The 134,679-nt window shown below is 30.8% G+C and overlaps 15 protein-coding genes, 3 long non-coding RNA genes and 1 pseudogene across 24 annotated transcripts; 10 read left to right on the top strand and 9 right to left on the bottom strand.

Moving 5' to 3' along the window:
* Positions 1-2,872: 2,872 nt before the first annotated feature.
* Positions 2,873-3,559, bottom strand: LOC149880637 (uncharacterized). The gene is made up of 2 exons (XM_090069218.1): positions 3,220-3,559; positions 2,873-3,051 (listed from the first exon to the last, which is right to left on the bottom strand). Exons 1-2 carry the CDS (start codon positions 3,557-3,559, stop codon positions 2,873-2,875), a joined length of 519 nt encoding a protein of 172 aa, XP_089925344.1.
* Positions 3,560-5,267: 1,708 nt separating this feature from the next.
* LOC149880638 (uncharacterized) lies at positions 5,268-5,813 on the bottom strand. Its single transcript, XM_090069219.1, has one exon. The coding sequence runs from the start codon at positions 5,811-5,813 to the stop codon at positions 5,268-5,270; it is 546 nt and encodes a 181-aa protein (XP_089925345.1).
* A 669-nt stretch (positions 5,814-6,482) lies between these two features.
* On the bottom strand, positions 6,483-11,654 carry LOC149880639 (uncharacterized). Its single transcript, XM_090069220.1, has 3 exons — positions 11,450-11,654; positions 8,070-8,906; positions 6,483-7,994 (listed from the first exon to the last, which is right to left on the bottom strand). Exons 1-3 carry the CDS (start codon positions 11,652-11,654, stop codon positions 7,600-7,602), a joined length of 1,437 nt encoding a protein of 478 aa, XP_089925346.1. The 3' UTR covers positions 6,483-7,599.
* A 6,521-nt stretch (positions 11,655-18,175) lies between these two features.
* On the top strand, positions 18,176-23,128 carry LOC149880640 (uncharacterized). The gene is made up of 3 exons (XM_090069221.1): positions 18,176-18,380; positions 20,924-21,760; positions 21,836-23,128. Exons 1-3 carry the CDS (start codon positions 18,176-18,178, stop codon positions 22,228-22,230), a joined length of 1,437 nt encoding a protein of 478 aa, XP_089925347.1. The 3' UTR covers positions 22,231-23,128.
* An 888-nt stretch (positions 23,129-24,016) lies between these two features.
* Positions 24,017-24,562, top strand: LOC149880641 (uncharacterized). The gene has a single exon (XM_090069223.1). The coding sequence runs from the start codon at positions 24,017-24,019 to the stop codon at positions 24,560-24,562; it is 546 nt and encodes a 181-aa protein (XP_089925349.1).
* A 1,708-nt stretch (positions 24,563-26,270) lies between these two features.
* Positions 26,271-26,957, top strand: LOC149880642 (uncharacterized). The gene is made up of 2 exons (XM_090069225.1): positions 26,271-26,610; positions 26,779-26,957. The coding sequence occupies exons 1-2, from the start codon at positions 26,271-26,273 to the stop codon at positions 26,955-26,957; spliced, it is 519 nt and encodes a 172-aa protein (XP_089925351.1).
* Positions 26,958-33,223: 6,266 nt separating this feature from the next.
* Positions 33,224-44,765, top strand: LOC149880643 (INO80 complex subunit B-like). Of its 2 annotated transcripts, none has more exons than XM_090068282.1 (11): positions 33,224-33,328; positions 33,799-33,865; positions 35,960-36,107; positions 36,193-36,221; positions 36,754-36,817; positions 36,981-37,098; positions 37,428-37,485; positions 41,632-41,735; positions 42,415-42,471; positions 42,590-42,696; positions 44,467-44,765. In XM_090068282.1, the coding sequence occupies exons 2-11, from the start codon at positions 33,841-33,843 to the stop codon at positions 44,585-44,587; spliced, it is 831 nt and encodes a 276-aa protein (XP_089924408.1). In that variant the 5' UTR covers positions 33,224-33,328; positions 33,799-33,840; the 3' UTR covers positions 44,588-44,765. The 2 variants fall into 2 exon arrangements, with proteins under 2 accessions (XP_089924408.1, XP_089924409.1); XM_090068283.1 differs by having other exon boundaries at positions 33,234-33,328; positions 33,815-33,865.
* On the bottom strand, positions 43,119-51,544 carry LOC149880644 (heme-binding protein 2-like). Of its 2 annotated transcripts, XM_090068285.1 has the most exons (3): positions 51,459-51,544; positions 43,778-44,023; positions 43,119-43,674 (listed from the first exon to the last, which is right to left on the bottom strand). In XM_090068285.1, the coding sequence occupies exons 2-3, from the start codon at positions 44,013-44,015 to the stop codon at positions 43,187-43,189; spliced, it is 726 nt and encodes a 241-aa protein (XP_089924411.1). In that variant the 5' UTR covers positions 44,016-44,023; positions 51,459-51,544; the 3' UTR covers positions 43,119-43,186. The 2 variants fall into 2 exon arrangements, with proteins under 2 accessions (XP_089924411.1, XP_089924410.1); XM_090068284.1 differs by lacking the exon at positions 51,459-51,544 and having other exon boundaries at positions 43,778-44,205.
* On the top strand, positions 45,209-46,980 carry LOC145193751 (ankyrin repeat domain-containing protein 49-like). Its single transcript, XM_080071263.2, has 2 exons — positions 45,209-45,878; positions 46,024-46,980. The coding sequence occupies exons 1-2, from the start codon at positions 45,416-45,418 to the stop codon at positions 46,275-46,277; spliced, it is 717 nt and encodes a 238-aa protein (XP_079927389.2). The 5' UTR covers positions 45,209-45,415; the 3' UTR covers positions 46,278-46,980.
* LOC145193750 (uncharacterized) lies at positions 46,666-49,221 on the top strand. Of its 2 annotated transcripts, none has more exons than XM_090068279.1 (3): positions 46,666-47,503; positions 47,592-47,825; positions 48,905-49,221. In XM_090068279.1, exons 1-3 carry the CDS (start codon positions 46,666-46,668, stop codon positions 49,159-49,161), a joined length of 1,329 nt encoding a protein of 442 aa, XP_089924405.1. In that variant the 3' UTR covers positions 49,162-49,221. The 2 variants fall into 2 exon arrangements, with proteins under 2 accessions (XP_089924405.1, XP_089924406.1); XM_090068280.1 differs by having other exon boundaries at positions 47,592-47,794.
* LOC149880645 (uncharacterized) lies at positions 50,965-53,011 on the top strand. The gene is made up of 2 exons (XR_016445457.1): positions 50,965-51,652; positions 52,949-53,011. It is a non-coding gene; the product is annotated as an uncharacterized LOC149880645 (long non-coding RNA).
* A 1,266-nt stretch (positions 53,012-54,277) lies between these two features.
* On the top strand, positions 54,278-59,760 carry LOC145193683 (contactin-associated protein-like 5). The gene is made up of 3 exons (XM_080071165.2): positions 54,278-54,724; positions 56,850-58,363; positions 58,687-59,760. Exons 1-3 carry the CDS (start codon positions 54,474-54,476, stop codon positions 59,409-59,411), a joined length of 2,490 nt encoding a protein of 829 aa, XP_079927291.2. The 5' UTR covers positions 54,278-54,473; the 3' UTR covers positions 59,412-59,760.
* A 2,101-nt stretch (positions 59,761-61,861) lies between these two features.
* On the bottom strand, positions 61,862-62,924 carry LOC149880646 (uncharacterized; annotated as a pseudogene).
* A 900-nt stretch (positions 62,925-63,824) lies between these two features.
* On the bottom strand, positions 63,825-95,462 carry LOC145193739 (maestro heat-like repeat-containing protein family member 1). 2 transcript variants are annotated; one of them, XM_090068164.1, is made up of 39 exons: positions 95,343-95,462; positions 94,218-94,329; positions 93,799-93,944; positions 93,221-93,352; positions 91,895-92,057; positions 91,668-91,766; positions 89,199-89,353; positions 88,529-88,669; positions 88,200-88,292; positions 87,756-87,834; positions 87,028-87,141; positions 86,035-86,102; positions 85,769-85,888; positions 81,283-81,393; positions 79,387-79,531; positions 79,104-79,144; positions 78,754-78,895; positions 78,500-78,558; positions 77,035-77,142; positions 74,709-74,951; positions 74,281-74,363; positions 73,812-74,004; positions 73,330-73,406; positions 72,983-73,130; positions 72,657-72,764; positions 70,175-70,279; positions 69,952-70,087; positions 69,677-69,789; positions 68,616-68,768; positions 68,316-68,470; positions 67,782-67,947; positions 66,138-66,313; positions 65,691-65,828; positions 65,329-65,443; positions 64,915-65,250; positions 64,672-64,824; positions 64,462-64,596; positions 64,087-64,255; positions 63,825-63,994 (listed from the first exon to the last, which is right to left on the bottom strand). In XM_090068164.1, the coding sequence occupies exons 2-39, from the start codon at positions 94,255-94,257 to the stop codon at positions 63,912-63,914; spliced, it is 4,941 nt and encodes a 1,646-aa protein (XP_089924290.1). In that variant the 5' UTR covers positions 94,258-94,329; positions 95,343-95,462; the 3' UTR covers positions 63,825-63,911. The 2 variants fall into 2 exon arrangements, with proteins under 2 accessions (XP_089924290.1, XP_089924289.1); XM_090068163.1 differs by lacking the exon at positions 95,343-95,462 and having other exon boundaries at positions 94,218-94,345.
* Positions 95,463-99,214: 3,752 nt separating this feature from the next.
* Positions 99,215-101,578, top strand: LOC145193936 (uncharacterized). 2 transcript variants are annotated; one of them, XM_090069820.1, is made up of 3 exons: positions 99,215-99,331; positions 99,609-100,163; positions 100,445-101,578. In XM_090069820.1, exons 2-3 carry the CDS (start codon positions 99,683-99,685, stop codon positions 101,221-101,223), a joined length of 1,260 nt encoding a protein of 419 aa, XP_089925946.1. In that variant the 5' UTR covers positions 99,215-99,331; positions 99,609-99,682; the 3' UTR covers positions 101,224-101,578. The 2 variants fall into 2 exon arrangements, with proteins under 2 accessions (XP_089925946.1, XP_089925947.1); XM_090069821.1 differs by lacking the exons at positions 99,215-99,331; positions 99,609-100,163 and adding an exon at positions 100,184-100,268.
* Positions 101,579-102,508: 930 nt separating this feature from the next.
* Positions 102,509-103,474, bottom strand: LOC149880647 (uncharacterized). The gene is made up of 2 exons (XR_016445836.1): positions 102,807-103,474; positions 102,509-102,707 (listed from the first exon to the last, which is right to left on the bottom strand). It is a non-coding gene; the product is annotated as an uncharacterized LOC149880647 (long non-coding RNA).
* Positions 103,475-106,401: 2,927 nt separating this feature from the next.
* LOC145193877 (uncharacterized) lies at positions 106,402-110,870 on the bottom strand. 2 transcript variants are annotated; one of them, XM_090068987.1, is made up of 6 exons: positions 110,818-110,870; positions 109,766-109,863; positions 109,022-109,163; positions 108,691-108,900; positions 108,311-108,454; positions 106,402-108,164 (listed from the first exon to the last, which is right to left on the bottom strand). In XM_090068987.1, the coding sequence occupies exons 1-6, from the start codon at positions 110,853-110,855 to the stop codon at positions 106,973-106,975; spliced, it is 1,824 nt and encodes a 607-aa protein (XP_089925113.1). In that variant the 5' UTR covers positions 110,856-110,870; the 3' UTR covers positions 106,402-106,972. The 2 variants fall into 2 exon arrangements, with proteins under 2 accessions (XP_089925113.1, XP_079927536.2); XM_080071410.2 differs by lacking the exon at positions 110,818-110,870 and having other exon boundaries at positions 109,766-110,664.
* Positions 110,871-112,539: 1,669 nt separating this feature from the next.
* On the bottom strand, positions 112,540-114,312 carry LOC149880648 (uncharacterized). Its single transcript, XR_016445691.1, has 2 exons — positions 114,151-114,312; positions 112,540-113,327 (listed from the first exon to the last, which is right to left on the bottom strand). It is a non-coding gene; the product is annotated as an uncharacterized LOC149880648 (long non-coding RNA).
* Positions 114,313-127,640: 13,328 nt separating this feature from the next.
* LOC149880649 (uncharacterized) lies at positions 127,641-129,088 on the top strand. Its single transcript, XM_090069551.1, has one exon. It carries the CDS (start codon positions 127,641-127,643, stop codon positions 128,733-128,735), a length of 1,095 nt encoding a protein of 364 aa, XP_089925677.1. The 3' UTR covers positions 128,736-129,088.
* Positions 129,089-134,679: the final 5,591 nt, after the last annotated feature.

Here is a 134,679-nt window from a genome sequence, read left to right on the forward strand (position 1 = left end):
AAGCAAATTCATTCATATTTGTACAAATGCATGTGGCTAGGCAAATGAAGCTGATGAATGCAAACAACTCCATACGCCTCGCGATATGCATTTGTACAAATGTTTATTCGACACAGGATAGTTGACATGCAGAATCATATTTTCAAAAGCTTCAGTCCCTTGAAATCTATCAATATCCCAAAACTTTAGTTACTTAGGGTTGTCCTTGGTTTGAAACTTGCTTAGAAGGATATGTGAAGCCTATTTGTTGCCAGCCTAAACTATTATTTGGATTTGCATTGAAATGACAATGGAAACATAAGGTGGGGTAAAGAAAAAGGCAGCATTGACAAATGTTATGTTTCCCACCCAAAACACAAACCATTTGGTTGATATAAACAGATTCTCATGTTATAAAAAGCTGGTCAGAGTGGCATCGATTACATCACCAGCTGGTGTAGTCATCACCAACTGGTGTAGCCAACTGGTGTAGTCAGACAAATCGAGCGAATCGTGCGCAATTTAACGCTCCATTAGAACCACGCGTAGGTGGTTTAGTTTTAAGATGATAAAAATAACTGCATAATACGCGCATGCAGAAACTGATCACGGTCGTTATGTGCATTTATAACCATAAGCCATGCGTTAAAGTGCATACGGCGATGTGGCGCATGCAAAATATGTACCGCGGGTATACAAAATAAGTACCGCGGGCATAAGATACTAATAAGAAGTCACAAACATACTTTCAGCAATGTTTCAAACAACACACATTCTTATCGTTATATTCGGTTATTTCTCAGCTCTCATTGGCGAAGAGAGTGTGCAGTTCCCACCTCTCTCGTTTTAACAGACATACACAACTTGTTGGTTAGAGAGAAAACGATCTTTTTAAATCTTTTATAAGAGTGAAATTGAAAAATGACTACGAGGTGACTTGAACATGCACGGTTCGGATCTAAAGTCAGACGCGCTACCAACTCACCACGTAGCCATGAGTGCAATCGAAATACGTCAATATTTGTTAAAGCTCGTTTCAAAATATGTTGTCGTTTATCACTGCAAACTTCAGATGGAAAACAACGAAAAGAAGTATTTTGTTAAAAATCGAGTTTTCTCCTGGAGAAAAAAGCAAAAGAAAAAAAAGAAAAACGTCAATAGATTATCTACTAGCGTGCTACGGTTTAAAATGCCCCGTTTTCTCGCTTCACCTTCTTATCGGAGTAACAAAAAATCAGTTAACTGTGATGGCGCTCCAATAATTCCATTAAAGGGTGATGTGATCCAGAAAAAAATCATGGTTTACGGATGAAAACCTTTATAACCATTTCAAATGAGTCCATCCTTACAAATCTGTTTAAAGTCTAATAGCTAGATTTGAAGTAAAGGAAACTTTATAAACCTTTTGATAGTGCTTTGTTCGGATGTGGCTTTTTAATGAAACCCGGACTTTCCATTTTGAAATATTTAAAATGAAAAATCAAACTTACTACAAATCCTTTTTGTTTTGTAATGAACTAAATGCTTGTTTCAAATGAAATGAAATTGTAATACGTTTTGTTGTAAGCAACTTTGCAACTAACACAGCATTCTTATTGTTATATTTGGTCAATTTGCAGCTCTCATTGGAGAAGACAGAGTGTGCAGTCCCAATCTCTCTCGATTCAGCAAACACGCACAACCTGTTGGCAAAAGAAAGCGCTCTTTTTAAAATATTTCTAAGAGTGAAAATGAAAAGTGACTAATAGAGGAGTTGAACATTAGCCAATCTGATCTAAAGTCAGACGTGCTATCAACTCACCAATTAGCCACGAGTGACAATCGAAATTTGTCAATATTTGAGAAAGCACGTATCAAAATATGTTGTCGTTTATCACTGCAAATCTCAGTCGGAAGACAGTAAAAGACGTATTTTGTTAAAGTTCGAGTTAGAAACCTGGAGAAATAAAAGTCACTTAAAGTCATGCTGCGGTATAAAACGATCATTTATCTTCCTTTGGCTTCATATTGGAATAATAGGACTTGAGTTTAGTTTGTGTGTTAAGACTGTGTTACTGTGACGGCTTTCCAATAATTTTTGTAAAATCTCGAGGATTAAACACTGATTGTTTGGAGAGACTCTGTATTTAAACTAGTACGAATGCAAGAATGTCTATTCTGCCCCACCAACAGAATAAATAATAAAAAAGAAGTTTGTGGAGAGCACGCACCAATAAATTAACCATTAACAATAATAACCATAGTTAGGTTACAAATGCCACATTAAACAACGCCCACTTACAATAATTAGATAAAAATTATCAGTTTCAGCATGCTCCTTTACAATAGTTAAATTTTTACTGTTACTTTTAACACGCTCCCCCCCCCCCCCCCTTTTTGACTTCTCAAATATTTTTCTTTTAAGTGTCTTAGATATAGTCCATCAAGGGTTGCCTGTTGGGTTGGACGGTTATTAATTGACCTGAGCGACGCATCATTCTGCCTATCTCGGTTTCAACTGCAAAGACATTTTTGTTTGAACTATCATCTTTTTCTTTGCTATCTTGTTCATTATCGATCTCCAGAAGAATTAATTTTTGGACAGGTCGGAAACATATCTTGGATGTTCCTTTCTTCGATATAACCTTTAATTTTGCTCCACCAATTGCTTTGTCTTTTCTTTCATAAACTTCCACAACTCTTGTCATTCTCCGCTGGCTTCTGGGTGTCAAATCTTTGTTATTAACTAACATAATATCATTAACTTTTAGTTTATTTTCTTGTTTATCATCGTTAAGCTTTTTATATAAATGTTGTTGTTTTAGTTCATTCAGATAAACCTTACCGATAATCATTAATTAAGTTCCTTAAATAGATGGCACGTTTCTTGATACCAACCATATCAAAACATATTTCAAAACACATTTCGTCCGTACATCAAGTGAAAAGGATGAAGCGCTTCTTCATTATCATCTTCGCTCATGTAGACAAGTGGTCTACTCTTAATTACAGATTCGATATCGCATAAAACTGTTTGCAGTTCTTCATAAGTGACGAGGGAATTTCCCATAACCTTTAGTTGTGGTATCTTAACTGAATGTACCAATCTTTCATAAAATCCTTCTCACTAAGGGAAAGCGGGTAGTATGAATTTTTTATTAATCTTATTATTTAAATAAAACTTCTTTACTTCAATAGATTTAAATATCTTAAAATTATCATTAGTGATGCTATGAGGTATGCCCCTGCGTGCAATAAAACGTTTGAGTGTTCGGAGGAAAGCAGGGATCTTCATATCAGGAGTTAATTCCAGATGAGCAGCACGACTAGACGCACAGTTCAAAATCAAAGCGTAAACCTTAGATACAGCATCAGTTTTTAAATACCTTTTTACATAAAAGGGCCCAGCAAAATCTACACCAACAGCTTGACACGAAAACATAGAAACATTTACACAATAATCAGGTAAGTCAGCAGATGGGGAAGGTAGCATTGTTCTTCCACTGATCTTCTTACAGATAACGCACTTACGCAGAACATTCTTGGCAGTTTTTCTTCCTTTTACAATCCAAAACCTTGCTCTAACATGACTTAATGCCATTTCATTGCCATGATGGATGACACACTCAAGGACGTCACGAATAATTTACACCGTAAAATAGCCATGTGTTCCATCACGTAAACTAATCGAATATTTTTCATTATAACTTAGTATCGAATTTCCAAATCGTCCTTTTAATCGCTGTATGTTTTGTTCGTCAGAAAACAACTTCAGGGATGAACTTGGCTTCTTTTAATTATCTTGATTTCGTAAAGAAAACTGTTTAACTAATAACCATTAAATTAAATGACACATCATATTCATCAAGTGTGAACATGTTTTTTTAAATTATTCCATTGTTCTTCTTCATTGTTTTTGTCAAATTACTTGCAAATCTATTCACACAGCCAGTAACCATTATAAGCCTGTTCAATGTGCTATACTTTTTAATGTCTATCAGAACATCAATAATACCACTACTCGCAGCCTCAACCATATTTGCACTACTCTCATTTATCCTATCTACACCCTTCGACTCAATCAACTATTCTCACCATAAAACAATCCTACTTCAACCTCCTGCATACATAAAAATTTTGGTCCAGATAACCAACTACTACTCATCTGCTTAAAACAAAACTTAAGTTGGAATATCTGCTGGATTCTCCAATTCTGCTACATGCCTCCGTTTTTTCCACTCAAACTCTTTCCTAATCACAACTACACGATTTTCCGCCCAAGGTTTCCAAGTTTTCTCCTTCGCTTTAATCCAATGTCTACTAATAATTACTCGATTTTCTATTAATCGTTTCACTTCTCCTATTATTTGCTCAACAGCAAACCACCCAACAGACAACCAACCTAGGAACAGACAACTCTTTCAACGTTTTGGCTGCCAAAAAAATACTCTCACAGCAACACTCGCCTTAACTCTTAGATAAACAACTGCACAATAAACCTCTCTTCAGCTGTCACAAAATCCATGTAACTCTGCCGAAATTATTCTCTCCTCTACTCTAACAAACGCAAATCTCTTTACTCTTAAAACACTCAGCTCTTCAACATTTCTCAACAATTCTTTCCACTTAAACTCAATCTCTCCACTCACGCTCGCATCCCACTCTGTTTTATCTCTACGCAAAAAATTGTTTTTAGTCTAGCTGTTATAGGCGAAACAACCCCAAATGGATCGTATATTGATGCCGAAAAATTTAAGATATTCCTTTTTGTTGTTTTAAGTTCACATGACGTTTTTATAAATTCATGAAATCGGAAAACAAATTCGTCATTTTTTCGATTCCCATTCAATTCCTAAAACACTCTTATACTCATGATCACTTTTACCCAATTCTGTTTCTAAGGAAGTACTGTCATCAAGATTGAACTTTTTATTCCTTATTTTTTATTATTTTTTCATTAAAACCAAAATAATTTCGTAATTCTTGGCTGTTTGTTTTTCTCTTCAGCCTTCGTTACACTTTCCATTCCAGATGTGACATCATCAAAGTATAAATCTTCAACGAACCTTTTTACAAACTTACCATTAGATTTTTCATATTTTTTAATGTGATGTCTTATTGTTCCATTTAATAAAAAGGCGCTACTAGTCAGACCGAAGACTACTCTTAAAAACCTATAAACAATCTATCTGAGTCCTGTTCTGCGTCAACATTTTTATACCAGAGAAATCTTAAATAATCTTTATGTTCACTAGAAATTTCTACGTTTAAGAAAGCTTGTTTAATATCTGCTAATATGACAATATAATTTAATCGGAATTGCAATAACAGATCAAATAATTTTGGTGATAGATTTGCCCTGAATAAAGACAACCATTCAAGGACAATCCATCGTTAGAAGCGGAAGCATCAAGTACTGCTCTTATCTTAGTGGTTTCCTTATCTTTTCTTACGACTGGCCTGTGTGCTAAATAGTGTGTTTTTCCTAATTTCTTAGCGATTTCATTGTCAGGAACTCTTTCAATAATTTTATTCCTGTCGTATTCTTTAAAAATAGCGTCATAATCACTTAACAAATTCTTATCACTCAATTGCCTCTTTAACCTATTCAGTCTAATCTCACAAATTTTATAGTTATCTGGTAAACAATCGTGATCTGGTTTAAAAGGAAGCTTAGTTACGTATCTCTCACCGTTATGCATAATATCATTTTCGAATTTATGCATAACACACTCGTCAGTAGATTCCATTTTCTCCACACTCCAAAATATTTGTAAAGCGCTTCTCAGTTCATCTATCTCACTGCGCAAATCTTCCACACTCCCTATTAAATTAGCATCAACGCGTAAGTTCATGATTACTTTCACGTTAAAATTTTTTACAGAAGGCATTAAGTCACTTAATACCCATCCCAGAACAGGACAGCCTTCAATCCCTCTGATAACTTTACCTGTCTAAAATTTATGATACAAATCACAGCCTACCAATAAGTCAATAGGAAAATCTTTAGAACCATCATCATAATCAGCTAGGATTAACTTTGAAATATGCGGGTAATTTTTACACGCTCGAGATATCTCTTGCCTCTGCATAGGGCTAAAAATAACTGGTACACACAGAGCCTCGACATACACATACGAATTAGCATTTCTATGTTTTACCTTAAGTTGAACAACATCGAGCTTTTTAACTCTGGAATTATTAAATTGACCGAATGCTTGTATTATTATAGCTTCTTTCCTTTTTGTTTTTAATTTCAACCTTTCGCATACATCTTTGGTAACATAAGACCTCTGACTACCGCTATCAAATAATATTGTGAATATTCCACCCTCACTGTCTGAATTAAAAAACTTAGCCTTTGCTGTCTGTTGTAAAATGCTATCAGATACACCTACAAGAGTTGAGCTAGTTGGGGTTTGCTTTTTATCGCAAATAGAAATGTTTCCCGTTGCATTGAAAACATGAATACTTAGAATGACAAAACTTTGAGATGGTCTAATTTTAAACAGATAAAACATCTCTTTTGCTTTTTTAGAATTTCAATTCTTGAATCTAAATTCGTTATCTTTAAACAGTGAGGAGGCTCATGGTTTTCTGAACAATACACACATCGTAAAATTCTTTGTTCTGGTGCTCTTCTATTTTGTGTATGAAAAGCTGAGGTTGACAAGTTAGTTTTGTTTCTATAATTATGAGAATAACTTTGCTGTGCATTTTTGTTTAAGGAATCGTATTTCGTATTTTTATTTTCATTTTTATCAGAACTCGATTTTAAAACATATTTGGCACAACACTCCTTAGCTAGTAATTCTCCATTGTAATATTTTAAAAGTCTATCTAAAGTCCACAACTCTCCGGCAAATTTTCTAGAAATTAAAATTAAAAGTTCATCAGGCAGTTTCTCCTACAGGATAGGAATTAACAAACAGCCGTAAGATGTTGTCTCTATTTTTAGGGATCTAAGATTATGTACACAGCTCTCTATATCATTGTGCGCCTTTTACATATCACTTAGGTATGCATGTTTCACAAAGCCAAGCCTTGCATTTTGAATTTTCACATTGATACCATTCCATGTATTGACTTGTTGAAGCTTCGCCTAAAACTTTACGGCACTTTTTACATTTCACTTGGTTTGTAGCAGTTATTGTTGTTTGAGCTGCTGTTGTTGCTTGATTTACTTGCAGCTCGTCATTAAAGCTTAGCTTACGTTTTTTTTTAGCTTGCTTTGCTGCTCTCAGCATCTTTCAATCTTTCGAGTATTTCAGGTTTACTTAGACACTCCCCATCGAACCTTGGTACATCTACATTTTTTCGTTTTTTTGTGTCAACGTGTTGGATACGAAACATTTGTTGCAAAGCTGCTTCAAGCGATTGGGCCGATTGCAATTGTTTTTCAACCTCTTTTTGAATTTCCTTTTGAATAGCCGGAGTTACTAGACTATTGAAGGTTGTTTGCAGGCGAGTTGGCTTTGGAGGTGACTTTGAAGCTGATGCTATGCAACACATGCTGATGCTAGATGTTGTTGATATAGATTCAGGTAGCAGTGGCTGAGATGGTGTAGCTCCTGGTGCTAGTAGTGGTTGTGGTACTTTCATAGATTCTGGTGGTTGAGATGATGAAGGCTCAGGTTGAGATTACGGTGTTTCAAACGTATTAGCAATTTGCAATTTTGACTGATCGATTTTACTGATGTCGAGTGGAAACAAGCCAGTATTCTGAAATCCACTAACTATTTGGGTGCGTGTAAAAACTTCGCCAGAGCTAAAAAGTTTTGCTTGCAGTTGGCTAAAACATTCTTTTGATAAGTTACTGAACTTTGTCTCTGCATAAAACTGTTGAAGTAATTTGCGCCAAACTCTTTTAAAACGGTCTTTATTGACATGACAATAAACACCGACATCTAGTGGCTGCAGAATGTGTGACGAATGAGCTGGTAAGCAAATTAACAAGATATTGTTTTTGATACAAATAAGTACGACCCGATAGGTGACATGTGTCACATGTCCATCTACGACTAAAATATGAATGCCTATAATTGGATAACTATAATTAGATTTATTTAATTAAGTAATTAATTGGTTAAAGTAAAGATTAAACTAGTTACCTGGAATTTTTTTAATGGCAGGAACATACACGCCAGTGAGCCAATTCATAAATTGCTTATCTTCCATCCATCCGGATGGAGATATGGCGTAAACGGCATCGTCTGGACCACTTAAGCACCAATTTCTGTACAGGCGTTTTTTTGATTTAGAAATAATATATGGAACAAGACGATTACCAGCAGCATTGATGCAATTTCCAACTGTGTATTGGATTTTTTCATTGTTGCCAACCAATTTCAATGGTCGTTTTGCACCACGCCGGCAAACTATATGTTGCTTGCCTTGATCACCAAAAAATCCAATTTCATCAAAATTCCACAAATGACATGAAGTACTTTCATTGATTCCTGCTTCGTTGAATTCTTTTTGCAGTGTGCTGAAATACTTTGCAATTATTTCTTGTGTGCAAGAAGCGGCTCTGAAGGATGAAATATTGCCTATGGCCCTGATGCTTAACTTATGACTCCACCGGTTTATGAAAAGCTTATACCAATCTCTCCCTGGTGTACCATTAGGAAACAAATGAGATTGACATTGGTGTTGCAAATAGTCGGTAACAAGTGTGACGACGTCATTGTAAGTTCTACCAAAGCCCCAATCCGATAATTTGATTAAGATATCTACCAAAGTTGATTCAAGTTGTTGCGACAATCTCGTGTTTGAACCACTCCCAATTGTTTCACCTATGCCGTGGACACGCCTGTGAAGAGTTGCTACTGGTATGCTGAATGATTGAGCAGTTTTGTTAAGTGAAAACTCACCGCTTTGTACTTTAGCCACTGAAAGCGCATGTGTATGGCTTCGGTGTATGGTTTTTCTTTTTTCTTTGAGAGCAACTTGTTTCGAGGCATATTTTATATTAGAATAGATTTAACACGAATTGATTTAAAATTTATACAAAAAATTCATAGACATTAATTGGTCACTTGAGATTGAACTAATAAAAGCCGCATTTAACAAGTGAGCAATTAGCGTATTTCATACAACCCCACATGTCTCCGTTTTCGTTTTTTACTCATAACTTTTTTCCGTGAATAGCAAACTTAATTTTGAAAAAAGATTCTTGACCAGCGTAAAAAGTTCTACCAGTAAACTTATTAAGTTCACTAGTATCAAATTTAATTTCCGAGAGTTTTATGTCCATTTTTCAAAAAAAGATAAAAATCATCTTCATGCATTCGAAAACTTAGCAAATTATCAAAAAAACTTTTTTTTTTAAATTAAAATTTGATGTCGTCTTCATTCAGAAAAAAACCCTCTACAACATGATCAAAAAATATTTGCAAAAAGTTTATTCAATAATTAATTAAGAACAAAAGAGTATAGTCATAATTATTTCATTCTACCCTCTATTTCATTCTACCCTGTTTTACTATATAAATTTAAATCATTTTTGAAAAGATTTCGCATTATCAAATGACTTATAAAGTAGCTTGGTGAATGAAGGACTAAGTTGGCGAATGAAGGACGAAAGAATTGAATGAAATCAGATCTTGATAAAAAAGTATGTTAAAGCTTTTTTATATTTAGCTAAACTTTTTTTAGTCATTTAAAATTTATCCTTACAGGTCTATTTTATCATTCACAGACTTTGTTTACACGAAAAAAGTTTCCGAGTTTACAAATGTTTATCTTGAAAAAATGATAAAATCTGTTCGTGCGGACAACTAATTTTCTTTATCTTGGTGTAATTTGTTTAGTAATTTGTCAAAACATGAAGTAGTTACTTTATCATGAACAGTCTTATTAAACAAATGGTATAAAAGTTTAAACTAATACAAAAAGTTAAACTGTAATAAGTTGCACGTCCACTCTTATACGTCCATGCTTTAATTCCTTCCTTAATTGCCTTTTTAAATTACGTCTTTATATCCATTTACGGAAGAATGACAAGAATTGTGTGGTTTAAAGATATTCGGTCTGACAATAAAATCAGTTGAACACACTGTTAAAGTTAGAACTTTTCTCTGTGATGCTCCAGCAAGATCATTTTTAAAATGGACTGTTGTTTATACTGGATATTATTCTTGTGAAAGGGTGCATTATCAAAGGCTCTTGGGAAGGAAGAGTAGTAATGATGTTTAAAATAGTTTAATGAAGAACAAGAATTTCGCAAGCGGACAGATTACGATTTTAGTTGCCAGTCGTATAGGTAACATCAAAAATATAGTCTCCTCTTATAGCTACTGGTATTATATATGTTTCCGGATTTCTGCTTTGACTATATGCAAAAGACCAACTAATAATTCAAAGAAATTTTGAACTACTTCCGTAAAGGGCCTATGGCTAGGTTATTACAAGCACATATTTTAGAGATTTCTGAGAAACTAATCGAATTTAGAAATTAAATTGTTCGCTGATGATAAATTTCAACATGGGTAGACAGAGAGGCGGATAGAGAAATTTTAAAGAAACCCACCTTTATATTATAAATGTATAATTGGTAAGTGTCTTCTAACGCTGCTTTCCAAAAAAACGATGATTTTCTTGACCTATTATTGCTTCATTAATTTTCTCTTTTTAGCGGCTGTCCGAAAGACATATCCAAAGGATTTATTCAGGGTGTGTTAAAAAACTCACCAGCATCACGAAAATATTGATAAAATTTTATAATCATGTACTCTTTTTTTGTGGATGCTGTGAAGTATTTTTCTATAGTAAATCATGTCTCTTTTTTCAGTTATTGCATTTGGATAGTTTATATATTCACACCTTTCTATTTTCTGTCACCACCTTCCAGTCTCCTTCTAATACAATATAAATATATATATTTATGTTGGCAGGAGACTGAAAGGTAATATATATATATATACACACACAACTTTTTAAGCCGTCATTAATACGTGTTAAATAAGATAATATTAAGACGTTTTAGTTAAGACGACTTACTGTGTTTCATTTGAAACCAGTTTCAGACAACTATAAGACGTCTGAAATAAGGCAACTTTAAGACGTTTAAAAAAAGACGACTTACTATGTTTCACTTGAGACCAGTTTAAGCCGTCTTTAATACGTGTTAAATAAAACAACTTTAAGACGTTTTAAATAAGACAACTTACTGTGTTTCATTTGAGACCAGTTTAAGCCGTCTTTAATACGTGTTAAATAAGACAACTTTAAGACGTTTTAAATAAGACGACTTACTGTTTCATTTGAGACCAGTTTAAGACATTTTTAGACCAATTTCAAGACGTCTTCAATTTGTCTTTAAGACGACTTGTTGTTGGGTGGGATGTCACTTCGTAACTAGTGACTAGACAATATTTGAAATGATTTTAAACGTTTTCATCCGTTAACCATGCATATTTCCTGGATCTCTTAGCCCGTTTAAAGGAATTATTGGAACGCCGTCACAGTAACACAGTCTTAACACACAAACTGAACTCAAGTTCTATTGCTCCAATATGAAGCCAACGGATGATAAACGATCGTTTAATACCGCAGCATGACTTTAAGTGACTTTCTTTTTTCTCCAGGTTTCTCACTCGAACTTTAACAAAATACATCTTTTGCTGCTTTCCTTCTGAAGTTTGCAGTGATAAACGACAACATATTTTGATACGTACTTTTTCAAATGTTGACATATTTCGATTGTCACTCGTGGCTAATTGGTGAGTTGATAACACGTCTGGCTTTAGATCAGATAGGCTAATGTTCAACTCCTCTGTTTGTCACTTTTCATTTTCACTCTTAGAAATATTTTAAAAAGAGCGCTTTCTTTTGCCAAGAAGTTGTGCGTGTTCGTTGAAACGAGAGAGGTAGGGACTGCGCACCCTCTCCTCGTCTATGAGATCTGAAAAACAGCCGAATACAACGATAAGAATGCTGCGTTAGTTTCAACACTGCTTACAACAAAATGTATTAAAGTTTCATTTCATTTAAAATAAGCTTTTAGGTCATTATAAAAAAGGATTTGTAGTAAGTTTGATTTTCTATTTAAAACATTTCAAAATGCATAATCCGTGTTTCAACAAAAAGCCAAATCCGCACAAATCACTGTTAAAATGTTTATGAAGTTTATATCACTTCGTAACCAGTGATTAAACTTCAGATACATTAGTAAAGATGGGCCCATCTGAAATGATTATAAAGGTGTCATTTTCATTTTCATCCGTTAACCATGTCATTTTCATTTGTCATTTTCATCCGTTAACCATGCTTTATTTCCTGGATCACTTTGCCCGTTTAAAAGATTTATTGGAACGCCGTCAGAGTGAAATCAATTTTTATTACTCCGATAAGAAGTCAAAGTGAGATAACAGATCATTTTAAACCGTAGCACGCTAGTATACTTTTTATGGACGTTTTTTTTTCATTTCCTTCTTACTCCAAGTGAAAACTCGATTTTTAACAAAATGCTTCTCTTTGTTGTTTTCCATCTGAAGTTTGCGGTGATAAACGACAACATATTTTGAAACGAGCTTTAACAAATATTGACGTATTTCGATTGTCACTCATGGCTACGTGGTGAGTTGGTAGCGCGTCTGACTATAGATCCGAACCGTGCATGTTCAAGTCACCTCGTAGTCATTTTTCAATTTCACTCTTATAAAAAAATTTAAAAAGATCGTTTTCTCTCTAACCAACAAGTTGTGTATGTCTGTTAAAACGAGAGAGGTAGGGATTGCACAACTCTCTCTTTGCTTATAAGAGCTGCAAAACAACCGAATAAAACAATTAAAATGCTGTTTTGTTTGAAACGTTGATGAAAGTAAGTTTGTGACTTCTTATTAGTATCATATGCCCGCGGTACTTAATTTGCATACCCGCGGTACATATTTTGCATGCGCCACATCGCCATATGCACTTAAACGCATTGCTTATGGTCATGAATGCACATAACGACGGTGATCAGCTGTTGGATGCACGCATTAAGCTTTTGTTTTTGTCATTTCAAAATCGCACCACCATCGTGTTATTCTAATGGAACGTTAAAATGCACAAGACTCGCTTGATTTGTCCCGTTATCTGACAATATTTGCGTTGGTATTTTCCTGTTCTTACTTACCGTTTCAAAAAACAGCTCGTAGGAGTGAGCGCAATACATATTCTATACTCGTCGAGTACTATTGCTCTTGATGTTATCGATGTTTACTAACACGTGCATCTTTTATTTTGTTTCTACTATGAGCTGCATGAAGCGTTCCAGCAATATTCTCACCATTTCTTGTAATAGCACGCAGTGCTTATTTTAAGCGAAAAGCTGAAAGAGCCCCTTTAAGAGTTGGCATGGGTGACGTTTTCGTAGTTAATATTTGTTGCGTTTAGGGTCTATCTGACATGATTTTTCTCATTTTTCTATGAACTAACTTCGTAATGAATGCTCTACAAACAGTTAGTTTTTCCCATGATACAATGGTCATCTTTGTTAAACACTTAATAATCAATCTCGTTGCTTTGTGACTGGTCAGCAAAATGATTGAATAACTTGCACTTAAGGAAATGTTTTCAACTTTTTGCATTCGGCTTCTAGAGCGCTTTAAAGCAGCTTTGTCGAATTGTTGTTTTTTAACTTTTTCCATACTGATTTTCTTTAAAGTTCATTTTCGTACTTTTCTTGCTGAGAATCAGCAACGATTTCTCTTTTGTTCGCTTTATATTCATCAACTGTTAATTGCGGAGGTGGATTAGTGTTTGCTGGAAAGGGTGAAAATTGCAATCAAACAATCCGCGAGAACGGTGATTGTTTTAATGTTCACCCACGCGTGTTTTGCACTAGGGATGTATTTCTTTGCCGTGTAAAAGAATGAACAACAATGTTGCACCAAGGTCAACCGTGGAAGGGATTTCGAGCTTGCTCAGATCAGCTATCTAGCTCAAGTGCATGATCACTATTGTTTATTCACTTTCTATAAATACCTTGAAGACAATTTAACAGTTCAGAATGTTGAGAGGCTTGTGGTAATGCATGCAGTTGGGCACTCTTCAAGGTTAAACTTAAGATTTGTGCACAATACTTTTGTTAAAAGTAGCTTTCATAAAAGTGTAACAACCACTGTTGGATCAAGTAATCATAGTTTACACCATGTTAATGTTAATCACATTGGCGTTTGAAGAAAGTGCCGATTGATTGATCAGGGTCAACTAAAACATCAGAAGAAATATGGACAACGAAAGAAGTTTTAGTGAAAGCATCAAAATATTTTAGTTTTGCAGAGCCTGGTCACAAAAAGTCGCTTTCTTTCACTCCATTACGTTGTTTGAACAAATTCTTGCGAGTATTTCACGAAAGTCTGAAGAAAACGTATCGAGTTATCAGAAAACTAGAAGTGTTCCCATCTAACCTGATTACACTTGGAGTCAACATTTCGCCTTACATGGTATATAAATGTGACACATAGTATATCTTCTAATGAAAAATATATCCTAGATTCTTGCAAGTGACGTCAATTGTTAAAATCAAATTTATTCATATTTGTAAAAATGCATATGGCTAGGCGTTTGGAGTTTTTGAATACCAACAATTTCTATTCAACACGGGATAGTTGACAGGCAGAACCATATTTTCAAATGCTTCAGTCCCTTGAAATGAATCAATATCACAAAACTTTAGTTACTTAGGGCTATCCTTGGCTTGAAACTTGCTGAGAAGGATATGTGAAGCTTTGAAAGTTGAGACAAAAGGTGTAAACATATAGCGTGATGTTTTAAATGTTTTATGGTGGATCAGTAACCAAAGTCGATATTTAAAACTATTTATTGCCAACCTAAAGTATTTATTAGATTTGCATTAAAATGAGAATGGGAACATCAGGTGAAGTAAAGAAAAACGCAGCATTGACAAATGTTATGTTTCCCACCCAAAACACAAACCATTTGGTTGATATAAATAGATTCTCATGTTGTGGAAAGCTAGTCAGAGTGGCATAGGTTTTATCACTAATTTTTTATGTGGCATCGGTTTATATCACAAACTGTAGTCATATTAGTTAAAAGGGTGTCGGATTTATTACTAATTCTTGCTGACATGCCATAAGGACTTGGATTTTTACCAAAGCACTTTTATATATCAATTTTGTTTGCATTCGAATTAAAAATTAATTTAGCCTTAAACCCATTTGTTAAAACTTCAGATTTCGTTGTATTCTTCCAAATATCAGAAACTAGGACAAAATTGTTTTTGCAAGTGTGTTAGTTGGATTTTCATTCCGCCAATCAAAGAAACTATTTTCCCAGCCGCTTTCAAAGGTCTCAATGCTGCAATATTGGCAGCTTGTAAAATCCCTATGGCATTAAGATTTCAAGTATTTTACCAGTGTATCTTCTTCACTTTCAGATAGCAATTCTAAAAACCATATTAAAATTTGCTTTTCTGGATTTTTTATTTCAGTTGCAGAAATTTACGAGCAACTCCAAGTTTTTCATCAGCTGACTTTTGAGACTTGCCAACAACCAGTGTTGCTTCGATTGCAGCATCAATGTTGTTTAAATAAAAAGTTTTTTTGGTGCGTTGTCAATAAAGAGTATTGCATATTTAACAAGAATGTTGATATTTCCTTAAAGAGATGCTGATTGAAAAATAAAATGAAACGTTAACAATGTACCTATAAATATATTGCAGGTTATAGTGCAATTTAAAATAATGCCATCCCAAAGTTAATATAATTTCCAATAACGAAATATAATGAAATATTCAAAACAGGTTGTTTCATCCATTTTATTGCTTAATTAATACACAAGAGCGCATTTTGAATTACACCTTTTAAATTAAAATTACTCCTAAGATTCTAACCCAACAAAATAACATTAAACCAAACATTGTTATTGGCGAACGTTTATGTCTAAGTAAATACTTGTTTTTAAAGCAGAAAGAAGTTATGTATATTGTAGCTAATCAGTCACAAAGCACTAGTATCACGTGAGAAAACCATATATGACAGGTTTGATTATTACTTAAATAAAATCCTTTTAAAAACTCCCACCACACAATTTATTTAAAAAATCAATAAAAAATGCAAACAACAATTATCATGCCAAAAACTGCATTCTTTATCCAGTGAGTAAAAATGTTAAATTGAGAAAAATTTACCAAGGAGATCAATCGCATTCAAATAACCCAAAACAACTGTCCTTTCAAAAATGTTTACAGCATGTGTGCGAAAGTTTACAGAGTATTAAGATTTCTCTTCAAGATACAAAAGAGAATTGAATAAAAAAATACTAGCAAAAGCAGTGGAATATTGTAGTAAGGAGAAGCATCAAGTCTATTGACAGTGTACTAATAATCTTCTTATGGAACGCTAACTAACAGCTGATGAACAAAAAGCGAGCGAAATAGAAAGCATTCGTAATTCTCAGAGAGAAAAGTCCGAAAATGACTTTAATAACTTTAAAGCAAACGCGTTATCAGTATAAAAAAATCAGAACGATCAGAACGAAGTTGGTTCATAGAAAAATGAGAAAAATCATGTCAGATAGACCCTAAACGCAACAAATATTAACTACGAAAACGTCACCCATGCCAACTCTTAAAGGGGCTCTTTCAGCTTTTCGCTTAAAATAAGCACTGCGTGCTATTACAAGAAATGGTGAGAATATTGCTGGAACGCTTCATGCAGCTCATAGTAGAAACAAAATAAAAGATGCACGTGTTAGTAAACATCGATAACATCAAGAGCAATAGTACTCGACGAGTATAGAATATGTATTGCGCTCACTCCTACGAGCTGTTTTTTGAAACGGTAAGTAAGAACAGGAAAATACCAACGCAAATATTGTCAGATAACGGGACAAATCAAGCGAGTCTTGTGCATTTTAACGTTCCATTAGAATAACACGATGGTGGTGCGATTTTGAAATGACAAAAACAAAAGCTTAATGCGTGCATCCAACAGCTGATCACCGTCGTTATGTGCATTCATGACCATAAGCAATGCGTTTAAGTGCATATGGCGATGTGGCGCATGCAAAATATGTACCGCGGGTATGCAAATTAAGTACCGCGGGCATATGATACTAATAAGAAGTCACAAACTTACTTTCATCAACGTTTCAAACAAAACAGCATTTTAATTGTTTTATTCGGTTGTTTTGCAGCTCTTATAAGCAAAGAGAGAGTTGTGCAATCCCTACCTCTCTCGTTTTAACAGACATACACAACTTGTTGGTTAGAGAGAAAACGATCTTTTTAAATTTTTTTATAAGAGTGAAATTGAAAAATGACTACGAGGTGACTTGAACATGCACGGTTCGGATCTATAGTCAGACGCGCTACCAACTCACCACGTAGCCATGAGTGACAATCGAAATACGTCAATATTTGTTAAAGCTCGTTTCAAAATATGTTGTCGTTTATCACCGCAAACTTCAGATGGAAAACAACAAAGAGAAGCATTTTGTTAAAAATCGAGTTTTCACTTGGAGTAAGAAGGAAATGAAAAAAAAACGTCCATAAAAAGTATACTAGCGTGCTACGGTTTAAAATGATCTGTTATCTCACTTTGACTTCTTATCGGAGTAATAAAAATTGATTTCACTCTGACGGCGTTCCAATAAATCTTTTAAACGGGCAAAGTGATCCAGGAAATAAAGCATGGTTAACGGATGAAAATGACAAATGAAAATGACATGGTTAACGGATGAAAATGAAAATGACACCTTTATAATCATTTCAGATGGGCCCATCTTTACTAATGTATCTGAAGTTTAATCACTGGTTACGAAGTGATATAAACTTCATAAACATTTTAACAGTGATTTGTGCGGATTTGGCTTTTTGTTGAAACACGGATTATGCATTTTGAAATGTTTTAAATAGAAAATCAAACTTACTACAAATCCTTTTTTATAATGACCTAAAAGCTTATTTTAAATGAAATGAAACTTTAATACATTTTGTTGTAAGCAGTGTTGAAACTAACGCAGCATTCTTATCGTTGTATTCGGCTGTTTTTCAGATCTCATAGACGAGGAGAGGGTGCGCAGTCCCTACCTCTCTCGTTTCAACGAACACGCACAACTTCTTGGCAAAAGAAAGCGCTCTTTTTAAAATATTTCTAAGAGTGAAAATGAAAAGTGACAAACAGAGGAGTTGAACATTAGCCTATCTGATCTAAAGCCAGACGTGTTATCAACTCACCAATTAGCCACGAGTGACAATCGAAATATGTCAACATTTGAAAAAGTACGTATCAAAATATGTTGTCGTTTATCACTGCAAACTTCAGAAGGAAAGCAGCAAAAGATGTATTTTGTTAAAGTTCGAGTGAGAAACCTGGAGAAAAAAGAAAGTCACTTAAAGTCATGCTGCGGTATTAAACGATCGTTTATCATCCGTTGGCTTCATATTGGAGCAATAGAACTTGAGTTCAGTTTGTGTGTTAAGACTGTGTTACTGTGACGGCGTTCCAATAATTCCTTTAAACGGGCTAAGAGATCCAGGAAATATGCATGGTTAACGGATGAAAACGTTTAAAATCATTTCAAATATTGTCTAGTCACTAGTTACGAAGTGACATCCCACCCAACAACAAGTCGTCTTAAAGACAAATTGAAGACGTCTTGAAATTGGTCTAAAAATGTCTTAAACTGGTCTCAAATGAAACAGTAAGTCGTCTTATTTAAAACGTCTTAAAGTTGTCTTATTTAACACGTATTAAAGACGGCTTAAACTGGTCTCAAATGAAACACAGTAAGTTGTCTTATTTAAAACGTCTTAAAGTTGTTTTATTTAACACGTATTAAAGACGGCTTAAACTGGTCTCAAGTGAAACATAGTAAGTCGTCTTTTTTTAAACGTCTTAAAGTTGCCTTATTTCAGACGTCTTATAGTTGTCTGAAACTGGTTTCAAATGAAACACAGTAAGTCGTCTTAACTAAAACGTCTTAATATTATCTTATTTAACACGTATTAATGACGGCTTAAAAAGTTGTGTGTGTATATATATATATATTACCTTTCAGTCTCCTGCCAACATAAATATATATATTTATATTGTATTAGAAGGAGACTGGAAGGTGGTGACAGAAAATAGAAAGGTGTGAATATATAAACTATCCAAATGCAATAACTGAAAAAAGAGACATGATTTACTATAGAAAAATACTTCACAGCATCCACAAAAAAAGAGTACATGATTATAAAATTTTATCAATATTTTCGTGATGCTGGTGAGTTTTTTAACACACCCTGAATAAATCCTTTGGATATGTCTTTCGGACAGCCGCTAAAAAGAGAAAATTAATGAAGCAATAATAGGTCAAGAAAATCATCGTTTTTTTGGAAAGCAGCGTTAGAAGACACTTACCAATTATACATTTATAATATAAAGGTGGGTTTCTTTAAAATTTCTCTATCCGCCTCTCTGTCTACCCATGTTGAAATTTATCATCAGCGAACAATTTAATTTCTAAATTCGATTAGTTTCTCAGAAATCTCTAAAATATGTGCTTGTAATAACCTAGCCATAGGCCCTTTACGGAAGTAGTTCAAAATTTCTTTGAATTATTAGTTGGTCTTTTGCATATAGTCAAAGCAGAAATCCGGAAACATATATAATACCAGTAGCTATAAGAGGAGACTATATTTTTGATGTTACCTATACGACTGGCAACTAAAATCGTAATCTGTCCGCTTGCGAAATTCTTGTTCTTCATTAAACTATTTTAAACATCATTACTACTCTTCCTTCCCAAGAGCCTTTGATAATGCACCCTTTCACAAGAATAATATCCAGTATAAACAACAGTCCATTTTAAAAATGATCTTGCTGGAGCATCACAGAGAAAAGTTCTAACTTTAACAGTGTGTTCAACTGATTTTATTGTCAGACCGAATATCTTTAAACCACACAATTCTTGTCATTCTTCCGTAAATGGATATAAAGACGTAATTTAAAAAGGCAATTAAGGAAGGAATTAAAGCATGGACGTATAAGAGTGGACGTGCAACTTATTACAGTTTAACTTTTTGTATTAGTTTAAACTTTTATACCATTTGTTTAATAAGACTGTTCATGATAAAGTAACTACTTCATGTTTTGACAAATTACTAAACAAATTACACCAAGATAAAGAAAATTAGTTGTCCGCACGAACAGATTTTATCATTTTTTCAAGATAAACATTTGTAAACTCGGAAACTTTTTTCGTGTAAACAAAGTCTGTGAATGATAAAATAGACCTGTAAGGATAAATTTTAAATGACTAAAAAAAGTTTAGCTAAATATAAAAAAGCTTTAACATACTTTTTTATCAAGATCTGATTTCATTCAATTCTTTCGTCCTTCATTCGCCAACTTAGTCCTTCATTCACCAAGCTACTTTATAAGTCATTTGATAATGCGAAATCTTTTCAAAAATGATTTAAATTTATATAGTAAAACAGGGTAGAATGAAATAGAGGGTAGAATGAAATAATTATGACTATACTCTTTTGTTCTTAATTAATTATTGAATAAACTTTTTGCAAATATTTTTTGATCATGTTGTAGAGGGTTTTTTTCTGAATGAAGACGACATCAAATTTTAATTTAAAAAAAAAAGTTTTTTTGATAATTTGCTAAGTTTTCGAATGCATGAAGATGATTTTTATCTTTTTTTGAAAAATGGACATAAAACTCTCGGAAATTAAATTTGATACTAGTGAACTTAATAAGTTTACTGGTAGAACTTTTTACGCTGGTCAAGAATCTTTTTTCAAAATTAAGTTTGCTATTCACGGAAAAAAGTTATGAGTAAAAAACGAAAACGGAGACATGTGGGGTTGTATGAAATACGCTAATTGCTCACTTGTTAAATGCGGCTTTTATTAGTTCAATCTCAAGTGACCAATTAATGTCTATGAATTTTTTGTATAAATTTTAAATCAATTCGTGTTAAATCTATTCTAATATAAAATATGCCTCGAAACAAGTTGCTCTCAAAGAAAAAAGAAAAACCATACACCGAAGCCATACACATGCGCTTTCAGTGGCTAAAGTACAAAGCGGTGAGTTTTCACTTAACAAAACTGCTCAATCATTCAGCATACCAGTAGCAACTCTTCACAGGCGTGTCCACGGCATAGGTGAAACAATTGGGAGTGGTTCAAACACGAGATTGTCGCAACAACTTGAATCAACTTTGGTAGATATCTTAATCAAATTATCGGATTGGGGCTTTGGTAGAACTTACAATGACGTCGTCACACTTGTTACCGACTATTTGCAACACCAATGTCAATCTCATTTGTTTCCTAATGGTACACCAGGGAGAGATTGGTATAAGCTTTTCATAAACCGGTGGAGTCATAAGTTAAGCATCAGGGCCATAGGCAATATTTCATCCTTCAGAGCCGCTTCTTGCACACAAGAAATAATTGCAAAGTATTTCAGCACACTGCAAAAAGAATTCAACGAAGCAGGAATCAATGAAAGTACTTCATGTCATTTGTGGAATTTTGATGAAATTGGATTTTTTGGTGATCAAGGCAAGCAACATATAGTTTGCCGGCGTGGTGCAAAACGACCATTGAAATTGGTTGGCAACAATGAAAAAATCCAATACACAGTTGGAAATTGCATCAATGCTGCTGGTAATCGTCTTGTTCCATATATTATTTCTAAATCAAAAAAACGCCTGTACAGAAATTGGTGCTTAAGTGGTCCAGACGATGCCGTTTACGCCATATCTCCATCCGGATGGATGGAAGATAAGCAATTTATGAATTGGCTCACTGGCGTGTATGTTCCTGCCATTAAAAAAATTCCAGGTAACTAGTTTAATCTTTACTTTAACCAATTAATTACTTAATTAAATAAATCTAATTATAGTTATCCAATTATAGGCATTCATATTTTAGTCGTAGATGGACATGTGACACATGTCACCTATCGGGTCGTACTTATTTGTATCAAAAACAATATCTTGTTAATTTGCTTACCAGCTCATTCGTCACACATTCTGCAGCCACTAGATGTCGGTGTTTATTGTCATGTCAATAAAGACCGTTTTAAAAGAGTTTGGCGCAAATTACTTCAACAGTTTTATGCAGAGACAAAGTTCAGTAACTTATCAAAAGAATGTTTTAGCCAACTGCAAGCAAAACTTTTTAGCTCTGGCGAAGTTTTTACACGCACCCAAATAGTTAGTGGATTTCAGAATACTGGCTTGTTTCCACTCGACATCAGTAAAATCGATCAGTCAAAATTGCAAATTGCTAATACGTTTGAAACACCGTAATCTCAACCTGAGCCTTCATCATCTCAACCACCAGAATCTATGAAAGTACCACAACCACTACTAGCACCAGGAGCTACACCATCTCAGCCACTGCTACCTGAATCTATATCAACAACATCTAGCATCAGCATGTGTTGCATAGCATCAGCTTCAAAGTCACCTCCAAAGCCAACTCGCCTGCAAACAACCTTCAATAGTCTAGTAACTCCGGCTATTCAAAAGGAAATTCAAAAAGAGGTTGAAAAACAATTGCAATCGGCCCAATCGCTTGAAGCAGCTTTGCAACAAATGTTTCGTATCCAACACGTTGACACAAAAAAACGAAAAAATGTAGATGTACCAAGGTTCGATGGGGAGTGTCTAAGTAAACCTGAAATACTCGAAAGATTGAAAGATGCTGAGAGCAGCAAAGCAAGCTAAAAAAAAACGTAAGCTAAGCTTTAATGACGAGCTGCAAGTAAATCAAGCAACAACAGCAGCTCAAACAACAATAACTGCTACAAACCAAGTGAAATGTAAAAAGTGCCGTAAAGTTTTAGGCGAAGCTTCAACAAGTCAATACATGGAATGGTATCAATGTGAAAATTCAAAATGCAAGGCTTGGCTTTGTGAAACATGCATACCTAAGTGATATGTAAAAGGCGCACAATGATATAGAGAGCTGTGTACATAATCTTAGATCCCTAAAAATAGAGACAACATCTTACGGCTGTTTGTTAATTCCTATCCTGTAGGAGAAACTGCCTGATGAACTTTTAATTTTAATTTCTAGAAAATTTGCCGGAGAGTTGTGGACTTTAGATAGACTTTTAAAATATTACAATGGAGAATTACTAGCTAAGGAGTGTTGTGCCAAATATGTTTTAAAATCGAGTTCTGATAAAAATGAAAATAAAAATACGAAATACGATTCCTTAAACAAAAATGCACAGCAAAGTTATTCTCATAATTATAGAAACAAAACTAACTTGTCAACCTCAGCTTTTCATACACAAAATAGAAGAGCACCAGAACAAAGAATTTTACGATGTGTGTATTGTTCAGAAAACCATGAGCCTCCTCACTGTTTAAAGATAACGAATTTAGATTCAAGAATTGAAATTCTAAAAAAGCAAAAGAGATGTTTTATCTGTTTAAAATTAGACCATCTCAAAGTTTTGTCATTCTAAGTATTCATGTTTTCAATGCAACGGGAAACATTTCTATTTGCGATAAAAAGCAAACCCCAACTAGCTCAACTCTTGTAGGTGTATCTGATAGCATTTTACAACAGACAGCAAAGGCTAAGTTTTTTAATTCAGACAGTGAGGGTGGAATATTCACAATATTATTTGATAGCGGTAGTCAGAGGTCTTATGTTACCAAAGATGTATGCGAAAGGTTGAAATTAAAAACAAAAAGGAAAGAAGCTATAATAATACAAGCATTCGGTCAATTTAATAATTCCAGAGTTAAAAAGCTCGATGTTGTTCAACTTAAGGTAAAACATAGAAATGCTAATTCGTATGTGTATGTCGAGGCTCTGTGTGTACCAGTTATTTTTAGCCCTATGCAGAGGCAAGAGATATCTCGAGCGTGTAAAAATTACCCGCATATTTCAAAGTTAATCCTAGCTGATTATGATGATGGTTCTAAAGATTTTCCTATTGACTTATTGGTAGGCTGTGATTTGTATCATAAATTTTAGACAGGTAAAGTTATCAGAGGGATTGAAGGCTGTCCTGTTCTGGGATGGGTATTAAGTGACTTAATGCCTTCTGTAAAAAATTTTAACGTGAAAGTAATCATGAACTTACGCGTTGATGCTAATTTAATAGGGAGTGTGGAAGATTTGCGCAGTGAGATAGATGAACTGAGAAGCGCTTTACAAATATTTTGGAGTGTGGAGAAAATGGAATCTACTGACGAGTGTGTTATGCATAAATTCGAAAATGATATTATGCATAACGGTGAGAGATACGTAACTAAGCTTCCTTTTAAACCAGATCACGATTGTTTACCAGATAACTATAAAATTTGTGAGATTAGACTGAATAGGTTAAAGAGGCAATTGAGTGATAAGAATTTGTTAAGTGATTATGACGCTATTTTTAAAGAATACGACAGGAATAAAATTATTGAAAGAGTTCCTGACAATGAAATCGCTAAGAAATTAGGAAAAACACACTATTTAGCACACAGGCCAGTCGTAAGAAAAGATAAGGAAACCACTAAGATAAGAGCAGTACTTGATGCTTCCGCTTCTAACGATGGATTGTCCTTGAATGGTTGTCTTTATTCAGGGCAAATCTATCACCAAAATTATTTGATCTGTTATTGCAATTCCGATTAAATTATATTGTCATATTAGCAGATATTAAACAAGCTTTCTTAAACGTAGAAATTTCTAGTGAACATAAAGATTATTTAAGATTTCTCTGGTATAAAAATGTTGACGCAGAACAGGACTCAGATAGATTGTTTATAGGTTTTTAAGAGTAGTCTTCGGTCTGACTAGTAGCGCCTTTTTATTAAATGGAACAATAAGACATCACATTAAAAAATATGAAAAATCTAATGGTAAGTTTGTAAAAAGGTTCGTTGAAGATTTATACTTTGATGATGTCACATCTGGAATGGAAAGTGTAACGAAGGCTGAAGAGAAAAACAAACAGCCAAGAATTACGAAATTATTTTGGTTTTAATGAAAAAATAATAAAAAATAAGGAATAAAAAGTTCAATCTTGATGACAGTACTTCCTTAGAAACAGAATTGGGTAAAAGTGATCATGAGTATAAGAGTGTTTTAGGAATTGAATGGGAATCGAAAAAATGACGAATTTGTTTTCCGATTTCATGAATTTATAAAAACGTCATGTGAACTTAAAACAACAAAAAGGAATATCTTAAATTTTTCGGCATCAATATACGATCCATTTGGGGTTGTTTCGCCTATAACAGCTAGACTAAAAACAATTTTTTGCGTAGAGATAAAACAGAGTGGGATGCGAGCGTGAGTGGAGAGATTGAGTTTAAGTGGAAAGAATTGTTGAGAAATGTTGAAGAGCTGAGTGTTTTAAGAGTAAAGAGATTTGCGTTTGTTAGAGTAGAGGAGAGAATAATTTCGGCAGAGTTACATGGATTTTGTGACAGCTGAAGAGAGGTTTATTGTGCAGTTGTTTATCTAAGAGTTAAGGCGAGTGTTGCTGTGAGAGTATTTTTTTGGCAGCCAAAACGTTGAAAGAGTTGTCTGTTCCTAGGTTGGTTGTCTGTTGGGTGGTTTGCTGTTGAGCAAATAATAGGAGAAGTGAAACGATTAATAGAAAATCGAGTAATTATTAGTAGACATTGGATTAAAGCGAAGGAGAAAACTTGGAAACCTTGGGCGGAAAATCGTGTAGTTGTGATTAGGAAAGAGTTTGAGTGGAAAAAACGGAGGCATGTAGCAGAATTGGAGAATCCAGCAGATATTCCAACTTAAGTTTTGTTTTAAGCAGATGAGTAGTAGTTGGTTATCTGGACCAAAATTTTTATGTATGCAGGAGGTTGAAGTAGGATTGTTTTATGGTGAGAATAGTTGATTGAGTCGAAGGGTGTAGATAGGATAAATGAGAGTAGTGCAAATATGGTTGAGGCTGCGAGTAGTGGTATTATTGATGTTCTGATAGACATTAAAAAGTATAGCACATTGAACAGGCTTATAATGGTTACTGGCTGTGTGAATAGATTTGCAAGTAATTTGACAAAAACAATGAAGAAGAACAATGGAATAATTTAAAAAAACATGTTCACACTTGATGAATATGATGTGTCATTTAATTTAATGGTTATTAGTTAAACAGTTTTCTTTACGAAATCAAGATAATTAAAAGAAGCCAAGTTCATCCCTGAAGTTGTTTTCTGACGAACAAAACATACAGCGATTAAAAGGACGATTTGGAAATTCGATACTAAGTTATAATGAAAAATATTCGATTAGTTTACGTGATGGAACACATGGCTATTTTACGGTGTAAATTATTCGTGACGTCCTTGAGTGTGTCATCCATCATGGCAATGAAATGGCATTAAGTCATGTTAGAGCAAGGTTTTGGATTGTAAAAGGAAGAAAAACTGCCAAGAATGTTCTGCGTAAGTGCGTTATCTGTAAGAAGATCAGTGGAAGAACAATGCTACCTTCCCCATCTGCTGACTTACCTGATTATTGTGTAAATGTTTCTATGTTTTCGTGTCAAGCTGTTGGTGTAGATTTTGCTGGGCCCTTTTATGTAAAAAGGTATTTAAAAACTGATGCTGTATCTAAGGTTTACGCTTTGATTTTGAACTGTGCGTCTAGTCGTGCTGCTCATCTGGAATTAACTCCTGATATGAAGATCCCTGCTTTCCTCCGAACACTCAAACGTTTTATTGCACGCAGGGGCATACCTCATAGCATCACTAATGATAATTTTAAGATATTTAAATCTATTGAAGTAAAGAAGTTTTATTTAAATAATAAGATTAATAAAAAATTCATACTACCCGCTTTCCCTTAGTGAGAAGGATTTTATGAAAGATTGGTACATTCAGTTAAGATACCACAACTAAAGGTTATGGGAAATTCCCTCGTCACTTATGAAGAACTGCAAACAGTTTTATGCGATATCGAATCTGTAATTAAGAGTAGACCACTTGTCTACATGAGCGAAGATGATAATGAAGAAGCGCTTCATCCTTTTCACTTGATGTACGGACGAAATGTGTTTTGAAATATGTTTTGATATGGTTGGTATCAAGAAACGTGCCATCTATTTAAGGAACTTAATTAATGATTATCGGTAAGGTTTATCTGAATGAACTAAAACAACAACATTTATATAAAAAGCTTAACGATGATAAACAAGAAAATAAACTAAAAGTTAATGATATTATGTTAGTTAATAACAAAGATTTGACACCCAGAAGCCAGCGGAGAATGACAAGAGTTGTGGAAGTTTATGAAAGAAAAGACAAAGCAATTGGTGGAGCAAAATTAAAGGTTATATCGAAGAAAGGAACATCCAAGATATGTTTCCGACCTGTCCAAAAATTAATTCTTCTGGAGATCGATAATGAACAAGATAGCAAAGAAAAAGATGATAGTTCAAACAAAAATGTCTTTGCAGTTGAAACCGAGATAGGCAGAATGATGCGTCGCTCAGGTCAATTAATAACCGTCCAACCCAACAGGCAACCCTTGATGGACTATATCTAAGACACTTAAAAGAAAAATATTTGAGAAGTCAAAAAGGGGGGGGGGGGGGGAGCGTGTTAAAAGTAACAGTAAAAATTTAACTATTGTAAAGGAGCATGCTGAAACTGATAATTTTTATCTAATTATTGTAAGTGGGCGTTGTTTAATGTGGCATTTGTAACCTAACTATGGTTATTATTGTTAATGGTTAATTTATTGGTGCGTGCTCTCCACAAACTTCTTTTTTATTATTTATTCTGTTGGTGGGGCAGAATAGACATTCTTGCATTCGTACTAGTTTAAATACAGAGTCTCTCCAAACAATCAGTGTTTAATCCTCGAGATTTTACAAAAATTATTGGAAAGCCGTCACAGTAACACAGTCTTAACACACAAACTAAACTCAAGTCCTATTATTCCAATATGAAGCCAAAGGAAGATAAATGATCGTTTTATACCGCAGCATGACTTTAAGTGACTTTTATTTCTCCAGGTTTCTAACTCGAACTTTAACAAAATACGTCTTTTACTGTCTTCCGACTGAGATTTGCAGTGATAAACGACAACATATTTTGATACGTGCTTTCTCAAATATTGACAAATTTCGATTGTCACTCGTGGCTAATTGGTGAGTTGATAGCACGTCTGACTTTAGATCAGATTGGCTAATGTTCAACTCCTCTATTAGTCACTTTTCATTTTCACTCTTAGAAATATTTTAAAAAGAGCGCTTTCTTTTGCCAACAGGTTGTGCGTGTTTGCTGAATCGAGAGAGATTGGGACTGCACACTCTGTCTTCTCCAATGAGAGCTGCAAATTGACCAAATATAACAATAAGAATGCTGTGTTAGTTGCAAAGTTGCTTACAACAAAACGTATTACAATTTCATTTCATTTGAAACAAGCATTTAGTTCATTACAAAACAAAAAGGATTTGTAGTAAGTTTGATTTTTCATTTTAAATATTTCAAAATGGAAAGTCCGGGTTTCATTAAAAAGCCACATCCGAACAAAGCACTATCAAAAGGTTTATAAAGTTTCCTTTACTTCAAATCTAGCTATTAGACTTTAAACAGATTTGTAAGGATGGACTCATTTGAAATGGTTATAAAGGTTTTCATCCGTAAACCATGATTTTTTTCTGGATCACATCACCCTTTAATGGAATTATTGGAGCGCCATCACAGTTAACTGATTTTTTGTTACTCCGATAAGAAGGTGAAGCGAGAAAACGGGGCATTTTAAACCGTAGCACGCTAGTAGATAATCTATTGACGTTTTTCTTTTTTTTCTTTTGCTTTTTTCTCCAGGAGAAAACTCGATTTTTAACAAAATACTTCTTTTCGTTGTTTTCCATCTGAAGTTTGCAGTGATAAACGACAACATATTTTGAAACGAGCTTTAACAAATATTGACGTATTTCGATTGCACTCATGGCTACGTGGTGAGTTGGTAGCGCGTCTGACTTTAGATCCGAACCGTGCATGTTCAAGTCACCTCGTAGTCATTTTTCAATTTCACTCTTATAAAAGATTTAAAAAGATCGTTTTCTCTCTAACCAACAAGTTGTGTATGTCTGTTAAAACGAGAGAGGTGGGAACTGCACACTCTCTTCGCCAATGAGAGCTGAGAAATAACCGAATATAACGATAAGAATGTGTGTTGTTTGAAACATTGCTGAAAGTATGTTTGTGACTTCTTATTAGTATCTTATGCCCGCGGTACTTATTTTGTATACCCGCGGTACATATTTTGCATGCGCCACATCGCCGTATGCACTTTAACGCATGGCTTATGGTTATAAATGCACATAACGACCGTGATCAGTTTCTGCATGCGCGTATTATGCAGTTATTTTTATCATCTTAAAACTAAACCACCTACGCGTGGTTCTAATGGAGCGTTAAATTGCGCACGATTCGCTCGATTTGTCTGACTACACCAGTTGGCTACACCAGTTGGTGATGACTACACCAGCTGGTGATGTAATCGATGCCACTCTGACCAGCTTTTTATAACATGAGAATCTGTTTATATCAACCAAATGGTTTGTGTTTTGGGTGGGAAACATAACATTTGTCAATGCTGCCTTTTTCTTTACCCCACCTTATGTTTCCATTGTCATTTCAATGCAAATCCAAATAATAGTTTAGGCTGGCAACAAATAGGCTTCACATATCCTTCTAAGCAAGTTTCAAACCAAGGACAACCCTAAGTAACTAAAGTTTTGGGATATTGATAGATTTCAAGGGACTGAAGCTTTTGAAAATATGATTCTGCATGTCAACTATCCTGTGTCGAATAAACATTTGTACAAATGCATATCGCGAGGCGTATGGAGTTGTTTGCATTCATCAGCTTCATTTGCCTAGCCACATGCATTTGTACAAATATGAATGAATTTGCTTTTACCAATTGACGTCATTTGCAAGCATCTTGGATATTTTTATCATCAGAAGATCTTCTATACGTCTCATTTACATGCCATATTAGGCGAAATGTTGACTCGACGTGTAATCAGGTTAAATTGTAACACTTCTGGTTTTGCTGTAGGATCCAGGTATCTCCATAAAATCCGTTTCTAACTTCGACCAGCTTGGGGTATTTTAAATGTTAATTATATTTCTGTTTTACTACAACCCAGCGAAACTATGTGTTAATAGATCTTGTTGAAGCTCGGGACCTTGATAAATGACGTAGATTATTGGATTACTATAGCATTTTGCAGAACTATGAAAAACGATTCAATTTTTTGTGACTGATTTGTCCAGATGGATAATTTGAAAATGTGGTCGGTACCTGCTATCGGATATGTTTCTGTTACTAGTTTTCTCATGTTATTCTTCCTCTTGATATTACATTATAATGTTATTATAGGCACTACCTAGACTTTTATTCTTCAATGAACGTTTTTCTCTGTTTTTCAAACAATTCAATGTAGTCGTATAATTATCACCTTCACTTTCACATAAACTTTTTAGGGTTTTATTCATGTCTTTTTTGTTCGTGTTCGATTCTAATTGAAAAAAGTGTGTTGATAGATAACTAACAAATCCGCCATTGCATGTTCATATAACTGGTGCGAGACGAACATTTAGTTCGTTATGCCTCTTTTTACTTCCTTTTTTTCACAGGGTAATTTAGCATAAGTTATGTCAATGAGAAAGTATACATATGTTAGCTTTCTTCGGTCTAATTCTTGGGAATTCAGTATTCTCTAAATGTTTTGCTTAGTTTGACGTTTCAGTCCGACGAACTTTTGAAATTTCTCTTATGCTGATAATTGTTAATGTTTTTATTTTCATGTTGGTCTTTTTATCCAGTGGCTCGAGCTGAAATTTAACTGGTAATGTTTTAAAAGAATCAACCTGACTATTTATCATGTTGACAGTAACTTTTTGCGTTTTAGCTCAAAGTAACAATTTAGCTACTACATCAGCGTTCAGTTTCATCTTTGTACTACCATCATCAAGTAAAGCATTGACTGTAACCTTTATATTTTCATACTCTAAGACAATGGGCACTGTTTGCAAAGATATGTAAATCTTTACATTTTTTTAATGTTGGTATGACGTAAGAGAGTTTTCAATAACCTCTTTCTCGTGTTTTGTTTTAAATTCTTAAGAGTTTATATTAGTTTTGCTTTCGCATTTCTTCTTATTGAGCAACTATTATGAGTTTTTGTACAGCCATTAAAACCACCAACTTTACTATTTTGAAAATCTTTTAAGGAAGCACCTTAAGCAAAATCTTTGTTTCTTGGCAACCTTCGAGCGCTGTACTTCATTGTGGTCTTTAAACGTTGTTGTTTTGCAGACGATCGAGTTTTTTTCTCCTTTCGGCAAATTTTCTTTGAACAAACTACCCTCTGTTACCAGATTATGATCCGATGGTGATCAAACAATTATACCGATTATGTATTATTTAAATATTTTTTACTTGTTTTTCATTTACTCTGTTGGTTATATATAGCTTGACTTGAAATGGAGTTTTTATTTTTATTTTATAAGCTATTTATATTAAATAACAAAACATTAAGACTAAATTAAATTAACTTATGGTGATGCGTACGCTTTCATTTAATAGCTATTGCTGTGGAGACGTTTGTAAATTTAGAATATTGGTGCTTTTATGATAGCAAGTAATCACCACAAGGAAAACGCAAGTTTTTGTAGAAAACTCTTTTGATCAGTAATTTTTGTTTTATCATCTCAAAAGAGGCAAAAACTGTATGAAGAAGAAAAAGAAAAGAAAATTGAGGTCTGTTGAACAGAAAAAATTTAATAATATAGAAGAAACTTGAAAATTAACAAGCAAAAACATCAAAAGGACCGAAAAGCACTGTTAAAAAATCAATTTTTTTTTTTGATGTTTAAGATTCAAAAGCATTTCCCATACTTTTGAATCTTTAACATCAAAAAACGCACAAAACCTGAAACACACGTGACTGAAGAGCCAAACCGTTGATTACAAAAGCCTGAGATAAATTTCAAAAGATGAATTGAAAATTTTCAAGTTGGTAAATTTGATTTAGTATAAAGATTCTAACCACTTTTTATTATGTTAGTTTTAAAAAGGTTGTATATTGTTGCTATGTTGTGCTATAATTATTAGAGCATCCCGCCATCGGAAACTGCGTAAATGCGTAAATTCCGATGTGAGAAATAGTTTATAAAGGTGACTCCGATGTGATGCTATGGTGAGGAATGCTATCAGATTGGAGGTGCGATGTAGTCCGAGGCCGATGGGGAGAATTTCACGCACTCTCCGATATATTTCGAGATTTACACATTATCGTACGATATTTTTGCGCAATTTCACAATAAATCGTATTTAAAGTGTAAACTCGTAATATTGTGGTATTTCCGATGTATTTACCTATAATTATGAAGTTTTCGCAAAATTACAGCAAAATTTTGCAAGCCACCACAAACCATCGGAAAATATCGGAAAATAAAAAGATTAAATCACATCGGAGTCACCTTTATAAACTATTTCTCCCATCGGAATTTACGCATTTACGCAATTTCCGATGGCGGAATGCTCTAGTAATTATGTGTGTAAAAATTGTTACAAATTTTTCCTATCTGGTAGATATTGTCAAAGCTGCTTTTTCGTTTATTCCAACAGATTGGTGAAGTTGAAGCTGAGTTTGAGAGATGATCTGATCTGAGCACCCCATCATCATTTCAAATAATTAAAATCCAGCTCGACAAGCGAGACAGCAAGACAATTAAAAGACGAGTTTTGTTAACAAATCAAAAAGGTGGAGCGTGTTAAAAATGACTTTTACTTTTATAATTCAGTTTTTATTGGCTCTCTACAGAGCCAATAAAAACTGAATCATAAAAGTAAGAGTCTTTTTTAAATATGCTGTGGTCTGAGCAGCGTGCTTCCTCTTCTTCTTTCGAACTTGTAAAAATATGAAGTCTCACCAAAATAAATGGATTATTTAATAATTCCAGATTTTACGCTAAGTACACACAAATTTGAAATCTTTAGTTGATTTCAAATTTGTGTGTACTTAGAATCCCATATTTACTAGTCATATGACTTTGAATCTTTTTAGCATAAAAATCACTAAAAGCTCAAATATATGGCAATTTTTTCGAAGGCAAGGTTCTTACAATTAGATCTGTATCTTTGCATAGATAAAAAATATCTTGCTTCTATTTTCTTTTGTTGTTGTTTTTTGGCAGAAAGATTCGTAATAACTTATCATAGGTACCTAATAGGTAGGGGCGTCAAATAAAATTGAAAAAGTATTGCTGCCTTTTTCCAAATATCTGCGCACTTGATGAGAAATAAACCGTGATACGATTTTGATGAAGCGGACTAAGAGTATCGAGGTTTTAAAAAATAAATAAAAACACAAAATGTGCCAACAAGTTTTTTTAGGAACTTCAGGTAAATGATCAACTCAAAATCCCAAATGCATGATTTCAAATGACACAACGGTTTAAATGTATTGGTGGAAATTTTTTTTTAAAAAAAAAAAAAGATTTTAAATGATTTTTATTGAAGTATTCTCACACTCTAATTTCTCATTTTATTGTCTTATTGTTTTCTTATACTATTTTATTAAATTGTCGTTAATTCTAAATTCTCACATTTAATTTTGTCATAAGAACATTAAAAATACTTTAACGTTGTTTTAAATTCATGCACATAGGATTTTATTTCTATTGTTTACCAATTAAAAAGCTCTTCTTTATTCTAGTACGTGTAGTTGTTCTTTCTTTCTTTTTTTCTTTTTTTCATTAAGTTTTTTAGTTTTTCTATACTTATGTTTATTTACAATATGCACACATACACACCATAAATACATAACACATGCATGTACATGTATATACAGATATATTTATTTCTTTAAATAGAAATATATACTTACAGATGACATGTAAAGCCTTTGGAAAGCCATGGGGAATAAAAAAGATAAAAATGGTAAAAATACTATGATAATATTTGTAAAATCCAAATATAATAATGTTTACGTTAAATATATGCCAGCATATATTTTTCAGATTGTTTCATAAGTTGTTGTTGTTATTGTTTTTTTAACATTTTGACCAATTATTCTGCAGAATATTATTTGGGTAATTCCATGTAAATTCTAGGACAGACATAAAAACCATTATTTAAGATATCCATAAAACTTGGCACAAGTTTGTTTATGTTAAGAAAAAAGAAACTTTCAAATTTTAATTTTTTAACATTTCTTTCTCCTTAGCTCTCATATTAGTCAAATTTAGCATCCACTTAAATTTAGCATCCACTCAAGAGAGATATCAATGTATCAGTATTTTTAACCTGAATTCTACTGTTTGCCTCTATCATATATCATTCTAAACCAATATTATTTAAAACAAAAGTCAAGTTGTTTTCCATGCAGCATACAAAACTCCTTTACATTAGATGAGCATTTCTTGATTGCATTTGAATATGAAGTTGTTAAAAGAGCACCAGCATAAATGACAGTATTTAATTTTTTACCATGTTTTTATGATTGAGTTGCGACTCCTTTTCATTTGATTGGCCAACCCCTGCAAGCACTGTTATGTTGAAGCAACATGATATCAGCTAAACTGTGTTAAAGCAATCTTTAGTAATGTAATGTCTTCAAAAAGATAGTTGGTATTGAATTGAATTTTAAATCTCAGTTCAGATTAAGGAATTTTTTACTTGGCTTTTTGAAATGTTAAAAAGTTTGATAAGAGAAAATGATTCTCTGTAAAGTGTTATACAAAAGATAATCAAGTATATGATTATACAGATTCATTTTCATATACATTTATGTTTATATATGCCACTCATATTATGATGTGAAAGATGTTACAGAAGATGATTGTCTTTTGTAAAAACAAAATTTTAGCTATTAATGCAACCTAATAACTGCAATTTTTTAGTTATTAGGTTGGTAAATGCTGTAACTATTAAGTTGTACAGTCTTAAAATTTTCAGTGACAAAAATGGTACCATGAATAAGACATTTTAATATATTTTGTAATTGACCATAGGAGAATCTATATCAAAGGATATAGAGTTTCACTTACAGTTTAAGCTATTGTTAAGCATTGTAGAAAGCTGAATTATTATAGTTTCACAGTTCTATTTATGCAAAAATGATGACCACTATTAGATAAATTTTGTAAACCTTTACATTTTATACTAATGGCTAGTATATGATGATAATTGCTGGGTTCCATGTGAACACATATTATCAGTATTGATGCTCCTCAGCTGTCAACCATCAGTGATCGCCATATTTCAAGAGAAGGCATAACAAATATTGATGGTGTAATCAATTGACTTAAGCATTTAGTCTACAAATTTTTAAAGTTTTGTTTATAAAATTTTCTAAATTATTTTGTTTTGTTTTTTAAGTTATTTATAAATTTTTTAAGTTTTTATACTTAGAAACTTTATTTTGTACTATCTCGTTAAATTTTGTTTAAACTATAACTCTTGATTTATTGGAAAAGCCATATTTTTTCAACAAAGATGTCTTCTGCGTCTAACTTTAGCATCAAAAGTACCAATTCAGTGGTATTTGAGAATCTCCTGCAATATCATTCACTTTACTTTATTAAATAAGAACTTTGCTATTAAAACTTTAAAATGCATAAATGAAAATATCAACATTAAAAATACCAAGTTTTCTCTTCAATTTTGAATATCTGTCCCTTAGAATAGATTGCACCCTTGAGAAGATATTGCATTTTAATGAAAATTCTTGCTGTCCCTACAGAGAATCTGAATAATTTGAGCATATAATAATACAAATTGTCATAAATTTGGAGGGGAAAGTGCTTGTGGACTAAAATTTGAAAGTTTCTATTTTCTTATCATAATTAGCCATTGTTCTAAAATTGGTGGAAATTTGAAATGGTTATAAAGTTACAGTCACCTATTTTTCCCCTAGTTTTACATGATAATAAATATCTAATATATATTATAATATATAAACATATATAACAACAATATATGATATAAACAATACCCATCTTCACTTTAAAAAGGAGTTGAATTTTTTTAAAGAATTATCTAGAAAGAAAAAACATAAGAAGCATAAAAAAAGACGCGATAAAGAAGAGACTGAAGACATAGATGTTGTTACTGAAGATAATGAAGCTACTCAAACGTTAAAGCTCAAAATTCGATTTGGTGGAGAAACACTGACTTCTAAGTAAATATGTTTGTTTGAAATTTGATTTTTGAAATCAATAAATATACTTTTTGTCAAGAGTTATTTTTATTGTGTTAACTTTTAGAGTAAAGGGCAAGGCTGATGTTTCTAAAGGTAGTTAATTTTTTATTGAGAAAAAGTTCAAAGTTTTTTTCTTTAACTAGTTAACATTTTAAGTTAAAATTTGAGAAATCGAATTAAAAATTTTTATAGAAAGTAATAATTGGGAAATCTTTTGAAAAAAAACAAAACAAAGATTTTAAAAGTATAACCTTTAATGAAGGTAATCACTATAAAAAATGCAGAAAAAAAATTTGCTAATGGCGTTTGAAAAAATATCCTTGCACCTTGTTTTTGTTTTTTTTTTTTTCTTATCGCATTCTTTGCATACTTTTTTGTTCTATAAAGTTGCTGTAATGTCTCAAAAGTTGCTGTAAATATTTTTGAGTTCTTCATTTTATTGAAAGAGGGCTTTTCTGATGTATTGATATTTAGTAAAAGCTGCTCGGTATGTGTTTGACATGGTAGACAAGTGTCAATACTTCATGCAACACTTTAAAGGGCTGGTTAAACATATTTTAAAATTTTTTTGTATATCAAAATGTTATGCTAAACATAAATTAATAAATAAACTTTTATGGAACAGATGATTTAGCTGGAAAAGTAAAAAAAGAAGTTACAGAGGAAGATGAAGAGGAGGAGGAAAAGCGGTATTTGATCATATAATAAAGATAATCTTTATAAGATATGATGGTTATTATTATCGCAGTTACTGTTGATATTATCATTATCATTGTTATCATTGTTATTACTATTAACATTGTTATTATTTTTGTTGTTATTGTTTTTGTTATTGCTGTTGTTGCTATTCAGTAATCACTGTAATGATAATGAAGAAGATTCTTGGTTGGATGCAATGGAGAAAGGTGATCTCGATGATTATGGTGAAATAAAAAAAAATAGAGATCCAGCAATTATGACTGCAAGACAGGTTAGTGTTTGCCATAATCATATCAATTTGTGCTGTTTATCTAAATTTATTAAAAAATTGGTGTCAAAACGAAATCCAAATGAAATGAAGAATTTATTTGAACTCTTATCATGTTTTATTTTTTTGTTGTTTTTTTTGTTGTTGTTGTTTTTGAGTGGATTTTTAAAAAGCCGTAGTAACTTATTATTATTGATATGAGTTGTATTCAGTTGAAAGTTTTACTAATCATAAAAATCATACTGATTTTTGACCTGTAGCAATGATTTTAAAACAGTTTTAGTTGCTTGACACATTTTTATTAATGATTTTATTAATGATTTTATTTTTAGCGGGCATTGAAAGGTGAAAGTGTTGAAGGAGAGATTGAACTTTTACAGCTTCCAATGTGTAAGTAATTTCAGGGTGTTAATTGACAAATTGGTAAAAAAAATACAAAAAAACATTATAGTTTTCAGGTTATAATAATACTTAGTATTTCTAAATGTTTTCCTTTTTTTTTTTCTTTTTTTTTTATTTTTGTGAAATATACAAGGTGGTGGCAATAAATTAGGACTAATGTACCATGAAATAAAAACATTGTTTTACAAAAAAAAGTATTTATTTTATATATTCAAATATGTAAAACAAAGGCTCTATAATTAGTTTACCCATTACTCAATATGATCACCCTCAGCAGCCACAATGGCTTCTAAAGGGGACTTGAAGCTTCATGGGCCTTGATAACACTGTCTTCACTCATATAACTCATAACCTTAACAACTGCTATCTAAACAGCATTTGTGTTATTATGGGAGACTTTGTTGATCGCTGCCTCAGTTATGACACTACACTCACTGCTAACAAAACCCAGGACCATGACAGACGCAGAGAACTTAGTGTGCATAAGGGTGGGTACATCCTCTGGCATTCTAAATTTTCAGTGGTTGTTTCTTTTGTTCAACTCCTGATCCTGGTTGAGGTTCTTCCTGTCAGAGAAGAAACTTGTTAAGCTGGCATTTTTGTGTTTGTTGTTAAGTAGTGCATGAACTTTTCCCTTAGGTGTCTCCTACATAGTGTCTGTAAGGATCTGACCAGTTTTCATGGCATATGATTTCACTCCCAGGTCTTCTGTGACATTTTTGGAGATGGTTTTGTGGTGTATGTTCATTCTATTGGCCATGGCATGCATTGACTTGCTTGGATTTTGGTCAATGTTTGCAGCAACTGCTGTAATAAAATCTTATTTCTGCTTATGACACAGCAAAGGGCATAATTTCTACGTAAAGGACTGAATATCTCCTGAGTTTCCTTAGTATCATAATCCCTTTTTATTTGGTAAACTGAACTCTTTTGTAGCTTGAGGAACTTAATAATCTCCTTGAATGTTCTTCTGGTGCAGAGCAACAATGTCAGCTCTCTTGTCATAATCAATTGACATTGTGATCTTTGCTGTTTAAGCTACTGTAAATTTTTAAAGGTAATAAGCATTGAATATCACACACAGATCTTTTAGTCAACAAAGTTTGTCCAAGTTTACCAACGCCACACTGTAGATTGAAATTGCTGTGAAACCATGCAAAATTTCAAAATTATTTTATTGATGTCAAAATAAACAATTTTAAAATGAATGAGCTCAGAACAAAAGCAACTTGAGCATATATTTGTAATAGCAATACAAGCATCTGGTGCACCATTGTCAACTTGAAGTATTTGTATTGATCTGAGATCTTCTAGCAGCTAGATTCTTCATTTAAAATAATCTTATTTGTATCAAATATCTAAACTTTCATTGAAAAATGCTTTCACATCAAGAGAACCTTTCAATGGAAAAAGTTGAAAACTACAATCCTCAATAGTTTCAGATGATTTGAAAAACTTACAAAATGAGGGCATAATCAATTTTATTGTAAATGAATCTGTAATAGTGCCAATCTTCTTCAAGTTGTGGAAGCTGGTCAAAACAGATATACAGCAGAACACATTTCTGGGTTGTTTAACATCATGATGCAATAGTTTGCTGACAAAAAGATGTGGTAATAATAATGTTGTTCACGATGCTGCAAAAAAAAGCTGTTTATAGTATCAAAGTATTGTGATGATAGTAATCTTTCTTGTTCTACACTTGAAATTCAGCCATACTGTCTGGTGTTAAATTGAATTCACTGTTAGTTTCATGATTATTAGTTGCTCTAAAGCAGCACATGCTGATGAAATCAAATTAAGTAAAAAGCCTAATTACAAAAAGTGAAAGTTTGTCAAAAATTTCTAGATTATTGGTATATTGTGCCAGCGCACAAAAATGGGTGTCTGTTGGATCCAAATTATGCTGGTGAAAGCCATTGTAAAATTACCTTTACAGAAGTAGTAGATTTGATCATTTTTTGAGTGATTGTCCAGCCGATAAGATTAAATTGGAAAGTGCAAATTAAATGTTTACTTCCAATTATTAATAATATTTACTTCCAGGGGTGAGATTCAAAAGTAAACACATTTGGAGTGAATTTTTCTCAAAACATAAAAACAACAACAAAAATTTTTTGTATAACTGCAATAAATATCTTGCAGTTATACAAAAAAAAGCTCACAGCAAAATAAGCAACTTAAGTGGTTGCTGTAAATGAACTGTCCTGCACACAGTTAAACCTTATTTACATGTTGGAGATTTTAAAAGAAAATTAATACTTTTTGGATAGAGATATCAATATATGAGGCGTTGCAGGGCTAAGTGAACTATGTGCTAAAAATTTTTTTTTGGGAAATAAAAAAAAACTATCCCATTTCCATAAAAAAAGTACATTCTTATTCAATTAATTTTTGTTAGACAAGAAGCATGAGATTTACCATATTCTAAAAAAATATTTAAGATAATGTAAATGTTTTAAAAATAAAAAATGACAGAAATGATCTTTGTCCGTATTTAGTTAACACGAAATGATCTAAGTCAAACAGTTTAGGCATCTAAAATTTTTTTAAAATGCAACTTTTTTTTTTCATCCAAATACTTCATCATCGCTTGGAAGTCCTTTGTCTTTGTCTCTTTAATTGGTACCCAGAGGGTGTTCAATTTCAAAATCTTTTTAATTTGTACTTGTTTAAAAACTCTACATTCTTGAAATAGTAATAGGGTACTAAAGTTTTTCTTAAAATAGATGAATTCTGGACTATTTTTTGTCACTTTAAACCAGGTAACCTTTCTTATTCCCAACTTAGATGTATCAAAAAATGTAGCAGAGACAGTGTTTTTAACCACTTGCCTGTCCTGAAAAGTATACTTGAACTTTTTTACTCCTCCATATTTGTCTTCAAAAGTGGTTAAACCAGCTTTTTTTTTATATATATATATATATATATTAAAAAGAGGTCACTTTTTGGCGGCTAATAGCAAAAATGTCTAGGAATGTTTTTTTCATACCCTTTTGAGGTCTCCTTCATTAATAGGAACTGTGAAACTGATAACTAATTGTATCAATAATCCGACTAATAAATTATATAATGTAAACAATGTGTCCCTAATAGTTATAATGGCATGAATGGACTTAGATCAGTTAGAGAGAATGACATGCACGGTCATACAGAAAGCTACATCTGTTGATGTTTTTTCTACGATAAAGATGTAGCTTCTGGAGTTAGATCTCTTTGCATTTTATTGGCATGGGTACTAATAGTAGATCATTTTGGTGTAAAAAAATATTTTTTACTTTTTGGTACTTAGATTACTTAGCCCCGCCCCATCACACCTCATATCTATATATGTAAAAATCCTAGCAAAAAACTTTGTTTGGCAATTTGAAAGCAAAAGCAAATCTTTTATTGCTACTAACAACATCAAAATGTGCACAAAGAAATTTCTGCAGAAATGTCTGCTACCTTTTTCTAAACCCCCACAACAAACTTATCATTTTATTGCCTGATTTAGCCACTTGCCATTAACTTTCACAACAGTTTACATTGATTTTTTCGCCAGATTAGGAATTCTTTTAACAGTACTGAATCAATTCAATTGAGCTGTTAAGTTATTATTTGAGAGGCTTTGAGTAAGAGATTTATGCAAATAAATAAAATAAAAGAACTCATAAATAGACAGGAGCTTGTAGAATCTTAAGAAGATCAGTTGTGCATTGAGCTGATAGACCATTTTGCATGAAAGTGAGAGAAAAAGACAAAAAATAAGCAGAAAATATTACTGGTATATATTTCACTATTATAATTGTAATAAAACAGTGTTTTTTGGACTTTTGAACCAAAGTTTGTCAGAAATCTCAAATTTGATTGTGATAAATTCTGTGTCAATTTTGACAAAAAAGGTTAGTGGTTTATGTACCCTAGTAACATGGCAGTGTGGGCTATGCACGCTTTCTCTTCTGATTGCATATTCCAAGTAGCTACTTAAAAATTAGATCATTTATCCACTGAAGGTTTGTTAAATCGTCATTATTGATAGTATTGTATATATTTTTTTAATGTCAATTTTAGAGTGACATGTTTAGAAAGTAAAAATATAATTTAAATGTGTTATTTGAAAAATGATACTCTGAAAGAACATCAATTTTTTAGATCCAGAACGAAGCATGGAAGAAGTGGAAGAGTTAGAAAGAAAGAGAAAACTTCGTGCAAAGAAAAGGCGACAAGATTCAAAAAGGAAAATTGAAGAAACAAAGGTTTTTTAATTTCTTTCTGTTTTAATCACTAAAAAGTTTAATCTACGAATCTTTTTTTTTCTAATTTTTATGTCTCAAACAAGTAAAACAATTTCTCCTAAGTTCTATTTATAGATTTTTTTAAAAAACAAGCCTTTTTTTTTTCTTCAATTTAAGACATTTTATAATTATAACTAACCTTCATTGTTTTAGAAAGATATTTTTTAATCTACTCTTTGTGTGTAATTAAGTCTATATTCCTCATGCTATACTTTTTACTATTTTGCTACACTAATGTTTTACTCCACTCTTTGTGTGTAATTCGACATTAGTATTTTACAATTAATGACTTCAAAGAAAAAACACGCGTCTTTAACTGCAGATTTTCTACCTCTGAAGGTTTCTAACAACTTTAGGTTCATTTTTAAAAAAAAGGGTTTTGGTTTCCAAGTTAAGGATCTTAAAACGGTGTTATTTTTTTAGTTTATAATGTGATGTAAAGTAATAAATTGATTTTATTGTTCTGTTGGAAGCGATGACGGTATTGTCATTTATCTCCATCTTACGTTCTTTAAGAAGTTGGGCTGATATATTTTTATGACGATTGTTATCAAAAGGTTGGTGCACATGTTCGCGCGTGTAATTTACATGTTCGCGCGTGTAATTTCAGTTTTACTGACGTGTGACATTTTTCTTTAAGATTCAAACCATTGAGAAGTTGCTTACAAAAAGTCAAAAAGTCAAAAAAGAAAACAAGGTAGAGTTAAAGAATGCAATTGAATTATTGTGCGAGAGTTTTTTTCTCTAAAGAAAAAAAAACTAAATTAAAGTCCGTCTAAAGTTTTATGCATAGATTTTTTTGCGATTTATCTTAGACTACAAAGAAGCTAGCGGCTCATATGAGATATACTTCAAATTCAGATGGTTTTTTCATCTCATTGTCAGAAGAAGTTGAATTTCCAATAACGGCGCAAGAAATTAGGTTTGCATTTTATCAACTTGTTTGTTTGATTTAAGAAATTTTAAAATTATGAGAAATTTGATTAAAAAAAAAAAGGTTTGTTCCGCAAATTAATCTTGCAACCTCTAGGAATGCGCTTCATTTTCGACAATACCATTATTATTATTATTATTATTATTATTATTATTATTATTATTATTATTATTATTATTATTATTATTATTATTATTATTATTATTATTATTATTATTATTATTATTATTATTATTATTATTATTATTATTATTATTATTATTATTATTATTATTATTATTATTATTATTATTATTATTATTATTATTATTATTATTATTATTATTATTATTATTATTATTATTATTATTATTATTATTATTATTATTATTATTATTATTATTATTATTATTATTATTATTATTATTATTATTATTATTATTATTATGGTCTGTATATCTCTCGCTGAACTCTTCAAATAGTTTATACACTTTAAGATTTAATCATCCGTTTCATCGATGCAACTATCCACTTCATTATTGTTCTCCTGATACGTTTTTATACATTTAAAGTCGCTTTCGATTCTCTCACCGTATACCCAACATTCGAAGTACGTTTGTTTGCTGACGCTTTTTACATTGGTGTTGTAAAACGCAATGAAAATAGAGGTTTTTTCGAATGTTTCGTTGTTATAAATAAGTTTCGTTTGTAGCGTTTCGATTTTTTCTTCGATTGTTTCTTCTGAAAACTTATCTTTATAACAGCCGCAGTAGAATATTCGCTTGTGCTCTTCTTGAAGGAACACGGTCCGGTCCACAGGTCCAGGCGCTTCGCTCGAAAAATGCTTTGGTATGAATAACGAAACGGTGGTCTTTTGATGCTCTGGTGAAGGGCATGAAAGGGTTAATCTCTCGTTTAACCCGTAGCAAGTTCTTTTCATTGTTACTATGCATGTTTTTGGTAGCAACCACTTTTTCTGATTTTTGCCTGCATAAAAATTTTATCAATCTATTTAAGTGTGTATGTCAAATTCTTTTCGTGACAAATGCTAAAATATGATTAAAAGTAACTGCGCTTGTGTATTATTTACCTTTTACATATTCTTTTAGCTTAGGTAACCCTTCTTTCCATGCGTTATCAAAATTACCTGTCACAACTGTGGAAACCCACAACGATGCCTCATAATGTCTTATCGCATAAATTTTGTTGTAGTCTAAGTTAACGTAAATTGGGCCATCGAATTTTCCATAAGTTTTGGGCTTGATGTAATCACTTTCGACTTTGTTTTTCATGGCATCGTCAGAGAAGTACGTTACAATAATGCCCATCGCTACACCTGAAAAATATTTCTTCAGTTTTTAAGAAATGTTCTTTTGGGTATTGGCTTTTAGAAGAAATTAATTTCTTGTTCATCAAAAATATATTTTTGCCTTCTTTTTTTGTAAAGTTAGTTGTACGATTTTTATAAGAGCGTTCGATTGTTCATTGCAAAGAAGAAAAATTCGCTTTATTTTAACGCTATAGAAAAGCGCGATGGGAGGAGAAAATGAAAAGGGAGTAGGTCTTTTCTATATAAAAAAAAAATCATTTGAGAAATGCATAAATGAATGATTTCATTTTTAATTTCATTAATTATTTAAAATTGTTAATATTTTATTTTTATTTGGTTTTTTTGTCTGGCTTGAAGTTTTTAACAAACTTTATAAGTGAACTTTGATGACGTTCAAAGATGACAATAATATTTGTAGTAATTATAACATTCCGTTTTTTGTTGTTTAGGGTGCTTCCCGTGGCAAAAACCTGCGCTGTCAAAGGCTGCGGCAGGCCTAAGCGATATTCCTGTTCAAAAACATTTCTTCCGGTGTGTAGTTTGGAATGTTACAAACTTATTAAGAAGTAAATAGATGCTGTCAACAGTAGCATTGCAACAGCAGTTGTGACGGTTTTCTTCGAGTAAGCTAGCATTCAGTAAGACAAACAATGACTCGTTACTTTTTTCCATATCTTCGTCAATAGTTGGTTGCAAAAGTGTAACTGGGTTTATCGTCTGCTGTGGTTTGAACAAACATTTAGCAAAATAACATTTTTCACGGTTTTAGCTACCGTTGTGAATACCAACTCCCGAAAACATTTCGTATCGTCACCATTTATTATTATTATTATTATTATTATTATTATTATTATTATTATTATTATTATTATTATTATTATTATTATTATTATTATTATTATTATTATTATTATTATTATTATTATTATTATTATTATTATTATTATTATTATTATTATTATTATCATATCATTATTATTATTATTATTATTATTATTATTATTATTATTATTATTATTATTATTATTATTATTATTATCATTATTATTATTATCATTATTATTATTATTATTATTATTATCATTATTATTATTATTATTTACTAGTAAGTACTTTTTAAAAAATGTATATTCTTTGTTATGTTTACTAAACATTGAATATTTTACTTTTTCTTTTTTCCTCTTGATTTTCTCTTTGAAATTCTTTCGCCATTTTTTAATTCGTTTGGTACAAAGTTTTATTTCTTAAGTTTTATTTCTTAAGTATTATTCGACGTTTGTTAGGGACGTTGTAGACGAATAGCGACGTTTATTTTCTTTTTATTATCTTTCATGGCATTATATAAAATATGAAAATATTGCTATAGAATCCCGGAAACGAAAATCTATTTGTAGTAAAATGATGAATTCATGCAATCAAATTATCGAAGTTGACGGTTGTTTAAAGGAAAAAGAAGATCACTTATTGCCAGTTCATTTTTTACCTGAAGGAAAAAAGTGCTACGACTGGATAAACGAGGATCTCAATCGAGAAGACGAAAATATAAAAACATGCGAACGCTCTTCGACGAAAAATTCTATTTACACTCAGGCAAACATAGATAACCTTTCAGGCATCGACAGGGACACAGTGAAAACATTTTTAAAAAGTGCTGAAAACGGTGAATTGGGTTTGTTAAAAGAACTACTAGTTAAGTCACCGATGCTCGTAAATTGTTCCGATCATGATGGATATACTGCAATGCACCGAGCAAGTTATTCCGGTCATGTCGATGTGGTTGAGTTTTTACTTGCTCACCATGGAAACATTAATGCTAAAACGAACGACGGCTGGCAACCTTTGCACTGTGCAGCACGTTGGAGTATGTAACCTTTGTTATTTATTTGCATTAAGTTTTTATGGGGCTGGTTGAAACTTCGAGTTAAATAGTAACGCGAAGCAATTTTCTTAAGGTTAAGACCGAAATAAGTATAGAATTATATAACTATAAGTTGTATTTGCCACAGACCACGTGGATGTATGCGCCCTATTGCTTGAACATGGTGCTGACGTCAACGCGCAAACCAACGGACTTCAAACTCCACTTCATTTTGCAGCTCTATCAGCGGACAATGCTCAACTATTAGAAATGCTACTTTTAAGAGTAGAAATTTTAGCTGACTTGAAGAACAGCGCAGGTGACACACCGTATGATTTAGCATACAGAAGCGGTGAACATGTTAAACTCTTTGAAATGGTGCATGAAGGGTTAAAGGTATGACAGTATTGTGTCAATGATATTTTAAAAAACACGGTGTTATGTCAACCTATCGATATAATATACATGATATATTCATGATGAATTTAGTATTCCTTGCTTTATTTAGAAGAGATAAAATCATAAAAAATATATACGTGCTCTTTCAGCTTTTATGATAAAATCGTAATTCGAAGGAGTCACAAAGAGCCTTAAATAAGAACTTACACCTTGAAGTCTGTTTTTTAAAAAATATGAACATGTATGTTGCTCACGAGGAAAAGTTTTAAGATAAAGTTTACTTTTTTTTTCACCATCATGTAGAACCTTTTTTATGCTCGGGTTGATTTATTTAGTTTTAGAAGTAAATATGGTTAATTTACCGTAATTAAATAACATAAATCACAAAAAGATGCATCACCTCCAATCACCGATAAGCCGTTGGATTAAACTCCGATGTATAACCGCAAACAACGCGTTCCATGTTTACGTCGCTCCTAATGGTTCGGCATTTTTATCCACAGAGGACGTTGCTAGTTACGTTGATGTGATGTTTGGTTTATATCCAGGAATAGAATTTTTTTTGTCGCAGTTGCAAGAGCTTCCTTGTACAAAAGAAATCGTAATCGAAAGTTTATCTGACATTCGAAACTCGATAAAGAACCGTTACGAACATTTGTTTACGGAACGAAAATCTCTCACTGCGTCATGTCTATCAAAAGAAAAATATATAAACAGAGCTGGTGAGTCTTTAGAAACGCGTGAAGTTCTTAACTTTAAGCATGAGCAATATCCGAATCTATTACAGAAAGATACCATTAATTGTCCGAAAAACGAAATCTCCTTAATTGAGACATGTGGCAATTTGCCTCTATTTAATAACGAAGATGTTAAAATCGAGGATAGTAAATATTCTTTTGATACGGAAAAACCTCATATAAAAATTAATGAGGATGTTTTTGAAACTAACTCTTTATCAAAAACTTTCTTCGTTCATGATGGGAGGGATTCAGATTATGATATTACTCGGTTGATCACTTCATCTACAGATCAATTATTAAGCGATAGCAGTGAAACAAAAGACTCTACAGATGTTGCAAAAAATGAACATGATTGCGGTTCGTGTCCTTTGGTAAAGGAACCCAATGATAATTTCGTTTACAGTTCAGACTTTAAAAGAAAAAATGTTATCAAAAAAGTTAAAAGAGAATCTTTGAGTCCTTACTTTAAAAAAACGCAGTCTTCAAAAGGTTCGAGTTTTATTGTTACTTTTTTGACTTTTTTTTTTTGGCCTGAATTTGTTACTTTTTAGTCATGTTTTAATATTGTTATCATTAGTTAAAAGGCAGTCTGGGTTGCGCGGTGTCCATACAACCATTCGATATGTTCCTATGTCGTCGCCTTTTAATCTTATTCAAGAGCGTTTATATATGGAGCCATGGCAACTTCTGGCTGCTACCATCTTTCTGAATAAAACTTCTGCCACTGTTGCTCTACCATTATTTTGGAAATTCGTGAGCAGATTCTCCAAACCGCAGGATGTGAGTGAAAAAGATTTTGAAGAAATATCAGGTGTTTAGTGTTGGTTCTGTTTTTTTCGTTACATTAAATTTTTAATTTTTTCTTTCACTTTTGATTGAAGTTGCTATTTAACGGAATGTCCACTGAAAAAGGAGACAAGATATAGTGCAATAGCTTTGTTTTTAAATGTTGCACAAAAAATACCAGTTCTTGTATGTGTTAATATGTAAAAGTAAATGAATGAAATAAATATCTAGATATAAATAAATGAAATAAATATGTAAAAATAAATGAAGTAAATATGTAGAAATAAATGAAAATTCAAAAAATTCAAAAATACCAGTTTTTTATAATAATAAAAATGTCCGATTTTATTTTGGACGAATCTTACTTCACATTATTGCGCTCCACAATTGCTGCAATTGATGGATTTTGCTCCAGTGATTCTAAAAATGTTCCTCCAACATTAAGTTCAAAAGAAAGGCGAAATTTGTAAATAAAGTTTTAGCTTGCCATTAGTCCAAGAGGCATGACTAGAGTTTTAATCAAGCTATCTTGTTATTCAATAAGATATAGAACCACGTGCATAAAAGACTGCAACAAGTCACGACTGCTGCCTTTTGTCGTCAATCTTATTCAGATAGCAATTACGTATTTATGCTAAAGTGGTCAATTTTGTAATTAAGAAAAACAATCCAGCAAACTTTTCAGAAACTCGTGTAATAGGAGATTGCTGAAGTTATTTGAAGAGTCTACAATGTCTACGATGGAAGGTGAAAAACCTAAGATATTGAGAAATTAATTGGGAGAATCAAGTCTTATTTAGAGAAAAACCCATTAGAGGTTGTGCAATTTCTCTATTTCAACAACAACAACAAAAAAGATTGGATCATGTCTGTCATAATCTTTCATCAGAAGAAGAAAAAAAATACTCGTTCTCTTACTTTTTATTCCAAATAAGTTTTCCTTTTTTGATTAAAAAAAAAAAATTATATATTTTTGGTATTCTTTTTAGGATATCAAGTCTCATTTTTCAGCGGACATTTTTCAGACGATACCTGTTTAAGATTTTCGTTTGTACTATCGTCAATGTTTCAAACTCACGCTTTTCTATTGACATATTTTTTTAGCTTTAATGAAACCTCTCGGACTTAACCAACGACGTGCAAAAAATATAATAAGATTTTCACACGAGTATATTCATAAAGACTGGAAATACCCTATAGAATTATATGGAATCGGCAAATACGGGGACGATTCATATCGTATGTTTTGTCTCGGTCAGTGGGACAGCGTTCATCCTACTGATCATAAACTTAATTTATATAAAGTTTGGTTGAGCGAGCGTGAGCAGAACTTAACAGCTGGCGTTGTGAAATCCGTGTAGACTGTAGTTTTTTATTCCATTCATTTTTTTTAAAGTGATTTGATCTGAAAAATGTTAAAACTGATTTTTATTAATTTACTGATTATTATTATTAGGTTACTTTGGATATACTTTTCAGTATACCCAAAGTAATGATAATCCATGAATTGTACTTAAATGCCATTATTATCCCAATTATAAAAGGTAAAATGAGGCACAAAAAAAGCCTAAAATACCGCTTTAGAGTCAATTTTGTTAACAACCTTGAGAGCTTTGGTTGTCGTTCCTCTTGTTAGCAGGTATGATTGGCATTAACAGTAAAATAGTTAAAAGGCATTGCTAAACATGCAATTTTTATCGCTGGAATATATTTTAGTAATTGCATCCAGCTCTCGAATTTACTAAATCAAGCGTAATACTTTTTAATTCATTTTTTTGAGTCGGATTTCTGTAGAACATTTGAAAGAAACAAATTTTTTGTTTTCTCCAAACGAAATATAATAACTAGTGAAAGCATGGGAGTCAATTTCTTCGCCGAGCTTCAAAGCCGTCCGCTTCTAATTATCTTCAGCGTAATAGCATTTATAATACTTAATGAGCTGACCAGCAAATAAGTATTCAGTTAACCAGGTACCAAACGCCGTCTGCACATAATTTCATTGGAAATTCTAATCAGTTTTTACCGCTCTTATACCGGCACTTAATCATCTTTTAGATAGCGCTGATATGCTTCAAATCTTATGGATCACACTGTAGAGAAACGAACCTCCTGGACCGCACTGTAGAAAAACGAATCTTTGGACCACACTTAGAGAAACGAACCTTATGAACTACATAGTAAATATAGCTAACACTCCTCACTCATTTCAGACATGAACTTTTCTATACTAAATGGAAGTCTGAGAAAGGCCATTAGTGGTAATGTACCATCAATGTCGTGATGCTGCGTTAACACTAATGGAATTAAAGTATACATCCAATGTTATAGGTATACTGTTACCATCAACTGCAGTCTATAATGTGAATGAGCGTTTGACAACTGATAACTCATCATAACATCTGATAACCCACCATGACATCTAACAAACCACCCAAAATAATAATAATTAAAAGAAAGCACGTTGGAACTCTGAAAGAGTACAACTTGTCACTGTTGAAAGATGCAAATTTAAAATAAACGAGAAACGAATCCTAAAAATGAAAAGAAAAAATTTGAGGGAAAAAAAAAGTGAAAAATTTCGACACCATCTTTGAAATGAAAGGCTTCACAACAATTAAAAAAAAATTTTTCAGCGGCAAAAGATAAAAAATGACGTAGTTGCAAGAAGAAAAAAAATCCAGGTTGTAATTAATTTTAAAAATATTACTACAAATTTTTTTCAGTGGATAATTTTTATTATTACTTTTAACCAAGCAAAACGATCTCTCGGGGCCCATTATAGATATTGTGTCAATTTTAGACCAGTTGTGTGAATTGGGTCTTTTACCAACCCTTGCTAATTTCTTTAAATATTAGTTACTTTACTAAAATTATTTACTTGAATAATAAATCATATGTAGAAGTCAACTTTTAGTAAATCTGAAATTTACAATTTTCTTATGTTCTTTTATAACAAATTTTTTTAGGTTCTACTTATTCAAAAAAAATTTTTTTAAACAAGAACCCCCCCCCCCTCTCTCTCTCTCTTACTTTGGCATCTAAATATTGAATTGGGAATTTGCAAATTCTACCGAGTCTTTCGTATAATTATAAAATTAGAAATCTCATTACTTATCTTAGAAGATCCAAGCAGCTTGGTCTTTTGCTGGCTACAAATACCGTATTATATCATTAAGTAGTCAGATAAACGTGGGGAGATACAGGGATATCTGCAAACATCTCAATATTCTATTTGTTCTAGAAACGACTCCAACTCTCTATAAGCTAATAGGGCTTGGGAGAATATTGAACTGAATAACAGCAGAGGACTGATATCACGTGGCCAAGAAATGCACTTCGACAAACTCGCTTACTCGAAAGATTGTTTTAAACAATTTGGGTGTTTTGAGCAAATTTAGTTTTTTGATTTAAACGAAGAACCTCTGCATCCCAAACTTAAAATCTGTTCTCAAACACGCGTTTTTGACTTCTGTCGTGCTGCAATACGCATTCAAATGTTGGTCTTTTTTTTCTTTCGAAATAATTAGAAAGCCAGATGAAGACGAAACGCAAGTGGTATTAATTCAAAACTATTATCGCGTATTTTTCGAAACATTACATATTTAAAAACATTGAATAAAGAATTTTAAAAAGATTAAACAAAGATTGGCAAAGTAACCTTAATGTTTCCACCAGATGAATTAAAAAGAATGTTTCCACCAGGATCGCAACTTCTTCAAGCCTTTAAAACGTTTTAACCGTTTGTTATAATTATCAACATAAAACGGTCTCAGTTAACGTGGAGACAAAAGTACGGAGAATGGAGTCAAAAGTATGACTTTTAAGCAGATAAAATAGAGGCAATCATTTCAGGTTTGTTCACTATTTATTTATCAAATTTTTTAAAGCTTTTTTAAAAAAGATTCAAGATCCAAATCTGGAAATACTTAAGGCAAATTTTGCTTTGTTTCAAACATTAGTGTATTAAATTGGAGAGTAAGTAGCGCCCCTTTTAACACCACCCCACCTCTTTCGCAATAAAAAAGAATTGGTTATTTGGATATAACGTTTACTCTTCATTACGTAACAACTAACGTGTCTCAAACAGGCAGGTATCTTTGTATTTCTTGTTTGATGTGTAAGTTTGCTATAATAAGTGAGAGTAATCAAAAACCTGTTGTTTGTAAGTTAATTTTCTGAATTAAACGAGAGATTCAAAAAACGATTTTGCGTAAAATTTTTTCTTGAATGAATATTTGCTTAACACTAATTCAATAAAAATAGTTTTTCAATAGTTGTGCATCAGCAGATGAGTAATTTTTCACGGCTCACGGCTCACGGCTTTGAGAAATCTTCGGAAAATACGTTTTTGAAACTGTTCGTGACGTTTTAAAATGACGCGTTTACTTGACTTTTTCACTGCTCGTTCGGCATGACCTAATTATGCGTTTGAGCAAATAAAATTTTCTATAGATCGAATTTGTTTCCAAACCTCATTATTATTTTCCATTTATTCTTTGACTTTTTCGTCTTCCTACAATTTGTGTTCCAACCACGTGTTATTGTTTGGAATGTTAAAATCCTTTATCTTTTTGCCTTTTATAAACCTGGTTCAACCTGATGCATAACCTGGTTCAACCTGATCTATCCTCTGTAAACTAACTAAAAGTCATCAGTTTAAAATTGAATTTTTCTTTTTATTGGGAGCGAAACTCCTTGCTAAAGTTTTTGATCAAATGGTCGGTGATCGTTCCAGGATAAGTTTTTTGCAAAACACATAAAAAATATTTTCCAGAACTACAACAACGATCGCCATTTTATCGATAACTTATAAACAACCTTTAATTATTGATAACTGTAATCAACAGTCAATTATAGATTACTCAAAGACTACACAGTTATTGATCCTTTTTTTTTAAAATAGCAAATGAATTTTTTGAAAAGAATGTCTACAATCCTAGATGACATCTGCAGAAGACCAGTAGCAGTGCCTCTTGAAAGTTCTCCTAACAACTTAGTTTTTTTTGTAATGAATAAAGCGGCGAAAAGCTCCCGATGTAAAATGAGCCATACCGATAGTAACATTGGAGCCTTCGCAGTTCGGTCGAACGTAAATCAACACGGTTCAAAGTACGATATTTTGTAAGATTTTAACGCTTTTTGATTCAGGGAAATGGAAACTAAAATTATGCAACACCTCGATCAAAACTATGGCTGAAGCAGCAAAAGAAATCCTGCTGTGTTGATCGCCGTAGCAGATGCATTGAAAAAAATGTAAATATTATTAAGATAAATACGTTAGCTACTATATATTCAAATAAATATATATCATCTATAATATATATTCTGTGATTGTGATAGGCATATATTGCATTACGGTTATAAAAAACAAAAAAAAAGTCAACTTTTTGTTTTTCACTATTAAGTTATTTCATTATTAGTTTAATGCAAAACAAATGTTTTAAAAAATTTAAAAATCACACAAAAATTCTGGAGATGTTTTCTCGAGCAGAAAGTTTTCTTCGTTCCTTACAATGCGATGCAAATGCAGGTGTAACTAGCATTCTATCAAAATCATAGTACAATGAAGAAGCCGTTTGCGACAATAGAACGCGTTTTTTTTTTTTGGATCCAGCAATAAGAAAAATTGTTTCTTGTTGCTTTTTGATGGTCATTTTTATTATGACTATTATTTTATATTTTATTATGACTATTATTTTATATTTTATTAGCGATTGTTAAACAGTTTTTTCGCTTTTAAATGAAATTACAAAAAAATTATAAAATATAAAATATTAATAAAGCATTAAAAAAAAATCCTTTTTATTTGTTACAAATAATAAAAAAAAGACATCAACAATCGTAAAAATTGTATGAAAAAAACTGATATTAATGAGCGATCTGAAATTTCAACGCGAACCCATACGTCGGTATACAATGCGTTTCTTGAATTATTGATATATTTAACAGAAATTGTGTGGGACCTGAAAATAAAAATAATTTTGAATTCACGCAAGCAATAAAGCGTCAAAGGGTATACCTTCACTCGTTAAAGTTTGGTATCTTTTTGCCAACAAAACTTTCCCACGGTCACAAGAACGTACCGAAGTTTAGTAAACAGAAGATCGAAAAAAATACTTCAGTCGTAAAAAACGGTTTTCATTTAATTAACAAATTGCAACTGTTCCAAGAAAATAAAAAAAATTTCTTTTTAAAATGAAACTTAAAGTTAAAAACATTAAGAAGAAAAAAATACGTAAAAAAGATTTAACCGGTCAAAATTTCATGGACAAGCAAAAGCAAAATCATTTATTTAAATTTGAAAAACTTGTACTAAAAAACAACACATACACACGTGCAACTTAAAAAGACTGGATTCCAATGTTTTGTATACACCTGGGCCTTCAAAGATGGACAATATTGAAGTTATTTCTTTATTTTCTTTTGTTCGCGCTTTTTTCAATATTGAAATTTTTTGATTGGTTGTTTGTTTAAAACGAGTTAAAGAAACACAAAAGAAAAGCCAAAAGTCACTCAATTTCTTTAACTTTGCGCCGAGCGAAGCCGCGTTCTGCAACGCGGGGATAGTACTAAAGTATCGAATGCGGTGGAAATTGATTTTATTATTTACTTGTTCTATATGCTGAGGATATATATATAAAATTGACGGAGCTAAAAACTTATACATTCAGCGATGAAGCTTCGCGTATTGAGTACGATTTTACTTTTAAGTGTGGAAGCGTTTTCAGTCATTTTTGCCATCACCGTCTCTTTGAAAGGAAAGGAACGCATCGAGTATAATTTAGGATATGAACGAATGCAAACAGATTCTATAAATTTAATTTTTAAATTCAGGACTATAGATCCTTCTGGATTGATATTTTACGGAACAAATTTGCTAAGGGGAGATTTCGTTTGTCTGGAATTAATAAATGGCGAGTTGAGGTAAGAATTCTTTCGTATTTTCTCGTGCTAATTACGGCTATTAAAATTTTTATTTGCGTATTAAGCGCGCAGGTCTTTTGTCGCATTGTCTTTATCGCAAAAAAGTTTTTTTTTTTTTTTAAAAAAAAGAAACGCTCCAGCCCTAAATTCAGACGCAAAAGATTAACTTTTCAAAATTTTTTTTTTTTTTTTTTAAATTTAAACAAAAATTTTTTTTTTTTTTTTTACTTTTGTTTTATGCATATTTTTTATCTTCTATGATTTTGTAATAATTTCCCAGAGAACTTTATGACTTCACAGAGTCGATAGTGACTCCCCGCCATCTTTGTCCAATTTCGAGGTTTTCCTTTAAATAAATATCTTATTTTATTCAATTTAGGATGAACTTGTTAAAAATGTGTTAAAAATGTAGTTTGTAAAAGGAGTATTCTTCATGGGATAGTTTTATAGAACTGTGAAAATTACAAAAACGCCAAACCTTCTTCAAAATTTACTCGTGAACAAAACAGCTGTGTCAACATGTATATGTTGAAACGAAATCTACAACAAAAACTTTGTTTCGTAAATTATATCACATTCGATTTTACGCTCGACTTTTTTCTCAATAATTTCCTCTTTTCGGTTTGAGTTTATCTATAACGACAAAGACAGAAATATAATTAAGTTATAATTTATAGAAACGGAGTTTTTTTTTGTTACGAGCTGCGTTTTCGCAAAAGGTTATTACTTGGTATCTCCTCCGGTTTGCTTTTATGATTTTTGAAGTCGTTGACGTCAACGAATCTCAACCTCCAAAGTTGTTAAAGATAAAAAAAAAAAAAAAAAAAACTTGAAAGTTTTCGGAATGATATTCTGTAATGCACAAATTTAATTTGAAATTTTTTTTTGAATTTCGAAATACAAAAAAAAAACAGTTGTAAACATTCTATTGATTCAAACAAAAAAAAGGAAAATTTTCTTTTTTTAATTTGGCATTAAAATTTGATTTTATCGATTTTTTTATTTACGCAAACAAACAAGTTTTATGATAGTTCGGAAAAAAAGTAAATACAAGCCAAAAAAAGTTACGCGGATTAATAAATAATCGAAAATTAGTTTCATATAAAATTATATTCAAAACTATTTATTTTTGTTCGAAAATAAATTCAAAGTAATTGATCGGTTCGAAAATAAATTCAAAGTAATTGATCGGTTCGAAAATAAATTCAAAGTAATTGATCGGTTCGAAAATAAATTCAAAGTAATTGATCGGTTCGAAAATAAATTCAAAGTAATTGATCGGTTCGAAAATAAATTCAAAGTAATTGATCGGTTCGAAAATAAATTCAAACCAATTAGCCATAAAATAATCAAGAAAATTTTCAAACGGAAAGCTCAAAAGTTCTCAGCATTGAAAAAAAAAAAGGGCGGGGATAGTTTTAAAAAACTTATGCAGCTTTTAGTTTAAGGGAAAACTCAAGTAGAGTGAACTTTGAATGAAATTCCTCATTTAAGAACATATATTTACTTATCTTACGTTTTTTTATCTTAAAGAAAGCGCAATGCGTGCTTTTATCCAATAAAATTTCAAGAGGTTCTACAAACATACAAGCAGTATGAGAACCCTTTTTGGTGACTGCCGATGAAGGAATGAAAAGTTTATGGCAGATATCAAGACCAATAGTCTTCATTTCTCCCGCAAATTAAACAATATTACCATGAATTATAAAAAAATGCAATTTGTAAATTTATTGAATGAATGATTTCTATCGGGTGGCAACGGTTGACGTTTTTTTCTCCTTCTTTTCATCTATTTTTTAATTTATTCTAATTTCATTTCGGCCCCACCCTCGAAAAGGGGGCGTCAATAAGAAGAGTTATTTTTTGAAATATTAATGACGATTTTTTAAAATTATGCTTGCTCCTTAAAAATACACAGATATATTTCGCATTTCTCTCACAGATATTTATAAAGTTTTTATAAACTTTACATAAATTTCTTTACTCCTGTGTTCAGGGTAGGGTTTCACGTTACGGTTTTTTTTTTTTTTTTTTTTTTTTTCTTTTTTTTCTTGTACTTTATTTATATATTTTTTGATCTACTTTATTTCTTTGGTGATGTTTATAAGATGTCTCGTTTGTTCAGATACACTTCTAAAATCGGTTTTGATGAGAAATCCGAGCAAAAAATGGTCATTGGCAACAATTTGAACAACTATGAATGGCACCGTGTAAATTTAACGCGTGTCGGTCGAAACGTAACTATAATTCTCGATAACGAAAGATACGAAAAGAATTTCGGTGGTGATTTTGAAAAAATTATATTAGGTGGACGAATCTATTTCGGAGGAGTAAGCGATCAGGTTGATTTATCTCCGCATCAGTTAACAATGCGGAAATACTCCGGTTGTCTGCAGAATCTTATGTTTAACTATATCGATATATTTTATAGCGCTAAATACAGCGAAGAAAGGTTTCAGGTATTTGGAGACATCCTTTGGGATAGATGTGAACATATTGACTATAGCCCAATTATGTTTCAAAGTCAGCAAGATCATGCCCTTATCCCAACCTTTATAAAAGACAGTCTTAATGTAGTCCTAAAGTTCCGTACGGCAATTAAAAACGGGTTAATATTTGTGAAACCGTCAAAAGCTCTTTGTGTGTATCTAGCCTTAAAAGATGGAGCTCTCACGTTAGAAGTAGATTTTGCAAAAAGAACCGAAAATCCGTTACTGATCAAGCTAGGCAAAGATTTCGATGACGGATTTTGGCATCGAGTTGAGTTTATAGTTAATAAAAATAAAGTAGCGTTGGAAATAGAAAAGTTTTATGAAGAAGTTGACCTTAAAAAGAGTTATCCGAACTACTTGGTACAGTTTGATATAAATAATAGCTCTTTAGCTGGAGGAAATGAAGAGAAGTTAGGGGGTTTTGTGGGGTGTATATATGACATATGGGTTGATAATACACTGATTGACTTTACCAAACTCGGAGCGGAATACACTTTTGGTGTCATCAAAAAATGCGAGTTGAAGGATCATTGTTTGTTTACCCCCTGCCAACATGGCGGAATATGTTCTCAAGATTTCTATTCTTATAGATGTGATTGTTCATTTATTCATTATTATGGTGATAGATGCCAGAATTCAATCTTTCAAAAGAGTTGCCAAGCATATAAAGATTTAGGAGTTACAGAGGACTCATACTGCACGATAGATCCAGACGGGGACAGAGGGGCTGTCAAACCTTTTAAAGTATTGTGCAACATGACAAGTGACCCTAAAATCGCCTTCACAATGCTTACGCATAAAAACATTAGTAATGATTTACCTATTTATAAGGGAGAAAGAGAAGGAAATACTTTAAAAATTATCATAGATTATGGATTATCTGTTGAAGCAATTGACGCGATGTTCCGAAACGCTTCAACTTGTAAACAATTTGTCCAATTAAAATGTCGCAACACACAGTTAATGAACTCCCCATCAGGTCCGGCTGTAGTCCATTGGGAAGGGCGCGAAGGATACAAAGAAGACTACTGGGGAGGAGCCCCTCCAGATAGCAGCATGTGTGCTTGTGGAGTAAACCAATCGTGCGCTGATCGAATGAAGTTTTGTAACTGTGATATAAATGATGACATTTGGAGAGAAGATTCAGGTAAATTTTAATTACCAAATAGACAGAGCATTATTTTAGTTTATTTTATTTTATTATTTTTGTTTATCTTATTATTTTAAAATATGTTTTCAAGAAAAAAGTTGAAGTATAATTTATGCGGACGAAAATTAGTCATTTGCGTAGAAAATACTTTTTTATATAAAATAGCATATAAAGGCATACACATTTTAAGTATTGGGTTAACTTCAAGTAATTGCAAGTATGACCAGGTACGAATAGTTACGTCTATTCAAATTTTTTGCAGCATAGAGAAAACGTGTTTGCACCCTTCTTTTTTTCACGCAATATATTTTCTTTTTTAGGTTTTTTACATGAGATAGATCGATTACCAATAATGGCGATATACGCAAATATATCTGCCGAAAAATCCTATTTGTCAGTCGGTACTCTCATCTGCCACTTTACAAGCAATATCAATGTGGACATAAGTCCTTTCAAAGAGCGCTCAATTGCTGCTTGCACATCTGTTAACGCAAAACCAACGGAAACACCTACATTTAAAGTTACTACGCACGATTTCAATGGAAAAGAAGTTGAAGGTTGGTTAAAGCCGCTTGATACGATGTCCCCTACCTTTGAAAATAATGGAGGTCTTCCAAAAGTAAACTTTAATCTGACACTGGCAATTCCTGCAAGCGATGCCGACAAGGATGGGTTAAAACTACAGTTAGGTAAATGGGCCATTCTCGCTATTGCAATCATGGTTGTGCTTGTTGCGATTATTATTGGCGTTGTTTGTATAGTGAAACGATGGCAGCGAGGTACAAACCGAGCCCCAGAATTTAATGATGATGAAGATTACGAAGTCAATAATCAAGAAAGGACAGAAATGTGCACCTTTTTCGGTGCCGCGCGAAACGAACGGAACCGGCCTGTCATTGAAGTCCACAGGCATTCAATTCATTTCGATACTCTTGATGAACTTCCGCCTGCTTACAGGGAATATGGTGACCGCTCTTTACAACAACCAATTACAACACATATAGACTTAAGCTACAAATCAAGAAGAACTGGTTTTTTTTGCTAAACCTTTTTTTTTACAAGCAAAATGAAAAAGTTTAAGAAAGGATGCATCGCGCCAAATTAAGTGAAAAAAAAAAGAAGAAAAATTCGCCCATTGCCCTGATTGACCTTTCCTTTTGTACCTAGGTTCACCTTATACGTAAAAGACCAAAAGGTGCCCTGAGAGGTGGGAGCGAATGATGCGACCATCGTTAATAACTAATCTTCTTGGTTGGTTTTTATTTTTTTGGTTGTGGAATTTTTTCCACTTCCGAAATTCAAACGAAATTGTAAATAATTTTATATTTTTTTGTTACTGTATATGTTGAGTTACAAAAGTCCGAAATATTCGGTGAAATACACATATTGTCTAATGTTCAGTTGTACGCTTTTAAGTCGTAACGGTGTTTAGTCGGTAATTTTTGGAAATCTAATTTCTCACTCTTTTATTTAATATAAACCTGAAGAGCTCTCACATATGAACGTGACTTTAAAAATAGAATTAAACATAGTGATGACCTCTTTAAAACATCGTCTCATCTTACACGCTTCCATTGTGTTAGAAGATTTACAGAAAAAATTAAAAGTAATATTTTTGTTCTTTCACGCTTATGGAGCAAAAATTCATTTAAATCTGATGAACAACACAGGAGATCAGCTCACATCAGCTTTAGAAAGGTCAAAAAACCAACGAGGTGAACTGACATTCGAGATCTCTTTGTACAAACTGTATTTTATTGACTTTTGCACACAGTTTATTCCTGTCCAATTAAAAAAGTGTAAAACATAAAAAGAGCACATTTTAAAAAAATCCTTTTTTTGATTTGTTTCCCTGTTGCTGTAACCTATAAAAAAATTGATTTTAAAATAATTTATTTTTTTACTTGTTATAGCTGTATGTCGAAACATTTTTAAAAATCCTTAACAAAATTCTACAACTGAGCGAATTTGTTCAGCACCAGCAATCTTATCTTTAGTTATCTTTTGGAGATGAACAACTGATGAACTCCTTCGAGTTTAAACGATTGTTTGCTTACTATGAGTATCTTCATCGCAAAGCTTTTGAATTTAAGATCTATTTACAAATTACACCTTTTAAATGCACAGTAAATATAGTAAAAACCTCTGCTAAAAGACAATTATGGTTATTTTAAGATCCATTTACAAATTAGACCATTTGAATGCACAGTAAATATAGTAAAAACTTCTACCAAAAGACAATTATGGTAATATAAGAAATATGTAATATATAAGAAATTATAAGAAACATGTGATATATAAGAAATTATAAGAAATATGTGATATATAAGAAATTATAAGAAATAAGTGATATATAAGAAATTGTAAGAAATATGTAATATATAAGAAATTACATCTACTTATATCACAAATTTCAAACTGTGTTTTTGAGAGAAAGGAAACATAGAAAATGGGAGCTGAGTAGAAGCGTTCAGCGTGCGTTTTAATGTGAGCACATAGGTTTAATGCCTGCGGTATGTTAACACATGGAATTTTTTTTCTCTCTTTATCCTGACTGGGGAAAGGAAATATTTAAATTTTTTATAAAACCGGTTTTTCGAATAAACCGCGGTTTTCAATGTTTTAAAAACCGGTTTTCCGGTTTTCTAGTGTATTTTTTTATTACAAATATTTCAGGGGAATAACAGCAGCAAAAACACATAAATATATTATACAATTGAGCAGCAAACAATGAAGTCTTTTTAATGGTTATTTTTCGTTTCTTAAGACAATAAGCACGTAAAAAACATAAAGCATAATATAACCTTGACCTTAGTTTAGTGACAAACAGACCACTTGCAAAAAATGACCTTTCAGCCTCCACACTTGTTACTTGGATTGACTTCAAAGCCGTGTGCAACAAATCTAAGTTCCTTGTTCGTTTTTTTGTTAAAATACTGCCATTTCTTTGAGCATTAGTTTGGAAGTTGATTCTATTTTTTGTTTCTTTGGTGAAACCCCTTTGACTGTCTCTCTGATGGAGAACTCGAGCTCTTCTACCAAGGAAGCAAATTGCTGTACTTGTTCTTGACTAGTTTCATTCTCTGACAAATTTTCCTCATCTATAGACTCACTTCTCTTTTGCTCAAACAAACGATTAAACAAACTTGATACAGTAATAGCAATTGCATTTCTCTTTGGCATGGAATTTTCAAAAATGTCATGAGTTGCTCCATAAATGACATCAGGATTAATCAGATATTTAACTAAGTTTACTAATATAACATTCCTCCTCTTAATGACTCTTTTAGTAAATGAGTCAACTAGCTCTTGACTAAAGGTGTTTTCTTGGCTTTTTAGCTGCTTGAAAATGAACTTCAGAATGCCATAAGATGAGAGCAAGTTCGAATCTTTTCTGCAAATTGCTTCAGCACCAACCTTGATTGGTTCTAATGCGTTTACTATATTTTGTAAGGTGGTAAATTCAAACTTAGTAATCATAATATCACTTGATAACTAAATCAGTGACTGTTCAACGTGTCTAGAGTCTAAGATTAGCTCCTTTCCAAACTCAGACTGGACATGCTTTTGCAGGATCCTGTCATTAACTGGAGACTTTCGAAACAATCTGAAACATTTTCTGACCTTGTTGATGAGTTCTGTGACATCCTCCCTGATCATTGGAAGAGCTGATGCACCTGCTTCTGCTGAAACTTCTAATCCTCCTTCCTCATCACTGTCATCATCTTCTTGGTCCTCTTCTAGAATAGTGACTTGCTCAGGTGTGCCATTATCTTCTTTCCTAGATTGCCTATATAGAACATCACAGACAGCCAAGTGGATTCCATGTGCGAGGCAGAGCTGATGATCTGGTAAAATTGAGCAACCAAATTTTTTCATTACAGCAGCTCCGTCTGTGGTTACTGCAGCAATATCACAGGCAAAAAGTAGCCAAAGTTCTTTCAGTTTCTCGTCAACAATTACACAACATTTCTCTGCTGGTATAGACCCATGTACCCTGATCATTCCAAGGTTCCAATAATTACCTTTCATGTGAACATTTATGTTCATATACCTCCTGTTTCTGGATGAAGTATACTCATCAAGGGTTAAGCTAAATTTGTGACCAACATGCTTCTTTTCTGCAAATTGCTGCTGATATGTTTTCTTGATATCTTCACAATGTTTCATCAGCAGGAACCTCAATCGATTTAGCATCTTTGGGCAATTTATATCCTTGTGTCTTTAGAGCTGTTCTCAAACGTTGACTAGTTGAGAAAACACGAAAGGGCACCCTATCACATGAAGTAAGCTCAACCAGAACAACATCAACAGGATCCTTTGTCTCAAAAAACGAATCAATGGGTTTGATGACTTCGAGTTTCCTCTCAGGAGTAACAACAGCAGCAAATGTGATGTTGTGCTTTGTCGTCAGGTGGTTCCTCATGGAGCTTGTAGTTCCTCCTTTGCACTTAATTTCTTGGTCGCAGAGCTTGTACTAGGCCAATTCAAGTTCTTTTGAGTGCAAAAAGTGCTTCCGAATTGGTGAGTTATCCTTGTGGACTTCAAAAAACGACATTTTCGTTTTTATGAAAATTCGTTTCACTTTTTTACATCACAAATTGCAGTAAAAGTTTACTGTTAAAGTTCAAGTGGAAGCAAATTGAATGTTTTCATTTTTTCTTCTCGAGCAACTACACATAAAGAAGAGTGTTTTAGAATTGCCAAATAACCAAGTAAATTCTGTACAAATGACATATATCCAAAAACCGGTTTTGAAAATAACATTTTCGGTTTTCGATTTCCAAAAATTTTGCGGTTTACGGAAACAGGAAACCGGTTTTCCTTTCCCTAACCCTGACCAAATCTAAAAATTTTTTCTCGCCCATTCAGACTTTAAAATCATTTGTTTGAACTAAAACCAGATCCCGTTTGTATAACAATAAAGAGGTTCTAAGACAAAATTAATATTCACAATTTGCATCTTACATAATATATAATATATTTATATGTTTGTCAATAAAACATTACAAATTCATATAAAAAGATTGCGTCCTTCAGAAAAAAAAAAAAAAAAATAGAAAACGACTCATAAAAACAATAACCAAAATTCACATCATAAAAATTAAATTTTTAGGGAATAAAAATGTGGATCGAGAAAAATCAAGTGATGTCAGGCCGGCTTGATTGTTTCAAAAGAAAAGGGCAGGTGAGTCAGACAGGAGAAATGAGTTGTGGAAAACAATAAAGAAGGGGGAGCTAATATACGGGTTTTCATAAACCTATTTAAACCAAATTTTGCTCGAAGCTCTCAGCTGAATTTTGTAAATATTGTCAATGACACACAAATGGGTTTTTCTTTAAGGTTAATATTAAGGTTTCTTTAAGGTTAAAATTATTTTTTAACTTATTTTTATATTAACACTATTTATTTAAATTCAGATTAATTATAAATTTCTAAGAAATACAATTTGTCCTAAAAACGATCGCATGTCTGTACAGCGAATATATTTTTACAGAAAATATTTCTAAATTATTTTCTACTTGTTGAAAGGAACGAATGAAGCTAGTAATCATAAAGCAAACTAATGGCTTCCGCAGCCCGGGAACGAACAAGTGGAGAAGGATCTTTTATAAGCACGACTAACGCTAAAAAATGAAATGTTAAAGGTTACTCTGAGCAAACATTAAAAAAACAAAAAAAATTGTAAAAAAAAAAAAAAAAGAAGTAAATACGTTACCACTACATATGTGATCTATAGAGATCGTTTCCCTTTGGTATTTTTTTAGATTCCCTAACAAGAACCCAACAAAGAGCGCAGCATTTGCTCGAATCTCCGGCCAATTACTTTTGAAAAAACTTACACAACCCATAACATAGAAGTTCATTTTGTCAACATGATCCGCTATCTATTCAATAAATAAAAAAAAGAGGAAAAAATATTTAAAATAAAAAAAAAAAGGCGAAACATTACAAATAAACATGATCTCGTCGCAATCTCAGAATCATTGTTTAGTTAACTAAAACTTGAAATGAGAAAAAAGGAGTCCATAAATATAGAAGATTTAAATCAGCATGAACAAAATTAAAACAACTACTGTAAACAAAAACTCACTATTAGCCGCGATAAATCATTTATAAACTCGCCATAATGAAGATTACCATCTTCAATCAAGTGTTTCTGGAACATTTCATTAATAGAAACTGAATTCAATCTTGGACCAATCAGCCGCAAAGCAGCTTTGCTAGCCTAAAACATGACATGATTATAGAAATTTCTATTGGAAGGTTTGAGATCAAAGTTGTCCTAGTAATAAACTCTTACTTTTGTAACATTTTCTTCTTCGTGCAAATGAAGAAGCAAACTGACGAAATTTGTGTGTATTTGTTCAAGAAACGCACTCTCTGATGGACCTCGCCCAAAACGCGCTAAGTTTCCAAATAACGAAATCGCTGCTGCTCGAACCGCACTACTTTCCTTAAAAAGAAAATAAATATTCGCAAACTACATAAGAATAACTCGAACTACAAAATAACAAAATATAAAAGATTCCAAAGACAAACGCACTTTCTCAAAGCATGGTCGTATTCTCAAACAAATATTTATTAGAATCTGCCGAACAGACGTTTCGTCGAGAAGCGCTAAGATCTTAGAAAGGCCGGACATTGCTTCTAACGTAATACTCATCTGGGGATCTTCTTTATCGTCCATGCCAGCCATCATTGCAGAAAGTATGGTGGTGGAATAAGTTTGCAACTTCTGACCACCCACGCTTGCTACGTTGCCCAAACCACGAATACACAATTTTCTCACAACATGTGACGGGTCAACAAGCTTTGAAAGAAGACTGTTCATCAAGAGTTCAACCAACTGCATGTCACCGCAACAACTTTGATTTATTAACTAAATAAACAAAAAATGTCAAAAATTTGTATCTAAAAAATCAACTTTGTTGACAAATAAAAATCAATCAAAACAAACCTCAGAGAAAATAGCGGCAGGAACAACTCTTTGGTAATCATACATACTTGAAAGGGACGGAAGCAACGCTGACACAAGGTCATTTACAGATGACGAATGATATTTGCATATTGCACTAAAAATTAGAATAATTCATTAAATATATCCACTAAAAATTCTAACAATTCAGTGACTTTAAGAAATCTTGAGGTGTTAGAAAAAATTGAGCTAGGTTACTTTGGGTTTATGAAGTCGGTGAAAAAAGGTGGCCAAACATAATATAAACTTAACAGGTTCCATGAAATAAGTTCCCACAGAGACAACTGTTTTATATTTGAAACGATGAAAAAAAAACTTTCAACCAAAGAAAATTTTATAATTACATAATAACAATTTGCAGCCCCTCAGTGAATGTTTCAGCATTTTCTAATTTCTCCCATGCGTTCTGCTCATCCATATCGAATTTCAGCGACGTGCATTTACTCCTTTCGATGAACTCTTTCAAACACTCTATCGAACAACTAAAACAAAAAATGTGGATGTTGAAAAAAAAAATTTTTTTTTTGGGAGTTTACTTTTAACTGCTTCCAGAAAAATCCTCTTATGCAGCAGTTGCTACATGTGCTAGAGAGCTTTTTTGATTCATGTACAACTGATATTTCATTAAGTAACAGATCACATGCTTGATGTCTAAAGTACACATAATGCAATAACCAAATCAAATATGATTTCTGTTCTTATTACTTAATTATTATATTGTTTATTACAATTCATTATAAAACATAAGAATTGAGTTAAAAGAAAAGAATAATATTTAAAAATTCTTGAACCTGATTGGTGATAATGACTCTTTTTTCTTCAGTGTTTTTAAGTCGGTCTGCATTGATAAGACATCTACAGTAGATCCCAATCGAATCAATATGGCAGACAACAACTTTGGAAACATATCATTAACTAAGCTTTCTGTTTCTGGAACTTTAAAAATTTCGGTGAGTGCTGATGTAATCTAAACAGCATATTTCCAAATACACAATTCTTTCAATTAATTACATTAAAACATACTTCATTTGTAAAAGCATAACATCAAGAAAATTATAAAACCATTGAGAGCTGAAACCTGCTGAAAGATAAAAACACAAGAGATAACGTGATTTTAAAGAGATACGAGAGCATAAAGTACTTTTTTCTCTCACTTAACTTATCAAAATTTTATAGCCTTAAAAAAGTCTGCAGAACAGTAGATATGCAAAATAATTCATTTGCTAAGCTTTGTTACGCTACTAAGAAAGACGTTATTAGTGCCTCATATTTTTTAAAAAAATATCAAGATAATTCCTATGGTAAAGAAACTTTAAGCAAAAGGGAAAGTTTTGCTAAGAAAAAAACTGATTTTCTAGCCATGTGTCAACACAGAAAGAAAATAATAACAATAACAAATAAAATTCTCTAGAGAATTTTAGTAGTTATTTTCATTACTTTTTATAATTTATAATTCGCCAAAATTTGCCATATTTTTAAACAATGCTTTGTTTATTAAAATTATCTATGAGAGTAAAAATTAAAATTGAAAAATTTTTTTATGATTTTAAGAATAAAGTGTGGATTAAAATCAGATCTATACACACATAAAAAAAGTAAATTTCTTAACTTTTTGAAAATAGTCACAAGAAGTCGATCTCACCACTGAAGATTTATTATATGTAAGGTAACATGTTTGAACAGCTGATTAGTGACATAATAACGTGATGAAGCAGCGATTAGTAACACAAAGTGCTAAATAAACCCATTCATCTTTTCTTTCTAACTTTTCAGAGTTTTTCATTTTAAAACTTTAAACTTTTTTTAATGATTAAAAAGCAAAAAACCACAGTGTTTTTTTACTCCAGTTTACAAATGTTCTCAACAGAATCATTAGTTTGGAAATGCTTTAAAAATAGTGAAAAATTCTGCCAACTAAAACAGAAAGATTACAATCAAAAGCATTCTGTTCAGAAAACTGAAACTTTATGTCATTCTTGAAAACATTTAGAACAAGACCATAAAATTAAATAGAGAATTGAACTGTTAAACTGTAAAAAAAAAGAGTTTGTTCAATTTAAACAATTTTGTTTATGTCAACATAAAGATTTTTTTATCTGCAGATATGGAAGATATTTTTTACCCTTAAGTAGCTAACTGTCACCTAATTAGTAAATATTTATTAAATGGACATTTTGATAAAAAGAACATTTTAAGGTATCAATAAAATGCTTAGTCACATTTTTAAACAATACTTTGAACAATTTTACACAGAATTATTTTAACTTTTGAACTCCCTTAAAGGCTCCCTCCCCCCCCCCCCCCATTTCTCCTCTTTTATACAAATTTAAAATGATGAAAAAATTTTAAAAATTTTAACAAAATTTAAAAAAAAAAACATTTAAAAAACATTTTAAAATTGTATGTAACAGGAGGTCTGAAAAATATTCATTTACTGCAATTGGAGGATGAGCTGCAATACGAATAGTTTTTGATTTATCTCTTGGATCCTCTTGTTCTGTGTAAGGCAATGTGTGGTGTAATATATCCAAGAGGTGCTCAAATGTATCATTAGACAACTCCTTATCACGTGCCAGTGTTTTCCAAAAGTCACACACAATCCTACAAATAACCAATCAGCAAATGAATAAAAAACCAGCCAAAAATAGAAGAACAACAAAAAAAAGTAATAGAGTAATATTTTTTTGTTATAACCAAAAGTCTTGTAATTTGCATCCTCAACCTTTTTTGTTTTACAAAGTATTTTCAGTTTAAATTGCCAACATGTTTTTTAATCTTAATTTAATTATCATAATTATCATAATTGTATTCTTTATTGAAAAGACAACCGTATTGCTTGACGTAAGATAATGTGAAAAATGCAATTGTGAAAGCTTTCTTCTGTGAAGTTAAAAAAACTGAGTTATTTGGTTTCGACTTTGATAAAATAAAAAGCAAAAATTATTTGAAACTTAAAAAAAGAAAATTACGTATTAAAAGGCAAAGGAAACTCTAAGAATGTTTGCAAAACTTGAATAAGGTGATGTGAAGCTAGTGTTCTCATGGCAACCAAAGAACCTGTAGTTGTTTGTGCAAAGTTAACTGCTGATAAATTAGTAACGATGGCTTGAATTACTGCTGAAACCTAAAATATAAAAGAAATATGGAAATATAAGATGTTTAAAACAAAGCAAACTTCAAGGTTTTTCTTACAATACAAAAGATCGCAAACAAATTGGTTAACAAAATAACAGTGGATAAATGCAACTTAAAAACAAATCGAAACAAACCTCTTTATTGATTTCACCCCCTCTGAATTTCATCAGACAATTCAATATAGCACAAGCTCCACTTGAACTCTGACTATGAACATCACGTAAACTTTCAATAAGGGAAAAAACCAGAGTTTTCACTTGTTCATCTGGCACTTTCTTGCTTATGACCTGAAATAAAATTTATTTAAAAACTATAATAACAAATTTATAATAAAACAACAAAGGAATCATTTGATGTAGCACAATATTTGATTCAATTTTAAATACTGGATCACCAAATCTGAAAATTGCATCCAGTTTTCATTATAAGCTCAAGTCTCTAAGTTTCAGAATACCCAGCATACCTTTAAGCATTCTTTGAACAAATCAAAAAATTATCCAAAACAAAGAAATCTTCATACTAAAAATGTTTTTTTTTAACTTTAAGCTCCAGCAATTTTAAAAGCCACTCAACCTACATTTTAAAAGCCATTCAACCAACATTTTAAAAGCCACTCAACCAACATTTTCAAAGCCACTCAACCAACATTTTCAAAGCCACTCAACCAACATTTTAAAAGCCACTCAACCAACATTTTAAAAGCCACTCAACCAACATTTTAAAAGCCACTCAACCAACATTTTAAAAGCCATCCAACCAACATTTAAAAAGCCTACTTCATGGCTCTTTGAACTTAACTAAACTACATTCATTTTAAATATTTATAGCATCATTTACTACATGCTATAATATTCTACATATTTATTACAACCACATCATTCCTTTAAACATTTAATTGCCATAAACATCACAATGGGCAGAAAATCTTGACTTTTGCCCTAAGTAGGCATATCTTAAAGGAGGAACAGAACAGCTAATCAACAAAAAATCAATATTGTTTTTGGATTTTGAATCCCATAACTACTTAAAACAGTTCCAATATTGTCTGCACCAAAATATGTATTTGTGTGGGCCAATAAAGTTTTGAACAATGTGATTGTTCAAAGTTATATTTATACTAGTGTTAGTTAAACCAGTTTTAAAATAAATAAAAAAATTTAAAAACATATTCTTCAAAAAGTAAAAAAAGTTTTACTATTGAAAGCTCATTGACAACAGTGAAAAGAACAGAAGGTTCGTTGCGAAGAAGGTTTTCGCGTAGTTGGGTTAAAGCTTGAATTCTTTCATCATTCACATTAGCCGGGACACCTGGAACAATCAAACATTTTTTTGTATATTCAAGGTGTTATGAAACATAACATTCATAACACCTTGAACATACAAAACTATTAATTAATTACTAAGTACTAAGAATATGCTCTGGAAAATTTATGATGGTAAAAAATGCACGACACCTCAAATAAAACTTACCTTCATATCTGTCATTAATTGTTAAAAGTAACTGGACGCACTCTACACTATTTTGACGAACTGAGACCACTGGATCTGTACAACGAGGCAACAAACGCCCCAAAATATTACCCAGTGTGCTAAAGTGCATACCGCTCTAATTAAAAAACACAAAATTTGACACAAAAAAAAGTAGATAAATGAAAAAAAAAAAAAAAAACAATAAAGAGAGCAACATTTTTACCATAAAATTTGTAATGTTTAGATAGTTTAACAGAATTTCTTTTACTGTTTGCATCACGCGCTCTCGCTCATGATTGTGAATGGATGTCATATAAGGCTCTAAAATCTGTAGAAAAAAAGGCTACAAAAGTTAATAGGACAAAAAGTATATATAAATATTGTAATTCACTAAATTATTAACATATTACAATGTTACATTTCATTACATCAAATGAAAAAATTTTTATTTAAACATCTTATATATTTTTTTTTTTTTATTAAAATTTTTTATGAAGGTTGATGTTATTATACCAATGCAGTTTGACCTTGGAGGTTTGATCTTCAAACCTCCAAGGTCAAACTGCACAAATAATATTTTTCATTTACTTCCTGTTTTAAAATTTCCGAATTTTAAGAATTTGAAAAATATTTATTTTATTTATTTTCATATTTCTATAGATGAATATAAAACACTTAAATATAAAAATTCCAAGAAGCACGAGTAAGATGGCAAAAGAGCTCGACATTTCTGATAGGTTGCTAAGAAGGTTGCTAAGAAGGATTTTGAAAAATGATCTAACTCTTAAACTCTACAAGACTAGAAGCGAAAAAAAAATGTAAATATTTCTTTTATGCTTCATATGTTGGAAGTATTGATTGGGCTCAAAACTTTCTGGTCGGATATAATTAGCAATAACTTGAGAAATACTTAAAAATTTAATTCCAAATTTTTTTTTATAACAACATTATTGTTAAAGTGCATATATTTAATTGTATTGGTGTTTTATTAAAACTATCAGTTTATCAGTACAAAATGAGACAAACAATTGAATAATCACAAAAAAGTTTTGGAAATTTTTCTTCAAAATCTAATCTGCTCACATTCAAAAAATTGCAAAGTTGTCAAAAGTTGCTAAATCTTCAGTTGGAGATATAAGAGGAGATACAAGGTGATACATACAATACTCAAACTATTGAAACAAAAAGAGGCGGTAGAAGGAAGAAAGGTTTTGTTGATAAAAACAAAGTGAAATTGATCATCTGGTCAATTACAAGAAATTCATGCCAATCCCAAAGAGATCTTGCCAAAAAGTTTAATTTAGTCATTTCATTGTCAGAAAACACTCAAGAGCAAGGGTTTGAAGACTTACACCAAGAAAAAAATTCCAAAGCGATCAATTGACAGAGAATTAAAAGCAATTTGCCAAACAAGCAAGCTCATCAAACTTTTCAACCAAGAAAATTTATGCATTGTTGAGGATGACAAAAAATACTACAAAAAGGATTTCACACAGTTGTCCAGCCATTAATATTATTGTCAGTTAGAAAGTATTTATGTCAGCTACAAACTTAAGTATATTCAGACAGAAAAGTTTGCTGTTAAGATCCTCGTATGGCAAGTAATTTGCTTTTGTGGCCTTAAGAGTGCTCCATTTGAAAGACTTTGACTTCCGATTTGTACATCACTGAATGCCTTCAAAACACAGTAAAAGCATTATCTTTTGGCTGGATTTTACATAGATCCACCACTCCAAGAATTCAAAGGAGTACAGTCAAAATGGAATTGAAATTGTCCCAAAAGATGCGAATCCTCTGAACTGCCCTGAGCAGCATGTAATCAAGATTTACTGGGCACTTGTAAAAGGAATCTTGTTGAAAAGCAACAAATCAGCAAAAGGTGACAAAGAATCTAAGCAAAAATGGATAGCAGCAAGCAAAAAGGTCACTGAAAACAAGATCCAGGCCATGATGGCACCTATTCTTAAAAAAATTCAATTAGTTTCTAAGCACCTTTTGAAATCTGTACAATATTATTAAAAACTTTAAATGATAGAATAAACTTCAATATAAAAAAAATTTGGAATTAATTCTTCAAGTATTTCTTGAGTAATTGATAATTACATCCGACTGGAAAGTTTTGAGCCCAATTGATATACTTTTTAATCAATTAATAATGGGTAAATATATATAGCGCATCCTGTATATTTATCATTTTCCAAAAATACGGGAGAATTGTATTGTTGAAAAAGAAAAAAAAAGTCAATCAAATCTTCTTCATAATTAATCAATACATTATGCACAATCAATCAATACACTCTCCAAAAATTCAGTGTAATCTTCTGACTTCATATTTGATCTTACAAAAAAGATTTGAGCTTACAAAACTGCTTTGAAATATGACAAACCAATTATCAATATAAATCTTGTTCATCTGAAGTTTAGGAATTATTAGTAAATCATGCTAATAAAATATTGCAAGCTGAACTGAACTGTTTAAGTTAAATGTCTTATCATCTAAATATTATCTGCAATAACTACCCATACTTTTATGTATTGATATCAATTCTCTATTTGCTGCTTAATCAAGTTTGGTTTTTTAGCTCATTTTTGCTCAAAATATGCATAAACATTTTAATGGACATAAATATTTTAATAATTTCTGTTTTTTGTTCTGTTTTCACTTGTAAGAAACAAAATTTATAATATAAAACTGCAAAAATAACCTTTAACATGGTTTGCAATGTTCCAGGAGAGCTGTCTCTAGAAGAAACTTCACACATTAGGGTGTGCATACTTTCAACAGCATTTTTGGTATATAGATCTCCATCGTTCTAAATCATCCATCAAGTAAATAAAACTAACTAATAAACAAATAATTCAGTAACTAAATTTAAAATAACCAAATTGTATTCCTATGTATGAAAATTACTTAATAACTTGCAGGAGCAAGTTTCTTTTTAAAAAATTTACTTAATAACTTGCAGGAGTGTTTTTGTGTAAAGTTTCTTTTAAAAAAAATTGGGATACTTTTGGGTTTAAATTTTATTACCTCATTTGGTGTTGTGCCATCTTTAATTTTCTGAGCTAGCTGTGTTAAAGTTGAGGGATTTGAACTTGGAGCAATAGGGTAAACATTGCTAGCACACACATATACAATATTTAGTAAATCTGCTTCAGCTAAAGGAGGCTCCAGCTTTCTAAAAAAATATTATTAAGGAAAAAAAAACTATTTTACAGTTAAATATCAGTAAAAAACTGTAAATTGAAATCAGCTTTAAAACATGAAAGGAATTAGTAATGATTAAATTAAGTTTCTTTCTACCTTGATAATGTTATCTTTGGAAAAAAATGTCATACAAAAATTCTAATGTTTGCAAGAGAAATATGAAAAGATACACTAAATTTGTTATTGCATCAATAGCTAATGAGCGACACTCAGTAGATGTGTTCTGAGGTTCGGTTTTCAAGAAACCCTAAGAAAAAAAAAGAAATTTTAACAATTTGTACAACAGGTGCAAAAATATTGTCTGTATATTTTTCAGATAACCACACTGCTTGAATTGTTAACTGGAAAAAAAAAATTAACTTAGCAAAGAATTATTGCAATCAAGCTAGTCTGTAACATTGTTTAAAAATAATCAAAGTATAAATGAACTTCTAAAAAATGTTAAATTTTCTTTAACATAAATAATTATTTATTTCACTTTTTACAATTTAAATATTTCTTTACAAGGAGAAATTTTAAAATATAGCCTGGTTTAACTTACTGTAAGTTTTTTTTTTCATGTATATTTAATTACTAACTATCTAAAGTCTTTTGTATTACTTTTTTTATTTAAAAGTCCAACAGACAATAATCTCCTTAAAAGAATTTTCACCTGCATATGTTTTAGTAAATCACCCCTGCGTGTGAATATAAAAGCATCTTGTTGCATGTGACTTGGTTGAACAGCTTTCCCAATTAGTTCGACAGCTTTAATTAAATTTTGTTTTGCAAAAGTATCTTTTGTTGAAACGAAATGAGGGTTGATCACCCGCAATACATTTGATTCCAGACGAGCAGAAACCAACCTAAATAGCAACAAACTTCTACTAAGATTGGAACTTTTTTCTAACTTCATTAAAACATCTTTTCTGTCATTAAGGACAGCAGTAAGCCTGCTGTTGTGTTTTGTGATTTCAGATTTTTAATCTTATGTTGTTATGGGTCATAAGACTTGCTGCAATCAATCTCCAAATTTCGTATTCTGAGATTGATGGCACCAAGATCTTAAAGAAAACTAAGCAAATGGAAAATAAATGTTAAGAAAAACTTTAAAATCAAAAGGATTGCCTAAAGAAAGTTACCCTGAAGGCCCATAGAAAACAACATATCCATAACACAGCATTACAGTACTCTTAATTTTCTCAACCTCTGCTTCTGTTTTGTCCTAAAAAAAAACTTTGTGTCACATTTTTCTTACTGCTTTTAGGTCTACAGAGGGCTGTACACCTATTAGCAGCAAGAAAATGTAGTTTCACTATAAATTGACGATAACATTCATTCTATAGAATATAAAAAAATATTTGAGCACAGTAACTGCAGTGGGAATTACTTAAATTGTTGTTATTTTTTTGCATTATTTTTATTGCTCTAATGAACACAAATCCAATTGTTTTACTCTCTACTTCATTCTTTACAGTATAAAAATGCCAGTAGTAATTAGTTATTTTTTTATTACTTTTGCATTATTTTTATTGCTCTAACAAATATTCAGAAATGCCAGACAAAATACCTTGATCAAACCCATAAATCCTGTTGCTTTTCGCACCATTTGAGTTTTTGTAATTTCTTCTAGTTTCACGAGACACTGATCAAGATGTGAAGCAGCACAAAATCCAATGCTGACAGCACATCCTTCTCGCTCAATTTGATTGCTATGGTCTACAGTGGAGAAAATAAGATTTAGATGTTCCCGGATAAAGTCTGTAGTACCAATCTTTCTAAGAACCACCCCTAAGCACTTGTATAAGAAATTCTAAAAGAAATTAAATAATACATTTTAATATAAGAAATTGTTAAAGAAATGTTTTTATATATCTACAGAAAAAAAAGATACTAAATTTAATACTAATCTCTAAATGCAAATTTTAACTTTTAAAGTCTTTCAACTTAACCAATGAAAATGTGTCCAATGAAAAATGTGTCCAATGAAAATGTGTCCAATAAAAATGTGTCCAATGAAAAATGAGACAAAATAAAATGCAATAGTTTTGTGTTTAAATGTTGAACAAAAAAATACCTCTTTTTATACATGTAAATTATTTAACATGTAAATTATACAACATGTAAATTATACAATATTGATGAAAACAAAAAAATTCAAAAATATCTGTTTTTTTTTTAGTGATAAAAATGCAGTCTGAAAGATCGCAAGTGCAAAATTGTATAAATTCTGCAAAGAAAGTTTTTCTTGTGGAAAATTATATACATGCAAACATTTTTAGCAGAAAAAATACTAAAAACGATTATTCATTATAAATCAATGATTATGAAGCCTGATTAAATGCAGAAAGAAAAAAAATTCACAAAGAAAAGACATCAAAAAGATGATAGAAACCAAAATTAAGGAGCTCAAATCTCCACATTTTCCACAATCTGAAGGCAACAGTAAGAAAAGGAGCAAAAATGTTCAAAATTGATTGCATATTTACACTCATAAATAACTAACGCAGAATAAGATACCAGCATTGTCAAACTCTGCCCAAAAAGATTTAAGCCACTATGAGCAAATGCAAAAGACACCATCATAAAATCAATGCTGATAACATCAATTTTGTAACTAAGAAAAACAATCCAGAGAAGTGTTTTTCAACTTTGTAACTAAGAAAAACAATCCAGAAAACAATTATTGAACTCTAGGATTATTTAAAGGGTCTAGTCTATAATGGAAAGTGGGAAGCCAAAAAAATCGAAAAATTAGTTGGCAGAATCAAATATTGTTTGAAAAAAATCCCATTACAGTGTAAGCTGGGTCTTTTTAATAGCATTTGGTGGGGATATTGTTCACTTGTTTTAGATTAGGGTTATGAGATATGATATGTAAAGGTGTAGGAATGCCTCCTGGTCCTGTGTAATGGTACCACACTGACTAAATTCTTTATCTAATAACTTAATGGTCCTTTATCTAACAATAGTAATAACAATTTTTTCTTTTAGACAATGTTATCATCAATAATAAACTGTCAACTTTAAAATATATTTAACTAATTGTTACTCTTCCTTTTTTTTCTTTAATGGGCCTTTTTCTTGATGTATCCACCTATAAATCTACCAATCCCCAGTATTCTAGCGTGAATGTCCCCTATGACTGTAACTTGTCTTCCCTACGTTGAACTTTTTTGTAACCTCCTCATAATCTGACTCTAAACCTCTCCTTTTGTCTTTACATGTTTCACTTTTTACATTGGAACCTTTGTTTTGGGCACTGGCATCTTTCATTTTTGTTTTCTAGTGTGTAAAATGTTAATGAGTGATTTTGTTTTGGGCACTAGCATCTTTCATTTTTGTTTTCTAGTGTGTAAAATGTTAATGAGTGATTTTGTAGGTTAAATAACAATAGAAAATATAAACAAATGGCATTTTGTTTATATTTTCTATTGGAACTTACTTCCTATCAAGAAGTTGAATGTATTTGAATTTTGTTACTTTTTTTTTCAATTTAATAAATTTTCATTTCTTTGAAAAAAATGTTTAGGTTTTTTTTTTTTATTTCCACAAAAAAAATTTTCTCTTTTTTCAGGGGACACACATTTCTATTTGCTGAACTATAGTTTGGTGAACAAGAAATATTTTATTATTAATGATGTTAAATTCAATAAATCTTCTTAATTTTATCTCCAGAAACTACGATGACATTCTCACTGTTTGTATTAACTTTATAACTTTACACAAAAAAAGATTAAACAATTGAAACAGAAAATCATTTTGAAAAGAAACAAAGATTATCTCAACAAAAAAATTATCAGTTTCAGTATTAAAAAAAAATGTTGACTTAATTTCTATTTGCTGAACTATAGTTTGGTGAACAAGAAATTCAAAAAAAAAAAACAAAACAAAACCTTTTCTTCAGCAAAACCATTGTAGAGCGATATTTGTAAACCCATCTCACGACCCAATAACAAAAACCATTCCTCAGAATCTATTTCACTTAACGTTTTTGCCAAAAGCTAAAATGAAAATGTTCACGTTTTTCGATTAAAGATTTAATAATAAAAAATGCATCTGCCATATTCTTAATTTAATACAGAGATAAAACATACAGCATACATTTTATACTGTGCCAGAACAGTTTCAGAACTTGTGCCAGAAAAAAGCTCTAAATTTCTTAAATGTTTAAAGTTTCACTTTCACGAGCACAAGTCTCTGGGATAAAGTAAACAACCTTAAAATTTTCAATATTATACAACTATTGATTGAACACATTTTAGAGATTCACTAAAGCCATCAACTTTCTCAAATTTGGATAATCAAATTATTGGATACAAAAAAAACGATAATTTTAAAAGAATTTATTTAAATTTAACATTATTTAGGCTTTCAGCTTCTGAAGAACTCATTTATCTTCTGAATTCTGTGCATTCATTGAGTTAAAATTTTAAAAGTTTTACATATAAACTGATTTAACCAGTTTACATGTAAAACTTTTTAAAATTTGCAAAAACTTAACAAACTTTTAGGGAATCCTTATAACCATTAAAATTTGTTTAAATGAACTGAAATCTGCTATATACTACTGGTATATACTGCTGCTATATAGACACGATTAAAAAGAAGAGACATATTTTGTGAGTTTATTTTTCAAGATTTTTCTAATACATGAGCTGCAATTCTATTTAATGTTTTTTTATAAAGATCTGAAGTTCTAATTCATTTTTTTTTTTTTTAAAAGATCTGCAGACTCCAATAATAAAAAGAAGCTCTTGTAGGACAAACTAATTTTATAAAGAAAGTCATGGAAAATTTACAAACAAACTTTAGATTTAAATAATTCTAAGAAAATTGTACATCATGAAAGATAAGATTCAAAATGTATTTCTATTAAATATTTATTTGAACTATAAGAAAAAAATACAATTTTAAAGTTAACCTTTTACATAAAAGTATCTGAGCTTGGTTGTATCCAAGCATTTGAGCTTGTATCCAGGCATTTGGTTGTATCCAAGCATTTGAGCTTGTATCCAAGCATTTGGTTGTATCCAAGCATTTGGTTGTATCCAAGCATTTGAGCTTTTATAGATATGGTACTTGCTTTTTTTAAGTTATAAGGATTGTTGTCTTTTTTTTAATGGACAAATTTATATGGAGCTTACTGTATAAAAGGAAGTAATGAAGTAGAAGAAATAGAAGAAATAGAAGAGACCTGATTTTGGACCGGATTTTGGTTTATTTATATCATCTTCTAAAATTAATAGAATGTTTTTTTTAAAAGATTAATTTTTAAAAAAATTTTTTTTTTGGTTGAACTTTTATGTAAAAGAAAATTTAGAGAAACAAAAGGAAAAAAAAAAGAAAAAGATTTTTTACCTTTAGGATCAAATCTTCCCAAGCTTTTTGATTCCAATTTTCAACATCATATGAGTTTTCTAAATTAACAAAACGTGCAGAACGCACTATCAATCTCGTGCAGAACGCACTATCAATCATTTTATCAGAATGAAAACCATTTTCTAGACATAAGATGAAATATTCTTTGAGTAAGCTGTTTGGTTCTAGATCTGTAACATATAATAGAAGATAATTCTTAATTACCTAGTGAATTTAATTTTATGACATTTTACCTTCTAAATACAAAGTAAGTTTAGGAATGACAACATCCCACATCTGAACAATTCCAGGACTGATATTTATTGAGTATGCTTTCAAAAACGATAGAACATGAAGCCCGCGTCCGTTTCCTTTAAGTGGATGACCAGTCATTACCTTGAATATATGACTAACTTTAAAATCTGAAGTCAATTCAATTCTTATATCAGTTATCATTTAAAGTATGTAATATATATAGAAAATCAAATATTTTCAAATGTTTATCTATTATAGTTTTAATAATTTTTATAAATTTATTATATACACATTTAATTACAAGTAGAAACTATGTTAAAAAATGACTAAAGGATAAACTGGTACTTACAATAAGTCGTGCAAGAAGAGCTTGAGGTTTTGGAATATTTACTGAAAAAAAAATTATCAAGAAAATTATTCAAAAATTATTTAAAAAATTACAGAATTAATTTTTTAAATCAAATTTTACAAAAAGAAGTTGATCAACGCAACATTAGGTTTTAACACAACAAAAGTAAAATTTTCAAGTGAGAGCTTAAAGATGATTAGACATCAAGACTTCTGCATCTCTTCATAACAAATAGACTTTTTTTAATAAATTGTATAAACAGTGACAGTAATGTTCAACCTACTATTGACAGAACTTTGAATTATAAATTTTTCATCTTTGTTCTCACGCTTTCGAGTTGCCAAAAATGCAAGAGCACGGCATAATGCCATTATTGCTTCTGTATAGTTAACAGGTAATATAAACTCAATCAAATAAGGCCAAAGGACCTAAGATTAAAACAAAAATATTGTTATGGTTTTTTGGTAAAAGTCAACAATACAAAAATTACACAACAGTATAAAAATCAATAAACCATCCATATATCTTATTATTGCAATGAAATTTTAAATAAAAAGTTGATAGATAAGTAAAAAAAATTAAAATAACAAATATTTTTATGCTCTTTGATAAAAAAAAGATCATAATAAAATAGATTTTGTTTGAATGCATTTTAGCTTTCTAATTTATACATATATATAAAAATGCAACATGGTAGCTTTAGGATCATTTAAAAACTTGGTACATCTTATCAGTCAATATAAATAATAATCATGAAAAGTAACCAACACAAATAAGTCACATACAAATTAATTATCATTAAATGAAAGTCTATGAAAAGATCTTAAAAAAAGAACTCAACAGTTCAGTATGTTGTAGACACTATAGTGTTTGGGGAATAATTAAAAATATTAAACAATTCTCATTTGAAAAGAAAAGAAATAATTATACATGAATGCTTCAAGAATGAAAAAATCCCCCTGCCCTTAATAATTTGAAAGAAAACCTTCAATAAAATCTTTTAGAAATCCTCTAATAATAAAATATAACAAATAAAACAAAAAATAAAAACTATGAAATTTTCTTGCCATCATTCTTCATATTTTCAATTTAAATATTGCATTTCCAGGTCCATAAAAAAAAATGCTTTGATAAACCTCTAACATGATGATCCAGGGATTGGGCACACTTTTTTAAGAAAATTTGAATTTTATACTTTAATCTTTTTTTTTTTTCAGGTGAAATTCTGAACATAGTACTTTCCAAATCGGGGTCAATAAAATCATTTACGAAAAAAAAGATTTACAGCATAAATAAAAATAGTCAATAATGTTGAAAAAACTCAATTCTACCTTTTTTTCTGGTGTCCTTCTGACTGATTTAAATGATGTTGAAAAGTTGGTTTTATCTTATTTTACAAAAAACTTTTTTCAAAAACATTTTTGATTGATCTGACCAAAAGAAGGAAATTAGAACAACTTCTTTAGAAAAACTTTATGCTTCAAATAACTTTGTTGTCAATCTATTCAAACATGGATCCTCAAAAATGATATAATCTGCTTTCAAAGTCTTCAGTGATGAACATTTACATTTATTTGAATATTTTAATTTTAATTCACATAAAATTTTAATTCACATAAAATTTGAACATTTATTATTCTTACTGTCAGAAAGATTATTATGCACTCTTTTTATGATGTTTTTATTGCATTAACTATTGACACTATTGCATGCATTTTATGACACTGTCATACATATTTTTATGGCATACTATTTTACAAATTTTGAAGACACTATTGCACACTATAATGACATTACTGCTTGAATTTTAATGACACTATTGCTTGCATTTTTATAACAGATTATTACACTTTTATGATTCACTGTTGCAAATTTTCTTAACAACAACAAAAAGTCACAAAATTTTCTTGTATTACAAAAAACCCAAAAATATAACAAAATCATTTTAAGAATTTAAATCTGCATCATTTTCAATGATGCCAAGCTTTGATTTAGAGAAACATTTGTTTATAATTTTATTTCTCTTCTTCTTTTTTTTTTTTTTTTTTTTTTTCTTCTCCCCTTCTTCAAAAATAAGTTATTTTAAATTATTTTAAATTAATTATTTTAATTATTTCACAATAATTAAAAGTAATTCAAAAAAATTACAAAAACAAACAAAAAAAAAAACATTTTTTACATTTTCCATATTTTCTATTGTTGTAGCCATCAACTGAAGAATGTTTTCATTCATCAGCTTGATGGAAGCCAGACTAGCATCTTCACTTTCCACCACTTTTTTTACAACTTTCTAAAACACAAATTATCAAAAACAAAATAGATATGCTAAGAAAAAAAAATCTTTAACTCAATCTTAACTATTTGTTACTAAAAGGAATATTTCAATCAATAAATATACAAGGTTGTTATTGTTAATTTATAAAGTTAATTTTTTCTGAAACTACTGATTTGACAGCAAACTTGTAATAAGCTGTAACATTACAGCCTGCAACTTTACAAAGTTGAAAATTTACAACGTATATAACAGCCTGTAACTTTTTAACGTTGAAAACTTACAATGTATATAACAGCCTGTAACTTTACAATGTTGAAAATAAAGAACCCTAAGATTAATTTTCCCACTAAGATGTCCATAAAAATATCAAGGTACGGATGCAAAAATCAAACTATTATTGACCTGGAAAAAAGATAATGGTACCTTGCTCAAGGTTATTACTTTCGTTCTGAACAAACCTATTACAATGGTTTACACTGTTCTCCTATGCTTTAAAAACATTGGCAGGTAACTAGGAAAACCTGGAACTTTTTTAAAAACTTAACTTCCAATTTTTCGCCATTCATAGTTGAATAGCCTGAAAACTTGTGCAGTCTTAGCCTCAGTCATAGCCTCTTATAAACCTTCACACTGTTCCACATAATTGCATTCGGCTCATTTAACCTCATGACCCAACAAAATCCTTTGTGTTGTTGAAAAAGTAAAACTTGCAGTTTAAAAAAATGTAAACCTTAAAGTCAGAAAAAATTGCTGGAGAAAATTGTATTTAAAAGTTCACCAAAAGGTTTTTTTATGGTCAAATGACAACACCATATTTATTGATTCATTTTCTTTAAGTTTTACAGCATATTTATTGATTCATTTTCTTTAAGTTTTACAGCATATTTATTGATTCATTTTCTTTAAGTTTTACAGCATATTTATTGATTCATTTTCTTTAAGTATATCAAAGATATCGTTTGTTAATTTTTTGACAAAGATGTTTTAACATTTTGTATAACAGGTATTTAATAAACATTTAAGACAAAAATTCTTTTCAGTTTGAAAGATTAGAATCATCACATTTTGAGAGGCTAGTAAACAATTTTTCTGTTAGAGTTCTTTATTTGATAACAAAAATCCTTGTAAATAATTGGCATATGAGCCAATGAATTGGATGCTTTACATGTGTTTGGCATTGAAGTCTGCTAAACAGCGTTTAATTCTTGTTCTGTAATTTGGATTTGTGGGGTCACATTTAAATTGATCCCAATAAGCTTGAAAAGTGTGGCGGAGGGCTTCAGTGGCCTGTTCACTGTAAATTCCAAGCAAGCGGCCTTTTGTCTGAATGAAATGCTCAACATGATAAAAGACAGAATGAACATTTGGGGCTGTGCTAAGGTCGCCTGAAAGAAATGATGCTTTGACTTCTTGAACTTTTTCCTGATAGTTGGGACACAACTTGTTTCCTAAAACAAGATTCAACAACTTTGTTAAACTTTTGCAAAATGTCAATAATTAGAATAACTTTGTGTGCTGAGAGACTTTCAGCACATTGAAGAAGATCATCAGATTCTTTCAAAATATTTGGCAACCAGGACCACCATTGTAAGGCTGAGGATTGTGATGATTTGTCAGTCATTCATTTAGAGAATCCAGTACATTCTTAAGACATTTCAGAATATAGTTGACAACATCAATCATCAGGTGCAGTTCCATAAAAAGGGATAATCTCAAGCACAAGTAAGTTGTCAAAATTTGTGAACAAAGTTGGAAGGTGAACAGTGTTTCCAAAACATTTTGCTGTTTTGATATTTTTTCTGGCAGTGACATAGCCATTGCAAGCTTTTTTGATTGATCCAATTGTTCTTAGGGATCCTGTTAGATGCAATACTCTGGAACTGATGGTGCACCAGCAGTACAGATGCATGCTGGAGTGAGCCTGAATGCCTCAAATGTTTGCAAGTTTCATGTTGCATGATAAAACAAATTGTAGCTTATCTGCATGCACAAGATCCATTAAAATTTTGACGTCTTAAGTTTCAGGCTTCAGATACCGGAAGCTTTAGAACAGTTTTGGTGAAGAAGATTTTTTGAGGATACTGATGTTTCTGATTCAGAAGTGTCTAAGTTCATGATTTCTAAGCTCACCTTTAAAAATCCTCCACCTCCATTCAAAGGAATGTCTCTTTTGCTCAGCATTTTCTCATAGACCTCTCTGATACTTTTGCAGTGAACAGTTGTTTTCAAAGATTTAGTACCTTTCTCTGAGTCACACATCATAGATGTTATTCCAATATCATCAAGATAAACTTTGGTTAATTTTTGTAATTTTTTACGGAAAGTTGTTTTGACTAGTTTTTTTTTATTGTTTTTTTGTTATTACATTTTGTTGTTAGACAAACAGGTATTGACCTGAACACCATATTTTCAGCTATAATGCTTGAACTTGCCCTGCTACTTTCAATTGTCTTTGATGATCCTAAAAGACAAAAAATAATCAAAGAAGAAAAAATTAAAAGCAATTTAAGGTGATACCTAATTGGACTGGAAATCAATTTCCACCAGAAGCTTGACAGAGATAAATTGTTCCCTTTAGAGAAACTGAAGCTGTACAGAGAAAATTTTTTGCAATAGTTTTGGAAGCCACCTGGTTTTTTGATGCTAATTTAAATAGATTTTGCTGAAGTGTTGATTTTTTACAGGAATGAAGCTTTCCCTTGCTGACAGCTTGAATGAAGTTTACTTTTGGCAGTTCTTTTTTTTGTCTGAATTGTTGGTTGCTGTGATAGGATGAACAGCTTTCTCTTTAACTCTTGCAACATCGCAAATTAAACCACAAACACCTTTTGGGACACGGATATCTTCAAAATCAATATTCTTTTTCAAAACTTCCAATGCTTTTTACTTAATAAAGTCAGTAAACTCACTTGAGCCTTTTTATATCAAATAAAACAGACAACTCCAGTTTTCTTCATGGTTTTTTGTTAGAGGTATTTTTATGAATGATGCATTTTTGTTCAAAACTGATAATTATGTACCTTAAAATGAAAATTACTCTTATCAACTTTTTAATTTAAATTTACTTCGAGATTGATTATATATTTTACCTAATTTTTAAATACAAATTATAACCCAATCAGATTGAATCTACAGCACAATAAATTTTTAAAAAAATGTGATCCAAAGGTGATCACAAATAATACCAATTATGTATTATAACTTACATCTTGAAGATCAGACCGTTAATATTTGTAATGTCATTTACTTTAAAGTCAACATATTACTAATAAATTATTTACTTTATTTATACAAAAGTTAAAGTTGTTAAAATAAATATAATTGGTTTTTAATAGTTGCCATAAGTGTGCCATATTAGGCGCACATGGTAATTTGGCACATAAAAAGACACCCTAACACCATAACTACCCATAATTATTGAATCGACATGTACCAAATTACCATAAAATGATTAAGAGGTAAATTTCATATCTCTTCTAAACAAAATGATTAATTCAAATACTGCATAGTGTAAAAATACAAAACTGAGTTGTCATTTGGGCCATAGAAAAAAACCTTACTTTTGGTGAAACTTTAAATGCAATTTTCTCTGGCATACTTTAATGCCTGATTTTAAGGTTTACATTTTTGTAATCTACAAGTTGTACTCTTTCAACAACCCAAAGGATTTTTTTGGATCATGAGGTTAGGGCTAAGTACAAATTTGGGAAACTGTTCAGAAATGTTACCTAACACCTTCAGAAATGTTACCTAATAGGACCTCCTAAAAGGAGAGCTTCTCCAAAATGAAGAACTTGTCTAGAGCTGGAATCAAAAAGCACCTGGCTTTACTTGATAAAGAAGAAAAAACTTAAAAGGCAAATAAACTTCTCAATATTCTGGAGAACACAATATTCTGGAGAACACACCAATCATTCTGCTCACTGAAAAAAGTTGCTTATTACGGAATCAGTGTGAGAAGCCCTATCAATCACTTCCTTAGGAATCAAAGGATTAACAGTCAGTAAAGATTCAGGAAAAAACATCCAACAACCACTATCTATTTTATCAAATATCTGTCACACATCTAAGATGAGCCTTAAAAGTTTTTAAAGAACTCACTAATTCACTGACCTAAAAAAAAGCTAACTAGTTTTCTAGATTTCCCCAAATGTTCTATTTGAATATCAGGAGGTCATAGGCTCAATAAATTCAAATGTTCCATTTGAATTTATTGAGCCTATGATCTCCTGATACTCTTACAATGGTATGATATCCTAGAGAACTTTAATGAACACTAAACTATCATTTTTACTGCACCACCCACTGCCCAAATACCAAAAACATTCATGTTAAAAAGATTGTAATTCACTTCAATGCACAAAATTTAACACATAGAAAGTCCTCTTACATCTTCTTCTTTCAATGAACACATTCTTACGATGAACTCAACCAGTTTTTCACCACCTTCAAGTAAGAGATAACGATGATGAGCCATAGCAATTATACACTGTGAAAATGATTTGCAAACCTAAAGAAATTTTTTTTTTTAATTTAAGTAATGTAAGTAAAATAGAGAGCTAAAATTTAAAATTTTTAAATTTTAATTCAAATATATGCACTTAAATTTAAATAATACACTTAAATTTAAAATCAAGTAAGACATGTACAACTTACTTTTAAATTATGATCATAAAGCACAACACTAACTGTGTTTAACAAAAGCTCCCTCTTTGATTCCAAATCTAAACACAACATTAAAGACATCAGATTTTAACTTTTAATAAGCAAAATAAAAAACTTTTTCATCTTTTTTACAAAACTTTAACTCTTTTACTATTTAATTCAATATTCATTTCTAAAAAATCTATTTTAATTACTTATTTCCAAAACTAATTCTTTTCAATTATAATTATCATTTCTAATTATAATCAATTATTTCCAATTTTCCTTATTTATTTTCAATAATAATTACTTATATCCAACTATTTCCAATTTTTCTTATTCATTTTCCAATTTTTCTTATTCATTTACAACTTATTATTTCTGATTACAATTGCTTAATTTCCAATCACTCATGATAGACATGACTCCTGTTTCAGATTCTGTTCTTTTAGATTATTCTTAAATATTATTTTCTAAACACAAAATATGATTGATTTTCATTTTATCTTTTATACACAAGACTATGCATGGCTGCATCATGTTTAATTAGGGTACCAGTGAAATATACAAAATAACATAAATTTAGATGGGAATTCTTTGTGAAAATATCCAGGGCATAAAAACCATCTCAGAATTTGCAAAAATTAAAATATCTACAATTAAAAAATATTTGTATTAACATTATTCCACACACCGAGATCATTTATATCCTCCCACGCATCAAGATCATTTATAAAACCAGTGTTCACCTAAATATATCTGCCTTCAAAAATTTCATACTTTGAAACAGACACCCGTTGTATCCAAAGGTCAGACCTTCAAGTAAATATTCCCTATAAATCTTTGTCCAGTTCAGATAAAAAAAAATCCTGTTAAAGATATCTTATGATGATTTTTGCTTAAATTGGGACGTTTTACTTTCTTCCAGCTAATTAAATAATTTTCTATAAACTGTAAGAAAAGCCACACACACAGATAAATAAACTTTATCAATTGCAAAATTACCTGAAGAGTTTATAATGTGTTTTATAATTGATAATGTAGCAGCACGTGATCGATCCTGCACTATTTCTAACTTCGACTGTAGGAATCCAACAACTCGATCAGGAAAACTTTGCGCTGTTTTTTTAAAAAGAAATAATTTTGATGACTCCATATAAAAATTTAAAAAATTTAAACTCAGCTAAAAAGGTTAAAATTACAATTTAGAAATTCATGCAGCAAAATTAAACATTTCAATAACATTCATCAGGTGATCTTTAAAGATGCTTAGTGATCATAAGCAATTAGGTATCATTTAACTTAAACTTTTTTAAAAGTAAAGAATCAAAAAATTGATTATGCCAATTTTCTGTATATCAAGAGGCTAGATGATTTTAATCTTGTGTAACAAGAGATGATTTTAATTTAAAAGAATAACATATTTAATATTTATCTTAAAGTTTTTCTTTCCAAGTTTAATGACTTTCATTTAACAAAACTTTAAGAACAAAGTAAAAGAAGAATTTACTTTTAGTAACCCTTAACACTTTAAATTATTGCAGGCAACCCTTTATGTATCTTAAATAACTGACCCCCTTTTGCACAATATTATTAGCTATTGCCAAAAATTGAGACAACTTTTTATTGTTGGACACTAGGGGGTTTACCAGCAATTTTAAAAGGAGTTACAAACATTACTAAAAAAAAAAATTGAAATCAATTTTAAAAAAGAAGTTTGAACTAAAATTTACTGAGAACTTGAAAACATCTCAAAACTTCATTCTTGTTTTTCATAACTTGTGGGTTTGCAGAATCAGAATCTGTGCATGCCTAAATATATTTTAAAAATATTTTATAAACTTTTTAAATATTTTTTACTGCTATGTTTATCAGAGAACCAATTATTTTCTCAATAAAAATATAAATAAATTTATTTTCTAAAGTTTATAAAAAAAAAGTAAAAAAAAGTTTGTAAAAACTCCAATTTTTTTTATTGGTTGAATAATAAAAAAATATGTTTATCAAAAACATAATGTTCTATAAAAATACTTTACAATATTTACCTGTGTAAATACTTTACAATATTTAAATACTTTAAATACTTTACAATATTTACCTGTGTAAAAACTTTACAATATTTACCTGTGTAAATACTTTACAATATTTAAATACTTTAAATACTTTACAATATTTACCTGTGTATGAAGCATATTCATTATTGTTTCCAGCAGTGGCAGTAACATCAAAGAACTATCGCTACATGCAGCATTTAATATTAAGCCTAAAGACTGAGTAAAAAAAAAAAAAAATACAAATTCAAATTTTGCTTTCTTTTTCAAGATGATGAAAAATAAGTAAAACTAGTAATAAAATGCAAGTTTAACATAAAACTAAAAATACAAACAAGAACATTTCTTGAACTTTCCTGATCTATAAATCCAGTGCTGAGTAGTTTAATCTCTCAGCTTTTTAGCAAAAACTAAACTTAATTCAACATTATGAATAAAAACAAAACTAATGTTACCTGAGTTAAAATATGATGTTCAGAATGTCTTCTATAGAGAGCAGTAATGGTTTGCAACAACCTCTGAATGTACTCTTCTAGTTTTTCTTTGGTTATCAGATGGCACATATAACCAAATGCTTCTACCACTGCCAACCTCACCTATGACAACAAAAACACTCATAAACATGAAACCACCTCTCAGATTTTGATACATTAAAATAAGAAAAAAAGTAAATAAGAAAAATAAGGAGAAATAAAAAAAAAGATATCATTAGCTAATGATCATTCCAATCTGTGATTTAGTTACCAAGAAATTCATAGCATGGGAACAATGTGAGTTTTATTTTTCAATGTTAAATATGTATTTACCAATGGTAAATTGCTATATACTAAATAAAACATTTTAAAATTATACATAGATGAAATGTTTAATGCACATGTGTACCATGTAATTCTTACACATGTGTATCTCATAACAATTTTGAAAGAATGTTCTTTTAAAAAGTTTAATTCTGTAGCATATTGTAAAAAGCAAACAAAAAAAAAATACTTATGAAAACCATTCTTAACGATGGAAGATCAAAACATCAGAGTAATTAAGAGTTTTATAAAAACAGCAAATAAAAAATTTATAAAAAAAAAAATTATAAACATTACACAAAGCAAATTTATCAAAACTTTCACTTACTCTACCCTCCCTGGAGGAGCCCAACCATACATTGAACATAATATCAAATGCAGTGAATATTTCTCCATAAAACCTATCTTTTGCTATATCAGGATAAGGAGCATTTTCAATGTTGGCACAGTATTCTATGATTGCTTCACTGAATGATCCAATGCCTAAAATTGAAGAAAGAAGTCTAAATTAAAAATAAAATTATACGCCTATTCATTATCATGTTGTGAATATCAACTTATTTGATGCAACCAAATTCAAACCTTGTAATAAGCAAGAGAAACTGATATCTCTTAACAGTTATATAAAGATTGTGAAACAAAATCGTGTAACTTAACTTTTTATCGAGTTAATATTCACTTTTTACACAAGTCAAGCATCTGACAGAGCAAGACAGAACTGAGACAAGACAATCCTGATACTTGTAGACTTAATTAACAAATTTGTTCATTTTTTTAACTTCGTTCATTTTCCAAAAAAGTAATTCAGGGATTCCATCAAAATAAAACTCAGCATTGAAAAAAGCTTCGTTGGTGCATTTTTCAATTGCATACAAGTAAGTTGCTACAAAAACATCTTATGACCAAACTGGATCGGCAAACCATGTCAAAGAGTACATGGTCATCTCTTATTGGTTTCATGCTTGCCTTAGGAACAGACTTCGAAAAAAAAAATCATTCTTCAAACGGGTTTTAAAAGCTGCCACCCATGCTTTTTCAACAGATCAACTTTTTACATTTTTTTTGAAAAAAAAAAAAAACATCTACTTTCATTTAGAGTTTTCATGAGTCACCCATAAAGCTCAGTGTTTATATGTGATTATATGATTGATAACAGCAGGTTGTCTGCAATCAGAAGTAGCATTTTGCTTCCTAAACCTCATCTTTTGCAAATTAGTTCTGTTTATCATTCAATAAGATTGTATACTGCTTACAGAACTTGTATGGGTCTCTAAACATTAGGGTGTTCCTAAAAATTATAGCTTAAAAAAGTAATTTTTAAGAGTCGCTCAACTTAATCGAATGCATATTTAATTTGTGCCACAATTAATAATTGAGAGTTAATCATAAAAAAACACAGAGTTTACTAAGAACTTAAGAGAATCGAAAACTTAACAATTATTTATAAGATGCTTATTATCACCATAAAAATAACATTTTTGTTCAATGGTTCTTGCAGATATACTTGACATAGGTACTAGCCAAGCTAAATAAAAACAGTTTTAGGACTTCATTGAAATTTCCACTCACAATAATTGACTTGCAAAAAATCTCAGGCAATTCCATTAATAAAAAGATGATGTGCAAGATTATCTGATGATGCACAGTGTGCAACTGGACTTTAAAACCAGCATTTCATACACTCTTGTGACACACAAACTCACTTCTTGTAAGTGATATCAGATTTTTGTTTATAGGCAGGACCATAAGACATTCAAGAACTTGCATCTGGCTGTATGGGTTCAAACTGCTTGCAAAAGAGCCAAACCTTTATGGAATAAATGGCCTTTGCCTTCCAATAAGCTCTGTGAATACAGTTTTGGCATCACGATACCAGAGCTGTATTTCACAGCGAAGTGTACCAATTAAAAATATGATCAAAAGCTCAAGCAATTTACAACAGACATGGTTCATACTTCAACAATATGATTCATATTTCAACAACATGGTTCATATTTCAACAACATGGTTCATATTTCAACAACATGGTTCATATTTCAACAACATGGTTCATATTTCAACAACATGGTTCATATTTCAACAACATGGTTCATATTTCAACAACATGGTTCATATTTCAACAACATGGTTCATATTTCTCGAGTTGAACAAGTGCAACAAGTTGTATTTTTGAACATTAAAGCAATTTGAACAAGTTTTAAATTTTATAGAATCTTTATAATAATTTGGCTAGTCCCTGTATGGTGTCAAAAAGATTTTTGTTTTTTTGTTTTAAAGAGTATTCCCATTTGCTAAGGATGAAAACACTCTACTCATCATAGGCTAAAAAACCATGATCTTGAAAAAACTTAGTTCGACGCTGAGTTTACAGCAGGCAATTCATAATCAAGATTTTTTTTTTCATTGGGTCCTACTACTGTATTCCTAGACTCCTACTACTGTACTCCAATTATAAAAAGAGTTTAGAAGGCTAGCTATCAATAAGATTACACAGATTCAACTAGAATGTATACATTGGAAAAGGAAGACAATTTAATAAGAATTAAAGAAGCTACTGAAAGAAGAGGATGAAAAAAAATTGTCCTTTTAAAATATTAATAAAATTTCATAAAATTAAACTGACAATTTTTTTATACACTTTAAGTCTTTATTTGTTAGCCATTATTTCAGGTTACTTCATAGCAGATTATATTAAACAGTTGAGAAATTTCATATACTAGGTCACTGGCAGAGGCTAGGTCAGCAACTTGATAGTTATAAACATTTTTTCATTTTATATTACAAGTTGGAAACTTACATGTAGCAATAACCCATCTTATATTGTCAGCTTTAACCATCCCAAGCATTGAAAGCATTCTGCTAAATATATCTTTTAAAAATGGAACTACACCAAAAACTAAATCAAAAAGCAGAACATAAATAGAATATAATGTGATGTTAAAAACAGAATATGATATTACAAATAGAATGTAATACAATTATAAATTTATCTAGTAATGAGCAACAAAAAAAAAAAAAACTAACCATTTTCTTTTGCTAAGTTTGCAAGAGTCAATATAACAAAGTAATGGGGCAGTTGCCCTGGATTAATTTTTTGGAGCAGTTCAATCATTACTTCTTGGCAAAAATTAACACCTAATGCCACTAACACATTTGAAGCAGCCAACTGCCACTCAGGAATTATATCCTTCAAAATGTAAAAATGCTTTTTTTAAAATAAAGTCAAAATAGTTTTAAACATTTGAACAAGGAAAGCAAACAAAACAACTTTTATAAAAATACAATTAACTAAGGATATAAAAATACAAATAACTAAGGATATAAAAATACAAATAACTAAGGATGAATGCAACAAAATGTATATCAAGACCTTTCTTGCATGAATATCCCAATAGTTTCACAGGTCTACTTAATATAGACTGAGATGTTTTAATTGTGGAAGAGTACAATTTTGGAACTTACTTTTATTTTTTTCAATGAACCTACAAATAAATGCTTTTTCGTTGGATGGTGCATATGAACAACTATTATTATCAGTCCATTTATATTACTACAATAACATAAATCCCATTTTAAAAAAATAAAAAAAAGAAGAGCATCAAGTCGTTTTCCATACGAAATGACAAAAATGTTGTGCTTTTATCAAAAGATTCTGCTGTTGCAACAGAAGAAGCCAGGAGCTCTCATTTACTTTTAGTAAGATCTATTGGGTGGCACAAAAGTGCAGTGCCCAAGTTGTATCCTGGTCAGAAATTTTATACCTAATATGAAGTTCATATGCTTATTTCCCATAGATATATCAAAAACTATCATTAGAGTTAGTGAGTTTTTAAAATATTTGATTAAAATAAAGAATTTGTCTATAAAATGATATTGTGTAACTTTATTTACTTATTAAACAAAATACATAGATTACATTGAGTTATATATTGGGATATAGTAGTGGAAGAAATTTTTTTGACAAAGGTTTTTCTTTAAGATATTAGAACATCTTACAAGTTTTAAAAATTCTAAAGCTGTTTTTGGAACTAGAGTAAAGAGAAGACAAAAAAGGTGTTGAACAGCTTTAATACAATTTATAACCAAAAACATTTTCAAAAAATGAAAACTTGCTGCATCATTATTCACTAGTCAAATTTATAGTCAGATAGTGCTTAAAATTTAACAAGAAAATTAAGTAATTGAAAATCATACAAAAAAGTATAACCACAGAACTGTTGCAAAGTCCGTAAAAAAGATAAACAAATTATAAAAAGTTATGAATTATATGACATATTTGTAGGATTAAGTATTTTAATAGTTGTAAAGAAACTTTTACAAAAATTCAATAAAAAGTATTATATAACAGACCTTTGATTTTGTCAGCTCACTGGATGCTAAAACTATTAAATCTTTAGATAAATCCAAAGAAATGTTAACTCCAGCATCTTTGATCACTTTTGTCATGATTTCCAAAATGAGTACTCTATGACCTTGAACAAGCTAAGAAAAATGATATATAAAAAGTAATTATAAACTTGTTAACAAATTTAAACACTAAAACAATAAAAAAATAAAATAAAAAAAGATTTCTTTTATTTTCTTAAAAATTCAAGCTGTAGAAATTTATTTTAACATATTTCTTGGAAAAAATTTAATAAAAAAAAAACAAAAAATAAATAAATCATACATAAACCATAAACTCAATAAAACTATTAAAAGCATTAAATAAAAAAATTATTAATTGTATTTATTACAACATAAGGAGTCTTCTAAAAATCTTTATCTTAACTTACTTTAACATGTTTTAACTAAAGGGATTTTTAAAATTAAACAAGGTGTAGTAGTAGTAGCAGTAGTAGCAGTAATAGTATCAGGTAATATAACAAGAGATTAACTTTTATTGCAAATATTAATTAATGAATAAAGAATTAAAGTAATAATATTACTTTTTGATGCTTATTTAGGTAATGAGCACAAGTGCTTAAAACAAGTTCAGCTTGCCGCCTTCCCAAGTTATGCAAAGCAGATATCATATCATCTCTCACTTCAACTTTTTTATCAAAAGCTGCATCCACTATTGCAAACACTAAGTCTAAAAATATGTAATTTCAAAACAATGACCAGATTGTAACAACAATTATAAGATGATTATAAAAAGATAATTACAAACTACTTAATTATAAAAAAAGAACTCATATAGATATACTTGTATAAATTACATAAACTACTTATATATACATATACATATATATATATATATATATATATATATATATATATATATATATATATATATATATATATATATATATATATATATATATATATATTAAAAAATCATTTTAAACATTTTATTTTGGCTTACTATCAACTTGTCCACCAGTCTTTTTGATTGATCTCTCCATAGTCACTTTTTAAACATCAGTAATTTATTATCATATTGCATGTTCTTGTTGAAACTATATCAAGTAGTATACCTATATACAATATAAAGCATAAGTAAGGATTTATCTTACTCTCGATAACAAAGGGGTACACCACAAATGTAGTCAAAATATGATTCATTCTAAATTTTCAACCAACTTTAGCATTTTTTGAATTAGATTTTTACATTTCCATCACTCTTTTTAATTAGGGTGATAAAAATGTAAAAATTTAATTCAAAGAAATACTTAAATTGTTAGGAAATTTAGACTAACATTGAGAAAACTATTTTCTCTAATATTATGATTGTAACTACATGATGATTACTATTATAGAAACTATAACAGTAAACATAACTTATTAATAGACATCTCTAGAGAATTCTTTATCACCCAATAGAATTGATTCTAATAAATCAGGGGATAAACTAACTCAAGGGATCGCTTAAATAACAAAAGCTCAGCTATTCATAACTACAATCACAATATTTGTAATATATTTTCTTGATTCAATAAGATTGTTGGCTTGGAATTCTACCCTAAGTTGCTGATGGCAACTTAGGGCAGAATTCCAAGCCAATTTTCTTTTTTAAATTGAGGCTTCTTTTACACTTAATTTTTATTAATATTCTTTATTCTGGTTTATTAAAAGGGAAACTTCTTTGCGAAAAAGTGCAAAAATTTTGCAAATAATAGAGTCCCATTTATTCCTGTAAAAAACTATTAAAACCTATCATGAAAAGCTTTGTATTTTTAGTTTTTATACCAGAAAAAGTAAAATAGCCAATAGATAATAGTCTAAGTTATCCAAAAAAATATTCAGATGCAAATTGTTAAGAAACCTTGCATTTTAAAACACACTTCAACAATAAATACAATAATGTGCAAAAGAAAAGTAGTTCAACTAAAATTTAATCACAACGTTAATTAAATATGAACAACCAAAAGAAAAAAAATTTAAGTCGGACTAGGAGTTTGTTTCAGTTTTGTTAGATGCATATCAAAATTATTTTTGCTTATTTTCATGTAAAAAACTACGAAGCTAAAGAAATCCAATTGCGACGTACTTTTATGCTCATTTGATAATTGATTTTATAAAAACACACAAAGCTGATTAAAATACCTATAAACATATTTATAAAAACATGTGCGGCATACTAATACATAGGAATATGTGTATATATAGATTTCTGGCTACTAATACGGCTGTATTTACATAATCTTAATATATTAATATTGACTGGATTAGTACATATGGTTCGTAAAGTGGCATCAACAACTCGATTTTCCCATAGTTAAGCTTTTCCGTCCTCCTGGGCCATTCTTTTGTTCCGGACGTGACGCTTTGAGTACAATAAGTTATACCTACGAAACAACGCGTATAAAAATCAGTGATTTTTAGTTTTTATTATCACTATAAATTTTTTCAAATTTATTGTCTCGTTCAAATCAATATCAGGTCAGATAACAAAAGAAAAAAAAATTCACGCTTGCTAAATTTTGTAAAATTTTTTTTGCATTTTAAAAATTGTTTTGTTTTTTTCTATTAAACTTTTTTATTCTGTTATTTTATTTTTTTACTTAAGTAATCACTGACACTTTTTAACTTAAAGTACACCTAAAAAAAAAAGAAAAATTTTGCTGTGTCATTTAGAACAAAAAAGTCTTCTTGGAATCGTTTACATAATGTAATTGAAAAATTGGCTCATACTTCTTTCACGAAAGAATTGAGATGACCGATGTAATAGTAATAACAATAAACTCATTATAAAAGTAAAACCTGGAATTATTATCAGCGAGATACCCTGAAGACAAAGTTCATAAGTTCCTGCCTATCATCTTTTAAATAAGAGGCAGTTGCACTAAACAAAGAGACTCTCTTTTGACTTCAATCGGCACTTATGAGTCGATTGGGCACTTATGACTCCCAATTGACAGTTATGATGTCATATTGGTGGTGAAGAGCATTGTTCTCATTGAAATTTTTATTAATAATAATTCTCCTTGGAGCTAAGTCCGTTCACTCAACTTTAAACCTTAGTATTTGGATATCTAGTGTAATTTTGGACATTGATAGGTAAATTGTACTTTTCTAATCACTCTAACTGTTGGTTTATTGTCTCTTTCATGACTTGTTTTGTCGTTCATGAAGTGTTTTTTCGTACTTGACGTACTAGGGAAGTTATTGCCGAGTTTAAGAAGCTGAGGATAAAAAAATTGTTTGTTTTTTTTTCGCACTTTTTACATTTTACACATATATATTTGTTGCAAGCTTTCTTCTGCCAAGCATAGTTAGCTATGCTTAGTGATTTATTATCAAGTGTGTGACCATCACTAAGCGTAAATAAACTTCAAAACAACATTTTAATGTTTTCATTGAAAGTGTTCAACCAACTTTCTTGAACTCTATTCCGTTATAGGAATAACCCATGATGGCCTTAGGTAAAACCTTTTCTTTTTCGGGATTTCTTTAACAAAAATTTAGATAAAGAGTAGAAACTTTTTTCCTGCCACGTGGTACAAATAAGAAACCTTTATATCAATCCTAAAACACAAGAATTTGAATGAGTGAGACTAGAATCTATGAAACTTTGATACCTGATGTTAAAAATTGTGCTGAAAGGACATTATCACAAAGTGCTGAAAGGACATTATCACAAAGTGCTGTAAGACGATCTTATGAAGTGGAAGGAAAAAATAAAAACGAGCAATTAAAGCATATAAACAGTACTAGTATTCGTTCTTAAAACATCAAACATTAAAAAGTGAATATAAAGCGCTATTTCTTCATAAATTTCTAACTTGTTGAAATTCAATACCAATCAATATCAATAAATCAATATCAATATATTTCGTGTTAAGGATGTTACAAAAAACACAGGTCATTGCAAATAGTAATTCACTAATAAAACGCAATGACCTAAATATGATAAAGAAAAGACAAGAGAAAAACATAAGAAATAAATTAGTCATATAATAAAAGTAGAACTTCACAAAAATTTATAAGTAACACTTATAAAACAGGCTTTTAAAAGAGTTAAAATATAGATCAAATAGTTATTATAATGTATTCACATAAGCATACGTATATACACAGAAATTATAAAATGTACATAAACATAAAGAAAGTAGTTATAGAGGTAAAGAATAAAGTTAAGCGTAACTTTTTAGGTAGAAATGATGGAGTGACTTTAAGAATAGATTCTTGGACCAAAGGATAAAATCTGTTTTTAGGGAGTACGGATTAATGTGCGTGTTCATTTCGGAGAAATTTTATAACAAAAATTGCTAGCTATTATAAAATGAAAATCGCAACGTAACCCGAATCATCTTTGACACGATAATAAACAGAATCATCTTTGACACGCTAATTAGGTCCAACACTATAAACTAAAATCGGAAAATTTTCTAGCAATAGAATTTTCACAAAAACTTTTGTTCAAAACATATAAGTATTCTTTGAATAGAAAAAACAAAGGATCAATAAAAGACGTGATTTACCCCATTTTTTGCTTTAAACAAATAATTTGATATTTTAATCGAATATTCTTTATTCGTATAAACTCAGGATCGAGTGTTTTACGAACAAATATTGTTATAAGTTTTAAGACAATTGTATTTCAAAACGTTTCGGGCAACAAATGAAACACTTTTATCTACTTATCTAGTGACTTCAGCTCAAATTAAAAATAAATGAAACATAGGTTCTTTGCAGTTAAAGTAGAGGTTTTATTTTAGACTTTTCTCGTTTCCCCTTCTTGTGAAAAAAAAACAACAACCAAACACAAAAATTTAACGTTTTTTGTAACCATAGTTTGTCTATTTGTAGTTTTTATCTTTTTTTTTTTTTTTTTTTTTTTTTTTCAACGTAATTTGATTTTCCGATGGGTTTTTTTTATCGCTTTTTTTATACAATTTGAGTTTTAAACAACGAAGTGAAATGATAATTGTTGTTTAATTATCCAAGTAAATTATTTAGTTATAAATTTCGCTAAAAAACTTTGGGAGACATCTCTCCTTTAATTCTTCAGACAGCTTAAATATACTTTGTTTTGTGAGTAAAGATATGGGGATATATTTGTGTTTTACTCAAAAACTGCATATTGGAACTGAAACTAAATAAGAGATTTTTGAAGCTACAGATTAATAAAGACAAAAACTGACTAAAGAAGACAAAAACTATAACACGATTTGACTTAAGCTATATAACTTAAGACTTGATCATTCAAATTACTTATGCTTGATATTAAAGTGCTTTAACTTCTACAAATCTAAGTCTTTACATTAAACAAAACCATTATATTATTTAAATACTTCAAGCCGCGGTATTATTGATTATTAATCGCGGTGTTATTAAAATTACTAACTTAGAGATTAATTACTACTAATCTTTGTACCATTTGAGATAAGTAACCTTTTAAAATACACGATCAAAAAAATAATGTAATCAATCATTCGATAATTGGTGTTAATGAGCCTTATTTATTTTGCGCAAGTGCTATAAATTGAAAAAGATGATAGAGTTGACCTCACTTAATATCGACTCAAGATCATGCTGATAGCTCGGATTTTAACAAATGAGAAAGCGTTGAAAAGATTGCTTTTATTCAAGCTCGTAAAAATGTTTGAAACAATTTGACATTTCACTTAATCGAAATTTAAGAGTTTAAGTTTTCCAGCGTCGCTAATTCACCTTTAGTTGTTTTAAAGGCAAAATTTCGACAATTTCTTGTAGATTTTTTTGTTTACTAAATAGAAAATCTTTGGTGACAGTATCGTTGCAGATCATTTACCATATCATCTTCTTTGTATAGTTGTCTTACAAAACATTTATATTTTGATAGCACAATTCCCAAAAGCTTTATAAAGTATAAAATAGTTTTTTGATAAACTTGACGATAATTTTGTACAATTTTTATTGAATCAACTGCAATGGCTTCTCGAATTTCTTTCGATGTTATATCAGTCCTCGTATGTTTTAATGTCAGCAGTGATCATCTTTCAATGAAAAAATGGTTCATTTGCAATAGTTTTTCTCAACTCCCTTGCGAAATTTGTATGTATGCTGTATTTTTATTTTAATATCTCCACTTCACTTACGAATAGGTTTATCTTGAAGATTATATAATCTTCAAAAATCTTTCATCGACAAAACAAATTAAAAGAGAAAAATTAATTTTTATAGAAATACTCTTTTTTTTTAAATCAAAATTAATTTATCTTTAAAGGAAATTCGTAATAAACATAAAATAATAATTTTATTTGCAAATATTTCTCTAATTTCCCACGTTTCCCGTAAATAGGTGAATGTCATTTTCTCGTTCTTTCTTTAGCCCGGGAAAATTCGAATTTGAACGTGTCAAGTTAAACGCGTCAAGTGAACAGGAATTCTATTTCTTATTTTTAAATGGAAAATCTATGTGAAATATACTTGGAAACAGCGACATTTTTTGAAACGATGGCAGTCACATTTTGTGAAAAGAAAAAAAATAGTATGAAAATTAATTGTAGTGAGAACTTAGAATGCTGTTGGTTAAAATTGCAACGCATTATTGAAAAAGATGACGAATTAAACACAAATAGTTCTCTTAAAGCCGGTATTGTAGAAGCACAGAGCATGTTGAAATATTTGTCTGAGAAAACGAACGAGACAAAAAGTAAGATCTCTGAAAAGTGTTTCAATGAAACTAGCAATACAGGTAACCAGAGAGACTCTGCTATAGAAAGTACAATATTTAAACAAGGATCTATCTCCTTTGATGATATTGCAGGATTAGATGAGGCAAAAACTCTTCTCAAAGAGGCCGTTGTTTTACCTTTACAATATCCACACTTATTTACTGGCAAACGAAAACCGTGGAGGAGCATTTTGCTATATGGTCCTCCAGGTCATTAAGCTTTTTTTAATTTTCATTGTTTTTTGTTTAAATACGAATTCGAAAACGGATTTTAAAGCTATCGATCACTTTCGAATTTTATTTATTTGCTGTCAGGTTTGAGAACTATTTTTACAAGTATTGTGTGACAAATTCTTTTGAATCAAAATTATCCGACTTAAATATATGTCATCTACATACAAATGTACATATATCTACAAAAAAAATTTTCTTTTCTTTATCGTCATTTGTATATAGATGTGTTACAATTTTGCATTTCAATTTACTTTTAGGAACGGGAAAGTCGCGCATGGCTCAGGCAGTGTCGTGTGAGATCGAGTCTACATTCTACTCAGTAAGTAGCTCTGATCTTTTGTCGAGTTGGTTTGGTGAAAGCGAAAAACTAATTAAAGAACTATTTATACATGCGCGGACACAAAGCACACGCTCCATTATTTTTATTGACGAAATCGATAGTTTATGTCGAAAAAGAGATTCCAAAGAAGCGGAAACTACAAGACGAGTAAAAACTGAACTTCTAAAGCAAATAGAAGGTGCGAATAAAGTGAGCGAGTCAGACATATTCTTTTTGTGTGCAACGAATTGCCCCTGGGAATTAGATACGGCATTTCTTCGTCGTTTTGAGAAGCGCATTTTTATCGCTCTTCCCGACAGAGAAGCTCGTCGACAGCTTTTCAAAATTCATCTTGGTGACTCTTTCGCAGGCTTTGAAGAACAGGAGTGGCAGCGATTACTTGATCTTACTGACGGATATTCAGGAAGTGATCTAGCAACGTGCATATCAGATGCACTTTTAGAGCCGATTCGCGACTTGCAAGGAACAAAGTCTTGGAAATGGAGTGACGATAAATCATCTTTAAGGCCAGCAAAAGAAAATGAAGTTGGGGCTGTTAGCCTACGATTGAAGAACATACCGAAAGAAAAAGTTCAACCAAGACCAGTTTCCTACCAAGATATAACTAAATCGTTGAGACTAAACCACCGCACGATCTCTTATGAAGAGCTACAGCGGTACGAAATCTTCACAAAATCTTTCGGCCAAATGGGTTAACACTTTTTTAACTGTACACATTGGCTAATCAAAAAAAACGTATAACTTTATCTAGGTACAAATTCTTATCTCAAATTCTAACCACTCACATTTTTAAATTTTAAATTTTTACTCTATTTAAAGTTTGAGTCTCATTGAACGTTTTGCTGAGAAGCTTGAGTTGTTGATAACGAAAAAAGCCTGGAACTACCATCAGAACAGAGGCAAAAAAAAAGCTGTCGATTGTCTTCGATTAACTATTAAACCTTCCACAGACAGAAAATCTTTGAGAGTCTTCCTTTTATCGCACGAAAATAAGATTTCAAGAGGTGGTGGTGTCTTGTTAGCTTTAAATAGAAAAGAATACGTGTTATTAGATCTTCGTTGTTTTATTCAAATTTTACACCTGCACGTGTAAATCGGTATTTACGCACATAAAACCGCGCTGTTCTGATCTAATAGTTCTCTTGTAAGTTTTTATGTTTGAAGACCACAGGTGAAAAAATCCTCACACTTTGTTGGTTTTGAGATGTTCATGTTTTAAAAGTGACTGCGATTGTTTTTTTCCATTGTTTTTATGATTGTTTCTTTTAAAGTTCTCTTTCAGACTAGAACTTTTTTTTTTATTTTAAACTTGATTCAAAATAAATTTTATTTGATTTTCTATTTAAACAAGCGAGAAAACTTTTAAACTGCAAGTGCTCTTTTTTGCCGTGTGACCCTTATCTATTCTCATGATCGAAAGTAATTTTAATTACCGAAGCAAAGCAGCCATAACCTCACTAGAAAATAACGACGTAAAGTGACCATGTTTTGCTTGTGTTTCAAAGATTTTCTTTTTTTTAAAAGGAAACCGTAACTTTGAAATTAATCGCGAATAGTTTTGACAACTGTTTAGAAATTTTTTTTTTAACAAGACAAAAAGTAATGTTAGCGTGTACTTTTCGTTTACCAAGTAGTGTAAAAAATTTATCCCATCCTTTTTTTTTTTTTTTTTGATCAATATTAAAAAATAAAAATGTTCATTCCGTCGATTTTGAAAAGTGAACAACGCTTTTCTAACGACGCTTCATTTCTAATAATTACGTATTAAATTTTGTGGTGGAATCAATTAAAACCCCTCAACCTGTACTAGTAGAGAAAATAAGAAAAATCATTATTCACTACCATTTTTTATAGTCTCTTGCTAAAAGTACTTTTTCGATATTGATTTCCAATAAAAATATTTTACACTGCCTTTACACTAATCGTAAAATTGAAACGAAAATTTCTTAGTATTTCTCCACGATAAGTAAAAAAATAAAACTCACAAGTAGAGTATTTATTACTAAAACATGGCGGGATGAACTGGGACGCCTCATGCAGCTGCAAGTTATATCAGCTTATCAAGATTGTTTTCAGTCTCACAAGTTAACGAGAAATTGACTGTAGAAAATGGTTTGAAAATATTGATTTACGGAAAAATATTACGGCTGGGGAGAGTAACCAGTTCGATCCATCTTCCCCTAAATGAAATCAATTTATTATCATATATAGTTATTAGTTAAATAAATACCACGCATTTTAAATGAGAATTAAAAAAGTTAATTAGAATTTAAAAATACTTTATGCATAATCACACCAAAATAGTCGATCGCAAAGTAACTAATTTTACGGCGTTGGAAAGGAACTAGTTCTTAACCCGCAATGTACAATTTTTGTATTGTTTATTCTTTTTGTATGCTCTCGATGGGCTCCCAGGTATACGGATGATTTGCAATAAATTCTTCAGTTTAATTGTTTATTTAGTAGGTCATGGAGTGAAGCATAAAATAGTTTCACGTTGAGTGAACGAATGCATGTTCACTTATACCTAAAAGGAACTAAGCCTTTTTATTTGAAATGTCTTAAAGTAATTTTCAATGTCGTGAAAGAAAATTTTCTTAGAAGAATGTGTTATTGACATTTTTTCTTAACAATATTGATAATTACGTAATCAGTAATGTGAGCTATCTAATCGATACAGCAAACTCATCAATCAATACAGCGTTGTTTAACGAGTTATAGTCAAATTGTAAAATGCAAGGGCTCACATGAAAGATGTTCCCGCACTATTCAGTATTTAAACCTGCCTGAAAGCGAGTAATTCTGCATGCTTAAAGCCAGTCGTGATCGAAAGCGGTCTCAAACTTGCTTGCATGCAAATTAAGCGTATCGTAATTACCAGTAAAAATTGTTGCAAATCATCATCTTCCTTAAATTATCTGGAAGTCCTTTCTTCTCTAAACCAATTCTAAATCTATTTTTTATAGAGACCGCCGATTCGTTACTGTTTATCGGTTTGCGGATTGTGCACCGAATTATCTATGCTAAACGGTTCAAATTACTTACGGATTGATTTGATCCGAAAATAATGTATCGGAAAACAATTCGTTAAAATTTTTTCGGATTATTTTTTCGGATTGCAATCCGATTCGATACTTTCGGATCGGATTGCAATTCGAAAAACTTTTTTCGAATTGGAATCCGAACCGATATTATTTTTACGGATTTATACGGATTCAGAATAAAAATGCTTTTGAAATAAGATTCATTTTTATTCATTTATAATATTCAAATATACAATTAAACGAAATGATTTCCTTGTTAAGAAATAAAAAAAAGTCAAAATCACACTGAAAGTTAATCATTTTCCAAATTCATTTCCTGGCCACACAATGTCTTGAATTTTACTGAGTTGCTTAGTGTTTTTTTTCATATATACCAACATCTCAACCTTTGAGATTGAAAGATCTCAAAATGGTTCTTCTAGAGCTGTATATATTCCCTGCTGTTGAGAAAACTCTTTCAGATGTTGATGATGCAGCAGGTATACAGAGGTTTTTTCTGGCCAGCCTTGACATTATTGGGTAAATATACTGGTTTTGTTTCCAGAATTCCAGTACAGTTGTATTTGCTAGAACTGGTTTTGAATTCAAATACCCCTCAATTTCAGCAGAAATGGCTTTCTTGGTGGCATTTGGAAATAATTTCGATTATTTTAGTTTTTTCTTTATATTTGTCTTAACAAAAAATGATATTTTTGAGGCATGCATAAAGCTTTCAATAAAAGAAATAATTATTTAAAGGTTATTTGCCTTAATTGTTGAAATGAACGTAACAATTTTTCAAACTAGTTTTTATCTCTATTTCTATTTTTATTTCTGTTAATATTTAAGTAGAAGAAATATAACAATATAAATTTTATCGGACCAATCCACTAATTGAAGCAATCCGCAAAGCGAAATAATTTGCAAAGGAATTCGATCCACAAAAAAAAAAAACCGCAAAAATTCAGTTTGAAATATTCTTAACTTTTAAATCAAAATAATATAATAATGGCTTACCGTAATAAATGTAAGTGAAGAATAGTAGACTTGATCTGTTGAACGAATTGTTTTAGGTTAAGATTTCCAAATAGGACTGATTGAAAATAAAAAAGAAATCCACTATTTATAGGACGCGCACATAATAAAAATGTAATTTATTGGACCACACCATTTAATGGTGACGCGATCGGATTGTAATTCGTATAATTCGCTAAGCGAACTAAAGTTAAATTGATTCGTAAAAATTTTTCGGATTAATAATCCGAACAGCAAAGAGAATCCGAAAAAAAAAAAATCCGCTAGTGGTTCGTAAAAATTTTTCGGATTAATAATCCGAACAGCAAAGTGAATCCGCAAAAAAAAAATTCGCTTGTGGTCCGTAAATTAGTTTTCGGATTATTAATCCGAAAAATTTTTACGAACTGACTGTTTTAATCCGCAAAATAAGTCGGATTGGCTTTTTGCGGATTTTACGAATCGAATCGGCGGTGCCTAATTTTTTAGGTAATCAAAAATTATCACTGCTTAAATGGATGCTTGATCGACTCTATTTAAGTATTAAGGAGCCGCATTTATGATAATTGCCTAGACATTCTGTAACTAGCCCGTAATAACGGCAAAAGTTAATTTTTAAATAAACCTTGGAGTATTGTATCGAATACTTTACCATTTTTACTATAATTATATACACTTCGTTCATTAAAGAAAATCAGCTAAATGGCATTAATTTTCCTGATAATAAATTTTAAAGCTTCGTTGAAATATTAATTCCGCAATTATTTTAAAATATATTATGTAAATATATTCATTTCTACGGCATAAATCCGCTTTAAATTATCTTCGTGTTGTTTTCTCTTGACTTTTGATTTAAAAACCGCTGGATTACATATTTTTATACTTTAGCATGTTTTGAATTACTTTGATCAAATTCTTGTCTGACAGCGAAATAATTTCTATGGTCTAATTGTCCGACATTAATCTCGACAAAAACCATGGAAATAGTCATGGAATGCAACGGGGAAAAAAAAGTCTTTTTTCTCTAGATTAATTTAACACCAACGCAGCTCACGTAGTTACCAACAGCGAGTGCAAATGAAACCAGTGATCAAATACGCTGACTCCTGATTTAAATTTTTGAAGTATTTCCGCCAAAAATTTTTTTTAAAAAAAAAAAACAACTCCCAAATCTAAAACAGCGAATGAAGTTATTGCTCAATCGAGTTAAAAATTTAATTTTCTTAAAATTAAAGACGAACGAAAATTTCTTTTACAGAATGTTAAACTAAAAATTTTTTTAGTATATGAACGCAGTGAAGTAATTTTGGAGGTATAGCCATGTTCCAAATGGACAAACCCTTCGCAAACTTAATTTTATTGACGTCATAGTGGTTTGGATCAAAAAAGCTTTGAATTTTTTAAACTCAAATAGGATTAATTGACTCCAAAAGGTTCTTTAACCTAAGAAGTTTACATTTTTCCTCGTTATATTAATAAATGAACGAAACCATTAAATAAACCATCGCCTCTACTTGAAAAAGATTATAATATTTAAAGATTGAAAGCAAATAGCACTGCATGAAAATGTTATAAAACCATTAAACGACTTATAAACAGTATTTTAATTTTGAGATCGTTGTTGAGACAACTAATTTAAAAAAAAAAAAAAAAAAAAAAAAAAAGGATTGACGCCCCTCTCAAATCAATGATACAATTAAAAAAGAAAATAAATATTCCTATAAATTTTAAAAAACACATTTCCAAATGTTAATTCTTAAACAAACCGTAACTTCACTTGAGTTGACGCGCACGAGCATTTTTTCGCTAACAAAATAACGAAAAGCGATAGAACAACTTGTTTGATGGATAAGTTCAGAAGAATGCAAATAAATAAACACCATTTACAGCTGGAAGCAATGTACACTCAGTTATATAATATATGTTCATATTTTACACAAGGATAAAAACTAAATCAAAACGACAAGAAAGCTGCAGCACGTGATCCTAAGAAATCGTCCATTATACTAGAAATCTAAACATACCGTAAGGAACCAAAAAGCAAAAAAATCACGAAACAAAAGATTACTAATGAAGTTGGCTCACAAAATTAATTACCGGTATAAAAGATTTCAATTGGTTAATTATAATAATAACGACACTATTTTAACAGTTTAAAGAAAATGAATTTAAATCAAAGTAATAGAAAACTATTTGTTAAAATCAAACTTGTAAAAATGTTGAAATAAATTGATCCTATAAGTTCTTCGCCGTTTTTTGTTTGAAAAACAGCTTTATAAGAATCTGAGGGAAATCCTATTCATTTGAAAGATTAAAATAAATATCCTTAATAGCCGTAAATGAACTTTAAAAAAATGAACCTGTTAATTTTAAAATAAATTTTTGGAAATATATTGAAGTGATACTAACTACACTAGGGAGCAGCAAACACTATGAGATGGTGTGAGAATAGGTTTTGCAGACTGAGACATGAACTGACCTCCAGATGTGTATGCGCTAACTATTTTAGACATATTTGATAGACGACCCGTATTCATAATGCTTTCAATACAGAAACGTATTTGGGCATCACAATTTTTAACTGAAAGGTCTGAGTCACTATATTGCTTGCGATTAACTTTTATTGATTCTGATAAATTGCTAAATGACGCACATTTCAATGATTTATCCAACATCTTGGTTGAAACGTCTGTCAATTGATATGAGTTTGAAAAATCATTAGGAGGCTCCTCTTCAATAGGAGATGATAGGCTAGAGCCATTAATGCTACCATTTTTGCCTCTCTTTAAATTTTTAATAAACAAGTCTTTGTTTTTTACAAATTGAGAAGTAAGAAGTAAGTTGTGCGGATCGTGCAATATGGTAGAAGCAAGGTTTGTGTCACTAGAACTTTTTACCATTTTATGTTTTTGTCTATTCAAGATTGCTAACTGCAATTCAAGATAATGTGATGTTAGATTAATGTCACTCAAATGACGCCCATATGAAACTTGACAGTGTTTTGATATGTTTGAATTTAGTGATGATAAAAAGAAATTTTCTAAGTCCATTTTTTCATCCATTTGTTGAGAACACATTTGATTTTGTTTACTTGTACTGCTGCCAGTTGTATTGTGTGCATTTGTATTAAGTGATTGAAAACTGGTTTGCACTGTTTGAATTTGACCTAAACCAGATCTTCGCCTTCGTTCTGTTAATAAATGCATCTCTTCATCATCAGAGCTGCTGCAACTTGAACGCCTACTATGTATAGGAGATAATCGACAAGCATGATACTGCCTGCGCCTTTGAGAAGCTCGGCGCTGCAAAGGAGAGGAACGAGGACTTTCCTCATTCTCAGACTGAAGTTCTTCAGATATCTCATTTAAAAGATTTGGTGAACTTTTCGTGGTCTGCTTGGTATACATTGGATAAGTAAGACGATGTGTTCTAGGTTGCAGTGGTTTTATTTGAAACTCAACATCATAAGAAGATTCACTTGCTAAACATTCATCTGATTGTGAATGCTCTCTTGTGAGGTCATTAGTAATTGGGTAGTTGGCTACTTCAATTGGACTTTCCTCTGTTATTTCTGTAGGACTGTCTGCTTGACTTGTAGACCTGGTAACAAATAAAAAATATTTGTATAATTTCCATCTAAATCTCAGATTTAGATGGAAACTATACAAATGTCTGTTTGCACATACTGTTACTTATCTCCAAACATTCACAAAAAGCAGTAAAATTATATTTGTTAAAGTTCTAACCTTGTGACAGCAGCACTAGTAGGCCATGAACTACAACTTTCGAGTTTTACATGCAACGCACCAACATAAATTTTTTTCAAAGCACGTTCAGCAAGTAAAAAATATGTGGCTGCAATATGGTTGTAGTCCTTATCACGCAAAGACCTTCAAGACAAAAATTAATTAATCTATTCAAAAAAAAGATTTCAATTCAACTTTAAGATGAGTTTGTGTAGGAATCCTTTAAAACTAACTTCATTCAATTTTAAATGCTTAAATTTTTTAAATGAAAATGTAAACTTTGAAAATGTTGAAAATTTAAAATTTATAGATACATTAAAATAAATTCAATCATAATTTCAGCAATAACTAGATTTAAAACCAAAAAAACTTCACTTTACTTTTCTATTTGCTCTCTGGTTGAAATTTTCCCATTTTCCATTTTTTTTAACACCACTGCATGTATCTCACTAGGTATGTTGACCTCACATATTAGGGGTTTACGTGACACAACTTTTGGTAATGGACTCTCACTTAGCCAAGGATCTGAAAGAATAGTTGCTATAGAAGCTCTATTTGATGGATGTCGTACAAGCATACGAGAAATCAAGCTATGAGAAAAAGTAATAAACAGTTACATAACTAAATTATTTACATAAATTACTTACATAAGTAATTGTAAAAGCTTCATATTCATAATAAAAACTTAAATATCTTAAAGCCTCAACTAACCTTTTACATCGTGTAGATAAATTAGGTGGCAAATCATACCGACAATCCATAATCATTGTAAGGGTTTCAGAATCATTAGCATGGTTAAAAGGACCTTTGCCACAAACCATCATGTATAGTATTACACCCAATGACCAAACATCTGAGGAAAGAACAATTTGATTGTTACAATAGAAAACCAGAACTGTCTTTTTAACAAACAATTTGCTTAGCAAAGCAAAAGATCTTTATTTACAAGCAAAAAAAAAATAAAAACAAAACAAACCAAAAAAAAAATAAAAACAAACAAAAATATATAACCACAATAAAAGAATCTTTAGAACCATTTTATTGACAACTTTTAAATAACTAATGAATACCAGTACATAAAGTAATGAAAATAAAAATTTCATTATGTTATGAAGATTGAAATGCAGAAGAAGATGCACCCATATAAGGTACAAGAAGAAATGAAACCTTCATACAAATGAAAAAAGATCATACTATTCATATAACTTGTGATGGAATTGAATTATAAATCACTAATTATATCTTTAGAGTAAATGATTATGCCTATAAAGAGTATCATTGTTATAATAATAAAAAAAATAATTTACTTTGTATTTATGTATGTATGTATGTATGTATGTATGTATGTATGTATGTATGTATGTATGTATGTATGTATGTATGTATGTATGTATGTATGTATGTATGTAAAAAAAACTTAATTAAAAGCAAATTAATAGAAACAATATTTCTCACCAACTGCAGGGGCATCATAAGAGTCACCAAGCAAAATTTCTGGTGCAGAATATGCAAGTGATCCACATGATGTGTATAACTTTTCTCCAGGTGAAAAACTATTTGAAAAACCAAAATCTGTTAACTTTGCTATGTCCTGTGACTTAAAAAAAATTACATTCTCTGGCTTTAAATCTCGATGAACAACATGGAGCTTATGGCAATAATCAATAGCGCTTACAATTTGCTTAAAATAATGGCATGCTTTTGCTTCACTTATTCCTTTCCCTTCATATCTCATGATGTGATCATACATATCACCCCCATCTCCATACTCCAAAATTAGGTACAGCTTTGTTTGAGTATCAATCACTTCATATAGTCTTACTATATTTGGATGTTGCACCAGTTTCATACATCTTACTTCTTGATAAAGATGAGATTTAGCTACATCATCTAACTTGCTCTTATCTATCACTTTAACTGCCACTTTTTCACCAGTAAAAACATGTCTTGCTAACTTCACAACAGCAAAATGTCCAGATCCTAAAGAGCGCTCCAAATCATAAAGACCAGCAATATTTTTATCGGACTTGGCTCGCTTTATACGCTCAGCCTGTGGCTCCATTTTTAAAAAAGAATCTGCCTATTTTGTTGGGTACTATAACTAGGTGTAAAAAGGGACACCTAGCTACTGTTATATATAACAAAACTTATAGTCATTCAGCACCTAACCTGGGATATAATTGCTCTGCATCTTCATTAAGAAAAATATTGCCACTTAACTGTAATAAAAATTTTCTAATCTCGCTGTATTATTCAAATCCATTGTAAGAGATATCTAACTTTAAGTAAATACATTGACATCTGAAGCAGCGCATTTTAAAACACTAACATAACATAAAAATGACATGCGCTCTGCTTCTGCGCAGATTTTATTTTTAATGAACCCGGGACGGGTATTTACAAAACGAATCGAAAGCAAAAATTAAAATTATAATTTCCCCAACTAATTAAAAACAAGGTTAAAGGACACTATTTACATTTTAAGAAAACTAGATTATTCATTTTACTTGAAATTATGATGAAATTTTAAAAACAACTCAACCATCACACAGAAATAGCTGAGGCAGGAGGTTCGGCTTGGATGCAAAGCAGCTTCATGAATGAAAACAAACTAACTTAAAAATTGCTTCAGTAACATTTTTGGAACCAATATAAGTTCAAACGAGAATTACAAGTCATGCAGGACACGGTTAACAAGTTGCGGAAATTGAACCATCATTAACAGGAAATTAAATCAACATTCTTTTTTAAAACGACAGTTACATTAAAAAATACGCGATCATTCATTGGCTTTTAGTTCGATTATTAAAGTTCACGTTTTTTCAAAAAACGGTTTAAACTATATATATCTTTCAAGTTCGACCTTCAATCGGATGTTCTTTTGCAGTACCGACACATGACAACTGCCGAAGAAACAGAAGGCCATAAACTTGTACTTTATCTCAATCGGGATTTTGCAAATTTATAAACTTATTTGGAATAAGAAAATTTCGGAAATAAAAAAGGGTTCTATGAAACTTTTCATAAAACCTTCTAAAATTTATCTTGTCACATCCGTCCAATTTTTATTTCTCATTTGCAAAAAATGAAGAACAGTTTTTCTTTACTATTACCATATGTGCACGTGCGTGCGTGCACGTAGTATTTATGTATGTTTGTATGTATGTATGTATGTATGTATGTATGTATGTATGTATGTATGTATGTATGTATGTATGTATGTATGTATGTATGTATGTATGTATGTATGTATGTATGTATGTATGTATGTATGTATGTATGCATGTATTTATGATCCTCCCCTCCCCCCCCCCCTCCAAAAAAAAAAAAAAATTAACAAGTCACGTTTAAGTTATTTTTTAAACATATTTAAAAGCATGTTTCAAAACCTTTTTCTTTAGCTTTTTAGTTATGATAAAGTGATCAATATTCAACTGTCTTCCCACTTTCTGCTTAATAGCTAGCATAGCTAAATAAGAAAGTCTAGCATCAGCGAGTAGTGCAGCCATGAGATATTCCAAGGGACATGGCAAAGACTTAAATAGAGATAGGTATTTAATGGTCTTGATGCATGGATTATATAAACTTAGCTAAAGACAACTGTCTTTAAGTAGACTAACTAAATACATTCCGGCTCCATCTTACTAGCTTCGATATCAATTTGTCTCAGCCTCAGATCATATTTGTATTTCAATTGCACCATTTTTCAACGCAAGAATAAATCTTTTATGAACTATACAAAAATCCGACTAGGTTCGTTAAGCAAGACGTTTTTAAAATAGCCAGATTCATCAATACTTTGTATTCAAACCGTCTTCAATATTTTCTTTTTCCGGTAATCGAAATTAATGAATTAGTCATCAATACATTGAGTGGTCTTCTAAGATCGCCAGTTTAAATTTTGATTTACTGCAAATTTTTCATTTATTTACAGTTATTGGGGGGTCAGGAACTTTTAATGTTAAAAAAGATTATTTTTTAACATTAAAAGAAAACTTTTAACCACAAAGACCTTTTTAGATTTTTGATCTTGAATTTGGTTCTAGTTAAGGTTGAACATTTATTTTATAATCTGTATTTAGTCAAAAATTTATTGTACTACTATGACACAAAGTATAACATTTTTAAAACACAAATTTTATAAAGGAAGAAAAAATTCAAAAATAAAAAAATGGCTGCGACCAAAATGTAATTTTAAAAAAAATTACCAGCAGAAATGAAAATTATGATGCTTTATACAGTTTATATTAGAAAAAAAGGAAAATTGATGCTTTATACAGTTTATATTACAAAAAACTAATAGTAGTTTTTGTGTTCCAACCAACACTTGTATTGCTACCACACTTGACAGTGACAGTAATGCATTTTCTACAGCCTGTTCAGTATATACACCAAGACCATTATAACTATAATGAGATAAGGGTACAAAACATGACATAAAAATGAGCTGGGTACAAAATATGTCATAAGTGAAGTTTCCAGTTTCTATTGGTAGTTTAATTTTTCCTAAAGATGAAGCTGAAGATTTTCAAAAGCTTTTTTTAAATCTAAAACTGACTCCCCAATGGATTCTTCTACTTCAATTCCGAAACCTTTGTTTTTAATTATTACAAGAAATTGAGAAAACTAACCACAGGTTGTAGAAAGATCATATTTGATTGCATAGAGACTGACCTTAGGATGTTAACTAACCATCCAAATCTATTTCATGGCAACCTCTTAACATAATATAGTTTAACTTAAGCCATTGATCAAAATCAGACCATAGAGCAACAATTTTACAAACAAAGTAATACTAATCAAAATGTGCAACTCTGGGAGAGCGATAAGGTCTTCCACTGATGTTTGCAAAGGTTCATCAAGAAAAAGCACTTGTGGATAAATAGTTTTTATATTTCTTCCTATATTAGACTTTATATTGATATCAATTGAGCCTATAGTTCTTTTTTCTCCATTCTCAAGAATACTTTCTCTTTCACATCAGAGTCATGCATACTTGCTGCTGTGGTTGCTTAAACTAAATTAAAAAAATTACTACATTTAAGTTTGAATGCTATTGAATATTTTACATCATTCAGAGATAGTAGTTTAAATAATTTTAAAAATTTTCATTATGTTTGAAAGCATCTCTGACTAAAACCAAAAATCTTTTAAAGTCAGAATCATTTGGACTTTTAGAACTTTATTGCTGCATGATTGATTAAAAAGATTTACAATACATTTAAGAAAACCCTGCATCTTCAGAAATCCTAGCAACAGTGCAAGAAGGATTCAGCCCACTTTTTTTAATCATATGAAGAATTCAGTCAGAATGATCTTTTAATGACACTAAATTGTTATCTCTTGTAAATTTTTCCATTTCCTGAAATGAATTATTTAGTTTTGAGATCATAAGAATCTAAACATGAGCTATGTAGCTCTTCAATCTGACTGGATATATTAGGTTCTAAAAGTTTCTTCCTAAAGTTTTGTTGCTGTTTGTAGCGAAGTAGCTTTGCTTTTCTTTTTACTTAGGTTAAGAGTTTTTGAAATTTCTATTGCAGCTTTTTAAAGATAATTTTTAAAGAGATACTTTGCTAGATTTTTTCATCAGGTGCATCAACAGCAAATAGGTTGTTTCTGAAAGTTTATAGAGGAAATTTGATTCCAGATTTTATATTGCCTATTTTCTTTTTCTTTTTAAGAATCCCTGAAGCAACTTTCATACTTATTGCGTTTCCACTAAATCAATTTTTTAATAACTTCAATCTTACACTGAAATAAGAAAGTTCCTTAGCTAAATATTTAAATTTTTGTAAGCATATTAAATACCTATAATAAGAGAGCATAAAGAGACTTACTCTGCGCTACTTCACCTTCCCCTCCTCTATTTTTATGATTCCATTATCTAGGTATGTGTGCAAAATTTTTAAACTATTTAGCTATTTAATTATTTTACATCATTGTAAAGAGCTTTCAATCAGTATAACGATGGTGAAAATTTCATAAAAAACTAATGATTCTACTAAAAGTTATGCCTATTTAAGTGACAAAAATTCATTATAAGAAATGCTTAAGAAAACTGCAGCCAACTTAAAAAATTAGCGTTTGGCTTATGGTGGTTTTATAATAGAACTTCATTGTTTAGTTTTTAACGCATTACTTTGCCTCGATTATTTTTTTTATTCAACTAATAACCACTGATCTCAAAATAACTGGTAGCGTATTCAAATGCCTTGTTCAAATAAAATTGAAGCCAAAATTGGCCTCCCAAGAAGGCGGCGATCGGAGCTCCTAGCGGTGATCGATGTACATTTTATAAGACTTTTTACAGAAATATTAAAGAAAATAAATAGAGTTTTGAAAGAAAAACTAGACTATGAAACAAATTTTTAATGACTTTAAAGAAATGAAATGATTTCTAAAAAAATCAGACAATTAAAGTAATTATTTTGATACTAAGGTACAAAATATTCGATACTTTACGATTAAATAGTATTTATGCATAATCTATGTACCTTTTAGTTCTTAGTTACCCAATGCAGTGTGCTAGAAGGTTAATAACATGACTGTATGGTAAGCGGCAGTAGTGTCTACTTACAATTTTGACAAATTTTATATTTTCAATTTTTGTAGCAAGATAAGATATGTACATGCTGCATGAACTATTAGCTGAGTGCTGTGAGTACACACAACTCAGGGGTTCCTTCTAGGATTATTTTATACATATATGTAATTAATAGATATAGTATTTAATAAAAGTATTAAGTACAAAATATTATTTTTTAATATGTTATTTTACTTATATATTATTCTTTGTAATATTTTAGCTCTCAATAATTGAGTCAATTGTTTTTAACTTGTTATTCAAAACAAATCATTAAGGGAATGTTTTGATAACATATATTTTGTATGTTATCAAACATTATCAACATTATGTATCTTATCAAAAAATTTATGATACGTAAATTTACAATAAACTATCTGCATTAAATGTTGGAATGGATTAGTACTTTCTTATCATTTCGAACAAACCAGTTTTTTAAAATTCAAAGACAGAGGAGGTTTAATTAAACCAACTAAAAGTGTTACTATCATATGCGAAGAAACTGAAAGATGTTTCCAAAGGTTGCTTGCCTCAATAAATGGCAACCTTCCAAATGAAATAGGAATTCAAAATGCCATTTCTGGTGCTGTTTTGAGATCAGTTGATTACTCAAAAATATTTAATGAACAAACATCTCATATGTTTGACTCAGCTATAACTGATAACCATTTATTTGCACTGATTAAACTTATTTCAGAAAACTATGCAAATATATGTCTTTATCACCTGGGTAAAAAACAAACTGCCAAAATAACTGGAAAAAAGCTTAGAAAGTAATTAACAAAACTTATCCTATTCAAAAACCAATCAAAAATATTTTTATGATATATATATATATATATATATATATATATATATATATATATATATATATATATATATATATATATATATATATATATATATATAATAACTCTAGAAGGAACCTCTGAGTTGTGTGTAATCACAGCACTCAGCTAATAGTTCATGCAGCATTTATAATTTTTTAGTGCCTATCTGATGAACTAATGCCTAAAAAACATTATCTTAAAAATAAAATCAGCTGCCTACCATGCTGTTGTGTTATTAACCTTCTAGCACACAGCATTGGGTAGTTAAGAACTAAAAGGTACATAAATTATATAACAAATGCTAACTATTTGAAACTTGAGATTTCTGCACAAGCAAACAAATACTTTTTCTTTACTTTTATCAAACAAACTAAATTTAAGCAAATTAAAATTAAAATTTGTACTTAGTTTTACTGAGAATTTTTATTTTATTATATCTATTCTAAAAAACGAAAAACAGAAAGTTAATATAGAGCAATTTATTGTAAGAATATGCTTTGTTAAATAAAAAAATATTTATATTTGAAATTTATGTAAATATGTAATATTCCGTTATTTTTATGAATAAAATCTTATGTTAAACAAAAAAACTAGATTTTTATTAGAAAATTATATATTTATCAATATTTGAGCTTAAGATATAAAACTTGATTATCGTCAGTTTCTTAATTTTCATATCACCATTCCTTAATTCCGCCGCCATCTTGGGAGGCCAAAACTGGCTTCAAAAAATTTTTTTGGATACGCTATCCAGTTATATTTTGAGATCAGTGCTAATAACAGAATATGGTTTTTTTTGTGTTTTTGTATGTAAATCATGTTTTGAATACTTTAAAAAAATCACCAATATTTTAAATAAAGTTTCATTTTTCTAAAAAAAACAATTTTTTAATGAATAAAAAAGTCAAATATACAAAATGTTCATGATCTTGAATCCCCCCCCCCCCAACCTCTCCAACAGAAGAATATTTGGTACCTTTACTGCGTGCAAAAATAGAATATGAGCGTGTCATTATTTTTTAATAAAATTTGGCAGGGTACATAGAAAATAGATATATAAAATTGATTCAAAAGTTAGAAAAAAAACCCATCATCCCTTCAATGTCAATTCACTTCCAGAACAGGAATGAAGTTTTCAATTGCAATGAAATCACTAAAAACGTTAGTAACTGCAAAAAAAAAACAAATTGCAATAAACTTACAACACTCTACTTTTAAAATATTATCTAGGTCAATATAAAATTCTAAAAAAAAAGACGAGAAAAATCCATCCTTACGACACCTACCTCGAGCACGCGGTGAAAAAATGGTCACAGATTTTAACTTTAAAATCGGTGCCGTAAATCGCAGATACGCACATACCTACATTATCAAAGAAAAATTTTCCCGTTAAGGGAGGGTGGTGGAGGGGCGGGGTTGCGGGGCGGTGTTCAAGTTGCGCTAGTATCTTTTACATTTTATTGTAATCTATTCAAATATATCATTAATATCAGATGATCTTCTGAATTTTTGTCTGTAATAACTAGATTAAAATATTCTCTCAATCCAATTATTTAATTTTGCTGTTTTTCCAATGGTCAATGCGTAGTGTTTTGCAAAAAGTACAAATGTTTTTAGGACAGCATTCTCTCCGCATCATATTCCGAATATTTTCGGATTCCAGGAGTTCGTTTAATAAATTATTTTGTTATCTTTTACAAAGTTGCATAAACGGTGTCATCATAAAATGACACAACTATTTAAAGGTGTGGTGTCATTTGTGAAAGGATTTAAATGGAGTTAACAGTTTTAATTGTTTGGTCAATGAAATGAGCAATTAAACTTTTAAAAAATTTACGAAAATTGTTACAGTAGATGGAAAATAAATCATTTTTCATTACAGAATTTTAATGCTTACAATTTTTATGAAAGTATAAGACAAACAACAAAGCAGAAAAGGTTAACCAGAAAATGTGTTACCCTTTTATTAGTATTTTATAAGATTAGTGTTTTAATTGAGATTGTTTGACAGAATGAGGAATTCCAGTTTTACTTAAAGAATTCAGTGTTGGTTAAAAGTTAATTTATACAAGAACTAGATTAAAGATGGGTACCTTATTATAAACTACGTCCCATATTTTGATTAACTAAATCTTTTTTAAATGTAGAAGTTAATTTAGAGTTTAATAATTGTTTTAAAACACTTCACTAAGCTCAATTTTAATGAAGCAAAAAAATATTCGAGCAAATTTACCATTCCATAAAAAAAATTTCATAAGAAAAGTTTACCATTTCATAAGAGCACAAAGTTTCAATCTTCTAACCCACCGTTATGATGCTTTATACAGTTTATATTACAAAGTAATATAAACTGTATAAAGCATCATAACGGTGGGTTACAGTTTTTAACGGTGGTAACAGTTTTCATTTTTATCTAATACAAACTGCATTGAATTTGTTGTTCAACGAATTTAACAGAGATGTCACGTGTAATGTCAAGTTTTTTTACTCTCACCACTCTACGAAAAGAGTTCACACTCTATAATAAACACAACCTTGTCAATTTGCACCTGCGCACAATTTATGACTGTCAGAAAATAACTTTTGATTACTGCCTAGAGATTGAACTGTTATTATCACAATAGAACCCATGCGAAACGAAACTTTTCTGATCCGATGATAAACAAATTTTACACCCTTTTTACACCTCTTTTTTTTACACCAAAATTTTTTTATCTTTTGCTAAAAACAGAAAGGCGTCGTTTTCATAGCTTTTAAGGCATTCAGCATAGATATTCAACTTTCCTTGAAGGCAACAGCAACCTTTAATCAAAACATTTTTTTTTCCTCATATACAGTATTGCCTTTAACTGTGTTTTTTTCAATAAACGATCGCCTCGAATATACGCCTCTTCCCTAGAGAGGGAGGGGGTGGGGCGAAGCAAAAATATACGGAAAGTTGAGCGGGATAAATCTTGGCAGGATAAGTTTAACCAAATATTAGCAAAGTCAATGAAATCGTGTAGTCTAGCAGTTGATGGTACACAAGATGTTTTATGGAAGGTAAAGCGTGCACCATAAAAAGCTTTATTAAAAACACAAATGCTAAACTTAAATGATAAAAAGATCTATTTGATATATCGATATTCGATATATCGATATTCGATAAATCGGGAAAGATATGGCCGCAGTTGCTAATTCTTTTACCTTAATTCAAAAAGATGAAGATAAAGACTTCGAATTAGAAATGTAATATATGCAATTATTATTTTAAAAATGTTTTTCAAGAAAAGGACTAAGCGCTTCTCTCTTTTAAACGCCTCCCAAAATAGACGCTCTCTCTAGAAATTGGGAAATTTTACAAAGCCCCGGGTTGTTTATTTAAAGCAATACGGTGCATATATTTAAAATCAGATAAAATTATTTGCTGCAGATTTTTCTTTTTTAACTGTTCTTCAGTTTAAAATATTCTTAGAAATTGTGTCACGTCTCATTACATCGCATGTTAATCACAATAAGAAATTTTTCACTTAAAGAGTTTCTGACATTCTAAATGTTATCAAACCTTTCTATTTTAGCGTAATATTTATAAAAACGCATTGAATGTATAAAATATATGCTTTTGTGTTTAAGAGAAAGAAAATCACATCTCTTCATCTCAATTTTGCTCTTCTTCAAAGCATAATTAAAATATAAATTATTTTATCTATTCTCTTCGATGCGTTATTGAGAGATTTTGGTCAGTTTTAAGAAAGTTTATTTTTTTGCATGACAAGATATATTTGCAAAACACGACCTGTTTCAGGTGCTTTCAAATGGTCTCATCGAGCTCAGTTTAATTACATTTGTTCGCTTTTTGTATGATTGTGAATTTGTATAATTGATCGGACATATTATTAGTTTCTGTATTATAACTTTAGATTTGAAGAAATCTATTAACATTACAACAAAACGGAAAAATTATCATTTCACAAAGACAAGTATTCCCATAGAACATTTTAAAGAATTGTCATCAGCTATTGATAACATTCAAGCATGCTTTTTGTATCTTAAAAGTAACTGAGAAAAGAAAAAGAATTAGACTTTTATTAATAAGAAGCGTGAAATAATCAACATACCTTTGCAAGTAAAACAACTTTTATTCAACAAAAAATACAAATAAAAAACAAAAGCACATAAAGTGAAAAAGTTTTGGACGCTGGATTCCAGATTTGTTAAGATTCTGAGGGTCAAATTCGCACCATGTGCATGGGTGAAAGCTGGAATGGGACTGCAAGTCAATTAGATTATTTGCTAACTCCAGGTTAAATAATGTGATGAAGTCAAGCTTGTCCAGTTAAAAATAGTTCTTTGAGAGGTTCTCAGCAACAGCAACTAACAGTTTTAGCTTAACACTACTGTCCTTTGCTGTCCGGGATGTTAGAATTTTTTTACTTGGTGGGCAGAGCTCTTGGTTGAATTCCTGGATACCCAGGCTGACTTTGAGAAATCCACCACCTCCATCAATTCCAATTATGATGAAGCGTTTAGAGTATACATATCTTCTCTGAAAGACCTAATCCTGGAGTTCAGCCAGACTTTTGCAGTTCACAATAATGAGTGGCTCTGAGTAACCTCTGCTGCTGGTCAAGTCCAGTATTTTCTGGGTGAAATAGTTTTAAAGTTGTTTGCAAATCTCTATAAACTTGGCTTGAAATCTGACTCTACAAGTTTGGTGATTACCAATTGATTGAGAGCTGTTACCAGTTTCTAAATGTCTATATTTGACAAGCTTGTACTGACTTGAACTTCGGCAAGGTCCTCGGCTGTAAATTTTGAACTGCTGTCAAATAACTTTGAACTTGAAGAACCTGGCAATCATAATAGAAGAACAAATTAAGTTTTTGGCTTATTATAATCAGTCCTGTAATTTAACAAATTACATGCTATTAGCTATTCAATGCTAGTCAGTCTGCACTTACTTTGAAAAAAGGCTTTACCTGGAGTTAGATAATATTCAACACATGCATCACCTGCGATTGCAGATAAAGATGCACATCCCCATGGAACTGTCCTCATGTTCACTCTAAATTGTGACTGTGTACAGTTGTGTGAATTCCCTTTCCTAATAAGAGTCAGACATTCTGAGCGCCTTTTATTTGCCTACACTCTTTGCAATTGATCAGTCCCCTGGAGCAGGCGTTTTTTGCTAATTTCAGGTCTCTTATCTGACAGATCAAACAGTCACAGCTTGTGCCTCCTGTACCTTGGTCTGACTGTGAAAATTTGAAAAGGAAAATATGGTTAACACTCTCGCCATCGGACTTTTTGTGAAGAGCCACGCGGCATGGCTCAAATTATTCCCTGTGGAACTCTTGAGTCAGTAAAATCAATTTCCGTGGCCAAGATACGTTTCTATTCAAAGGAAACACGCATTTTTCCGACAATCATCATGCATTTTAGCTTTGTTAGAACTTTTGCTTAGCAGTTTAAAATCTAAACTGTCAATTGTTATGGAACTCAGAGAACAGTACAATTCCCAGAATCCTACTATAAAGTGTCAGTTTTTAAGACTAATGCTAGATATGCAATTATCGGGAGCTGGGGGTTAACAGTCTTAGAAATTATATAGTATTTTCGCTTTTTTTCCATGTTAAAGATGATAAGAATTCAGCGAAAAATTGTAAAATTATTGTTTATTGCACTTGAATAAATAATTAGCTTCTAAACCACAATGGTTTCGCTTCTAAACCACAATGGTGTGGTTTCTTTCCTATGTACATTTAGATCAGTATTAGTGCTTTAAAACTCTAAAATTTTGTAAAAACAAAGAATTTTTGAAAGCAATTTAATTTCTTAGACAAAGTAGTTTCATTTCAATTTTTGAATGAGAGTGATTCTGCGCAGAGCATTTCTTCAGGAGCAGCCAAAAAGGTTATAGTCAATTCTAACCGACGGTGGTCTATGTTGCCGTCCATGTTTCCAAAACCAAAGTTATGACTAACGCCTCCGTAATTGCCTCGAGGTTCTGCAAAATATGCTCTATATTTTAAGTTCTCAAAATTTAATTAAATAATAACAATTGTAAGATGAAATAAAAACTATATTCAATCATATAATTTCGTTATCTTTTATATGATCAATACAATAACGTCTTTTTTTATATATGATGCTACGTTTTCCAAATTTAATTGGGTAAATGAAATATAGAATATATACATTAAACTATAGTATTATTTCAACATGATTGTGTTTCATGGTATTAGTTCATTCATGGTATTCAATTACTAAATTATAAAGATTACATAAAATCATCTCAAAAAAAATAAGAATGCTGCAACTGATTAAGATCTCTAAAGGCATTGCTATTACTGTAAAAATATTTGCTATTACTCTCTATTGTCTCTTAATACCTTTCTAATAATATCCTAATATCTCTCTAATATATATGTAAATATAGTGCCTCAGTTATATACGTTAGTTGTAGCATAAAGCATAAAGTTTGTCTTCGTTTTAAAAGGAAATTCAATGCTTTGCATAAGAAATTCGAGTTTCGTTATACCAATTTTCTAATAATTGTTTTTTTAGAATTTTTTTTTAATGTTTCTTTTAAAAAGATAAAAAACTATCCTCTAACATATCGCCTTTAATTTGATTTTAATCAGCAAATTTTGCTAAATCCAGTAACATACATAATTTTATTCATAGCATTTACAGTATCGTCCACTGACCAGTTTTTAACTAAGTAATCTTTCAAACCTGAACAGCTCGTTTTGTTTACTCTTCACCTATGAATATGCTTGTATAACTTGCGTGCTCCAATGCTTGTAAAGCTCATTTTGCAAAAAGTTTCTTTAGAAAAAGTTGTTATAGGCGTTAAGATATTGATTTATCCAAGTTCAATTTGGCTTTTAAAGCGTCCTGATATTTTTCGAGTTTTAAATTGTGCAATAGCTTAATCATCTCCTCAATGGACCAAGATTCTAATTCTTGTATGCTTTGAACTTCTTGTTTTTGAAATGGATTTTTATTGGAGAAATTAGATAATGTAAAACTGTTTCTCGCTTATTTTTTATTGGATGATAAATCAATTAGAGATGGCTCACTTTTTGATATTTGTTTCTTTCGATTTAAAGATAATCCATTTAAATTGAATGGTGAGTCATCACTTCTTTTGGTCTTGTTAGAATTTTTATAACCTGAAAACAAAATTTTTTCCCTTTTACCATTATTTTTCTCAATTTCTTTTTCTCCATCTTTAATACTTTCTTTTGGATGTAACCAAGAAATTGCCGGAAATCCTGTTTTTCGAAGACGTTTGGTAATATTACATACTGCTCCTTCATGACTGCCAGATTCATTTTTTTTATTTTGAGAAAATGATTTAAAAGACCAATGCCTTTTTTTCAGCACTTTTGGTTTGTCTTCGAGATTAGGTTCTTGAACCTTTTCATAGAGATTTTCCACTGCTCTCTTCTCATCTTCAAAATCTTTTTCTCGTATTTTAACTCCGTTGTCCTCTTCATTTATGTATTTTGTTGAGTCGATGATGTCACCTTTATTGGAAAGTTTCCTTTCCCTAACCATTGTTGGTGCTGAAGGTTTTGGTAAAAAATCATTTTTGCCACTTTTTCTAACATCTCTTGTAGCATCATGAAGCATCTCGCTATTAGTTAAGTTCTCTATCACCAATGATCCAAAGCATGCTACCGAGTAAATTGAAAAATTCAATAAAAACTCAATCTCCTTTATACAATCTCTGTATGCATTTGAATTATAACTTCCTAAGGCTAAGACATGACTTGGTAAATTTGCGGGAGAAATAGAGGCTTTGATTTGTTTGTCCAGTTCAAACATTTTGTAAACCTTTTTAAGCTGTTGATTGGTAGGATTGGCAACTGTTAAAATAGCGTCACAAGAGCGGACACCTTTGAGAGTCACTAAACCCGGAGGGAAACTTTTTGGTGCATATCTAGAACATACTGTTTGAAAATCCAAATTTTCTTTTAAAAAATGTTGTAGCTCAATTGTTTCTATATATTCTATAAACGAGAAACTGTTGTTGCAAAGTAAAAACTCTAAGGGTAAAAAAAGTTTATCGTTTGAAGAAGTTAAAAGACAAATGTTTCCTGTAGAATCTTCATACTCTTTGATTTTATATTTTTCCCACTTCTTAAAACAGATTGACTTATACTGGAATTCTGCTTTTGTTAACAGGTAACTAATACGTGGTAAAGAACAACGAAGTTCGTTTAGATTTAGAGGATGTTTTTCGTTAACAACATCAACAAAAATTTCTTCTTGTTCCTCGATCTTAACACGAAACGTCACTTTATCGAAATCTTCACCAATCAAGACTTTGACTTTTTTCCTTTCTAACACGCAAAACTCACTTCCCACATGCAGGTCCAACTCATCTTCAAATTTGTGAGGGGCACTGACGGTCACTAAAACAGGAAGGTTCCATTCATCAAGCAAGTCTAAAAGTGATCCCTTTTCTTGATGCACTTTAAGAGCCTCCATTTTGGTTTCGCTATGGTAAGTGGTAAAACGTGTTGTCAGCGTTTAACAGTTTACGTTAACTTAGGTAAAGGTTTTAGAAAAAGAAAAATTTCCAAACGAAAATTTGTCCCAAGACCAAAAAAAAACAATAAGCAGATAAATATTAGGTAAGATAATCAACCAAAATAACTTAATGAGTGCAAATATTAAATGTAAACATCTCATTTGGTTTAATAATATGGACAACTATTGTCATGTCATTTATTCGTCACGGTTTAAATTCTAAGCAAAGATCAGTCAAATCACTTTAAATCTCTTAATCTCTTTTTATTTTTAAAATACATTTAATTTTAAAACGAACGTTTTTAAACAAATATACTTATTGTCTTTCTTTTCATTTATAATCAAATTTTTAAATTTTTGATGGATTGAGTTTCTTCCAAAAATAACTGGATCTGGATTAGATAAAACATATTAGATCAATTACAGCTAATGAGTAACAAAAATATTAATCATTTTATTTTAAAAATATCAATAATTTAATGATCAATTACAAAAAATATATATGAGTGACAAAAGTATACCATAAGCACTTAAAAGTGTAAGAACAAGCTTCTTTTTTACCTAAATTAATTTTAAAATACCTATAAAGTTAATATATATATATATATATATATATATATATATATATATATATATATATATATATATATATATATATATATATATATATAAATCTTATTTTCAAAATTTAGCAAACAAAGTATTTCTGAATTTGTTGTTATTGTTTTTTCGGAAAAAGTTTGCTTTATTTTTTTAATTTCTTAGCACGCAATAAAAGTAATTTCTTTTAAAAGTAAAATTAACACAATAACAGTAATATTTCACTTTTTTTTTTTCACTTTTTTTCATTCTGAAGATGATAACAAATCTCGCCCTCTTGTTTGTCTATAAAATTATCTTCTTTACAATCTGGCATCAATTTTTTAAAAATGGTTTCTTAACTGGCGAATCCGATGGAATATATTGAAAGATAGCAAATCCGATGAAGCATTTTGAAATCGTTTGATAAAGACTATTTCGGTTAGTATTTATGTTGTTTGAAAATAAAACTAAATATGCATATACTTAGGAGCTCAACTTTTATGCTTTACATATATTACAAACTTAATTATTAAAGTCCTGATTGCTATCTTTAACAAATATGTTGTCAATGTATGCAAATCCGAAGAGAAAAAATTGCAAACCAAAATAAAACATGCACAAAAAAAATCAACAACAACAAAAATACACTGAGAAATAGAACGTTAATTTTTTTCTATTAAATAAAACTTTTGGAGCAAAATAAATTTTTGAAACTCGAATGCTAGTCTTCTTTACCAACGTTTTAAAAATATTTTTTGAAATAATTAAGAAAATTTATGATCGCAATTAATCGAACTGTTTGCTCAATCAAAACTGTATGATTTTGGTTAAGCATTGTTTTTGGAAACTTGACAATCTTCTTGCCCATTATTTTGGCTACCCGACTATACTTGACTCTGATATCCATCATTCATTCTCAGCACTTCAGATTACTAATTCATATTGTTAAGAATGTAAAATGCTTTAAAACCTACCTTTATTTTCAGCGAAGATAGAGAAAGGAACGGATTCAGGCTGTTACTGCTTAGAGAATGTCGGCGTGTTCTTCAGTCATCATAATTGGTACAGGTCTTCTTTAAGATCTGTTGTGTCGATTATTTGACTGATTTTCGATTCTGTTACAGATTACAAAGTGGGATTGTTTATCCCAACTTCTATACTTTATACAAAATTTGCTCATTCTTTTTGGAAGATTCCAGAAAACAGTTTTAACTTTTACAAGCTCTCACTGTTCGTTCTTAATCATACTTTAAATTGCACTCATGATTTTTTATTTTAGATAAATATTCACAAATTTGTACTTGTAAAAGTCTGCAACAGGGGGATATTTCTATTCCGTATCCAATAAATCATTTAGAAATTTAATGAAATAAAAATAATGATCAGAATGTTATAAAAGTAAACAAGTGATATTTTTAATTTTTTTATTTACAGACTTTTCAGCAAATACTTTTATAAATTGATTTTTTTTTTTTTATTTAATTGAACCAATAAAATTATGGCCTCATTATATTCCAACCAGATGACAGAAACTTGCTGAACCAGACGGTGTGATTCCAATAAACTATTCTATAGTATCAGAAGCTTTGCATTTGGATTAGATTTTAGTTCTGCATCTGAACTAAAGGGTCTTTCTGCATACTTTTGTACAATCAACAATTACTATACTGTTTAAAACCATTCTTTGAAAAATTTTCGGAAAGCTTAGTCTTCAATTTAGCCATATAATTTGAAGCTCACTTTTCTAGAAATCATTGAAGACTAGACATAGCCATATAATTCGAAACTCACATATCTAGCAATCGTTGGATGGCATCTTTCTTCATAGTAAACATTGATGATAAATCAATTTTTTTATTTTAAATTTCTTTATTTAGGAAACCAAATCGAAGTATAAAGGGTTAACGTTTTAAAGAGATAACAACTTTTTTGAAACTTTGTTGCTAGAAAAAATAACTTCAAAAATATATTTAATAGCTAAACAACTGTAAAGTTTTATCAACTTCATTATGTGAAAAAATTTCTTTTCCTGAAACTGATGTCACGTGCTCTTTTTTTTCATCCTTATTGATTAAGCTTCATTGATAAATCATTATTCTTAAATATAAATTCTTGAATTTTTTTTGAAAATTCTTCATGTAATTGTAATTTGCTCGAACAATTTAAATAAGATATATAAAAAGTTAGCCGACAAATTTACTTTACTTTGTCTCAGATCAACTTTTGCACTCTTTAATGTTAAATTGTTTCGAAATTTCCGTTCATATTTTCTTCATGTCAAGGGAAAAACAAAGCACTCATGAAATGTAATCTGGGACCAGTCCTCAGACTTTATTATTCGAAGTAACAGCAATAAAACATGAGTGATATAATTATGCAAAATTATATAATTATGTATTTATGCAAAACATGTTTGATAAAGTGTTGTAAATGATAAAATCCAACATATGTGAGATTAGAACGTAAATTGTATAAAGTAAACAAGAAGATCATCTTCCGCCAAAAATAATTTCGTCTATTTTATTACATGCAAAAAGTGCGCACGCGCGTACATGTGTTTACAGTCATAAAAAGTGTTTACTTACAACCAAACAACTAAATAAATATATATTTGCGAATCAAGAGTGTTTACATTCAAATTATGTAACAGAGAGAAGGAGAGAGGTACACAAACAAACACAAAATATATTTGTATGTATTAATTTAAAGAAAAATATCACTACCGTTTTGTTCAGATGTTGCATATTGCTTAAGAGTATTAAATCTTTTATTTTTACATTTTTAAGGCAAAGCATTATTCTAAAGTATCATGGTATCCAGAGTAGGTTTTGTGTATGATGAAGCATTTCAACAGCATCAACACCCACGCTTTGGAAATACCCATATTGAAATACCTGAGCGAGTATCTGCACCTTATGCATATCTAGAAGAAAAGGGCATCATTCAAAAACTTGTTGTTCTTAAATCCAGGCCTGCAGATATTAGTGAAGTTACTTTAGTTCACAATATAGAGTATATCAATCGACTGCAAAATGCCAAAGTTAACGATCAGAATATTGTCTTTGCAGAGTTTGATAAAACAAGAGACATCAAAGTGTTAAAAAACTTGCAATTTGAAGACGAAAAGTGGGACAGTTATCTTCATGAGAAAACATATGAGATAGCTTTGTTATCTGCTGGCTCAGCTTTGCAGCTTACCGATGCTGTTTTAAATGGAGTTATTGATAATGGGTTTGCATTGATTAGACCACCAGGTCATCATGCTGGAGCTTGTTATGCTGGGGGATTTTGTTATTTTAATAATGTTGCAATAGCAGCCCGACATGCACAGTTGAAAGGCACTCAGAAAATAATGATTGTTGATTGGGACATTCATCATGGCAATGGAACACAAGAGGTTTTCTATGAGGATGACAGAGTTCTATACCTTTCATTGCATCGATTCTACACGTTTCCTGATTTAGAGAGTGCAAAAGCAGAATACATTGGAGAGAAAAAGGGTCTTGGTTTTAATGTCAATATTGCATGGGATGAGACACCGATGGGAGAGTGTGAGTATAAGCTTGCTTTTGAAGAAATTGTACTGCCAGTTGCACGAAAATACGCTCCTGATTTGATCTTCGTTTCTTGTGGATTTGATGCTGCAAGAGGTGATCCTTTGGGTGAATTTGATGTGACAATCAACACATATTCCTGGATGACAGCTCGTCTGCAAGAAATATCCAAGACTTTGCTATTTTTTGAAGGAGGGTACAACATTAACAACCTTTGTGAAGGAGTGTATGCTGTCATTGCGACGCTTCTGGGTGAGCATGAGGATGTTAATGTAGTAGGAGAAGCAAATGAGACCGGTCGAAAAAATATTTCAACCACCAAAGATGCAATTAAAGATTATTGGTTTTAGTTCGATTTCAAACTTAATTGTTAAAATAACTTGTAATCTCCAAAATGACATCATTAAGGAGATAAAGATCATAGTTAATTGGATTTTTTATCCACTAAATTTGACAGATATTTTGGTATTTTGAAAAAGCAAAATTAGTTTCTAAGAATGATTTGATGAGTATCTTATTTTCGTTCCTAAATTTTAGAACTTTACTTCAACTGAGCTTTATATAGTCGATATTTGAGGGATTGAATTCAAATAATAAAGGCAGAGTTTGTTTTAAGTTTAGAAATTTGAATTTTTAATGGTGATGCAATAATGTATGTAAGATTTGTTAGTATTTCAGTTTAAATTTTGATTTTTATGACAAAGTTTTTACAGTTTTCTAAAATCATGGGAAATGGCTGTTATTTCCCTCAAAACTTTTTGATGTGGTCAGCGATTTTTCCTTTCTTTATCTGCAATAAAGGTTTTAGAAGTATGAGTTTTTAAAGTCTTTCTTGCTGGTGGAGAAGGCGTTAGAACTTGATACAATTTGTAGAACTTGATACAAATTGTAATCTGTTGCTTCAACACAATTTACAAAAACAAGTGCTTTAGTTTTATCTTTTTCTTTACACAAATTAAAATTAAATTGACTGTGTCAAAAGTTTTTGGCCGACGTTTTCCACACCCAAATATATTACGATTGTTAACTATAGTTTCAAGAAGAACGCAATGATCGTTTTCTTTCTAAGGATTTTTATGAAATAGAAAGTTTAATATTCTGATTAATCCTCTGTTTTATTTCAGTTGCCATTAAAGACCTTTTCTCATCAAAGTCATCACGAACGAGTTTCATTTGGCTATTTTCACTTTTTTGGTAACTGAAAACCATCTTTTTTTGATGGATTATCGAATACATTGACTTCTTGTGATAGTACGAATCGATATGTTATGTGTAGCCAGATCTGACACAATTTCTTTTAAAATTTTCCTTTCAAAAAATTGTTCAATAGTTTTGCTGCTTTGTTTCTCATCTACTTTCTCGTTGATTGTTACATTCTCTGAAGTTTCATGATTTACATCAATACCATGAGTACGAAGATGACTGTTTAGTAAAGTAGCTGATATACCAGAGCATTTGATAATTATCTTGCATCGTGAACATTGAACGTCAACTTACTTTGCTGTTGCATTTTTCTTTTTTGCTGCATAGTCCTAAACAATGACAGATTGGTTACTATCAAAAATCTGAAAAATTTCAATTTATATTGTTTTAGATTCTGAAGTAAACACGTTGGTTTGTTTAATTTATTGCTGTTGTCGTAAATGCTTTTGGCAAAAAATATTTAAGAATGCATTCATTTCTTAGAAAAAAAAGAAAAAAAAAAGATAGAAATGAATAACCGAAAAAACAGGTCTAATAATACATACATCGGACTGGTAATATTAGACTTCTGATATTCGATAACTAGCGGACTAAATAAAATTTATTGGATTAAAAAATATCTACCGGATTTCGACTTTTTTCGAAGTTTTTGATGACTCAACGAAACAATGCGCGCGCCCCCTCTCTAGATGTCGACTATCTGACCGTCCGAATTTTGTCTTTCAAAATGATATAAAAATTGGACGGTCATATAGTCGACATTTAGAGAGGGTGCGCGCGCATTGTTTCGTTGAGTCATCAAAAACTTGCTTATCTCTTTGCTGAGTACTAAACTTTCTCACAATAATTAACCGTTTAACATAATAGACTTCAGTTTGTAAACTATTGTATAGAGCAGTATGTTGTAAATCAGTAAATGTATTCATAATAATTACTGTCTGTTCCTGACCCGTGGTAAATGTTTTTTTTCTGTGTAATCTGTTAAATAATGTAGTATTTTCTGTACCAGTTATGTTGTTCATTCGAAGAGAAAAATTTTGGTATTTAAATGTTGCACTAATTTTATCATTTTATCAAATTCAAATTTCTGTTAACAATTGTAGATAAATACCATCCCACCAACTCTAGATGAACAAATACTTTTTATTTAAGGCCGGCCTCCACTGTGCCCCAACCAAAAATGGGGGCCAGTTATGTAAGATACTTATTGTAGATCTAAAGCTATTCCTTTTCAATTTTGAAAAACCCTGCAAGAAGTGTGATTTTTTTTTCAAAACGAGTAGAAAATAAAAAATTTGAAAAAAGCTTTTTGATTCTTTTTTTGTGAGCTATCACATCATCTGACTATGGACCCTCGGAATGAATTTTTGTTTTTGAGCTTTTCGGACTATCGGTTATTGGACCGGCGAATTAGGAAAACTTTCGGATTAAAAATTTAAAGTGCCGGACAATCGGATTTAAAAAAGAATGTCACCAACTCCGCCATTCATACTCAAACTTGAAAAAAATTAAAAGCAACTCAAGAAAAGTTTCAAGAATGGTTAAGAAGGAAATATTGGATAACATTTCCATTTTTTCAAAGAAACTGGAAGATTTGCTAAAGTGAAATTTCAAGTTTCTGGTTTCTAATAATTCAGGTTTCTAATAAGTAATATTGCAAAAACACTTTGCTTGAAGGAGTTTATTACTTGAGAGGCTTTAAATTTTTTTCTCCCAGAAACATTTCTGCTTTATCTTTAGTAGACTTCATTTTCTTCTTTTGATCTATTTTACCACAAAGTATTATGGTCTGCCTCCTTGTTGAATCTTTTTTGACTACTTCATAATTTAAATCAATAGAATATAAGTGTTTGTGTAAACCAAATATCTAAATATGCTTAAAAATCAGTTTTATAAAAAAAAACAATTCCAGACTGTCAAAACATAAGGTAATGAGCAAATCCCAAAAAGCTATATTTAGCTTGTTACTCTAATTTTTTTAAGACACCATATACATTAAAATTGAATTGTAAACAGCTGAGATATAAAAATTGGGCAATGGATAATATTATATGGTATTATTTCAATGTCGAATGTGTGTGTGTGTGTGCGTTTGTGTGTGCGTGTGCGTGTGCGTGTGTGCGTGTGTGCGTGTGTGCGTGTGTGCGTGTGTGCGTGTGTGCGTGTGTGCGTGTGTGCGTGCTTGTGTAACAAGTTTTACATATATAATTATCTGTGAAGTAAACGCATAAAGAAGTCTCCAAGTATATTGATTTAGTATAATATTGACCAATCACAATAAAAGAGTATACCTTAATATGTATAGATGAATAATTTAAAAATAGTAACTGTAAAATTTAAAAAAAGCTAATTATGGTTCCTAGAACCGCTTTGTAGAGCTTTACCTCGATGTTATTTTCGATGAAACAAAAAAAGGGACTTACGAACATGAAAACCGGTTCTAGAGAATTTTTTTCATGGTTTTGGGTTTAACTTTTCCATAATTTCATTACATTTTTACAACAACAGAGTTTAAAACCTTCCGAGTGATCTCAAATCATTTTAAAGATATGCTGATAATAGCCATGCTGGATTCCTGAAACTCTAGCGCGCGAAACAGTTTCAAATATCTTAAAGCAAAGTGACCCTTCAAGACACTATAAAGCTAAATATGGCCTGAGGATGAATAAGAGCTGTCTGATTGCTCTAAGCAAACCCAAAAATTTGTATTCTGACATCTTTCCGTTCTGACTTCTCGCCATCCTATTTTTGAATAAGGCGTGTGCTTGTGTATTAATTATATTTTTAATACTGTCATATTTTAATCAATTTTAAAACTACAAACAAAGTAAATGAAATCTTGATTAATGTCCATAAAGGTTCACTCGTTTACGACAGTTTCTCGATTAATGTCCATAAAGGTTCACTTGTTTACGACAATTTCTCGATTAATGTCCATAAAGGTTCACTCGTTTACAACAGTTTCTCGATGTTAAAGATGAAAAGATTTCTTCATTAAAACGTTATTAGCTTCACAAATGCACAAATAAGTATTCCTCAAGTATTTAATTACCAGTTGAGATTTTCCCCAATCTTTTTTAGCTCATAAACATGTGCTCCCTTAAAAATATAAATACTACCCATGGGGGAGTGCTTAATTATAAGAGAGTATATATTTACAATAAAACCACCCCCGTCAGAATACTAATAATGAACGTTAAAGTTTTTTACTTATTTTTTATTTGACTTGAATGTTGACATCGTACATAAGAGTGTAAGATATATAAATAAGTACCATCAAGTAATACAAATTCTCTTAATACAAATAATGATTTATTATAAGAAACTTTCGCTGGATTATGATCACTAGCTTTATCAGCCCGTAAAATTATTTGAACTTAAACAGTTAAAACTAACTAACGTTTTTTACGTAAAAATGTGAAAAATGAAATCCAAAATTTAGTTTTTACAAACTGCACATTATCAAGATTAATCCGGCCATTTAAAGGGGATCGTTGGTGCCTCTGTATTTTAAAAGCTTCACGGACCTTTCGAGCAAGCTTTTTTGTCTCACTTTAGGAGTTTTAGTTTTCTCCCAATTTATTTCTTCCGTGCAAAACTTACTATGGGTAGCTATTGCAGAGTGATGATGTTTGTCCTCATTCAAACTTTTCAGATGTTGCTGAGTTCGATTTCTAATTTGTAACTTCGTTTCATCCTCGTATTTTTTTGAGCAGTTGCATTCAATTAAATAACTTTCAGGTTGGCGATTGCATGATAAATTAGATTTAGTTCTAAATGTTAGCAATGATCTTAGATTAAAATTTGATTTGAAAATTTATATTTTCTCTATATTCAACTTTTCTAAATATTTTTCTTAATTTTGGGGACAGTGATGGAATCCGTGGTAATGATCCTATATGGAGAACATTATGCTCGGATTGAACTTTATTGCTCCTCATAGTCCTTTTTTTTTCTAATTTGGTTTGCAATACTTAACAGTTGGCTTTCTTTGTTACCATTTTCATTGAATATTTGAGTTAAAAAATTTATCTCATTTTTTAAATGTGAATCACTGCATGGAAAAAGCATTGTGAACGTAAAATTTTAGGGTTGTGATTTTAGTGAGATTTAATTTGAATATTTATAATGTCTGCTTTCCTGTAAACTTTAAACTCGTATTTACCTTTGGTATTATTCATTATCGTTACTTCAAGGAAGTTTAATTTTCGCTTTCGATCTCAATTTGGTCTACTTCCTGAATTTTTGACGTTGATGATGGCTATCATCAACGGACCGGAATTCTCCAATTCATTAATTTCTTCGTTCTACAAGAAATAACAACAATGTAAACAAAGCTCTATAGGCTTTATTGCTTTCTTGTTTCTGATATAATAAGCTTTGTGGAACATTTGTAGGAACTATCTTTATTTAATTGATCTAAAAGAATTAAAGTAGCTTGTTTAAGTGTAACTTTAATGGATACAGGTCTACTACATCAAATGAGACTTGAACCTCTTCTTTTCTATTTTCCATGAATTTTGCTTTGCTAATAAAGTCAAAAGAATTTTTCAAACGTGTTTTGTTTTTGTTTACAACAGTTTGTATAGTCTTCACTAAATAGTTAGATATTCCATAAATAGGCGTGCTGATAGTTTATACAACAATATTCTCATAGGAGAGGATTTTTCATGTTTGTTAGCTTTTATAAGACCATACGAGAGATGGAATGGGATGACTTGGATATGTATTATCGTACCCAGTTTTTGAAAACTGTTGCTTTTTATCAAGCTGTGAGAGATAGGTTTTATTTTTAGTAGCATTAATTATTTTAATGGCTTTAATTACTTTAGTGGCATAATTATTTTAGTGGGATTAATTATAATTTATTTATTTTGCTCTAAGGTAAAAATTGTTTACAAATTTTTGACCAATTTTTTTTTAATACAAATGGTTTATCGCCAGAAAATCTCTCAAGCCTTATTTTCCATTGCTCTTTTCGATTAAGAAAATCTCTTAAGCTTTATTTTCCCTTGCTCTTTTCGATTAAGAATTGTTTAGAATAAGGTGACATATCATATTGTTCCGATATCGCTCAGGAGAGTAAAGAAT

The sequence above is a fragment of the Hydra viridissima genome, unplaced genomic scaffold (assembly GCF_058129835.1).
Source record: "Hydra viridissima isolate aposymbiotic clone 2 unplaced genomic scaffold, HvirCarnegie_v1 scaffold_12, whole genome shotgun sequence".
NCBI lineage: Eukaryota > Metazoa > Cnidaria > Hydrozoa > Anthoathecata > Hydridae > Hydra > Hydra viridissima.

Bases quoted from the DNA above. Each gene is read 5' to 3' on its own strand.
- LOC149880644 (XM_090068285.1), bottom strand. From the start codon at position 44,015: ATGGGCATTATTGTAACGTACTTCTCTGACGATGCCATGAAAAACAAA. The intron at 43,675-43,777 runs GTAAATAATACA...ATTTTTATGCAG, and splicing joins GCTAAAAGAATATGTAAAAG to GCAAAAATCAGAAAAAGTGG.
- LOC149880639 (XM_090069220.1), bottom strand. From the start codon at position 11,654: ATGTCAACATTTGAAAAAGTACGTATCAAAATATGTTGTCGTTTATCA. The intron at 8,907-11,449 runs GTTTGTGTGTTA...CCTCGAAACAAG, and splicing joins AGCAATAGAACTTGAGTTCA to TTGCTCTCAAAGAAAAAAGA. The intron at 7,995-8,069 runs GTAACTAGTTTA...ATCCAATTATAG, and splicing joins TGCCATTAAAAAAATTCCAG to GCATTCATATTTTAGTCGTA.
- LOC145193739 (XM_090068164.1), bottom strand. From the start codon at position 94,257: ATGGAGAGATCAATCAAAAAGACTGGTGGACAAGTTGATA. The intron at 70,280-72,656 runs GTTATTTTTGCA...TTTTTTCTACAG, and splicing joins CATTGCAAACCATGTTAAAG to ATTTTAGAGCCTTATATGAC. The intron at 63,995-64,086 runs GTAACGTATTTA...TTCATTTTTTAG, and splicing joins TATAGATCACATATGTAGTG to CGTTAGTCGTGCTTATAAAA.
- LOC145193751 (XM_080071263.2), top strand. From the start codon at position 45,416: ATGATGAATTCATGCAATCAAATTATCGAAGTTGACGGTTGTTTAAAG. The intron at 45,879-46,023 runs GTATGTAACCTT...TATTTGCCACAG, and splicing joins GCACTGTGCAGCACGTTGGA to ACCACGTGGATGTATGCGCC.
- LOC149880637 (XM_090069218.1), bottom strand. From the start codon at position 3,559: ATGGCATTAAGTCATGTTAGAGCAAGGTTTTGGATTGTAAAAGGAAGA. The intron at 3,052-3,219 runs GTTTTATTGCAC...TGGTACATTCAG, and splicing joins TTTCCTCCGAACACTCAAAC to TTAAGATACCACAACTAAAG.
- LOC149880642 (XM_090069225.1), top strand. From the start codon at position 26,271: ATGGCATTAAGTCATGTTAGAGCAAGGTTTTGGATTGTAAAAGGAAGA. The intron at 26,611-26,778 runs GTTTTATTGCAC...TGGTACATTCAG, and splicing joins TTTCCTCCGAACACTCAAAC to TTAAGATACCACAACTAAAG.
- LOC145193877 (XM_080071410.2), bottom strand. From the start codon at position 110,372: ATGGAGCCACAGGCTGAGCGTATAAAGCGAGCCAAGTCCGATAAAAAT. The intron at 108,455-108,690 runs GTAAAGTGAAGT...TTTGTCTTGAAG, and splicing joins ACCAGAGAGCAAATAGAAAA to GTCTTTGCGTGATAAGGACT. The intron at 108,165-108,310 runs GTTAGAACTTTA...ATTTGTTACCAG, and splicing joins ACTAGTGCTGCTGTCACAAG to GTCTACAAGTCAAGCAGACA.
- LOC149880649 (XM_090069551.1), top strand. From the start codon at position 127,641: ATGGTATCCAGAGTAGGTTTTGTGTATGATGAAGCATTTCAACAGCAT.
- LOC145193750 (XM_090068279.1), top strand. From the start codon at position 46,666: ATGCATCACCTCCAATCACCGATAAGCCGTTGGATTAAACTCCGATGT. The intron at 47,504-47,591 runs GTTCGAGTTTTA...TGTTATCATTAG, and splicing joins AAAAACGCAGTCTTCAAAAG to TTAAAAGGCAGTCTGGGTTG. The intron at 47,826-48,904 runs GTGTTTAGTGTT...ATATTTTTTTAG, and splicing joins AGATTTTGAAGAAATATCAG to CTTTAATGAAACCTCTCGGA.
- LOC145193936 (XM_090069820.1), top strand. From the start codon at position 99,683: ATGGAAAATCTATGTGAAATATACTTGGAAACAGCGACATTTTTTGAA. The intron at 100,164-100,444 runs GTCATTAAGCTT...ATTTACTTTTAG, and splicing joins TTTGCTATATGGTCCTCCAG to GAACGGGAAAGTCGCGCATG.
- LOC149880638 (XM_090069219.1), bottom strand. From the start codon at position 5,813: ATGAACTTACGCGTTGATGCTAATTTAATAGGGAGTGTGGAAGATTTG.
- LOC149880643 (XM_090068282.1), top strand. From the start codon at position 33,841: ATGGGGAATAAAAAAGATAAAAATG. The intron at 36,108-36,192 runs GTAAATATGTTT...GTTAACTTTTAG, and splicing joins GGAGAAACACTGACTTCTAA to AGTAAAGGGCAAGGCTGATG. The intron at 37,099-37,427 runs GTTAGTGTTTGC...TTTTATTTTTAG, and splicing joins CAATTATGACTGCAAGACAG to CGGGCATTGAAAGGTGAAAG.
- LOC145193683 (XM_080071165.2), top strand. From the start codon at position 54,474: ATGAAGCTTCGCGTATTGAGTACGATTTTACTTTTAAGTGTGGAAGCG. The intron at 54,725-56,849 runs GTAAGAATTCTT...TCGTTTGTTCAG, and splicing joins TTAATAAATGGCGAGTTGAG to ATACACTTCTAAAATCGGTT. The intron at 58,364-58,686 runs GTAAATTTTAAT...TTTCTTTTTTAG, and splicing joins CATTTGGAGAGAAGATTCAG to GTTTTTTACATGAGATAGAT.
- LOC149880641 (XM_090069223.1), top strand. From the start codon at position 24,017: ATGAACTTACGCGTTGATGCTAATTTAATAGGGAGTGTGGAAGATTTG.
- LOC149880640 (XM_090069221.1), top strand. From the start codon at position 18,176: ATGTCAACATTTGAAAAAGTACGTATCAAAATATGTTGTCGTTTATCA. The intron at 18,381-20,923 runs GTTTGTGTGTTA...CCTCGAAACAAG, and splicing joins AGCAATAGAACTTGAGTTCA to TTGCTCTCAAAGAAAAAAGA. The intron at 21,761-21,835 runs GTAACTAGTTTA...ATCCAATTATAG, and splicing joins TGCCATTAAAAAAATTCCAG to GCATTCATATTTTAGTCGTA.